The sequence below is a fragment of the Acinonyx jubatus genome, chromosome C1 (assembly GCF_027475565.1).
Source record: "Acinonyx jubatus isolate Ajub_Pintada_27869175 chromosome C1, VMU_Ajub_asm_v1.0, whole genome shotgun sequence".
In the NCBI taxonomy this organism is placed as follows: domain Eukaryota; kingdom Metazoa; phylum Chordata; class Mammalia; order Carnivora; family Felidae; genus Acinonyx; species Acinonyx jubatus.
This window is the reverse complement of record NC_069381.1, coordinates 136,200,384-136,344,562: the sequence shown is the minus strand read 5'-3', so window position 1 is coordinate 136,344,562 and position 144,179 is coordinate 136,200,384. Positions and strand designations below refer to the sequence as shown.

Below are 144,179 nucleotides of genomic sequence, written 5' to 3'. Positions count from 1 at the left end.
TGGGAGAAGGCTGAGCATGGGTGTAGGAAGGCCACTTAGAGGACTCTTAAGACATTTCAGAAAAGTGACTTTGGGGACTTGGTTTAGGGTGGCAGCAGTGGAGATGGGGAGAACTGGGCATATTCGAGATATATTTTGCTAGTATAACACACAGTATTTGCAGATGGATTGAATGTGGGTAGATAGTAAGAATGGTGGCTAAAATTTTGGTTTGAGTTAATTAATAGTATCATTTCCTGAGAGAGGGAGAATTAGAGTAGAAACAAGAAGGAGATGGGAGACGTGAACTAAGAGTTCTGTTTAGATAAGTGTAATGTGCATAGTAGATATCCAAGTTAGGATACTAAGACAGAGCCTGGGGCTTAAAGCGAATGTTAAGCCTGGAGGGAAAATAAGGAGTCCCCAGCAAACAGATAGCATCTAAAGCCATGTGTGTAGATGAAATAGATTAGGGAATGTTTGTGGATAGTAAGAGAACAAGAGCCTAAGCCTGAGACCCCACACGCTCCCAAATTTAGAGGCTGAGTAGAAGAGTCATGGCAGAAGACTGGGAATGAGTTACTCATGGGGTAAGAAAAAAAGTGGCAGTGTGGAGTGCTGGAAGCCAAGAGAAGAAAAGTTAAGAAGGGAGGACATATTGACTGCTACAAAGGGGTTGGTGAGATGAGAAGACTGATCTTTTCATTGATTTTGGCACAGAGCTGGTTCTTAGTAAATTGAACAGAGCAAATTCAGCGGAGCTGGATGCTAGATTGTATGGGGTTGAAGAAGGAATGAAGACAAAGTGAAAAAGTAGAGAAGTTGTAAAAGCCAGCAAGGAAATGGTCTGATTGATAGATGGTGGGTAGATGAGGTGCATGTGGGTCAATGGAGATTTTTTCTTTTATTTATTTTTACAGATAAGAGGTTCTAAAGCATGTTGTATGGTAATGGGGATGATTCAGGGAAGAGAAGGTAAAAGAGAGAGGGGAGGGAAGGAGGAAGAAGAGGAAGGAGGAGAAGGTGAACACTCCAAGTACAAAGTGCTTGAGAGCATATAGAGGTATGAACACCAGCAGAAAAGAAGGCATTGGCTTCGACCTCAGTGGGTGATTAGAATTTGTGTGGGCAGAGAGAAGTGGAAACATCATTAGCACAGGTGTATTTGTGGTATTTAAGATGGCATTTTGGTGAAAAACAAATTAGTAGGATTGATTGATTAAAGCCATGGCTTTATTAGGGAAATAGTACAACTAAAATTGGAAATACCTAATACAACTGGGGACTCAGAAAGGAAGCTTACTCAGTGCAGGAGTCTGTGCTATCACTGCCTTGACAGGCATCTATCTGGCCTATGCTTAAGGTGAGGGTGGATTGCAAAGGCACTTACATCTGAACTAGCTTTGGGAATTCATTATTTAGGCCATGAGAATCCAGAGTGCATTTTACAGCAGGGGGGCTTGATGAAAACAATATTTTTCAAGGTCAACAATATTTATCAAGGAAGGAGCATTTAGGAGGACTGAAGCAGGAAGGCTGTGGAGGTGGAGAGGCCAGGTGGGAGGTCTGTGGGACAGAGGCCAAGAGCCTGGTGGTACTGGGATTGCAGAGGAAGGGAAGCAATGTGGTGGATAACATTAAAGGCTGTAAGAGGAAGCATTTAAGATGGTTGATATCTGGGAGGAAGTGTGAGGAAGGGGTGAGGGCATACATTTTTAAGCTTGGAGATGTTGTGAACAGAACAGGGCAAGTTAGAGATATGGAACTGAGTTTTGGGGGTAATTCTCTTATGAGTGATTTTTGAGTCAGTGAGATTAGATGAATTTGTAGACAGAAAGTATGGACAGAGGAAAGCAGGGCTTAGAGGAGAAAGAAGAATGAGGGAAGAAGACAAAAATGAACAGTGGAATAGAGAATAGAGCTTCAAGAAGAACGCGTTCCTTGGGATCAAATGCAACAAAGAGGCGATTCAGCTGGTGTTGATTGCTAATGCTGTACCTGCTTAGTTTCTGAAGTGCTCTCACAGTGTTTCATTTCATTTACAAGTTTTAGGTCTTCTTAGTAATTCTCAGAGGTAGGGAGAGGGTCAATATTCTCACTGTCAGAAAATACACTTGCTGAACATTGCATGGCAACTTCCACAGAGCTATGGGTCTCAAAATGAGGTCCCTAGTGCATTGGCAGCAACCTCACCTGGGAACTTGAAAATGCAGATTGTTGGACCTCATTCCACACCTACTGAATCAGACACAGTGGGGTTGGGGCCCAGCAATCAGTGCTCTAACAGGCTTTCCAGGAAATTCTGTGGCATGCTAAACTTGGGAACCACCATCTTCCATATAACAAGCACATGGCAGAAGGAAGACAGATGCCAGAAGGTTAAGAAGTGAATGGGAAGTAAGAAAGGAAGGCAGCTGCACTGGTTACTTTTCCCAGCTAGGTCTGACCTCATTTCCTCCACTGGTGGTTGGAGGGTGCTCATTCAGGACCTCTGGATTCTGCTTTTTCAGTACTATCTTGCCTTCCAGTTGACCATAAATTGCTTTGGTAATGCATTTATTCAGTACAATAGTATTTGTGGGAGTAGGGATTTTTTTAATTAAAAATCAGATTTTATTAGTGTAAGGAAGAACCATATATATATGTTCTCACAGTGCTTAACAATGGTGATCCACATTCCATGATTTCTTAGCAGGGACTCATTAACATCTCTGTGCATCTGTAAACTACAATGTCCAGGCATGTTGTGCTATGGCTATTTAGGAGAAACATGAAAACAGACTGATAGAGCAGTCTGAAGTAATAAGTGCCTAAACAAGCATGTGATCTGCTCTTGGGGATATTTGATAGTCTTGAGGATCTTTGGGGAAAGTTGAAAAGTAGGACCTACGAGAGTTGGTTAATAAAAGATGACTGTTCATTTGGTACAGGTTAGTGAATTAGCATGGTGTTACTTCAAGGAGAGGAATTACAAAAACTTTTCCCTTTAACAATTTGTGTTCTCTAAAGAAGAGGATAAGCATGTTGAATGTAAATGTTTTCTGTCTCTGTCCCTGTTTATCAGTAACGCTTTCCCTTGCCCCAGTGTCAAAATAGAGTTCACTTTTTGACTTAGATAACTGGCTACTGATCCATTGAACCCCACGTCCTTGGCCTTGACCTTTCCTCCTTGGCATCAATGCACTTTCTAACTTTCTTGGCTCCTGGCTCTAGCTGGGAAGTTCCTTACCTCTTTAGGGTCTAACATGTCTGTGTTCTCTCTCCTTAAGGACATGATTCTTCATCACTTAGGCTTAATGTCTTTGGGTGTTGTGTATGGCTCAGGAAGGAAGTAAACAGATTCTGAAGGTGCCATGTCTGTGTACCAGTTGTTTTTCCTTCTTCTATTTTGGTCAGGCATGTCTTCCATAGTCCAAGGGGTCAGTCAGGGTAGGAAACACCACATTTCCTAGTCCTCAAATAACTCCTGCCTGAGAGAATTCTTGATTGACTTTATAGAAAAAAAAAACGCAAAAAATGCTTTTGGCAATCTGCAGTAGGACAGATGGAAATGTGCCTGGCAGCGTTTGATGTTCTAGGATGAAGTTTCCATCATCTTTTGTCTAGTCACAGAAGGTACTTTGGAGTAAGGAAAGTAAAACTGAGTTTGATGTGGGCTCATTTGGCTAGATATATGCTAGTCGGACATGTAAGTTTTTGGCATGGGTGTCTAGTGTTTTCTGCAGTGAATGGGGAACTGAGTGAGCATTTGATGAAGAAAACATAAGACCTCAACAATTGCAGCAATGGAAAGAAAACATTAAAATAGGAAATTAAAATCGACACATGTGTCTGTAAGTATCTGTAAGTGTAGACAAAAACATGTTTATGGGCCAGACTAGAGCAAACTTAAGGAAAGATCTAGGTTAGATCAGCTAAACAATTGAATACAATTGGCAAGTTTACTGAGCTTAGGGGCTGAGCAAAGGTGTTCTGCAGTTTGTATTTTTGATGTGTGTTGTTAATTAATTAAATGCATGCAGCCTTCCTGTGAAGTGAGTCAGTGTTCCTCATTTCACGTGTGAGGAAACAAGGGCAGGAAGGATAAATGACTTGCCATTTTGCCAACCAGTAGCATCACCCTAGCCATATTGCTAGAATTTCCAGTGGGGTTTCAAAGAAAGACCTTAATTTCAAATGAGTCTGGGTTCATGTAAGGCCACTGAAATGAAATTTTCATGTCTGTGAAGTCACTCACTTGGTCCTGCCTCAGAGGTAGATAATGGTCAGTAAGAGTCTACTTGGAAGGTGTGGAGATTTTAAGTGCTTCTCATTGTGACTTAAATTAGCACTTGTCTTGCTTTCTTAGTATAAACTTGCCATCCCTGAGTGCCACTTATGTGCGATACAGAACAAAGAGCAAGCTTGCTGGAAAATTAATTAATTCAATAATTGGTGGCAAAGGACCTTGAAAGTTTGCCAGACCAGCAGCCCAGTGTGATTTGTAGCAACAGAACAGAAAAATACCTGAGGAATGAGTTTCATGTTTATTTTTTGGGCACAGTAATGATCAGCAATGAGGGAAAGGGGTCAGTGAAAGTAAATGTTATGGATTCAGATATTCTCTTACATGATGGGAGTTCTCTGTGTGGAGTAACCCCCTACACAAGATGGAGCACTTGGTGTGTTGGTAGAGGAGCAAACTAAACAGATTGTTACAGGGCAACTAACTGTGCTTTGGAGGACTGAATCAATCCACACGATTAGTGAAGTCAGTGTGCCTCCTTAAGCAAACTGTGCAGAGAGGGCACAGAAACCATAGAGTCTGAAAATGGAAACAGGGTTTAGGAAACAGCCAGGATTTTGAAGGATAAGATGTTACCTATGGGCAGTAGTGGTGGGGTGGCTGGGAAGGAGGAGAATGAAAGTCCAGTATTAGGTTAGAGAGAGGTCCTCCTGGAAGATGGGAACGTTTAGGCTAGCGGGCAGTGGAAGATTCCGGTTGTGTGCTTCATTCCACAATCTGTAAATAGATTATTACTCTTGCATTTTGCCAGTGGGAAAGGGAACTAATTAATTAGAGGAACAGGGGATCTTACAGTATTGGGACACTTTGAATTTCAACGGAGAAGTTGTCAAAGTGTTTCAGAATGAGTCAGAAGGAGCTAAATGTTTAGGGTTGCATGGGTTGTGAGTGTATGATTCATAAGGGGAATTTTGTGTGCTAAAAATATCATTGAGTAAGTGGGCTTTCCATTTTTTTCCTTTTAAACAGCAAAACTCTAATATGATGTGATTATATTCAGGAAGCTATGTTTTAAAAATCTGAAACTTACATAATTTTGTAGATAAATTTTAGTATGGTAATTTCGTATAATGACCTTTCTTAAAAGAATCTTGATAAAAATATCAGCAGGTGTTGAATGGCTGCATGAAAAACATCATGTCAAGTTCTTAAGGGGCTTCAGAAAGAATATTTATAAATATAAATATTTATATTTATATTATTTATATAAATATAAATATATATTTCTAATCTAAAGACCTACTTTCAAGGTATATCAAAATACCCAAAGATTGTTGTACTCTTTCTTTCTCTAAACTCTTTCTGGGGGTCTGTTTTTATAGGAATAATCCAAATTGGAAAAAGTCAATGTGCAAAGATATTGATTAACATATTTACAATAGTGACATAGGAAAAACATTGGAAATTACAACAATACCCATTTGATAAAGCATGCTATTTATGTTCAAATAACATTAATAAAATGATGGCAATGCAGGCTATATGAGGAATATGGGAAAAAGTATGTAAACTTATGTTACATGGAAAGATTAAACTAATAATAACTAACATTTACTTAGCATCTATTAGGTATTATCTCTGTTTTAAGTCTTTTAAATGCTTTAACTCACTTGATTATCACAACAATCTTAAATGGTGGGTACACCCTCATTTTGCAAATGAAAGAACTAAGGTTATGTAATTTTCCAAGGTTACACAGCTAGAAAGAAGTAGAGCCAATTGGCCCCAGAGACAGGCATAAAACTGTATCTACTGTATGATTAAAACTATTTATAAAGCATATATGAAGAGAGAATATGTTCATTTTCAAGAGTGAAAACACTTCTTATATATAACCATATTTCTACAGGGCGGTTAGCTTCTGTGGTTGTCTACTTAACTAGCCATGTAAATGAACATGATCTTATTAAGGCTCAAAGTACTGAATGGGATGTGTGGCTCCTTTTGGGAACACATTGGAGTTCTTTTTCTGGCACTGTGTGGGTAACCTGCAGTAATAGTGTTAGCTATAGCTCACCATTTCTTTTACTCTCTGTGAATCTGGTTACGCACAATTGGAGGCCAGAAGAGGTGGCTGATGTTGGTGTAGATAGAGCTAAATACAACTCTGCCAGGTGGTACTACCCTTGGAGCACATTGTGGATGCCAATTTCAGACTCATATGAGGCTATCTTATAATATTATTACGTGACATTTGATTGCTAATTATAGTTCACCCATCATTTTCATCATCTCATTTGATCTTCGCAAAAAGATTTCCTTTATTTTGCAGATGAAGAAAGTGAGATTCAAAGATAATTCAAATTGCAAAGCCTGAATCCAAACCCTACTATTCTACTCTTTTGCACAAACATGTGATCATACTATATATACCTCACAGTCCTGTATATATGTGTGTATCTGTCATCTATCTAACTTCTCTGTAACTTGCTCTTCTCACTTAATACTATATCATATACCTCTCTCCAAGCTAAGATGTAAATCTGACTTGTTCTTTGAGTAGCTGCATAATAACCTGTCCCATATGGATGCATCATGGTCTGTTCAACCATTCCATTCTTGTGGACGTGAAGGTGGTTGCAAGTTTTGGCCATCACGAACACAACTGCAATAAACATCCTAGTATGTATGTCCTCATGTGCTGGTACTTTAATTTTTACAGGGTTGATTCTCAGAAGTAAATTTGCTGAGTCAAAGGATATGTGCTTTTAAATTTTTAATATATCGTGTCAGATTCCTCTCCAAAAGCCTGGGTCAAACTCTTTTCCACTATGATGTCTGGAAGTGCCTGCTTGTCTGCACCCTCATCAGCGCTGGGAGTTGTCACTCTAGTCTCTTACAGAAGAAACCCTGACTATAAGTCTAGGCCTCTGTCTTTTCAATTAAGATGTCTCAAATACAGAGACTTTGGGCAGATTTTTAAGAAATAATTATCTTTAGGAGATTATTCACAATCTAATAGGCTTGGGTGCTGCTTTTGGCCTCAGCCATTGCTTTGTTATACGCACAACATATCAATAAATAATAACCATTACGGTCGAACATTAGAGTTGACAGTGTAGTAACTTATGAACAAATCTCCTCATTAGCAGCACTATTATTTCGTTGTTTGCAGCAATCTAGTAGTCACAGCCAAGTTGAAACAAGAGCCATTATGTATGTAAGACATTTTTAGCTCATTTACTCTGAACTCACTTTGCATACAAGAGTACTTGGCCAGCACCATATGGTGTAATGTCAGAACGAAGTGCTATTGGAAGTAAGGAGAAATAGGACCTCTGTGATGTGAGGGTGCATTGTCATGTACTTGGACTCTTGTGGCTTGAGAACTGAGTTAACAATTGTTTCTGAATAGATTCAGATTTTAATTCCATCTGATTGACCCACATAGTTTCTTGGTGTTGAAATGGAGGGGCTACAGTCCTAATATATTTACTTACGTAGGTCTGTGTTTGTTGATTACTCCCAAGCTAGTATTGTGACATTGTATCCCTAGACTTAATTTCCCTTTTTAAAAATTCTTGTCGTTATCTCACAAGCTGAGGTTGGGGAGTTCATTAATTTGAGTGCCAGATTGGGTAGCCTTTAGCTGGCTGGCAACCATTTCCTTTTTTTCTAGTAATGGTAGGCACTTTGATTTTACTCCGGGGAACCTCCCTCCCCAGAACCTCCCTCCTTCACTCCAAGGATGAGGCTTATATCTAATATATCCTCCTTTGGTATATGGTTTGTTCAGGGAGGAGCATGTAACCTAGTCCTGGACCATTGTCTGGACAATGACACTCAATTCTGAGACACTAGTTAGGATTAGAGGGAAAAGACAATCCCTCTCTTCAGTGATTGCTAGCTCTGAGCTGAGGTCAGTCTGAACTACAAATCTCTGAGAGGATGGAGTCTACCTGAGAACGAAGCCAACACAGAGGTCTGCCAAGAGGTAGAAAGAACTTGAGTCCTGAGGATACATTTGAGCTTCTGGTTCAGGGTTCTCTGGACTGTACCATTTTGTTAGCCAATAGTTTCCCTCCCTTTCCTTATTTTTAACTTTACCCTTTTTGAGTTAAATAATGCTTTTTCTTGTATCCAGTTGCATCCTAACTGATTTAGGTTTTTAAATTGTTTTGATTTTTCTACTGCATTATTTGTATGATTTTTCAGTGGCTTCACTGTTTCACTGCATAACCAAAGAAATGTATATATATATATGTGTGTGTGTGTGTGTGTGTGTGTGTGTGTGTGTGTATACACACATTTTTTTTTTTTTTTTTGAGAGCGAGTGAGCATGTGTAGGGGAAGAGGGAAAGGGAGAGAGAGAATCTCAAGCAGGCTCCATGCTGGGCGCAGACACAGGGCTTGATTTCACTAGTGTGAGATCTGAGCCGAAATGAAGAGTCGGATGCTTAACTGACTAAGCCACCCAGGCGCCCCAGCAAAGATATTTTAAAGTGACTTCTAATGCAAAGTATTAATTAGATTTAAAAAGGAAACATAGATGCTGAGAGATGAGCTTTTCTTTAGCAGTTCAACAAATATAAAAAGTTAGCCTCTCTTATTTTTCTAGTGAGTTTGTTTAGTATGTTTTTTAGGTCAGATGTTGGCATCTGAGTTCCCTTCCTCCTTGGTCAAAGTTAACAATTTTATGGGATTTTTTAATGTTTTTAGTTCTTCAGATAATAGCATACAGAAGCTTATTACCCCAGCATGTTAAATATTGCCCCAGGGGCTGAGAATACAGCAAAAGCTACTGTTAGTGCTAACTGAAGCCAGGTTCCTTCTTTGGGAAACCATTTATGTGAATCACAAATGATTTCTTAGCTTGTATTTTACTGGTTCTTGTTCCAGGCACCTAAGGCAGCTTTAGAAATTAATATTCTCTCCTCTGAGCTGAGATAGATCATATGTTAATTGTCTTAGAAGAGTCAATAACAGTGTTTAATTGTTTTAGAAATAACATGTAAAGGTGGGTAGGGAAACACAGCATATTTTCCCCCAAAACAGAGCTAGGGGAGGGCAAGTCATTCTCTGTTTAAAACCCAATCTGAAAAATATTTTTCTCAACAAAAGGATCTGCAAAACAAAACAAAGGTTTCTCCAACAGTCTCAGAGTGGCCAAACATGGGGGCAAGACTGGGAGTCCCCTGAATTAGGGACATGCAGAGAGTACCATAGGATGGAGGCACACTGAAAGAGGCATCTTTTCTGAGTTGGAGCTCTAAAAAAAGGAAATACTGGAGGAAGAAAACATTCTTAGAGATACCATTGCTGTAAACGCCACACTTAAATTATGTTCCATACAAGGTAAAAAGAAAGACTAAAAATTATCTAGAATTAACCATAATGGAACTTGCATGAGGAAATGACACTCCAGAGCATAGGACACAGGCATGACAAGGACAGTGTGGAGCACACAGAATATGATGGACAGTGTAAGGTGAGACCTAGATGGGAACTTTAGAGCAGACACATTTCTCTCATCCCTTCCTGGCTGAGTTTTCACCAATTACTTTTTTTTATTAAAAAATTTTTTTAAACGTTTATTTTTTGAGAGACAGAGAGAGACAGAACATGAGTGAGGGAGGGGCAGAGAGAGAGGGAGACACAGAATCCGAAGCAGGCTCTAGACTCTGAGCTGTCAGCACAGAGCCCGATGTGGGGCTCAAACCTACAAACCTTGAGATCATGACCTTAGCTGAAGTTGGACGCTCAACCGACTGAGCCACCCAAGAGCCCCAGAGTCTTCACCAATTATTACTGAGTGGAGTTGATGAAGAAAAAGTATTTGTAGAGTGAGTACTAGTGGCCATATACTATTGGTAGTCCAAGGTCAGATGAATTTTATATTTGCTTTGTATAATTTTTGCTTATGTTAAATGTATATAGAGCACTGTTCATGGTTCTTATTCCACAGAAAGAAATCTATCATTGTAGGTAATCATCTGTAGTTTCCATGAAGTCTTCAGCCTGGTACACCTCTCCTGAGTGATGCCCAGTGTGGGTGAAAAAGAGGAGTGCATCCTTGGTGAAATCATGCTCTTGTTGGGGTGAATTCTATATTTTGCTATCTGGGCCATCTTCCCATGTAGTGTATTCAAGGAGGTTTGAGGCTTCCAGTCATACTTTTTCTCTCCAAAGCCACAGACCTAGGCATATACCATGCCAAACCTGTAGATATTCTTTTTAATAGCTTAACCTATTGGTGCAAGGAAGTCTCCGCAGTGGTATCTCTGCATCTCACCTATTCATCTGGCTCTGTTCTTTTTTCTTTTCCTTCAATATTTGTGTGTGTGTGTGTGTGTGTGTGTGTGTGGTAAAAGACACAGAACATAAAATTTACCATGTTAGCCAATTTTAAGTGTTCAGTTCAAAGATATTTAATATTTTCATAGCGTTGTGCAATCATTACCACTATCTGTAAGTAGCTCTTTTTATCTTGTAAAACTGAAACTGCATACCCATTAAACAATAACTCCCTATTTCTCCCTGCCTCCAGCTCCTGGCAACTACCATTCTTTCTGTTTCTATGATTTTTTTGTTTCGCTCTTCTCTTGATAACATTTTAGCTGGTCAGGGAAAGTAGGAGGTGAGGGAAGGTGGTCAAAAAAAGGAACTGTAGGAGATACAATGAGGAAGGATGGGACCTGTACTTTGTTAAGCATCCAACAGAGTTAATTATAGGATCTTGCACAAGTTCCTTAACCACACTGTCCTCAGTTTCCTCATTTGTAAACAGGGATAATAACAATACTTTACCACATAAGATTTTTATGATGAAGAAAGTATTTTCCATGTAAAATATACAGAGCAGTACCTAGCATGTACTAAGTAAGCACTAAATAAATTTTAGTGATAGTGATGATGATGATGCTCTCTCATTAGGGTAATTAACATTGGTCGAATTAGCCAAGTCAAACAGAATACGAAGTTATAGCTGACACAACCCTACCACGTTCTGTGGAAATAGAAATTCAGTTGTGAAGATGGTTTGGTTGTTCAAATGGCCTATATGCTATTTCATGTTTATGCCAGCTCATTCACATTGTGTAGACTTGCAATGTTATTTTTTGTTGAAAGCAACTTATGATAATGTGAAGGATACAAAGAAATCAACATTACTCTTGTGGGAGGAAACCCATATGTCTATCATTTAGGTCAACGATCACGTTAGTGACTACACCATTATGTGAAAAGTGTTGGCTATTACCAGAGAAAGTATCCAAGGAGCTATGATAAAACTGCTGTTAGAGAAATTGGCATTTTCTTTGCATATGGCATCACTGCTTACAACTTGGGCTTTGAATAGCTCAAGAGATGATATGGCTTGAGATTGAAAGGCCAAACTGAGCCTGTACTTACTTATGCTCCACTTGTGCTTTGCAGACAGTGGCTGCAGCATTTTTTAATTCCACTCCTACCTTGATGCTGTTGCTTGTTTCCATGGCACTAGTTCTGGGAATGGCACCAGGCACATTCAGCATCTGCAAGTGATGGATTAGATAGTAATTGATGTGTGTTACGAAACTCACATCTGGGCCTTCCACCAACTGAGAGTCAGTTTGATTTGATCTGGCAAAAGGAGTTTCAAAGCATTTGGTTTTTAAATTATAGTGATTTATAGAAAAGTGCCCCTTAAGATGACTATCAGCTGGTAGCAGGTTGAGTTCCCAGAAAAAGTGTGCATTCTTTGTCCTGATTTCTCCAAATGGCAAACCCACTAGGGCACTCCTCTTCAACATGGCCTCCTGGGGCTATCTCTTCCTTTTGTTGAATCTGCTGCCTACAGATAGGATTGCTGATGTTAAGATTGTAGCACACTGTGCTGTAAGTTTATTTTGTTTCCTGGATGATACTTGGATTACCAAAACTGTGGGAAAAAAGTACTCTGATGATAAAGATGGACTTTAAAAAATCTTCATAAATTTATGTGAACAGTTTTTTTTTCAATTCAAAGTAGTGTTTGCCCTACAAAAAGTATCATGCCTTAAATTCTGTTTTCCTACATTTCTCTCATTCTGTCATGTTATCTCCCAAATATACAACCTATAAGAATTGAATATCTTTCTTCTCTCTCAACCCCCCCTTCCTTAGCAAAACCTGCAGAAATCTACTATCAGCCATTTATTCATGTTTTTGAATTTCACCTTAGGATGATTAAGTTTCTGTCCATATTTAACCTTTTCTGGGTATTTGTACTTTAGGCTTTTTATTTGTGGTTTGGAAATGAAAGGTTCTTCTCCTCTGTTAAAGGAATTTCAAGCATCACTAAGCAGCAAGAGAATCTTTCTGGAACTGGGTAATACAGGTTTTTGATATTCTAGATCTTATAAGACAGGTGCTGGAGGTAAACATGATTTAATCACACTGGAGGCATCTGAAAGAGAATCATCAGGAATCACCTTCTACTCAGCTATGGCTGCTGGAAGCTTGTACTGGATGAGGAATGGTCATTAGGTATAGGTCTTCTATGTAGACTCCCAGAGAAGTGCTTCTCAAACTTTAATGTGCATATGAATCACCTGGTACCTTTTTCAAATATTGAATTTAGTAGATTTGGCATGGGATCTGAGATTCTACATATCTGGATTCATCTCATGTGATGCTAATGTGGTTGGTCCCTAGACCACACCATTAGAGTAGCAAGGGTGTGGAGGGTTCTACTTTTGCAAATCTTCTTCATTGTCTCTTCTTGACCTTATTCTCCTTTTCCTGAGATTAAGTTTATATAGGAATACATTATGGCATCTTTAATGTTATTGTTACTAGTAATTGTAACATTCCATAAGATAATTCCTTTAAAATAATCAAATAGCAAATGGCAAATTATTCATTCAAAAATATTTATTAGGCACTCACCTAATACCTAGGGTGCTAGGTATTTTTCTACATACTGAGCATATAGGAGTGAACAAGACAAAACCCTATCCTCATGGAGCTTTCATAAACAACTATCAACTAATAAATATACAAAAGCATGCCAGATGGAGGTAGTGCTATAGAGAAAAAATAAGTCAGAATGATTGGATAGAGAGTGAGGGGGTAAGAGTGGGGAAGATGTAGGTCTATGGTAGGGTTATTTCTCTTCTCTTCAAACTAGAATGAGGGTTAAACTATTAAATTAATTATTTAAAAAGCTTGTATTTAATTCAAACACTGGAAACCCAAAGAAAGATTTACTGAATGAAAGCAGTAAGTTGTATTTCCTCACTGCCAAAAATTTTGAGTTGCAAATGCAATGTACATCAAATTACACGATTCTCCCTAGGAGTAAACCATTCATCACCTGATATGTGGACTCTTTCAGGCTACTAAGGCACCACTTTATATTTCCCATCGGCACTTCTAAGTACTCTAGAACATTAATGACTTCTGAAAAACAAATCAAAAAATCTTTTTTAAAAAGGCTTAATATCAAGAACCTACATAGAATAGAACCACATGAATGTAGTCAACTGATCTTTGACAAAGGAAGAGTGAAACAAATATAGTCTTCTTCTTCTTCTTCTTCTTCTTCTTCTTCTTCTTCTTCTTTTTCTAGAATTTCTTTCTTTCTTATTTTTTTTAAAATAATTTATTATCAAGTTAGCTAACATACAGTGTATACAGTGTAGTCTTGGCTTTGGGAGTAGATTCCCATGATTCATCACTTACATACAATACCCAGTGCTCATCCCAACAAGTGCCCTCCTCAATTCCCACCACCCATCTTCCCTGTTCCCCAAACCCCCCACCCCATCAACCCTCAGTTTGTTCTCTGTATTTAAGAGTGAGCAAAGATAGTCTTCTAACAAATAGTAATGGGACAACTGGACATCCACATGATATCCACATGCAAAAAAATAAATTGACACACAGACCTTACACTACTTCACAAAAATTAACTCAACATGGTTCATAGATCTAAACATAAGATGAAAAATTGCAAAAATCCTAGAAGGTAACATAGGAGACAACCTAGATGAGACTGAGTATGGTGATGACTTTATATATAATACCAAAGGTATGATCCGTGAAATATATAATTGAAAGCTGGATTTCATTAAAATGGAAACATTATGTTCTGTAAAAGGCAATATGAAGAGGATGGGAAGACAATCCACAGAATGGGAGAAAATAGTACAAAAGATACATCTGATAAAGGACTGTTATCCAAAATATATAAACTCAAAAATAAGAAACCAAAAACCTGATTAGAAATTGGGCCAAAGAGGGGTGCCTGGGTGGCTCAGCTGGTTAGGCATCTGACTTCGGCTCAGGTCATGATCTCACAGTTCATGAGTTCGAGCCCATGTCAAGTTCTGTGCTGACAGCTCAGAGCCTGGAACTTCCTTCGGATTCTGTGTCTCCCTTTCTCTCTGCACCTTTCCCACTCATGCTCTGTCTCTCTCTTGCTCTCTCAAAAATAAATAAAAATTAGAAATAAATTGGGCCAAAGATCTAAAAGACACTTCACCAAAGGAGATATACAGGTGGTAAATAAAAATATCAAAAGATGCTTCACATCATATGCAAATTAAAACAGTGTAATACCACTATGTACTTATCAAAATGGTTAAAACCAGATCACTGACAATATCAAATGCTGGTGAGGATATAGAACAAAAGGAACTCTCATTCATTACTGATGGGATTGCAAAATGGTACAGTTACTTTGGAGGGCAGTGTGGGGGTTTCTTACAAAATGAAACACATTCTTGCCATTGAATCCAACCATCATGCTCCTTGGTATTTACCCAAAGGAGTTGAAAACATGTCTTCACAAAAACGTGTACATCAATGTCTATAGTAGTTGTATCCATAATTTCCCAACTTGGAAGCAACCAAGATGTCCTTCAGTAGGTGAATGGATAAACAGCCATTTCACATCCAGACTATGGAATATTATTCAGTGCTAAAAAGAAATGGACCTATTAAGCCATGAAAAGACACAGGAATCTTACATGCATATTACTAAGTGAAAAAAACAATATGAAAAGGCTACATACTGTATGATTCCAACCGTGTGACATTCTGGAAAAGGCAAAACCGTAGAGACAGTAAGATCAGTGGTTGACTGGTGTGGGGAAAGGGGGAGAGGGATGAATAGGCAGACCACAGAGGATTTTTAGGGGGATGAAAGTACTCTGAATGATACTCTAATGATGGGTACTTGTTGTTATACATTTGTCCAAACCCATAGAATGTACAACACAAAGAGTGAACCTTAAGATGAACTCTGAGTGTGATGTCCCTCAGTGTAACAAATGCACCACTCTGGTGGGGGGTACTGGTAAGGGGGGAGGCTATGTAAGTGTGGACACAGGGGTCACACAGGAAATCTCTGTGCCTCTTCTCAGTTTTGCTGGGAACCCAAAACAGCTCTAGAAAAAAAAAAAAAGACCCTATTTCATCCCTTTCCTCACTTCACTGATCAGAGGCTCTGATATTCTGATATGCTGCCTTCAGTATTTCTAACAAGCCCAACCTCCTGGCTTTATAGATGAGGATCCTGAGGTGGAAAGGGTGGGAGCTTAATGGCCCGAACTCCACTGGAGATCTGTAGGAGCTGGGACCCGGAATGTCTCTCTAAATTGGCAGCTTCCATGTCTCCTCCTGCACTGTTGCCTCAGGCAAGGCGTGCTTCAATGGATAGAATTGCATAGAGTTTTAAACACAATGCTTAAAACCTTTCAGGGAAAAGATCAAACAAGTATGCTAATTCAGCCCCCTCCTCCTTTTTTTCTCTCCAAAACTCGGATCAAATAGTGTGGATTCCTAGCCTGTCTGTACAGGGTCTACGCCAGAGCATCTGTACTTGGTTGGAGCAGAGTTCAGGAAATATCAACAACAACAATAAATCGGCATCTTTGAAGTCAATATCTTTTTTGAAAACTAGAATTGATGATGGCGTGATATGGCCAGTATGTCTGGTCAAAACACAAGTGTTCCCTCAGAGAAAAGCAGCTGGAACTATAAAACACACTTTTGAAAAAGAAAAAAAGAAAAAAAAAAAAGAATGAAGTAACTTCTGAGCAAGTTTTCCACGGCAAGAATACTTAATTTGTGGCATCACTCTAAAAATTAGCAAATTAAGAACGTTTGTTTACATTTAAAAACCAGAACTGATGATACTGACATTAAATAAGCACTTTGGGCGCAGGTTGTTGAATGGGTGGGTTGCTGGAGCTCTGGCAATCCCAGTGTGAGCTTTCCGCCCTTGGGCTGTCCAATTACACTGGCAAACAAGATAGGTAAGAAGCAAGCAAAAGCCATCTGGGCAATATGTCTTCTTAATTTAAGGTTGGTTTTTGTTTGTTTTGTAATTCTAACCTCTAGTTTTACCTTTATTTGATCCTTCAGCTAGGGAACGTGAATTGGTTTGGGTTTGTCCTTGTTTGAAATCTATGTACATACAACAAAGAAAATTAATGTAGAAAGAGTATTTCCTGTTACTGAAGGTTTCTTTTCTCTCTCTCCCGTTCTCTCTCTTTCTCTCTTCCTTTCTTTCCTTCTTTCAATAGCAAATCTCTCTTGTAATTATTCACTGATCATTTCAGAAGCATCGTGTGAATTATACCAATGGTAATTCCTTTAGAAAGATAAAATTTTTAGGTTTTTGCCAATTGAAGTATTCAGTGTAAAAACAGATTTCTCCAAATGTAGCAAATTGTTGGTTCATTTACTAACCATGTTTGTTTCATGTATTTGCATTTGCCAGACAAACACTGAGAATATATATTTTAATTTTATTGCAAAACTACCATTTCAAGGCATACCGTGAAATTATAATTTATGTTCCTGAGATTTTTGTAGTTTTAGAATGATCATTTCAATTTAGCCCTGGGTACCTTATACCATTATGCTAGGAACACTTCCAGTTTAAACATATATAATTTATTTTTAACAGATTTTGCTTGGAGTACACAAATGAAATGTAACAGTCATTACAGAGATTGTCTTGGTTCATTTACTAAACATGAATCCATGTTCTTTATTTCCCTTGTTCTGTGCATGACTCCCTGGCTGGGCTTCTATTCCCTGCTTTGATGCAAATTGCAGGTTGAAGGGGACTCTGAGCATGAAGTTCCTTTTAGGTGACATTCTTGGCAAATGGGATGTGTGTGTCACTCAGATATTCTGTATTTTTAGATAGTTCTTTCTGAAAAATCCAATTTATAAATGGATCCTTCCTCCATTCCTAGCCACCTTACACATAGAATCCCTCTTTACTTCAAAACCCCCAACGACCGCCTTGATCTTGAGACTTTCTTTTTGGAAGATGATGATTCCATTTTTTTGAAGTTATTTTACCTTTATTTTGAAAAACGTATTCAAACTCAACTTCTAATGAGAGTCCTCCTTTTCTCTCAAGCAGCACAGATCAAGCAAAGGTGGAGATTCTGTGTGCCATAGCTCCATGGGTTTTTCAGCAGGAATTATGCGCAGCATTGACTATATATAAATTTAAATAATGTAAAAACACTTTGTGATAGCCTTTGTATTGAACCTATGCCCAGCAGGTTTTGGTCTCCCAATATTTACACTGAGTTTGAATTACCTTTGCACACCAAATCTTTGTGGCTTTCTATGTATTGTCAAGCTTAGTACAGCTGGTGTACAAAATATTTCCTTTTTTTAGAGAATGTTAGAAGAATGTTTGAGGAAGGTCTCCCAGTGTAAAGCTGTTTGTTGTGTGGACAGATTTTATGCTATTTGAAACTGGAATTAGGTAAAGCAGTTATCGGGAGTGTAACTGAGTTTTTGGATTCAGCAAAAGGCGGGGCTCACAAATTAGGTTTTCATCAGTAGGGAATAAAAGTCTCCAGGGGATTAAGGTAGCAGAGTAAGCTTTGCAGATTTGTATGCACCATGTACTGAGCTTTCAGAAGATGCCATAAGGAGTTGTAGAACTTCCCTGGCAGAAGCTGAAAAATAAAGATGAATTCTGTGAGCGTTATGGGTTGTTAGGTGATTTTGCTTCAGGCTATCAAATAAAAATGGCACGTGTCATTAGCCTTATGGAGAGGCAGCTTTAAATATCTTTTTTTCAAAATTATATTCTCTTGTGATTTACTCTGTGGTCCTTTTATTTGTCTCATATTTCTGAAAGAGGTCTGTGACGGGGTGGGGTGGGGGGGAGCCAAGGGATCATCTCTCTTTTAATCTGACATGTTGAATTTTGTATAATCCACACATTTTTTTTCTTTGATATTGGATACTGTCCAAGCGCCGAATTAATTCTGCTGTGTAAAAAAACAAATCAAAACAAAAGTCTCCTTAAGAGAGCAAAACCCTTAAAATATGGCTGTGTGTCTTTGCAAAGCAGAAGCCTGTGTCATATTTGAATAACTACAAATATTTAGCACAAGATGAGATGCTCTGGCCTCTTCATGGATGACATTTTGATGGTGCTTTCAGTTTTCGTTCATGCACATAGCCTCTGTTATCTTGGATATTCCATCTACAGAGAGAAAGATGAAGTGTGTCTTCACAGGGAGGCACATGTGTAATAAGAAGGTGGAAGTGACTTCAGTGCATAAAGGTCTGCCAAGCATTGGCCCGCAGGCTCTCATTACATAGAGGTTGGAGGAGAGCAATAAAAAGATCAAATTCAGCAGAGATAAACGGCACGCATCATCTTAACTGATCGATAACCAGCTTCTGAGAGTAACCAATGTCAGCTGATCTGAGTCGGTCTCTCCTAGACCCACCAAGGAGTGAAGATCACATCCCTTTCGAGCTGGGGGAACTTTAAAGCCAGAAATACCTAAAGGGATACAGGCATGTTGTGATGATTTCTCTATAACATTTTGAAGGTTTGTTTTACTGATGGAAACAGAATAATTTCACCAACGCAAGCAGTGTGAATTAAAAAAAAAGATAAATTATGCCATTATTATCACATTTTTCACAGCCGCCCTAGTAAACACTGACGTCTTAAGAGAAGCTTATATAAAGAGGAACATTATTTTTGATACAATACTAACTTGTGGGTTACTGAAGAGAGTACTGGAGAACAGTTTGAGCATGTTCTGACTAGAACAAAGTCTTAGAGGTGGCTTCCAGTCAAGCATAGCTACATATTTCATTTAGACATTTCCAGAATGAAAGCGAGAAAGAAGTTTTAAAAGGCCTTAAACCCTATCTCCCCACCCGTTCCTTCAAGTATAAATTTAGATAAGTGTAATGTACAGAAAATAAGCATCCAAATAGACTCATTTGATTATATGGCTTTTCTGTCTAGGAATTATGGATACAGGATGCTTTATTTGATCTTGGGTTATAATATTACTGAAAGTTTTTGCTAAGGTTAATAAAAAGGAAATTCAATAGATACATTAATATGTCTGAAACAGGCTCGTGAGTTAGGACACTGAGCTCACTGCACTTAAAGCTTGAAAGTCAGAATTCTGACGCCACTCAGCAGTGAGTGTGTGTGTGTGTGTGTGTGTGTGTGTGTGTGTGTGAAATGGGAAGTTGCTCCAGGAAATCTCTTTTGCTCAATATTTTAGAGCATGTTGCTTCAGAGAAACACCTTTTAATTGGCATTTAAACTCTTCTATTATTACAAGTTGGTATGAGAATGACGATTTTCATTTCTGGAGACTGTTTACTACCATTCCCATCAATAATTAAACATTGGGAAGCAAGGAAGGCCTATTAGGTTATTTCAAGGGTTGGTTCAAAATCTGTGATAATTTGAATCAAAATTTCCTCCGAGAAAACTTGGAAAACCTGTCTGGCTAGAAAGCTTTTCTTCTTCCCCATCCCTTCCTAAAGTTCTTCTGAATTGTGAGCCCAGGGCAAGTTTAATTATAATTAGTTAATGTTAGTTAATTAGGTAATGTTCATGTAGTGCTTTGAAGATGAAAAGTGTTTTAGAAATGCTAAGTGCTATCATTATTAATATCAGCAAAGGAGAAAAAGTCAGCATGATGAACACTTTTGGAAGCTGCAGAATTTGAACATGAAATGCTTGGTGCCACCATCTCATCTGTTCCTGGCGGAACGTGAAGCAGCCTTTTGTCTTAATTGTTTGGGTGTCCAGAGCTCCTATCCTTCCTCTTTCCCTGTCAAATATGTATACTTGAAAACATACACTCAAGTCTGTTGACACACATAACTCAGCTTTCAATGTGAAGTTCGGCTCATGTGTACTTCTGAACTCCAAGACGTTCCATAGGTTCCAACTCCTAAATATTTTCTTTAATCTCTCTTATTCCTTATTTCAAAAGAAAACAGTAGGGAATTCACAAGAACAAAAAGGACCACCGTTCTTTGGATTATGTAATTCACTGAAGGAAATGAACCTGCCAAGTAAAAAGTAACATCTCCAAGTTTCAGACGTAGGGAACCCTCTTGGTTGTAACTGAGATGCAAACTTTGGAGGCACGTGGCTCCTAAGTTTTAGAAATGTGAGGCTGTCCCATGCACCTTGCAGGACCGAAAGCATTTGTGGGTCATGTCAAATCTGGATGGGGCTTCACACGACTTGCTATTAGCCACGCTGATAGCTGCTATATGGTCAATATAAGTTCTGACGTATTGGTGGAGGAAAGCAGGCCCTGGCCTGAGCTAAGCCCAGGTAAGGATGGAGGTGGCTATTTGGATAGTAGCGCTAATTGGAGACAGTGCCTTTCTCCGATCTGTCCTCCAAACAGAAATCACATTTCTTGTAGATTTAATTTTGATGAGGAGTATAATAAATAATACAGTAAGGCTTGGGATCTTGGAATGAAATAAGTCAGTATATGGCAATCAAGACTCACAAGGGCTGGAAGAAGTTTCAGGGCCAACGTTGCCACCTCACGGTGGGCTTCTACAAACAAGTGTAGATGTCTGAGTGATCCAAGTTCACAGAAAGTCATATGGGAAACTCTCGCTGCATGATTCCTCACTTCTTTCTTTAGTACATTGATTCCTCGCTTGCTTTCCTTAATATAAATTGTTTAGGTGGCAGTAATATCGGGAAAACGGCATAGATGCATCTTGGACTTGAGTTAAATTATTCCCAAGCGTCCAAATTGGTTTCTTACTGTTTGGTGGAGTAATTTGTGCATCTCACTAAAGGGCTAATGAACACTTCACTTTGGCACTTGGAAATAGACACATTCAGATCATGTTAATCAAACATAATTAACTTTCAAGGAAGGAGGCTGGAAGAGTGGGCCAAAACAAATATGCTGAAATAGAACAGAGATGAATGCAAAGTCTTGCAGTTAAAAAAAAAAAAAATCAACTGCACATACATAGAACAACTCTGTGGTTTATTAAAACAAAGCAAGACAAAACAGTATCCACCCAGCGTTAAAGGCTTTGGTTGACTAAAAGCTCCACATGCATGCAGTGATGTGACCGGAATGCAAAAGTGCCAGGATGCTTCAGCTTCACACAGCAAGTGTCCAGCACTGAGGCTGAAGGAGGAGCGCTTTGGCCTGGTGAGACCACATCCTCAAAACCAAGTTTTCCTGGTCTTTGAGTTCTTGGAATACTTGAGTTATCTTGAGAAGAATAGTTGAACTGGGAGAGATTTAGCCTAGAAAAGTAAGGTATCTAGAAATAGCATGCCATTTTATTTATTTTAATTTTTGATTTTGAATTTTTAATTTTTTAGAGAGAGATTGAGAACATGAGCAGGGGAAAGGGGCAAAGGGGGAGCGAGAGCATCTCAAGCAGTTTCCACACTCAGCATGGAGTCTGACTCAGGACTTGATCTCACAGCCCTGGGATCATGACCTGAGCTGAAATCAAGGGCCAGGCACTCAACCAATTGAACCACCCAGGTGCCCTGAGAGGATGGCATTTTAAATTAAAAAAAAATTGGCGGGGGGGGGGGGGGGTGGCGCCCGGGTGCTCAGTCTGTTAAGCATCTGACTTCATTTGGCTCAGGTTGTGATCTCATGGTTCATGAGTTCAACCCCACGTCGGGTAAGCTCCAGCCCTAATTTGGACTCCACCCTAATGGTACAGAGCCTGCCTGGGATTCTCTCTTCTCCCTCTCTCTCTGCCCCTTGCTCACTAGCGCCCCCGCTCTCAAAAATATATAAAAACGTTAATAAACTGTTTAAAAAAATTTTTTTTTTTCTAATATTAAAAAGCCTAACATCTGGAGGTGAGATTAGACCCAGAATGACTATGGCCAAGGAAGAAACGACCAGTTAAGCTGTTTCTGGACTTTAAATCCTTCCACACATCAACCCAAACCTTCTCCCTCATGCTATTCCTCCTTGCTCCTTTATCAGAATCCATCCACCCTGGCTTGCCTCACTGTTCTCTAAATGCACCTTCCTGGTTCCCTAGAGGGCTTTCCCTCCCATTTATGTTGTCCCTACTGCTTTTGTGTCCTATTGAATCCTTCAGTCTTGCCCAGTCTTTCTCAACCTTTGGCTACATATTAGAATTACCTAGAGAGCTCTTAAAAATGCTATGCCTGGGCTCTACTTCCAGAGGTTTTAATGTAATTGGTTTGGGGTGGGGCCCAGGCATCAGTATTATTTTAAAGCTCTCCAGGTGATTTTAATGGAAACCTGGTGTTAAGGACCACCAGTTGAGTCCCAGCTGGACTTTGGCGATGCATTGCTCTATTTCACTTATTCCTCTGAACTCCTGCTGAGAAACTCACTAATAACTAATATTATGTCTGATTTAATTCATTCAACAAGAAAGAACTACCTGCTTTCTATTGTTAATCATCTTTCAGGGTGCATACATCTCACTTCGTCAGTTGAACCCTCAGCTCTTTGGATGTATCTTATATTCCATACTCTTTTCTGCCCAGTACAATACACAGCACAATACGTTACACATGGGAGTGTGCATGAATGAGTTTTTATTATAGAAAATCAATAAATATCTCTTGCTTATTTAGCAAATAAAATATGACGTTTGATAGTTGATACTAAAGTTACAAAAATCATTATAGCCAGAAATGTCTGTAAGAAAAGAGTGGGCCGCGAAAGTTTAGTTAAACTATTGGGTGAGAACACAACAAGATAGGAGCTAAAGAGTATTTTGGCTGCATTCATTTTTGCAGTAGATGTAACAGAGAGTAACTGTGACAGCTCACCAAACTTATCACCTGAAAGGCACAGAATAACTGGGAATGGCTCACCCTAGGTGGCTTAGCATGACTTTACTTATGAGTAGTTGGGTCAAGAGACTGTGATAGGGTGCAAGGTTAATTATTTCTGGCTAATGGGGCTATCTCTGGTTTCTTTACTATCTGCGGGAGAGTGGATTTTTGAATTGTTGTGCTGAATTTTGATGTATTCCTACAGGTGGATTTGTGCAAGTCAGAACAGAAACTAATGCCAAGAGTCTGATGGAGTAACTAAGCTGTTAATAAATTCCAGTGCCACTCTAATAATAATACTTTGTGTTTATATAGCGTCTTTCTTGGAGGAGCTCAAAGTACTTTATGGGCTCTGAAAGTTAATCAAGTTGGGAATTTTTCAATCACTGTGGGAGTGAGATCCAGAGCTCCAAACCCCCAAGCTGTAAAGCTTGCTTTCCTTATTTTATACATGTGGACCCTGTTAGTTGGGGGACCTAGTCTCAGGCTCTTTGGCCTTAGAGACATTGTAACATGAAGCGAAGTGAAATTCATTTCTAGCCAGCTAGTATAAGATAAGCATCCAAACAATGTTTAAAATATTTTAACAAATAAAAACATCGAAAGATAGCATATGCAGCTGTCTGGCATTACTTTGTCATCATGACAATTGCCGAAATACAATAATCCCTGTGTTTGTGTTTCTAGTTATTATAGAAATAATTGTGAAGAGGAAGAGTAAATTTTACTTTAATTTTATTTATTGAAATTTTCTTGTTTCTCTTTATTCTAATATGTATCATCTCTGAGTACTGACAAGGACTGGGGAAGTAGAGCGAGAGACATAAGTTCTTTCCTGGGCTAAGCTATGGCATGAAATAATTTTGTTTCAGAATTTTGGCTAATAATAAGATTCATGCAAATGATCCATGTCTTCAAAGCTACTTATATGAACTTAATCTTCAAATCTGACCTGTGGGCTGTTGCAGCCCTTGCTTTGGAACCCTTTCCTTAGCGCTTGGACTTGGAAGTTTTATTGTGGAGCTGGATTTTGTTTCGGCAACTACTTTTTTTTTTTCCTGGGGTCCTTGGGACTTGAAACGACTTACATGTAGCAGCAAGGTTTTATGTATCTTCTAAAGAGCCAGATGGGATTGACTTTGAGCATCTGCCATATTGTAGTGGAGTAGGTCTTCCAAAATTAGAATATCAGCTCTTCATCCAAAGAGACTTTTAATTCCGAGCTCAGTGCAATGAAAATCACTGGGCTCTGTAAGCATTTGTTGATTGATTTTCTTAATACAGGATTTTCCAGAGTGAGATGAGCAGTGTGGTGACGGTCAGAATGATTTTAGATGGGGCTGGAGCCCTACATTTCATAAAATGGAATCACATAGAAAGTTATTCTTTTCCAATTCTCCTTCCATTTTTCGGATTATACTCAGGCCTAGCTGAGTACTGGTATGTCTTTAACACTACTACCTTTGAAACAAAAAGAGTGAACCTCAGCCTTTGCACTAGCATATAGAGAGATTTTAGTATAACATCGTTTAATATAACATTGTTTGATCTTTGGTATAAGTGATACTGGTTTTCCACTTTTGGTAATGATACAAGGTATCTTTTAAATAAGTTTAGGTAGAAAAAATGAAGATATTTAAAGAAAATATTAAATAAACAACAGCACAGGTGGTATGTATATGTTACAAAAATTAGTTTCTGAAACTGACTAAATTCCCTTACCATTTGGGTTTATTGCTAACTCTAACACTTGCTTTCATTTTCTCTTATTTTTTTTTATCAGAGTTGCTTACTACTTTTTAAATGTGAGTTTCACTTCTTACTACCCTAAATTATGTCTATATAAATGGCAAAAACTATCATTTTCCACTATTATGTTACTAATTGGCTAGGTAAAAAGGTATCCTCTTCTGAGTAAAGGTTCTAGGACAGAGTTAAGCATCCACTGTGTGTAATGAATAAGCTTGTCACTTATGCATTTAGAATAATACTATCTGTGTACCATTTTAGGGAGGCTTGGGAAAACAGTCATTCTGTATTCTGTGATTCAGATGAGGAATCATGGTTGAGAAAGGTTTTGAAGTTGTCAAGTCAAACTTATTAGCTTAATTATCTCTGCTTTGAGAACCCTCAGTCACGTAAAGAAAGGGAAGAAATATCAGGGAGAGGTAAGAAGGAAAAGGGCAGAGGTGGAGAAAAGTGGGTACATTGAAAGAGCAGGGAGGGATAAAAAGTGAAGAGGAATCCCATGAGATCAGAGGAGGGAAATTGGAAACAATGTAAAAACACATTGTGAATTAATATGTTTGTTTATGGAATATTTGGTGTTAACAAAACTATTTTTCAGTATGTTGAAATACAGATAATTTATGTCCTGATAATGTTTGCTCAAGGGAAGGCACATTTGGGCTCAAATAATGTTACCTTCAGTTAGCTCTGTGACCTTGGGCAAGTCATGGAACTGTTCCTGTGCAATGCAATTCTAGCATCTACCTTACAGGATTGCTGGGTGCCTTAAATGATAGCTGATTGTGAAGGGCAAGCAAGAACTCTACTGCAACACAACTAACAAGTACGTTGTAGAACTGGGATCACCAACCCCAAACACAAAAGAGGAAAAATATTTTCTTTGTTTTTTTACGAGACAAACAAATAGTCTGAAAGAATGTTAGTCTCTTTGCTCTTTTCCTTAGCAGCCCTCAGTATTTCATAGTGATCATGCTCTCTCCCTGGCTGCAGTATCACTGTGAGCTTATGACACCAGGCTCTGGAATCTGCTTCTGGCCACCATCCAGAGATTGACTTTCGGCTTAAGCTGAATTGGGGTGGGATCATTAAGACAGTTGCTCTGATGTCTGTAGGGTGTCAGTGAATGTACAAGTGAAGCAAGATGAGTTCTTCCCTGGCCAAACTATGGCATAAGGAAGTTTTATTTCAGATAACCTTTTTGCCTTATTTTCTCCTTCCACAGGACAACTCCTTTTCAGGTACATAAGATCCTTGTCTTATATCTCCTCCCTGTGATCACCCAACCTTCATCCTCACATCAAAACTGCTCTCAAGAAAGCAGCTATTTAGACTTTGTGTTAAATCGAGTTAAGAGTTTTACCTTTCCCAGGTGTGTTTGCAATTTGAGGTTTTTATTGCAAGTTGTGGAACCCTGCTCCTGTTAAAGGGATTACAGACAATTCCAGAATTCTCTGGAAAAGGGCCCTTGGGAGCAGGGTCTTATAGGCATAATCCTGGAAGTGAGCCATGTCCTCATGCCTCATGGGCTAGCTCTCTGGGCCTGTCCCTACAGTCCTTAAGGCCAGTGTTTCCCAGAGCAGTCCTCATTTAAATATTCTACTCTGTGTATCAAACCATTTTCTTGATTTGCTGGGTTTGGTTTGGGAAACATAATTATGTCTGGTGCATAGCAGACACTTAATTCTCGTTTTAATGGAGTTGTTCATTGGCAATACATATAGGCAGCAGACCCAAGTGTCTTTATCTGTTGGTGCTAAGTTGGCTCTCTATCCTTCCTGGGGTATCAGTGACTCCTGACCCTGTTTAAGTCTCCATGACTAGAGCATTGTACCTTGCTAAGCATATTCATAGCAGGCTCAACCCCCTGTAGCAATATTATCTTTCTATCTATCTATCTAAAATCTATTCAACTATCCATTATAAAGAAAATGGAGAGAACAGAAGGCTTTCACACATTTTCTTTAGACAGGTCAAGATTTTGGATAGCTCTTCCTACCATGTCCCTTCAAGAGGCTGGGCTTAATAACATTTAGGACAAAATGAGAAACCCCACCTCTTTCCACAATGCTGCATGGTAGAAAGGTCTCTTGAGATTTGCTCTTGCAGGCTGCTAGCATTTCGTTTTGATGTTATTGCTGCTGTTCTGGGTTTTAAATGAAAATTTTTATTGAAATGAAAATTTTTATTGTGTTTGTGGACTGGCTTTTAGCAAAGGCTGCAGTTTAAGAAAGTCTAATAAATGAATGAGAGATGTGTATAAAGAGAATTAAAACTGAAACCTGGTCAACTCACACTTGCAGAGCATTTCATAAAACACGAGAGAATCTGATGTTGTTTTGGAAAGTGACGTGCCTGACAAATGGAGAACTAGATTGGGCCTCTCTTTCAGAACTATTACAAACCACAAAAGTCTGTACTTTCTGTGTTGGTTTGGTGAGTATTTGATGCTCTCCTCCTGTTAAGTGGATCAGTATTGTTGTCGTAATGGGGTCTGCATGTTTCAGAGCACTGCCCGATGATACAAAGAACAAAGAAAATGAAGAAAGTGATGTTCTACCTAGAAAACCTAGCCTCGTGTAACTGTCTCCTTCCTCTTGCAAATAAGTGATGAAATCTTATCCGTGAGAGTTCTCTGTTTATAAATGTATGACTAGGCCTAAATATCTAAGCCTGTGTGTAAAATATTTCCAATGAGCAATAGAGCTCGTTTCGTGAACTGTACCCCTTCCTCCCACCTCTGGTTGTGATGCCTTAGGGCCTTTCCATAAAAGATGATCTTATGCAATCCAGCTTGGTGGTTTTCACATGCTTTAAAAATGCATTCTCTTTTGGTGTGATGGGGCCAGGAGCACCATAGGATTGTGTGGGCCTATCCCTCCCTTCCAAATGTCCAAAGACAAAATGGAAAATAATTATGAAAAGTGCTGGTGCTGGTCATTTCCTTGTTGGCTCTCAGACCTATTCCTTGCCCTTCTCAGGCTCTGCTCTGCATAGTCAGCCTCCGCCAAAGAGAGGTAGTGAGCGCAGGAAATTGGACGGTGGGAGGAAGGGAGAGACTTGGGTATTCTGCATCCTTTCTTTCTCAGGTAGCAACTCCAGCAGTGTTTCCAGCTCCCAAACAGCCCCACTCTTTGTGGCCCCGGCTGCCCCCTGGCAGGCTTGTCTAAACCCAGCTGTCTCCAGGCTGCCCCAGGCTCTGGGATCTGGTAGTACCACTTCCTGCCTCCTTCCTCCCATTTGTAGTAAAAAAAAAAACCAAACCATTATTTTCTCATTATACATATTGCATGATTATTGTTAAAAAAAAAAAGAAAAGAAAACAAAGCTATAAAAAGAAATATGTTGAATTACCTGAAATCCCACTATCCAGCAATAACCATAATCAAAATATCAGTGTGTTTCCTTCCTGTATTTTTCTGCTATAAATACGTATAAACTGGGAATGTTTTTGGAAACATCTACTAGATGCTATTAGTGGCTTCTCGGGGCTATAATTTGTGGAGGAGCTTCTGAGATAAAAGCTTTGCTATCAGAACATCAGTCCAGTTCTCAGGATGATGGGCACAAATACCAAATACGGCAAGTTGTGGATATGGTCCCCTGATCATGTACCAAAATACACACGTGCACACACATGTGTGTGAACATACCAGCACCCGCAAACCCAGTTGTCCTGAAGGCACCTCCGGGGTAAACGTCTTTGGAAGAAGCCCCACCTGCGTATTGCCCACTGCCGGTGGATACCGACTGGCTTCAAAGATTTCTTTCCAAAGGGAAGCAGGCTTGCGCAGCAGGTCCGGGAAGCCCACGAACAAATGTGTTCCTTGAGTGGAGTAGCAGCCATAGCAAACCCTGTATGCGTGAGGTGCTTCTCTGACCATGAGCTGGAAGGTGTTCTGGCATTATCCACCTCATTGTCTTTTCATCCCTGTGAGGAAATGGGGAGCCTGTTTTTATTCCTTCTTTGTAGATGAGGAACCTGGGACTAGCAAGGTAACCACAGGTCCAACATCTCCTGGTGCTTTCTAACTCTGAGAAGTTTATGACTTCTCAACTTCAGCCCTGGGCCCCAATCCCAGTGATTCTGATTCCATAGGGGCTGCTCTGGGGCCAAATAATCTGCATTTTCCCCAAGCCCCTCAAGGCGTTGATGTGTAGCTGGGCTTGGGAGCTGTTGCAGTGGGAACCTTGTTCTATCCACACTCTTGTTTAAACTCATGTAGCGCGTGCTAAGAGCTAGTATTTGTGAAATTTTTGTGTTCTTTACAATGTCAGTCCTTTAATCTTAAGGTGGCTAAATTGGGAGTATTTGGTCCTTTCTTGGTTGTGATTGGTCTTCTTCCTGCTTCTGGTTTTCTGTGTACGTGGTCTTCTATACTGTCGCCTCACCTCATGTTTTGGAACCAGAATGTGGGCTCATACCTGTAATGACAGGGCAAGTTCTAGGCAACACTGGGACAGGGTCAAAGCTCCTCCCTGGGTCCCTCCCTTCTACTTTCAGGCCCTGCTGGCTCTCCTGTTGTAAAATTTCCCACTGTGCCCCACACTGGCTGGTCCTCTCTGAGAGTATGAATTGACTCTAACTGATAAAAGGATACAAAATATCTGACTTTCCCTTTTCTTTAAAATTCTTTAGTCCCAGGCCTGATTTCCTCAGTGGCTGAGTGGTTAGCCATTCTGAATTAATCTGTTGGTGGAGGAAGAGTGGATGTAGGAGACATCTATTGCTGCAAATAAACTAACCCAATACTGAGTGGCTCAAAACCACAAACACGTATTATCTCGCAGTTTCTTTGGGTCAAGAATTTGGGAAGAGTTTAGTTGGATGGTTCCGGCTTGACTCTTTTATGACATTGCAGTCAATTATCATCTAAAGGACCGGTGTCCAGGATGGCTAGCTCATGTGGCTTTGACTGGAGCCTCAGCTCCTCTCCTTTTCCACAGGACTGCCTGAGTGCCCTCATGGCATGGCAGCTGGCTTCCCTCAGAGTGGGTGATAGAGAAGAGGGTAATACAGTCAATGATACTGTAATAGTTATGTGACAGGACAGGTGGTAGCTACACTTGTGGGAACATAGCATAATGTATAAACTTGTCAAGTCACTGAGTTGTATACCTGACACTGTTACATTGTAGTCAACTATACTCAAATAATAATAATAATAATAAAACAACAACAACAAAGAAGAGGGTAAGGAAGAAGCCACACCTCCTTTTATGGCCTAATCTCAGAAGTCATAAAGTATCACTGCCACTTCTACCACATTCTTTAACTAGACACATCACTAAATACAGTCTGCACTTAAGCAAAGGGGGATTAGGTTGCACCTTTTGAAAGGAGGAAGATCAAAGAATTGATGGAGTATTTTAAAACTATCACAGTGGAGGAACGCCTGGGTGGCTCAGTCGGTTGAGAGACCACTTTGACTCAGGTCATGATCTCATGGTTCGTGGGTTCAAGCCCCGCATCAGGCTCTGTGCTGATGGCTCAGAGCCTGGAGCCTGCTTTGGATTCTGTGTCTCCCTCTCTTTCTGCCGCTCCCCCACTGTCTCTCTCTGTCTCAGAAATAAATAAACATTAAAAAAAAAATAGGGGCGCCTGGGTGGCTCAGTCGGTTGAACATCCGACTTTGGCTCAGGTCACGATCTCGCGGTCCTTGAGTTCGAGCCCCGCGTCGGGCTCTGAGCTGATGGCTCAGAGCCTGGAGCCTACTTCTGATTCTGTGTCTCCCTCTCTCTCTGCCCCTCCCCCGTTCATGCTCTGTCTCTCTCTGTCTCAAAAATAAATAAATGTTAAAAAAAATAAAAATAATAAATAAAACTATCACAGTGGGTAACCCTTTAATGTGCTAACGCTTCCAGATACCATATTTGCATATTAAAAAAGCTTCAAGCTGTTCAATGCTTAATAAATGCTAGAACTCCCTTCTCTGACCTACTGACTTTATTTTTTTTTTATTTTTTTTTAAGGTTTTATTTATTTTTGAGAGAGAGAGAGACAGAGCATGAACGGGGGAGGGGCAGAGAGAGAGGGAGCCACAGAATCGGAAGCAGGCTCCAGGCTCTGAGCCATCAGCCCAGAGCCTGACGCGGGGCTCGAACTCACGGACCGCGAGATCGTGACCTGAGCTGACGTCGGACGCTTAACCGACTGAGCCACCCAGGCGCCCTGACCTACTGACTTTAAAGAGGGAACAATGGGCGCATTTCAGTCTTTGGTTGATTTTTTAATACCCTCCCCTGTTTGTGATGTGTACACACACACACACACACACACACACACACAGGCAATCACTTGCTAGTTCTGGATCTGGTCCACATCTGGTGAGTCATCTGACCTCTGTTGCAAGCAAAACTTTCTCTCCCACAGGGCCTTCCCCACCCCGATTCCCAGTCAGGCTCTGGTCTCTCTGGTTTCTGACTTTTATTTTGAATACCTCATCCCCGTAACCCTATGCTTTGTCCTCAGTTTGGCCTTGAAGAAAAGCAGAGCAAGAATTGGAATGACATTTGTAAGAAGGAGGAAAATCTTTTCCTTCCGCCTATGTATTCAGGAGTTGTGATATCCCTATATCCTAGCAACAGTCTTAGAGGTGAGGCAGTGCTTTGTGAGAATCAAAGCAAGTCTGACTGTAGAAGCGTGAGTATTGAAAAGGCCTTTGAAAGATGAAAAAACTGCCAATTATATGTCTTTGAATTGGATTCCATCCAAGCCCTCCCTGAAGGAATCCCATTTACCTGGAGTCTGAGCAGGGACAGGAAGGGAGGAAGGAAGCCTGGAACTAGGCATGGAGTGCCCTAGTGCATGAAGCAATTCCTCTTTACAAAGAATGATACCTGTTTCCCAAGTTAGGTTAGTGAAATGTGACGGATGGATAAACCAAAAATTATGGCTTTGTCATGCCTCATTCAGGACACCACGAGTTAAAGACTTGTAAATCACCTGCAAATATGCCATTAATCAATGGTAAAGAGGAGTAAGAATGCTTCCCTTTGTAGGTCAAATATGCAAAGGAAATTGCTCTGGGAGACTCATCTTCCAAGCCTCCTCTCTGTATCTAGCCTGAGGAAGACATGCTTTTGTAAGCCTTTTGGAACGAAGACCTCATTATTATAAAAGATATAGAAACAGTGTTGCTGATCGTAAAGTGGCATGTTTTTATGTCTTCCTAGGGACATGGACAGAATCTGACTTGGTTTGTTATTTCATTTGGGTGTGTTTATGAGGGATGTTAATTAGGAGGAGCAGGTGGCACTGTGTAGATTTGATATATAAAGCATCCTTTTCTGAGTGGTTACTGAGTGCCAGGCATCATGGCAAGGCTTGTTACTTGCATTATTTTATTTAACCATTATAACAACCCAGAGAGATTGCTTATTATTAGCTCTATTTTTTTTTCTAGATGAAAAATTTGTTTCAGAAGGGTTAGGTAACTTGCCCATGGTCACACAGCTAGTAAGCAGCCAAACCAAACTTAAACTCAGATCTGGGGGCTTCCAGCACTGTTTGAACTCTACTTTGCCGTATAGATATAAATGTTACTTGAAGTGAGGGGGTTACCAAAATCTCCCACTTCCCATGTGGCACAGTTTTAGGCTTTTCTGAAAAGCAGTGAAATGACTTCTTGACTTTTCTCAGCACCTTAATCTGTAAAATGGGCTAATGGCTAGATTGATGTGGGGATCAAATGAGATATGTTAAAGTATCTCTGAAGCTGGAAGGTACAACTTAAATACAAGGCATTATGCTCCCACTTCGTTTAACCTGCTTCAAGAGTGGTCAGATTAGCTAAAGGGCATGTAGTAGCTTTTGGATGTGTCCAAAGCCGTTTATTAAAAATGAATATTTGCAGAGTTTAGGCGATAATGGGATTTCTACCTAGCACTCTTGTGTCATTTCTTGAGAATTGGAGCATAATGAGTATTGGGGCTGACTGTAATTGTCACAGCAAAAATGGTAACATTGTTTGCATGAGTTCTATGCACTCACACTTCTGAAGTTGAGCTATGTGAGTAGTAAATCACCACCTTTATAGAAGATAAGCAGCTGCCCATTTTCAAATACTAAAATCCAAAAGAGGCAAAGGAAAACATGTTAAAACTATTACTTAGTGCAAAATGCAGGAATGACCCTGAGTTTCAAGTACAAAAGAAAAACAACCCGAGCTCTTCTCCATAGAAATTCAGGTGGGAAAGAGCCATATACAATGAAGTAATTGAATAAATAACATGAGATATTTATAAGATGAAATTTCTCTTCCTAGAGAGACGGTCCTGAATGCAAAATGTAACATATTTATCTTCTTGCTATTCACCATTGTCTCTTTTAAATAAGGTTGTCTAGTTCATTAATAATGAAGAAGACAGCAGAACACGATCATTCTTGAGACGATTGTACAAATTTATAATAATTCATCATTTCTAGGTGCTTACTTTCACACATTAGTTTTCTGGGCATCCAGAGCTGCAAAATGGAGGCTATCAAAATTGTTCTTACTTAATGGATTCAGAAACCCTGCAGTGCACAGAGATGAGCTTCCTGTGATGCAATACATTGAAGAAGGGGTGGGTGAGAAAACTTGAGTTTAGGTTTATTTTGGTGTCCAAAGTGCAAAATCCCCAGTCCACTGCCTCCTACAGCATCATTTTGCAAAGGAGATACCTGAAGCCTGAATGGACACACTGGTGGGCTAAGGAGCTGTGGCTAGAACCCTGGCACTCTGTTTGTTACAGCTCACTTTTGTTCAGCCCTAGTGTGCCTCGTACTGAGCCACTGCAAGCACAGCGTGATGACACAGAGAGGCTGCTCTCCTGCCCTCTGCTTTGCTTTCTGGTCGGAGCTGGGGTATGCAGGGAATAGTGGGTGTGCGGAGTCAGGACACAGTGGGAGTCAGCCGTGTGGACGATTTCAAAACCCCTTAAGCATTTTTCCAGCCCACAACATTTGCATTGGCTCCACTCCCTGCCCACCTAATCATCTTATTCCCCACGAGACAACACGTACAAATGCCGGCAGCCATGGCCTCGATTTTCCCAAAGCCACCAGTTCCTGTAAAGCCAAGGGAGAGCAGGGAGAAAGTCTGAGTACTCTCAGCTTAGCTTCTTCTTGGAATTGGCCCAAGTTTCTTCTCTTTTCTCCAGATTGCTTGCAGTCTCTCTAGTCACCTGAGTTTATTTTCGAGGCTGGTGCGGATGGTGGAACACAGATACGCGGAGCTGTGTGCCCACGTGTAACTGCAGGGGCCAAGATGGTGATGTAAGATAGCTGGATGTTCCCAGAACCAGACAGATGGTTGTAAACAAAGTGCAGAGTGAGGCTGAGAGTGGCTCCCAGCAGGGAAAAGAAAGGTGCAGGTAAAGCACAGGACCAGCTGAATCTCTAATCTCATCTCTAATGCTCCTATTTTAATTCAATGCTATATCGTTTGCCCCTAGATAGGACTGGCTGCTTTGGGCTCGGAGCAACAAACATGTTCCAGACATTGTGCTAGGTGCTGGAAAAAACACTCAAGGATAAGACACGTTCCTTTATCCTCCAAAGGTCATCACCTTCCTCAGCATCACCTGGAGACTTGATAAAAATCCAGACACCTGAGCTTCACTCTGAACCTCTGAACCTGCTGAATCAGAATCTCTGGGGGTTAGGCTCAGGGATCCGCTATTAAAGCAAGCCTCCCAGGTTAATCTCCGTAAAATTTGAGAGAAGGCAAGTGAGAGAGTCCTGAATCAGAGGTGGAGGAACACTCGTGTGTCCTAGCTGGGAAAAAACCCTGATGGGCTCTTGATATCCAGAGGGATAGAATCTTTTAACTTGGGAGTTTGCCGGGGCTTGTGGGTGATCGGCTGGGATTCTGTAGGTGTGAGGGATGAATAATAAGAACCACTTAGAAAATTTTCGTTAACCTAAGTACGAAAATCAAGTTAAAGTCAGGTCAAGAAATATTTACTGATACCTACTATGGTCACGGCGATTTGGGGGATGAAGACGTCCAAGGTAAGTTCCTGCCTTCCATTTAGCAGTGGACATAAGACTTACTGATGTAAGCCAAAGGATGAAAAAGAAGTAAAACTTTAGGGAGGTGAGAGTATGGAGAACGTCATCTTGTAACGGGTAGGGGTGTTTAAATGTGCCCCTGAGAATACTGAGGAATGATGTCAGCATCATCAAAGGTCGCTCCTTTTTGTCCCCTTTTTAACAACTAATTAGGCATCCATCCACGAACAAAAGTGTTTCTGTGAGAGTTGTAGAATCCAGCACCGTTTACACAGGAGGACTCCTTGGAGGAGTCCTGCCCACCAGTGCGTCTGGTGATAGGCAGACACACCTTGGTCTGGGCTGTGGGACCAGCAGGAGCCAGCAAACCGGCCCCAATCCCTCTCTCTGCGGCAGCTGGGGAAAACCTAGAGCATGCCCATGGAGAGAGACTTTGTAGAAATCCAGCCTTCTGGAGGGGAGAATGCAGCACTCGGCTGGAGAATCCCAGGAGAGAAGGTGAAGTGGGTGGAGGTGGATGAGGATACTCACCGATGGGGACATGGCTTTTTTTGGAAGGTTCATGGAATTAAATGAGTGCTCCTAGAATTTCTATTAGTTAAAGATGAATGCTTTGACGTATGGGTATTAATCTCCTTTATCGTCAATGGGTTAGATGTTATTGCTCTTCCCACTTCCTAGATGAGAAAATTGAGGCACAGGGACGTTAAGTCAGTTGTCCAACGTTGTACAGCAAAGAAGCAGTAGATCCAGGATCTGACTCAACAGTCTGTTTCTGGAGCTTTGGCATTGTGTATGCAGTCTGTCTCCCCGTTCAGGGAGCTGGCTGAAAGATGTGCACTGTCCACATGGCTGTGCTTGCTCTCCCTTCTAGGCTTCTGCAGAAAAAGTTCATGAGGGTATCCCCCGGAAGGGGAAGGGAGAGCTGTAACCCTTAGGAAAGTGTACCCTGTGAAGGAAAGGATGAGAGAAGCTAAGAAAGCTAGAATAAGTTGAGACTTTGACAGAGTCAACGAAGACAGCACAACACACTTCAGGTCATTTCTTCTCTTTCCAGGGGTGAAAGGCAACCTGTGACCTTTCTTGGCACTCAGGTGTGCCTTTGTATTGGAGCCAGTTAGCTCTCTCAACTGCTCGTTTTTCTGCCGGCGTCAGCAGTTCAGGGCAGGAACAGAGAAGCATGGTCAATTTTACTGAGGATCAAGGGTTGGCAATGGGGGTTATGTAGCCGGGAAAGGTAAACCGTTTGAGGAAACCTAGGGCTCTAGCAAGAACACAGCTGTAATGCCTGATCTTGACGTTGGATATGGAGAAAAGTGAAGCTGGTTGACTAAGATGGTTGGGAGACCCGCACGGATGGTTGTCAGATGGAGGACAAACAGCATCAGAAAGGCAGACTTGAAAGCTGGGAGGTACTGGCCACAGCAAGGCTTGTGAATCACCGAAGTGGTCCAAGGGAATGCTCGGAGCTTATCGGTGAGGAATTGAAAGATGAAGGTGTTGAAGGAATCATTACGTGAATGCTGAGGTCACAGTATGTTGGCAGTGTTGGAGCAACCTGGTGTAGAGGACTTTTGGAAGTGTCCTTGAGTGGGTGGAAGGCAGTACGATCTGAGTGAGATGTTCTAAATTACACCAGATCTCGTATGAAACAAGCTGTGACCTGTGGGCTACTATTAAATGATGGTAATAAGAGGCAGGAGACACCACTGATTAGGGAAGCGTTTATAGAAGAGGTGATCCTTGCACTGAGTCTGAAACCAGGAGAGATTCTTGATGGGCTGGCGGAAGAAGAGGGCTAGCTATAGAGTGATGGGAGCAGAACTGAGGAGGCAAAGCATGAGACAAGTTATAGGGGGGCTGCTTAGAACTTACTTCACTATAGAATAGTTGCGTTTTATAATTATCAGTTGTGCAAATGTGTATATTGCTTATTAATATAAGTTGCATTGGGACTTGCTTTAATAGTATAGCCTCTTGGCCCCGGTAACCTTTGAAAGGCAGTGCAAACAAACACTATAGCTGCAGAAAGAGGCCAGTTTTTTAGAAAATTTCCCCCTGAAGTTCTAAGACTGGCAAATATATTACTACATGGCAATAGGGAAATGTTTGCAGATCTTTGTCTCTCCCTTATTGCCAGTATATTCATTTTTATTCTTTCGAGAGAGAGAGAGAGACTTTTTTTTTTGAAATTTAGTGGTCCAGAAAATTAAATTTTCTGTTCTGATCAATAACTTTGAACAAACACCTCTATCCCAGAACCTACTGGGGGCATTCTGGCATAAATTGGGTTTGGGCATCTGTAGGTATATTAGAGATGTCTTCTCAGAATATGTCTTGAAATCTTCATGCTAATATTTTGGAGGTTTGGTGAAAATTGAGCTGTATTTAAATGTTTTTTAATGTTTATTTTCGAGAGAGAGATCGAGCACGAGCAGGGGAGGGTCAGGGAGAGAGGGAGACATAGAATCCAAAGGAGGCTCCAGTCTCTGATCTGTCTGCACAGAGCCCGACATGGGGCTCGAACCCATGAACCACAAGATCATGACCTGATCTGAAGTCAGACCCTTGACAGACAGCCACCCAGGCACCCAGAGCTGTGTTTAAATGGAGACAGAGAGTGCGCTTGTGAGAGTATGCACGTCTGGACATGACACTCCCGCCCTTTGTCCTAGAGCTGGCACTGGTCCTGCTCAAAGCTACTGTTGCTTGAGATGCTGATGGGTGAAATAATTATAGCAGATACTATACCAGTTACTGCATCCAGAAAAACTGGGTCCTGGTGTTCTGTGATGTGTGGGTTAGAAAGTCGACTTAGAGAACTTGCTTTAAAAGAGTCTTTTGAAACGGAATGAAAAGACTTTAATATTTTGGAGAGAAAGGAAAAGGTGACTTTTGTATGCTTCTTAATGCATATGTGCAGCTTTGAATGGATTTATTATAGAACTCAAGAACAGAAGATTGAGAAATTAAGAATCATGATGCTTAAAATAGATACCACATTTTTTTTTTCTCACTTTAAGCAAAGCAACCTGCTAGGCAGGTGAGATTTCTGAAATGATAACAATAAAATATCCAGAAGCCTCGGAGGCTATTCCTCTACCAGTAATATTTCCAAATGGACTTTTGATGAATATTTTAACTGTTATTGTAGTTAGAGATAAGCAGAACTAGAGAAAACTAGCTCCTGCTGCCCATCAGGCTGGCCAAAGTACACTAAGCATAAAGAACTGCGATGCATTTAAAGATGTTCTTAATCTCCTACAAAATCTAATTGGTGCCCAATTCTCTTTCTTTATCAGATTACAGATGTGTCTTTTGTTGTTAACATTGGTGACGGCTAGGAAGGAAAAAAATAATTACCCTGGGTATTTTTTTACAAGCTGTATAATTGTGTTTCTCCTCTCATCAGATAACTTTCTTCTTCCATTTGCTATTACTGCCATTAAACCATAAACAGAGACAGGGGGTTCAGCCTCGCTAGGGTCCCAGTGAGACCAGTATGCACAGTTGAAAAAGTGTAATCACGACTATAAGTATACTGCGTCTGAAATTGATCCTTAATAAATGCAGATACTCCGTTTCTCAGGAGGAGGTAGCCTGTTACCTCCTGGAAGTCCCGTGGTACTCTGTTTTCATGTCTCTGCCTAGGATTGTATTTACATCCACTTCTTGTCTTCCGTATCGTCTACTCCTTAAAGGCAACAGCTTTCTGTCTTCTTCAACATCTTCAGCTGAACCTTTCTATTAGCAACAGCTAATAAATGCTACTTTAATGAATGGAAGATACAGATAGAAGGAGAAAGTCATGTTTGTTTGTTTTTAAAAACTACATGTTTTTATTTGAGGGATATGAAAACCCCACTGTCTCTAAATGTATTGTCTCTGACTTGAAGTTTCTTCATTTCATTGTCACTTTCTTGGGGTTAATTAAAAAAAAGAAACCCAAAAGTTTCTGTGAAATCAAAAGTCTTACCTGGGAATAGCGCCTTGCAGGCATGGGACACAGGTAGGTGTGTTTTGAATGGGAAAGGCTGGTGGGAAGGAGGTAAAGTTGGAGCGCAGCTGGTGGAAACAGTCCTACGTGAGGGGATCTGGGGGGAAGAGGCTGCTGAGAGATGGTAAGATAGTATCAAAAGAGGTATATTTTGCATGTTTCTTAAGATTCCCAGCATAAGAGATGGGCAACTAGAAAATCTTGCCTGTTAGGAGTTGCAATGCAGTCTGGGCCTGCCCACAGAATTGCCATCTCCCAACACAGACCCCTAGTGTATGCACCCATGTCTGTGTGCCCCTCAGTGACTGCTCTCAGCAGAACTGCAGGTGGCTGTCGTCAGGCGGGGTGAGCTATAACCTGTGAGGACATCCATCCTTTCCAGATCAGCAAGACTTGATTCTGCACATAGGAGGAATTTCTAAAAAGCATTCACTTCCTTTAAAATCCTCCAAAAGACTTTAGCAGGATGTAAATCCAGATAGTGATCCTGAGGGAGCATAACAATGCTAGAACTTTCCAAGAGGAAGGAAACTCTGGCAACAGTCACAGGCAATGTGTCCCAAGACACTTCCCACTGAATCCTTCATGACCCCCTCCCAGTACTTCTCCCTTGCCTTTCTTCAGAGCCCTTTATACACAGTTAGCAAGGGACTCCCATATGAAGGGTTGTTGGTTATTGCTTCTGGTTTTGCCCTTCGGAATCCCTACCTAACTGGGAAGGTCTGGGGTCACACAAAGTCGATGTTGTTAGATAACATGTTCAAGGACAGACATGTCAATCAAAGATACAGTAGCCTTTGGCCAATAAATAATATTTTTATGAGTTCTGATACAAGGTAGGGTTTTCTTTGAGTATAGAAATCAAAAACTGGTCTAAAAATAGCACCATTCCCTTGTGATAGTGGAAATGGGAGGAACAGTCAAGAAGGTGGACCAGAGAGGGTGGGAGGCCCTGGGTACTGAGCCTGTATTTCAGGGCCTGCAAACATTTCCATTACTGAGACCTCCCTCAGGTGACTGTAACTAAATGTAAATTAAACATTTACCCTCTGAATTGAGAGTTATTACCTGGAAACTTATCTTGATGGTATTTTGCAGCTTTTTTGAAGAAGGAGAAGGATGTACTCCCCTCCCCAGCCATGTTAAAATTAGAAAAGAAACATAGAATGCCTACTTCATTTGGCTATTTTTGAGAGACCTCTGAAATAAGATAATGTAATGTGGGTTTGGAAGCAAAACTTTTTCTATTTCCACAGCTCCCTTTTATTTTTAAATACTGTCTTAATTTACATCTTCTTCTTTGCCTTCCAGAATGTGTGTGTGCTTGTGTGTATAAAATATATTATTCTTTATATCAATCCTCTCTCCACCTCCTCGCAGACCAAACATTTGTTCCTATCTGCAAGGCAGTGTGCTTTGGGCTCAGAAAAACAAAGAATAATAAAATATTCTCTGTTCTTAATAGCAAATTTCTTTTCTGTTGGAGAAACATTTAGTTTGTTTCTTTTTCTTTTTTTAAAATTAAGGTAGAATTGATAGATAACCTTATGTAAGTTTCAGCTGTACTTGTAATTCTAATTCGACACCTGTATGTGCTACAAAGTAACCACTAGAAGTCTAGTTACAATTCATCATCATACAATTGACCCTCTTCACCTGTTTGGTGCCTCCCCTCCAACTCCCTTCGCCTCTGATAACCATCAGTTTGTTCTCTGTAGCTATGAGTTTATTTTTCCGTTGTTTTGTTTGTTCATTTGTTGTATTTTTTTTAATCCACATATGAGTAAAATCAAATGATATTGGTCTTCCTCCAGCTAACTTATTTTACTTAGCATAATACCCACAAGTTCTATCCATGTTGATGCAAATAGCAAGATTTCATTCTTCTTTATGGCTGAGAAGTATTCCATTGCATACATGAAGCACATCTTCTTTATCCACTCATCTATAGATGGACACTTAGGTGGTTTTCATATCTTGGCTATTGTAAATAATGCTGCAATAAACATACAGGTACATACCTCTTTTTGAATTAGTGTTTTTATATTCTTTAGATAAGTATCCAGGAGTGGAATAGCTGGATGATAAGGTAGTTCTATTCTTAATATTTGGGGAAACTCAAAACTGTATTCCATAGTGGTTGCTCCAATTTATATTCCCTCCAACAGTATGTTCTTTTTGCTACACGTCCTCTTCAACACTTATTTCTTGCTTTTTGACAGCAGCCATTCTATCAGGTGTGAGGTCATATCTCATTTTAGTTTTGATTTGCATTTCCATAATAAATGTTTTTTTTTAGCGTTTATTTATTTATTTAGGGAGGACAGAGAGAGAGGGATGGGTGAAGGGAAAGAGTAGAAGAATCCCAAGCAGGCTCCACGCTCAGCACAGAGCCCAACGTCGGGCTCAGTCTCATGACCCTGAGATCATGACCTGAGCTGAAATCAAGAGTGGATACTCAACCAACTGAGCCACCCAGGTGCCTCTGCATTTCCCTAATAATTAGTGATGTTGAACATCTTTTCATGTGCCTGTTGGCTATCTGCATAAGACATTGGAAAAATGTCTATACAGATTCTCTGCCGATTTATAGCTTATAATTTTGTCCATATATAATATATATAGTTGTTTATTTTCTTATTGTTGACTTCTATGAGTTCTTCTATATTTTGGATACTAACCTCTTATTGGATACGTGATTGGCAGATATCTTCTCTTATTCAGTAGGTTATCTTTTCATTTTGATGGTTTTCTTTGCTGTGTGAAGCTTTTTAGTTTCATGTGGCCCATTTGTTTGTTCTTGCTTTTCCCTTGCCTTTGGAAATAGATCCACAAACTCATTGCTAAGACTGATATCAAGGAGCTAACTGCCTAAATTTTCTTCTAGGAATTTTATAATTTCAGGTCTTACATTCAAGTCTTTTATCCATTTTGAGTTAATTTCTGTGTATGGTGTAAAAGAGTGGTCTAGTTTAATTCTTCTGCTTGTAGCTGTCCAGTTTTCCCAGCACCATTTTGAAGAGTCTGTCCTTTCCCTGTTGTATGTGCTTGGCTCATTTGTTGCAAATTAATTGTTACTATGTGTATAGGTTTATTTCTGGGCTCTCATTTCTGTTCTATTGATCTATGTATCTGTTTTTTATGCCAATACCACACTGTTTTGATTACTCTAGTAATCTTTGCTGCGGTGCAGTTTGAAACCAGGTAGTGTAACTACCTCCAGCTTTGTTTTTCTTTCTCAAGATTGCCTTGGTTATTCGGAAATGATGCTCAACATCACTCAACATCAGGAAATACAAATAAAAGCCACACTGAGATACCACCTCACTCCAGTCAGAGTAGCTAAAAGGAACAAATCTGGAGACTACAGATGCTGGCGGAGAGGTGGAGAAATGGGAACCCTCTTGCACTGTTGGTGGGAATGCAAACTTGGTGCAGCTGATCTGGAAAACAATGTGAAGGTTCCTCAGAAGATTAAAGATAGAACTATCCTATGACCCAGCAATAGCACTGCTAGGAATTTACCCAAGGGATACAGGAGTGCTGTTGCATAGGGGCACATGTACCCCAATGTTTATAGCAGCACTTTCAACAATAGCCAAATTATGGAAAGAACCTAAATGTCTAGCAACTAATGAATGGATAAAGAAGTTGTGGTTTATATATACAATGCACTACTACTTGGCAATGCGAAAGAATAAAATCTGGCCATTTGCAGCAACGTGGATAGAACTGGAAGGTATTATGCTAAGTGAAGTAAGTCAGTCAGAGAAAGACAGATACTATATGTTTTCACTCATAGGTGGATCTGGAGAAACTTAACAGAAGACCATGGGGGAGGGGAAGGGAAAAGTTACAGAGAGGGAGGGAAGCAAACCATAAGAGACTCTTAAATACAAACTGGGGGTTGATGCGGGGTAGGGGAGGAGGGAAAGTGGGTGATGGGCATTGAGGAGGGCACTTGTTGGGATGAGCACTGGGTGTTGTATGGAAACCAATTTGACAATAAAGTATATTGAAAAAATTAAGTTTTAAGTAGAAAAAAATAAATCAAAGGGATGGTTCTAGTAAAAAATAAAAAAATAAAACAGAATCTTTTGTGTTTTTTTTTAATAAATTTTAGAATTATTTGTTGTAGTTCTGTGAAAAATGCCACTGGTATTTTAACAGAGATTGCATTTAATCTGTAGACTTCTTTGGGTAATATCTACATTTTAACAATATTAGTCCTTCTAGTCCATGAGTGTGGAATATCTCTCCATTTATTTGTGACATCTTCAATTTGTCTCATAGTGTTCAGTTTATAGGTCTTTCACCTTTTTGGTTAAATTTATTCCTAGGTATTTTATTCTTTTTAATGCAATTTTCTTAATTTTTCTGATAGTTTGTTGTTAGTGTGTAGAAATGCCACAGATTTCTGTATATTTATCTTGCATCCTGTAACTTTAGGTTTGTTGTTCTTGTTGTTCTTGTTGGTGTTTTTGATAGAGATATTAGGGTTTCATACATATATATGGCATCTGCAAATACATGACAGTTTTGCTTCTTCCTTTTCAATTTGGAATAATTTTATTTTTCTTACCTTATTGCTGTGGCTAGGATTTCCAATAATATGTTGAATAAAAGAGGCAAGAGTAGACATTCTTGCTTTGTTCTTGATATTAGAGGAAAAACTTTCAGCTTTTTAGCATTAAGTATGATATTAGCTGTGGGTTTGTCATAAATGGCCTTTATTATGTTGAGGAACATTCTCCCTATACCCACTTTATTGAGAGTTTTTAATTATAAATGGATGTTGAATTTTGTCAAATGCTTTTTCTGAATCTATTGAGTTGATCATATGATTTTTATTTTTTATTTTGTTAATGTGTTGTATTATGTTGATTGATTTGTGGATGGTGAACCATCTTTGCATACCTGAAATGAATCCTGCTTTCCCACTTGCTTATGCTATATGACCCTTTTAATGTATTGTTGAATTCAGTTAGCTAATATTTTGTTGAGGATATTTGCATCTATATTCATTAAGGATATTGGCATGTAATTTTCTTTATTTTTTGTGGTAACCTTGTCTGATTTTGGTATCAGGGTAATACCAGCCTTGTAAAATAAGATGGGAACATTCCCTTCTCTTCAATTTTTTGGAACTTTGAAGATAGGTATTAAATCTGAATGTTTGGTAGAATTCACCAGTTACATGATCTGGTCCTGGACTTCTGTTTTTTGGGAGATTTTTGACTATTGATTCAATATCTTTACTAGAAATTGGTCTATTCAGATTTTCTATTTCTTCATGATTCAGTCTTGGATAGTTGTGTATTTCCAGGAATTTATCCATTTCTTCTATGTTGTCTAATTTGTTGGTTCATAGTAGTTTCTTATGATGCATTATATTTCTCTGGTATCAGTTGTAACTTTATCTCTTTTCTTTCATATTTGTTTACTTGATCCTTCTTTTTTCTTGGTTAGTCTAGCTAAAGCTTTGTCAATTAGGTTTATCTTTTTAAAGAAACGGTTCTTAGTTTCATTGATCTTTTCTATTACCTTTTCAGTCCCTATCTTATTTATTTCTATTCTGATCTTTATTGTTTCCTTCCATCTACTAACTTCAAGTTTCATTTGTTCTTCTATTTCTAGCTTCTTCAAGTGTAAAGTTTGATTGTTTATTTGAGATTTCTTGTTTCTTGAGGTAGGCCTGTATTGCTATGAACTCCCCTTTTAGAACTGCTTTTGCTGCAGTTTGATGTGATGTTTTTTGTTTTCATTTGCTCTAGATATTTTTAAAATTTATCCTTTGATTTCTTCAGTGACTTATTGGTTGTTCAGTAGCATGTTGTTTAATTTTCACATTTTTGTGGCTTTTCCAGTTTTCTTCATATAATTAATTTCTAGTTTCATACCACTGTGGTCAGGAAAGATACTTGATATACTTTCAGAGTTCTTGAGACTTGTTTTGTGGCATGATGTGATCTATCCTGGAGAATATTCCGCACATATTTGCAAGAATGTGTGTTCTGTTGCTTTTGGATGGAATGTTTTGTGTATATCTGTTAAATTCATCTGATCTTTATGTCATTTAAGGCCAATGTTTTCTTATTATTTTTCTGTATATCCACTGATGTAAATGGGCTGTTAAAGTCCCCTACTACTATTGTATTACCATCAGTTTTTAGTTCTGTTAATATTTGCTCTATATATTTTGGTGTTTCTATGTTGGGTGCATAGATACTTATAAATTTTATATCTTCTTTCTGATTGGCCCCTTTATCATTAGGTAATACCCTTCTTTGTCTTTTATTAGTCTGTTTTAAAGTCAATTTTTTTGGACATGAGTATAGATATACCAGCTTTCTTTCTTTTTTTTTTTTTTTAACATTTGCTTGGAATATTTTTCTCCATCCCTTCCCTTTCAACTGTATGTGTCATTATTTCTGAAGTGAGTCTTGAAGGCAGTATATGAATGCGTCTTTTTTTTTTAATCTATTAAGCCACTCTGTGTCTTGGAAAATTTAGTCCATTTACATATAAAGTAATTATTGATAGGTATGTACTTATTGCCTACTTGTTATTTGTTTTCTGGCTGTTTTTCTAGTTCTTCCCTGTTCCTTTCTTCTCTTTCTCCCTTTCCTTGTAACTTAATGGCTTTTTCTACTGTTGTGTTTAGATTTTCTCTGTTTCTTTTGTGTATTTACGATGAGTATGACTATGCTTTGTGGTTACTGTGAGGTTCATGTATAATATTTTAAGTATATAACAGAAAGTTTTAAGTTGATAGAAACTTAAATTTAAATACACTCCAAAATTTGACATTTTTACTCCCTCCTAAACCACATTTTATATTTTTGATGTCAGATTTCACATCTTATTTTCTGCATTCCTTACCTAATTATTGAAGTTTTAGTTAATTTTGCTATAATTATTTTTTTAACCTTTATATTACATTTGCTTCATAAGTGATTGATCCACTACCTTTTTTATATATTTACCTTTTCCAGTCAGATTTTTACTTTCATGTGTTTACTTGTTATTAATTAATTAATTTCTCTTCAGTCTGAAGAAATCAGTTTACAATTTCTTATAAGGCTGGTTTAATGGTGCTGAACTATAGTTTTTGTGATTTTTGAGAAACTATCCCCTTTTAAATTCTGAATGATAACCTTGCCATGTAGAAAATTTGTGGTTGGAAGCATTTTCCTTTCAGGATGTAAATCTTAAAAATAAAAAGGCAGTTATTTTTCCAACAAAAGTGGATTTAATAGGAAATAGCAAAGAATTGTAATCTGGGACAAGGAAGCTACTGTAAAAGCATTGGCAAGTCCAGAGAACAAAAGAGAGTTTTTTTGTTGTTGTTGTTGTTTTGTTTTTTTGTTTTTTTGTTTTTTGTTTTAGAAAACAAGGACGTAAAGTGGGCTATTATAAACTGGGAGTTTAAAGTATAATGGCTTTTTAAATAAAGTTTTTATTTTAATTCAGTCAGTTAACACACACATACAGTATTTATATCAGCTTCAAGTGTACACTATAGTGATTCAACAATTTCATACATCATCTGGTGCTCATCATGACAACTGCACTCCTTAATCCTCATCACCTATTTAACACAACCCCCTATTATTCCCTCCTCTCTGGTAACCATCAGTTTATTCTCTTAATTAAGAGTTTGTTTCTTGGTTTGTCTATTTGGCTGAGTTGTGACAGTCTGTCATTGTGTAAGCTGTTCCTTCCTCCTACTGGGATAGTGAAGTAGTACCTAAAGCAGTATGGACTTGAAAGATATATCTCTAACTGTTGTGCTTGCAATTCGGATGTTGTTGCACAGGGCTCAGATGTGCTATCCCTCCTTACCTGGGCCAGGTGTTCGAGGGGTGTTGCCTATATGAGCTTTGTGTGCCTGCTTGCTGCCATGGGGCCACAGCTGTGGTGCTGGCATGGGTGAGGCTATCATTTGGCCCAGCCACTGTGCACTGTTATGGCATGGGGTGGATCCTTGGCAAGGTGGATCTTCTCATAATAGCAAGCTAGAAGAAGAGTTCCAAAATGGTGCCCACCAGCACTGGCACCAGCAAGTTAGAATGAGATCGTAAAAATGGCCCCCGTTAGTGTCTCTGTCCCTGGAAGGCGTCTCAACAAGTTCCTGCCTCTCTGGCAGACACATCAAGATTAGTGTGTGTCCTTCACATATGGTCTAGGCATTTTTCAATCTGCTGCTTTTGTGCTGGGGCCTGGGGTGAGTGAATCTGTGTGTGAGCCCCTTAAGAGGGGATTCTTGTTCCCTACAGTTCTACGGTTTTCCTGGACATCCTCATTGGGTTTCCAAGGCAGATGTTTTGGTATCTTGTCTCCTATGTAGGATCTAGGTGTTGGGATGCTTGATGTGGAGCATAGACCCTTCACATCTCAGGAAAAACCCCATATTTTTCAGATCCTTCCCAGCTGTGGATCACAGAGCCTGGTGTGTCTTTATGTGTGTGTGTGTGTGTGTGTTTTCGTGGGACTGTGTCTCTGCTTCTCCTACCTGTTGTGATGCTGAGCTTTTATCCTTTCTTGTGGAGGCTGTGTTCATAGATTTTCAGGTCTTTTTCAGAGGAAATTGTTCCATATGTAGTTGTGAATTTGTTGTGTCTGTGGGAGGAGGTGAGTTCAGGATCTTCCTACGCCACCATCTTGAACAACCCCTCTGACTGTTTTATTTTTCTATGTTAAATTTTAACCTCATTGAAAGTAAAAGCTGGCGCTATAGTCATAAATGTACTTAACAAAAACAAAACACAACACAGTCTCATAAAAAACTTATGTCTTCAAAAATGGTGACTTTCTTTGATATCATTATTTTTTTTTCTTCAACATTCCTTCTGTTAAGCCTGACTAAACTCCAGAAGACATCCTACACTAAGGTGTGATAGGCAATATAATGATATCTCAAAGATGTCCACATTATAATCCTTGGAACCTGTAAATATGCTACCTTACTTGACAAAGGGGAATTAAGGTTGTTAATCAGCTAACCTTATAATAAGGACATTATTCTGTTTTATTGAGTGGTCTCTTGTGATCACAAACGTCTTTAGGAGCAAAAGAGGGAGGCAAAAGAGAAGGTCAGAGAGATGTGACATGAGGACATAACCCTCCATTGCTGGCTTTGAAGATGAAGGAAGGGGCCACAAACCAAGGAATATGAGTGGTCTTCAGAAGCTAGAAAAGGCAAGGAAATGGATTCTCCATTACAGCTTCCAGAGAGGAGTATAGCCCTGTCAACATGTTGATTTTAGTGCAGTGAGACCCATTTTGGACCTGTGACTTCCAGAAGAGTAAGGTCATAGTTTTTTATTGTTTTCAGTCACTAACCTTGTGGTAATACATTGCAGCAATAGAAAACTAATACGCAAGGTAAACATGAAATGGTTCACCCCAATAGATAAACTCCCTTTCTGGCTGATTGGATCCCTCAAATTGCCTGAATTTCCTGAGGGCATATTCATTAACCCTCATTCATATCCTCTCCATTTCAAACTGTATGCCATGGACTTTTTAAAAATTTTCCTGTATCTCCTATTTTCTTCTCTAAAATTACCCAAGTTTCATTGTTTAGGGTTTCTTTCTACAGATGAGAACATCTCTAATAATAACTATCAAAGTTGATATTTTAGAAATGGGAAAATTATGTTCTATATGGTCCATATCAGTCAGGATCCAGTATGAAGATATACACCATGTAGTTGTTTGAACAAGGAAAGTTACATATAAAGAGTTATTAGCTATAGCAAGAGGATTGGAGTTTTGAGGAATTAGAAAACTAAAGAATGCTGGAGAATATAGAAAAAAACACATATAAGGAGCATGAACTACCTGGGGCTTAGCTAGAGCACCAGAGGAAAAGTGCCCCCAGGGCTGAGATCCAGATCTTGTTGGAGGGCATGGCTGTGGCTCATTGGATATTTGTTGTGGTACCTTGCTGGTATAACTTGCTGAAAATCTGTCCTTTGGAATGTTACAGAAGCCTAACTTCTGGAATGCCAAGGAAAGCCTCACAGGAAGGTGTCTTGCTGGAGACTTTGTGCTGTGAAACCACCCAAGGAGGGTGCTGGGGTAAGCTGTCGGCCACTGATTGATGCTGGCCTTTCTGCACATAGGATCTGGATGCTGGAGAAGCTGTTTATGCTGCAGGGTCTGGGTGTTGGAGAAGCCATGCGTGCTGGATCTGAAATCAGGAAGGAAGCTCCCTTCCTCACACAGTGTCTCTCCAGCACTTTCTGCTGACAGAGCTTAACATCATGCCTGCTGACAGAGGAAAATATTCACAGGGCTCATCTTCATTTACAGAGCAGTCAGTGAGGGGTAAATTTGGAATTGAGAGGCAATAACTTGATAACTGGCAAATGGTCCCAAAGGGCATACAACATAGGACAATGGTTCTCAAAGTGTGATCTGTGAATCTCTGGGTTCCCTGAGATCCTTTCAGGGCACGTGTGAGGTCATAACTATTTTTTTTTTTTTATAATATTAAATTACTTTTTTGCCTATTAACTGTGTGGGCACTTGTGGTGCAAAAACAATGGTAGTAAAACTGCTGTCACTTTAGCCAAAAAGAAAGCAGTGCACCAAACTGTACTAATAGTCATTGTATTCTTTACTACCATTCATGTGATGTATAAATAACTTCTTTTAAAAATCGCCTTGATGCAACAGTAGAAATGATTAACTTTGTGTATCCACAAAGAAATTTCATACTTTTTAAAAAATATTCTGCGTGATGGAATGGGAAGAATGCATAAAGTAATTCTTCTGTGTATCCAGTTACAACAATTGCTCTGAGGAAAAAGCAATTGTACAGTTGTTTTAGTCGCAAACTGTATTGGCTACTTTTTATCATAGGATGATATTTTAATTTGAAAGAATGATAACCTATGGTGATGCAGACTTGGGTATTTGGTACACATTTTCTGAAAAGTGAATAAAATGATCCTATCAATCCACAGAAATCTGAGCATGTGTTGCCAATGATAAAATTCAAGCTTTCAAGTGGAAATTTGAATTTTGGAAAACTTAAATCTCCCATCATGAGCTTGACAGCTTCCTAATCCTTAAAGATTCCTCTGACAAGATTAGTTGCAATATCACTAATACGACTTTTTGATATTCTATAATGAAATGTGTCAACATTTAGAAGATCTGATAACCTAGTGAATTAGTATTTTCTAGATAACCAATGCATGCTGTCACAAAATCATTCATGGATCAAAGATCCATTTAAAGCATTAAGATAGATCAATGGATTTTAATGCAGCAGAAGACAAAATGGCCATTGATACTGTTTCAGATTCTATATTGCAGCTAACCTGTAAGACACTATCATGAATTGAGTTTTGGGTATTAGGCTAAGTGAAATTAGTCAGAGAAAGACAAAAATCCTATGATTTCACTCATATGAGGACTTTAAGAGAAAAAACAGATGAACATAAGGGAAGGGAAACAAAAATAATATAAAATCAGGGAGGGGGACAAAACAGAAGAGACTCATAAATATGGAGAACAAACTGAGGGCTACTGGACGGGTTGTGGGGGGGGTGGGCTAAATGGGTAAGGGGCACCAAGGAATCTACTCCTGAAATCATTGTTGCACTATATGCTAACTAATTTGGTTGTAAATTTTAAAAAATAAAAAATAAAATTAAAAAAAAATTTCCAGTTACCTGAAAAAGATATCAAAAATCTCGTCCCTTTTCCAAGTACTTCCAAGATTTCCTTCTTATGCTCCAATCAACATATCACAACAGATTGTATGGAAGCGGGTATGAGAATCCAGCTGTCTTCTATTAAGTCAGAGACATTAAAGTTATTTGCCAAGATACAAAATAATGTCACTCTGCTCACTAAATTTTTTGTTTTAAGACAGTGTGGTTATTTTTAATAAAATATTTTATATATGTTAATGCATAATTGGTTTATTATTTTTATACTTATTACTAAATATTTAAGTAATTCTCTGTAAAAATTTCAAATATAGTAAGTATTAATATTAGAACTCACAAGCACAAAAGCTCTCTGGGCACCCCCAAATTTTGAAAGATTATAAAGGGGTTCCAAGGACAGAAGCTTGAGAATTACTGACATAGGAAAATAAATGGGTATAAATCGTATATTTTAGTTCAAGATAGGAAGTACTATCTGAAAATGGAGCTGTCACAATCCCACTAGTAATTAAAACAAAAGTAAGTTAAAGTACCAGATAGAAATGATTTCCTACCCCTCACATTGGCAAAATTAAAACAATCTGATAGTATCAAGTTGGTGAGAGTGTGCGAGTGTAAGAACTCTCATTTATTGCTGGTGGAAGTTTGAGTGATATAATCACTGGGGATAGATAATTGACAATCTCTTGTTTGATTGAAAATGCATTTTATAATCAGGCAATTCTACTTTTTATTATATGTTTTTGAGAATCTTTCACTGTTGTACTCAAGGATGGCATGGGCACAGAGGCCTACTGTTGGCCTTTTTTTGTAATAGCAAACAAACTAATTCAAAGCAGCACCATTATATACCCGGATCCCATATAACTGTTAAAGTGAAGGTGCTAACTCTCCAAATGTATTTAGAGGTCTTTAAAACATAATGCTGAGTGAAAACAGCAAATTACAGGGAGATATGTATGGTACAGTATCATTTATGTACATTATAAAAGCCACACTCACAAAATATCTATGTGTTAAGTTGAATGATGTGAAATTGCATTCTTTAGGTCAAAAAATAGTTGAGGATTAGCAAATCCATATCATTCGAGTGAAGGTTAAAAAACTATCAGAAGTTTAAGAAACTTAGGAATTTATCGCACTACATTCTTCTGGGGAAGGCGATATAATAGGCTGGCCAACGGTGAGGGACTTCAACTTTATCTGTAATTACTTTCTTTTACAATAATGAAAAACAGATAAAATATCAAAATGAAAATTATAACTGATAGGAATTTGGGTGTTTATTTTGCTATGATATCTCAAGAAATTATTGCTTTTAACTGGAAATGTCTCAAAGAGGATGAAATGAGTCAAGAGGCAGCCTGCTTCTTTTACTGCGGTGTTCAGGATATTGTAGGGGACATTCAAACATCCAGTTCTGGGGCTTCTGGGAAACCCACTGCCTTTGCGCAAAGACATAAATGCGGTTAGAGCAGCTTCTAGTTCTGTGGCAGCTTGTTGTGGTAGGAAAGAGGCATGAGAACCATGAATTTCTTCAGAACTCCTATCAATCCCAATACCTAATTAGGTTCCTAAAGGCTGACTTCTGGTGCTTAGTGAAGGAAGATTTTTAGCTAGCAGAATATTCACTTCAGCAGACCTGAAAACACTGACTTCATCCAGTCCCTCTAAACAGTCCCTTTGGATATTTTTCACCAGGACTGTGAAAGTTAGACTGACCTATTAGACACAGATAAAACAAACTTAAGATGTATAAATTGTAGTTAATAGGCAGCATGTAACCTAATGTATTACAAGCATCTTCTTTGGATGGTACTTTGTTTTTTCTTTGTTTCTGAACTGCCTTAAAAGTAGGATCTTTAGTGGGAGCCTCACAAAATTGAAAACAAATGACACAGTAAATTAGTATTTAAGTCTTTTATGCGGTTATTCTTGCACAGCTTTGGCTGGAGAGGAGAAGGGAAGATCTGACCAGGACCTTAAGAATATCCCAGCCTAACTGGATAGCCAGAGCCCATACAAATGATGTTCCTATCAAACAAGCTATAGGAAGTGATAACACTGAGTTTTGGCAGCCATGGCTAAAGAGAGCACTGTAGCTGTTGTGGAAAGATTGTGATAAGAGCTGGCTTGGCATGTGTTTGGGAACAGCTTCCCAGGGGAGATTGAAAACGGAGATAGATGGGCCAGTTTACCTGTGTGAGAGCCAGTTTACTTACTGTGGGACTTGTGATTTTCTGCTGAGTTTGGAGGTTAATTCTGGAAGAGTGGATTAAGCCCAGCAACACTGTTGTGATTCACGGCAGAGTCTTGACTCTTGCAAATGAGTCGGGAAATACGAGGAGTGTGAAATATAGCAGGCGATGGCTAAATAGTTCAGTGGTGGTTATTGTTATTAGAATGTGTGAGGCAGTCTTCTATTTATAGCACACTGTTCTGAGCATTTGTCCAGCTCTACCTCTACCCAAAGAACTCAATGTGACATCAGGCTGGAGAGCTGCTCATCTGGGTGAAATTACTAAGGGGATTCCAGCGGAGCTTCAGATTATTCACATTTCAATGACATTTCCTCACAAAAGATATAGGACTGCTTATATATAGTCAGCTGTCAGACAGCGACACGGAAATGTGTTCTGAGATGGGCCCTGGATGCCGTGGGGTTTATTTCTCTAGCTTAGGGCCACACCAAGGTAGAATCTTTAGCAACTCTGCCCTTTTTCACACGTCCTAAGTCATAGTGGTCCAAATGAATCACCTTTTGTAATATATTTGGACCTCTTCTTATTCTTAATGAATCTCTGTCTTCTAGGCTTAGCATCCTGACAGTTTATTCAGTCATTCATTTGTTTAATATGTGTTGAGTAGTCTGCTAAGTGCAGTTAAAAATAAATAAGTTTTTAATCTAATGAAGGAGGTAAGGAACATCCTCAAATATCCTTAAAACAAAATGGAATGAGAAGTGCCATGTCAACCAAGAGCAAGAAAGGTTCCAAGAATGGCAGTGTTCAGATGGCGGTGGGTGGGAGAGGTTGATAATAGAGGGAGAGCTCCCTCTCAGGAGGGAGCTGAGAGCCTTACAAGGAGAAGCAGAACAAAGGTGTCAGCTTCATGACCAGGTTTATGGCTTGGTAGTCCCTCTAACTGATGGTTTAAAAATATCTGTTCAACATTTGTTTAGTGGAAAATAAGACCCACAGAAGCCTCTTCTCTACTGCCTCAAGTGATTTAGTTCTGGTCCCCAGCTTGTATACCCTATTTAGGAGGGGAAAAGCTCTGTGGTTACCTGGATCCACTCCCTCTGGAAGGCAGTATAGCCACCTGCCATCTGTGGTTATTCACACTTACCCCTGCCAATCCTCCCCAAGCCCAAGTGGCTTTATTAAATTATTCCTTCTTAACACCTACAGTGCTGTTTCTGAATGGAGTCCTAGTAAACACAGTTTGCTCCATTTCGCTACATTCTTGAGCACTACTGGAATAGTTGCCATCTGGCCCTCTCCCTAATCTAGCTCTGAAGAGAAGCAACAGCCTGAGCAAAAGTTCAGACTGAAGAGCTTGGGGGTGACATTCCAGAATATGAAATATCATCTGTAAAGAAGCAGTGAAAGAAACTGCTGCAAAGGAGGGGCATCAGCTTGTAGAGGCCTGTGAAGACTAGTCTAGTCTAAGTGAATGGGCCTCTGTTCACTAAGTCATAGGAAGGCACTAAAGGATTATGAGCCAGGATTATGATTTGCAAAATCAGATTTGTAGTTTGGGAATTCTTTTTGGGTTGATAAAAGGAAATAGTGGACCTAAAGATGTATGAGAGTTGTACATTCTCATTCTTTATAAATGTCTACATTTCAAAAATTTCTATAGTCACTAAAAGTCATACTCAATGGTTAATATTTTGCTGTTTCTGTCCAGTTGTATTTCTTTGTGCATGTTTATGTGGTTGGGATTACGATGTCTATACAACTTATTTTCAGTTTTTGTACCTACCATAATAACACTAATGCCCCACATTATTAAAACTCTTCACGAATAGTTTTTAATTGGTTGTACCATATTTTGTAGAAATCCTTTTTTTTCTCAACCATTTCCTTAATGTTGAGCATTTGAGTTATCATCTATTTACTATTAAATCATGTTATAATTATTTAATTAAGATTCATTTGGCAGCAACATGATTTGGAGAAGAAGGTTATGTTACACAATAACACATAACTGAAATGGGAGACAATGACAGGAAGAAGTTTCATTGATTCCACGTCTAATTTGGGTAGGAGTGAAGGAAGGAATGGAGGAAATCTTATGGGATTATTGTGAGCTTTTCAAGCTTTGATTTTTAAAAGGCCCGCACCAAGTTTTCTTCCTCTTTTATACCCAGTGAGCCCTCATTACATGGTTTGTTTAATAAATGGATGATGAATGAGTAATTGAACACTAGGCTTTAGCAATGCTGCTGTTGCCAAGTACCATCACATGCATACATTCTAAATAACATTTTTACTATGGCTTCCCCGAAGAAAATGGTATCCATCCTTGGCAACTATTATCTAAACCATCCCAATGCACCAATTCCCTGTGATGTGTCTGATGTATTTATTTACTTCTTTTTGGAAACACAACACCCATGAAAACAAAGAGTGGTCAGCAAAGAAATTAATACATTTGCTTCTGGTTTTTTTTTCAATATTTTTCATTTACTTCTGGTCAATAGGCAAGCATGTATAAAAATTTCTATAATGTGCCAGTGCTATGCTCAGTGCTTTGGCAAGTAAAGTGTGTATTCTGCCTTATGCATGACTTATAATTTAGTCATGTAGCAGAAACTAACATGCAGAGATAAAAAAGAGAGAATGATTTAGAGATCGTGTTTAGTGAAGAACGCATTTATTATCTACTGAAGCTTAGAGACAGGAATAACAGAATGGGATAAGAATATTAGTAAACACAAAGAAGGCAAGGTGAATTTCATGAACCAAGTTGAATTTCTGTCAGTATTGTGGTTTTGTCTAATTCCTTGAAATGGAGGCAGGCAACGGATGGTCCCCACTTCCTGTGTAGGGGATCCTTCTTTACTTCCTTATGATAAATGGAGACCCCTAAACTCATTTAATCAGTGCTTCACCACCATATTCTCAACTGCAATGTTGGCCTGAGTCTACAACCCCAGAGACAGACAGACTTGCACCTAAGACCTGCTATAATCCACGTGAATAATCAATATTTGCTGGTGCAATGATCTCACTCTGGGAAATAATGCTTCTGAGCTAATTGAGCTAATGAGAATATATTAGCTATTGGTCTAGTGAAAGTGATGGCAGAGTAATCTAATTCCTACTGGCTCCTGGATAACCTTCAATTTAAAGGTAATGACATTAAGAAATGTTAAACTGAGTATGCTCAAGTGTACATGATATGTACTCATTAGGCAGTGCAAATGGCCATCAGTAAGTCATAATGATTCTTTAGAGCAGGGGCTCTTCACCTGGGGTCCATGGATAGAATTCAGAAAGTCTGTGGACTTGGATTAAAAAGAGAGTACAACCTTATTTTCCCTAAATTCTAATGAAGTTGAGCATTTTCCTTCATCAGGAATATGGGCAGCAAGTTACAGTGGTATTCAAGGTACCTGTGACTTAGTCATGAATAGAAACTACACCTATTTTTGTATCACATTGCGTTTGTTTCCTATATCCTATAAGATATTGTTTACATTCAACAGTACTTTGAAAATATGATAATTAGACCTGCAAATGGATCTTGCTATTTCATACATTAATAAAGACTATGTTGTTATATCAATAATTTTTTTAACATGTTGATATTAGTATTTAACTATAACTGGTTTTCTTTGTATTCTTTTTGGGGTTTTTTTGGTGTGTGTGTGGGTTTTTTTTCTTTTGCTTTAAAAAAACGTTGTTGTGAGAAGCCATCATAGACTTTACCTGACTGCGAAGGGGTTTATGCACAAAATGATTAGGGACCCTTACTTAGAAAGAGGAACCTTTTGTTCCTGGTGAAAACTTTGCTACTTGCAATACAAATTCTTTCTGTTTTTCTGACACGGGGGATCCTACCAGTCCCTTCCTATGGGGGAGAACTTGGAGTGGCTCCGCTGTCAGTTTACACAGTGAGATCTTACACCATATGTAACTCTAGAGGCTGGAGAGATGACACTCTGCCAAAATGGTTGGGAAACATGGAGAAACAGAGAGCTGGTGGCTGGACCATCTTACAAGGAGAAGTGACTTCTATAAAATTTTATCATGTTGCAGACTGTTGCCTTTCCTCCTCGGCTCTTCTCCTTCTCAACTCACGTCATATCAACAAAAGTTTTAGACAAATAAACTAGCAAAATACAAGGCTGCGTGAGCCAGCCTTTCTTCCAGCCGTCCAGTTTGGTTGGGGGGATGGCTGTGGAGAAGAAAAGGGAGAAGAGATGGCCAGGGTCAAGTTGTCATTTCATCTCCCCATATAAGACCCCACTGGCGGTGTGACATTGCTTAAGTAGCACATCCTTTCTAGTCTGTGATTTCATCATATTAAAATGAGAGGCCAGTTCTGATTCTGACTGGGTTCTGAGTGCTGGGAAAGATGGAGTAGTTGTTTAAGGGCTCAAGATTTTGCTCCTGTGGCTCTGACTCCCTGACAGCCCAGACATATGCCAAGAGGAATGGAGAGAATCACTGGACCTCAGCTTCTCAGGAGCCTCTTGAAAGCTGATCTAGAATGCTTCAGGGTCTGCCATGTGAGGAGAGAGCACAGGGAGGCTCTTTGGCACTAGCTTCCTTGGGTCTTCCAAGGTGAAAAGTTGAGCAATGTCACCAGTGAGGCAGTGCAGATCCATTTCACAAAGATCTTTGGAAAGCAGACTCCTCCCCGACTGTGCTCTCAGATGGCTGGTCTGTGTCTGTCAGAGCGTAGGAGGTTATTTGGGCCCAAAAGTAAGTCCGATTCAAATGGTCATTATTTTTCCTGTTGCTTACTTTACTTTCCATAGCCTGTCTCCTTTTAAATTTATTTTTATTTTTTGCATCACTTCTGCTGATTTAAAAAATCACTTATTCTCATGCACTCCACTCCAAGAATGAAAATAAGCCTTTCAGATAAGGTTTTTGTGGCCTAAATTGGGGAAGTAGACCGGTACAAGGAAACATGTATGATGTTTATTTGGGTCCAGGTTTATTTGGGCTTAATTGTGAAAATGTGTGGTTTCTCAAGCTGCATATTCATTTATTACAATATTAAAATGATTATGGTAAAATACTTCACAGAGGCTCCTTGACTCAGTAAACAGACATCGTGGTGGTCTGAGCAAATAGCTTCTGTTATTGAAGACCAGGAGGGAAAGGAAGGGGAAAAAATAGTTACAAACAGAGAGGGAGGGAAACAAACCATAAGAGACTCTTAAATACAGAGAACAAACAGGGTGGATGGGGGTTGGAGGAGAGGGGAAAATTTGGGATGGGCATCAAGGAGAGCACTTGTTGGGATGAGCACTGGGTATTATATGTAATGATCCACGGGAATCTACCCCCAAAACCAAGAGTACACTTTCACACTGTATGTTAGCCAATTTGACAATAAATTATATTTTAAAAAAAAAGAAGAAAGGGGAAAAAATAGCTTTTGTTATTTTCTGAATCTGAAGCCCACTCTTCTAACAACTACATCTTTGCTACTGAATTCTAAGAGAAGAAACTGCTTGTGAGCTCTTGCACTGGTTCTAAGGCAGCAAAAGGTTACTGTATTAGAAGTTCCCTAGCTCTACAGGATTTTACCCAGGAACATTTTGTTTGTTCTTAAAACACAAAGGTCTTAATTTAGCAGAATTTTTAATTGATGGTAATTTTTGTATAATCGATCTTTAGGAGAGAAAAGGAAATGCCAATGAAATACCTACTGGTGCTTTGCTCAAGAAACCATCTTTCATTTCATGACTTGAGATTAGTGAAAAATCTGTTTAATCTCCTGTACCTGCTATCTTATGACTATACTTTATGACTATGATTAACATTCACAAATGACCAAAGGCAAAGCAAAACCTCAAATCGTTAAAGATCCAGAAAGCTTTAAGAATAGCAAAATTTGAAACTCAATTTTTCTTGCTTAACAACCCTCATTACCAAATCTTATATTGAATATGCTGATTGATTTAAGTTTTATTACCCTTTAGAAAAAGAGCCAAATCTTGTTAAGCTAGGTGCTTGAATGGAATGGTATTTGACCTCCCATTTAGCAAGAAAGACAGTATATTTAAGGTGTATTTTGAAGGCTATAATATAAATTTAGATTTAGTCACCAGTGTGGCTAAGGAATTAATATCCACTTCATTCTTAATTTATTTGGTTTGAGTATTCTGCAGAAGATGAGAAAATTATGCTTAGTTAGGAAAGACCCAATGAGGCTAAAGGAGGAACATTTAACACAGTGTTTAAACTTCAGAATGAGAAAATTTCTGGAAACAAAAGAAGAAAATGAAATAAACATTTTATGATTTTTAGGTTCTGATCTCTAGTCTTTGGGGGAAGCAATGGTGGGTTGAACACTCTTTTGATTATTTATTCATGTAATTCCCATGATCATTGGCAGGATTTCTGGAATATAACATTTTAGTCACTAGATCTAGACTGGACCAAGGGTGGTATGAGATTTGTTTATTATTTCATTTTATTGGAGAGTCTACAAGAATGTTATTCAGAGCTCTCGGCTTCTCCCACCACCCCCCCGCCCCCCCCCCCCCCCCCCCGTCCATCCATGTAGCATCTCTTTCAGCCTCATTATTTTATGTCTGTAACAAGATGAGTCATAAAATCAAATGCAAAATGTTCCAGTTTGCACCCCTGGACAGAGGAACCAGCGTACAGCTCAGCGAAATGAGGCAGTAAACCTAATACTTTTGTGCAAACTGTGCAAAACTATGTACTTTTGTACATTCACTTAAAGCTTTAAGTCTGGTGGTTTAATAGAATCTTTAAGTTCATGAACAATAGGAAGAGAGGCAAGAGATGCAGAAATTAAATGAATAGTTACAATTCCATATAATAGAATGTGTAACTTTAATCAGCTTTAATCTTACATTTTGACCCCTTGTTTCTAAGCCAGTCATTCAGAGAACGAGCTGGGGTTTTATTCCACAGTATCGTGGCCATACCCCTTGCTCTGTGTGTTGTCCTTCTGTGACTTAATGTTGTGTAGTCATTTTTGCCCTCTTTGGACATCAACAACTTCCTACCCTCCTAATTCAGATGGGGACAGCCAAATGCAGCTTTATAAAAAATGATCATTTCCCATCCATCAACAAATGCTTATCAGTGGGCCAGATATACATGCTGAGAACATAGCAATGAACAAAGTGAACAAATTTCTATCCTCAGAGAACTTATGATCTACTTGAGAAAAAGACGCTAGTCAAATGAAAAATTATATAATTTCAATTTGTTGTAAGAACTTCAGTGGAAAATTAAAGTACAGTCTTTGAAGATAATTATAATTGATGTTAGTTTGGGAAGTTAGTTTGTCTTTCTGAGAATGACATGAAGATGATTTGAAGTACAAGTAACAATTAGCTGAGAAGTGAGTTGGAGAGAAGATTGTTCCAGCCAGATGGAAGCACAAGGATGAAGGTCCTGGAGGTGGGGGAAGAACTGGGAGCGTGTGAGGAAGGAAAAGGTGACTAGTGAGGCTGGAGTGTGGTGTGCATGGTATGGGTGTGGGAGTAAGGGTGATGGGCTAAGGCCAGAGCTACTGGGGACTGGGAGTGGCCAGATCATGCAAGGTGTGTGGTCGTTTTTAAGGACTTTGGATAATAAGCCATTGCAAGAATTTAAGCAAGGGAATTATACAATCGAATTTAAGTAGACAATACCACTTTGGCTATTGTGTGGAAAATCAGTTGGAGGAGGAGGCAAGAATGGGAAATGGAATATTATTGCTTTAGCCCAAGACAAGATCATAGCAGCTTGGACTCCAGGGATAGCATGAAGATGGACTGGAGTTAGTGGATTCAGGTAAAGCAGATAGGACTTGGAAATGCCTTGCAGGAGGGGATGAGAAAGAAAGAAGTGACAAGTGTGACTTCCAGATTTTTGGCTACTGCAATTAAGTGTGTGGAAAAGATGCCATTTGCTGAAATAGGGAAGGCTGGAGTTGAAACAAATTGGAGGGAGAAATCAAAATTTAATTTTAATATGTTATGTTTGAAATTTATTTGAGACTTTACAGTGGTGATGTTAAAGAATTTGTTAGATAAAAGGGTCTTTGTTTAGAGATGCAAGTTGAAAATTAATTGGTACATAGATGCCACTTAAAGCCATGTGAATGTATATTTATTTTACTGATAAATAGCATATACTAAGAAAGGAAGAAGCTCCAGGATGGAGAGCTGAAGAACTCTAAAATCTAAAGGTCACATAGAGGAGGTCTTGTTGTTTAATAAGCCTAAGAAGGTACAAGTAAGAGAAATAAGAAAACATTTAAGATAATATGGTGTCCTAGAAGGGATCAAAGAGACCATTTCAACAAGAAGAGGGAGGTCATTTTGGTTGAATGTGGTTGGCAGTTTAGTAAGATGAGAACCTAATAATTTAGAGGTCGTTGGTGGATTTAGTAAGAATAACTTTGGAAGTAGAGGCAGCATTTAGATTATAGTAAATGGGCAGTAGGGAAGTGGATATAGAATGTATAGAAAATGTTTTAGGGAAAGATAGGCTGTGAAAAGAAGCAGAGAGGGGTGTGGTCTCTGGTGAGGGTTACAGGTCAAGGGGGGACTTTTTAGAAGATGGGAGATACTAGAGCATCTTTGAGTACTGATAGGAATCAGAAGGAAAGAGGAGGTGTTTGAGGATGAGAGGGATTAATGATGGAGCAGCCCCTCTGAGAAGGTGGGAAGGGTGGTAGATTAAGAGTGAGTTCTGCTAAAATGTCAGAGTTAGCAGAGTTGGGATTTTTCTAGGCAGGGGTTATTGAAGGGGCGGGGGATTTGCAGGCATTTGCCAAGGAGTAATTTTAATGATAGATCAATGAATTTGATGTGGGTAAGGAAGGAAGTAAGGACACCAGGGTCTTAATGAATAGAGAAATGGAGAAGTCTATGGATTTGAAGACTTGAAGGCAATGAGTGCTTTGGACAAGAGTTTCTACATGGATGCTAGCTTCACCCATACATACTAGGGTCTTTCTTTTTCAACTGCCCTACATCCTAGTTTGCATTATGTATTGCCAAATATCTTTAGAACTCCTCCACAAAAAATTCCCATGCTTACAAACTAAAGTAGAAAAGTAAAACAAATAAGCATGTCTTAAATTTCACTTAGTCTTGCCTCCTGTCTTAACATACTTCTTTTTGGCCTGAGGAGCATTGATCATGTGTTTGTTGGAGAAGAATGTTTATTGCAATGTCAGGATCTGTTCACTTAATTCTGCTTCTAGTTAGATGCCTGAATTTATGTGGTTCCCCCACCAGCAAGCTCTGTGCAAAAAAAATCACAATTGTTTGCTTTTTCTATATAGACCTTCTAGACACAAATGTATTTCCTGACTAGGACCAAAGTATGCCTAATTATTAAAGTTTTTTTTTCTTGTTGGTTTCTTTCCAAACTAGATTTTTGCCCTTCATACTTAGACTTAGTTATTCGTTGAGTACCTATCAACTGACTGGCAATGTGCTAGCTTCTAGGAATAAGAAAATTTGAAAACTAATTTGCTCTGGGGCAGGCATGCAAATCCCAATTTATTGTAAATGCTTTCATTAGGCACTTATAGAGGACTAGGGGAATACTGAGGAAGGGAGCAATTAATTCTACCTTGGTAAAGGAGTTAGAAAAGGAAGGTGTTTTTGAGAAGGGCTATTAAGAGTAAGTAGAAGTAGGTAGCAAAGGTGCATATGTGAATGATAATGTTTGCAACCTGGAGAGGAGTCTGTTGTGGTTTGTGACTAAGCTGTATGGATCTAGTCCCAGGATTTCAGTTTGAAAGTTTTGCTTGACCAAATTCTGACAAAGTTTATGGTCAAGCTAACAATTTGCATATTATTCTATAGGATAGAACTTTTTAAAGGTTTTAAAATAGAGGACTGATTTGATCTTTTCTGTTTCTCTTGCCCTATTTCTGTTTTCCTTCTAATCTTAATATATTTCTGTTAAGCAACTACTTTTTACCTCAGTCAAAATTACGTCTCGGAACTGACACCACTAAACTCCAGATGCCCCAACTTGAGCTGCTGATTTTGACAACTCTGATGTCCCCACTGGTCCTTTTGCCTCTGCTGCCTGAGAAAGTGGCACCCAGCCTTGGAATGATTCTCTGCCAGCCCTGCTTCTTTGAATCAAAATATTGAGTAGATGAGTCTGATTGGCTAGGTTTGACCATATGACTACATTAGTTGCAAGGTAGCCTGGGATGATGAATGTCCCACATTGCCAGTTTCCATACAGAAGCTGTCTCTGCCCTGCATCAAGATTCCTAAAGGGAAAGATTCTCCAGACATAAGTAGAGTTACAAATAATGATCAGCTAAAAAAAAAAAAAAGAGAGAGAGAGAAAGAAAACTGTTCATAAACCATCTTTTATGGATGAGGAAAGTAACTTGTCCAAGGCCACAGTGGTATAAAGCAGTGAAGGAAGGACCTGAACAGGAAGTCTGACTCCAGAACTCATATTCTGAGCCACCACATCCTATAATTAAACTGTAGAGTGATAAAGACTTTGATAAGGTGTGCACAGGGATGATAGTGATATACTGGAGAGAGTAAGGAGGTTTTTGGCTGTGAAACAGAGTGAAAGTAAAGGGTCCACCTGTACAGGAGTTGGGCATATTGGTTTTGTTAGCACCATAATGTCACTAGGGGTGGGGCAGGTTGTTACAGCCATAGTCAGGAACAGAACAGGGGAGGTGCTTGATTAGTTCAGAGCCTGTAGTTTGGCCAACTTAACCAAGCAGCATGGCTAATATCCCTGAGACTGACTTTTCAAATCTCTGATCTCTGTTGATCTATTTCTCTTAGATCTTTGCGTCACTTATGGGCCCCTAACCCCCTGCCTCTCCCCCCCACTTCCCCACCCCATTTCTGACTTTTCTTTGATGTTCTTCCTGGTCACAGAGAATTTAAACTCGAGGGAATATTTAGAGGGCCTTTTCTGAGAGGAAAAACATCAGTGTTAGTCAGATATACACACACCAGATGCAAAAACAGGAATAATAAAAACGTGTAATTTTAGCTAAAACCAAATCTGATCATAAGATACATCTAAGAAGTTAAATTTCAAATTTTTTGGATCCTTCAATGAAAGTAAATAAATTGAATGATTTTTTATAAACACTAGTCAAAATGTTGCAATAAGTCACTTCTAAGCTACATAAACATTTAGGCCCAATTACATAATTTCTATTTTTTTAATCTTGAAAAACAAAACAACCAAAAGGAGACCCTTGTGATTAGTCTTTCTGTTTCATTCATTTTCCAATGTTGGATTCTCAGTGACTCTAAGTTTGTAGAATGTGGTATTGCTTTCCCTGGGAATGAGCATTTCCAAAGCATCTTTCTTCTCTTGTTTTTACCTCATGGCATTATCCAGCTATCAATATCAAGATTTATTAGAATGTTCTTTATCCACCTAGAAGTCCTTAGACTCTTAGTAGGGCTTCCAGTTAAATTTTGTAAATTCCAGGCTATTGGTGAATGCTCTACAATAATAAATACTTTGTATTCCTTTCATATGTTAGTTATCCTTGTGGAAATCAGAAGTCTCCTGGCATTTGAGGGGAATATATACCTACCATCAAATACTCATGAGACCCATGGTCTTTTCCATCATGCCACTTATTAGGGTTGCTCACAAATCCGAATACAGCGTTTTCCTTTTCTTTCAGCCACTGCCAATATTTACCTTTCATTTCTTCTGTTTCCCACAATTATCCACATCTAAACATTATCAGAACTGTCCCCAGGCGTCTAAACTTTAAATGAGATTGTAACTTTTCCATTCGGGTCTTGTTTCATTAAACAAATATGTGGGTGCTACATGATTTTGCAGCAGATACTGTTTATGTGGGAGTTGGATTTGTACTGTTTACAGTTAAAGAGAAAAAAAATTCAACACTTTATTGGACATGTACTAGCATGTGGGTGAGGTTGAAGAAAATAATTGAGTGTTGAAATCAAACACATGCCTGGGAAAATATTCCTTTCTGATGGGGCAGGCAGGAAAGGCCAACAGCTGGCACACATGGAGAAATTTAGGGATTAGACCTTCTTTTTTAGAATGTTCCTTCAGAATGCCCAGTCTCCTAACTGGACCTGATTGCTCCAACAGAATTCAAGGCAAACTTCTGTCTATTTCAGAAGCAAGACATATCACCAAAGAACAAACACCATGTATCTTTATCCCATTGTACACGATCTCTCTCCCATGCTCCTAAGAGCCATTCATCCACCTGTCTGTCTATCTACCTATCATCCATTCTCATCGTACATGGTAGTTATGTTCTATCTAGTTGCTGTGAACATTGAATTAGTGAATGCTGAACCACTGCTCCTAGGATAAATGCAAGGTTGGATTCCATGTTCGCCAACTCATTATTACATACCTTGTTTCAATGTGTGTTTCTGTTTAAAGACATCTTATTTAATATGTATTGTTGATTCATTGACATTGAACTCACAGCCAGCAGTGCTATAACTCATACCTGAATGAAGCTTGTCTAACACAAGTATTTTCTTCGTAAAGCACATCACAGCCTTCTTGCACTTAGACATCATAGACAGCACTTAACCACTATGCTTGTGGGCTATTTAAAACAGTGAAACCATCAACCGAAAAGCATAAAAATGTAAAAACTATGCCACAAAGTGGAATGCAAAAAGATCTGTCTATAGTATGAAAACTAAAGCAAGAAGGTAGAACAGTGCCTTATTCAGCTGACATGTATGTCAGGTGACTCCATTTTTTTGTTGCTTCCAGCATGTCCATGAATAACTGAAAATACCATAAGTATTGATCTTGACGTGACAAATTTTAATGAACAGGAAAATTTGGAAGTACAGAATTTGCAAATAATTAGGATTGATTGTATCCATCTGTTCATTGATGTATTATCCATCCATTCATCCCTTTATTTATTTTCAGGGCATAAGGCATACTGAGAATGTCTAGTCATTTTATTTTGGTAATGTATATTGCAAATGTGACTTCGTTATCCTGGTTTTAAGACTCTTTAAAATATGCAGTCCTGAGATCAAGGACTTGCAGCTCTTATTCACTGCTATATTCCCCAACCATAAAACAGAGCATGGAACACAGTAGATTCTCAATGAATATTGAGAGAGTCAATGAGGGTTTGGCAAATGGCACTTGTTGCATAGAATAGCATATTTTTCTTTCTCTCATATGGACCTCAGGTAGAAACATCTCAGAAATCCAAAAATGTCCCCATCACTTAGGTTATTTATTTATTTATTTATTTTTGCACACAGTCTTCAAAGAGGAGGATTAAAGTAGAATAATCAAATAAATAGGATCTATGGAATCAATGGACCTCACTTTAGCCATCAATTTAGGAAGATGAAAATCTGTCTCCAAACTTTCTCCCCATCTCCTACTTCTACTCCAAATTAAGAAAAATCCGTAACTTTCCCAAGTATTTATGTCAGTATTTAAAAAGCTCCATCACCTAATAAAATCTTATTATTTTTTTCTTTTTATCTTTCTATATGTTAAATTTTCCCTCTTTGTCTTTCTCTCTTTGTGTTTCTGTTTCTCTTCCTTTCTTCTTTTCCTTCTCAAACCTCCTCCTTCCCCTCCTCCTTCTTCTCCTTCTTCTCCTCCTCCTTCTCCTTCTCCTCCTTCTCTCCCTCTCTCCCTCTCATGCCAGGGTAGACAATAGCCCTATACATCAAGACCTTTTAGGCTATCAGGCTATCATCTTCACTTTCCCAGGTGAAACATTACTTCTGGGAGAGTACAACTGGGACTCTGTGTGTTGATCGAGTTGTTTAACGCAACATATGCCCAGAATTGTGTAAAGAGAAAATAAATGTCTGAAAAATAAAGATGAAGGAGATTATATTTTTAGCATGGAGGTCAAATTATGGCATATGAAAGTAATCTTACAGAGTATGGGAGTATAGGACTTTGTGCAATTCAACAGAAGAGTTAGATTTATAAGTACAGTAGTCCCCCACCCCTTATTCACAATTTGTTACCTGTGGTCAACTGTGGTCCAGCGGCAGATGATCCTCCTGTTGTATTGTCAGAAGGTCAGTAATCGAGTAAGACTATGTCGCAATGTCTGTCATTCACCATACTTCATCTCATCACATAGGCATTTTATCATGTCACATTATCTCAAGGAGGAAGGTAACTGACTATGGCCCAGTAAGATATTTCAAAAAAGAAAGAGAGACCATATCATATAACTTTTATTATAATATATTATTGTACTTGTTCTATTTTATTATTATTTATTGTTGCTAATCTCTTACAGTGCTTACTTTATAAATTAAAGTTCCTCATAGGTATGTATGTACAGGAAAAAACATAGTCTATACAATACTTGGTACTATCCACAGTTTCAGTCATTCTCTGAGGGGTTTGGAACATATCCCCTGTGGATAAGAGCAGACTACTGTAGCAGTGATCCTAAAGCTCCTCAGATATGGAAGGAGGTAATTATGGGGCTAGAATGAATTGCCAGGGAAGCTGCTGGGACTTAATTGTATATACAATGTTGTTGTAAATAGATTTCTTTTCTCACCCTAGAGTTGAGTCTCTCATAACCCTGGAGGCAGTATACTGCCGGGTATAGGGTGCTAATTGAACATCATTATAAACCTGTTCTCTGAAGATTGGATGCATGTGTTTGGAAAGTGTATGTGGTAGAATAGTAGAGTTGTGGGGGCAAGGTTACTGGGAACGATATTATAACAGGTACCATTTAAACTTGATAAATTCAGGTATCACGATAAATGTTATATTTTCTTTTTTTTAATTTAATCGTCAAAACTCTTTGGGGCGCCTGGGTGGCTCAGGTCATGATCTCGCGGTCCGTGAGTTCGAGCCCTGCGTCGGGCTATGTGCTGACAGCTCAGAGCCTGGAGCCTGTTTCAGATTCTGTGTCTCCCTCTCTCTCTGCCCGTCCCCTGTTCATGCTCTGTCTCCCTTTGTCTCAAAAATAATAAACGTTAAAAAAAAAAAAACAAAACTCTTTGAGGTGATATTGTCTCTATTTTGCATATGAGGAAAATTCATCTCAGAGAAGATAAATAAGCTGTCCAAGATCATAAAACTGGTATAAGGAGCAAAATAAGACTCTAGTACAAAGCTACATGGCTCCAAAGTCCCAGGTATGTCTTTCTGTCTAAAATGAAAAACAGACCAATACAAAGGAATAACTTGCTATATTTTTATGACTATAAAAAGCAGTATATAAAAAGGTTCATTGTAGGAAACTTAGTTCAAAGTAAATAAAATAAAAATCACCCAAAGCACTATATTTTAAAACAAATGAGCAAAGGGGGAAAAAAGAGAGAGAGGCAAACCAGAAAGAGGTTCTTAATTATAGAGAACAAACTGATTGTTAGCAGAAGGGAAGTTGGGGGGCGTTGGGGCGGGGGGAGATGGGCAAAATAGGTGATGGGGATTAAGAATGCACTTGTTGTGATGAGTACTGGGTGTTGTATGGAAGTGTTGAATCACTATATTGTACACCTGAAACTAATATAACACTGTATGTTAACTAACTGGAATTAAAATAAAAACTTTTTAACAAGTATTGTGTTTTGATGAAGTTTTGTTCAACTTCCTTTTAGTCTTTTTCTGTGTTATATAAATATATTTTTCATCTATATGTTTTATATCTATGTATACAAATATATGTGTATATGAAATTTATATGAACAAAAGCATAGGGACACATTCTTTGTGTTCATACACAAATATAATTGGAATTAGGCACCATATAATAATTTTATGATGTATGTTAACAAAGAATATAGTACTTACAATTCTTCAAAATCAATGTGCTTAATGATTATTTAATGCTTCGTGGAATATATATACTGTAATTTACCTATTTTTGGATATTTAGGAAATTCTAACTTTCTTTAGTGTGACAAGTAATAGTGTGGTGAGCCTTGTAGCTTTATGTATTTTTAAAAAATGGTTATTTATTTATTTTGAGAGGAAGGGAGAGAGAGAGAGAGAGCGAGCATGAGTGGGGGAAAGGTAGAGAGAGAGGGATAGAGAGATTCCCAAGCAGGCTCCACATTGTCAGCACAGAGCCCGATACAGGGCTCCATCCCCCGAACGATGAAATCATGACCTAAGCCAAAAACAAGTCTGATGCTTAACCAACTGAGTCACCCAGGCGCCTTGAGTCTTGTAGTTTTAAAAGTATCTGATTATCAGATTATTTCCTCATGAGGGATACTTAAAAGTAGAATTACTGGGTATAAACACAACTTTTAAAGCTCTGTGTAACAGTCAAGTTGCATTGCCCAATTGATGCACTTAATTTTCAATATAGGGAAGTACCAATATCAATCTCTGCGTATAGTATTATTATTAGAAATTCCTTGCAATTTTTAGTTAAAATGGCATATTGATAGTTTAAGCTTTTTTTTTTCATGTTTTTCAGTTCATACCATCTTTCACAGCATCATGTACATCATTTTGATTCTTTTAGTTGGCTTCTATAATGTGACTAAATTTTTACTGCATTCGTAATATCTCTACCTTTTGGCTTGTTATCATGTGACCTTGAAATTACCAAGCCATCAGTTATGCTGGTTTTGTGACAAGGGGACATTGGATGCCATGTGGTTTGTGGGAGAAGCTCTGGATGAACTGACTGAGGCTTTGCCTGTCCCAGTCCCATCTAGCTAACCCTGGCAGGCTCAGACCTCGGGAGTCATGGAACCGCTGGGCACCAAATGAATGTGGTATCTATAGTCATATCCCTATTATAGGTAGGGTTTAGAAATAATGTAGGCTATCCAAGTGTCTGGAAGCTGTTGCAGTCTTGGTCTGGCAATGGCTTATACTGAGACCTTCCCATCAATGTGTGACCAGGCAATCCCAATTGATCTTCTGAGTGGAGCCTTGGCCTTCGTTCTCTCTGCCATATTTCCTCTGTGTGGAAGGCAAATGCACTCAGTGTTCTGAGGGTTTACTCTGGACCCCTGGCCAGTAGGCCAGGAGCCTCTTCTTCACTTGGCTTTCACCTGTCTAATCCCTAGTGGAGAACCCTGCTCCCTTACAAGAACTACCACATTGCAGAAGTCTTAAAGTCCTATATCTCCTGCCTGGAATCCATTCCTGCTTGAGATGGATTTGAATTTGGTTCCTATCCTTTGGACTCTGACCACTTCCCTTCCCCCACTACAGGATCCCATACATTTTCCTTCTCTTTCCCCATCTCCTTTCCTACATCTCTCTCCTCTTTTCTGTGTCTAAACCTGAGTTGTCTGCATGGTATGGAGCTATACCGCCACTGCTGGAAGATGTGGGGTTCCCGCTATCACTTCTAAAACTGTGATCTGGCCAAGGTATTTAGATTTTCTGCATCATAACTTGTTATGTTGTAAAGTGGAGATTCATTATTTAAACCAACATTTATTCATTATTTAAAGCAACATTTGCTGAGTGCATATGTGTGGGGTAAGTGACCTTTGGCCTTCAACTTCTAGAATTACACCTCTTGAAGTCAGTAAATTTTTTCTACATAATGATGGTACATCTTCCACTTTACTTATTTTATCTTACTTATAATTTGCCCCATATGTTCAAGAAGACTCCAACATTCCTTTAGAATTATATCCTATTTTACTAATAGCAGTGAAATTTCAATTCAGTGGAGAATATCTATAATTCATTATCACAATGTAACATCCTACTCTTCCGCACAATATCAGGCTGAGAGGACCTAAATGCTTCCAGAAATGTGGCTGGCTTATTAAGCTGACTTTTAAAAAATCAAATATAACTCTTAGAATATAAGCGTTCTTTTGGCTAGAATTCCTAAACGTCTCCTGTAAGTATATAACATTATAAAACGAGTTAAATTCTTCTTGATTCAAGCAATGAAGAAAATAATCTCTGGCCTATATGTTGTGTAAGCTCAAGTGTGTGTGTGTACACGTGTGTATTTTAATAGGGTTCTAACTGTATTTAAGATTATTCCACATTGTCGACAGAGTATTTGTGCTGCATTATTTCTAGGGAAAAAGTACTGTATCCAGTGGGCTGAAATGGGGAATCATGGGCAGTAAAACCATGCTGAATAGAGTCTAGAATTCAACTTGGATCTTTTAAAATATTTTTTTGCTTAAAAAAAAGAATATGGATCAAATACAGGCATGTTTTTTCCTAATGTATGTGTATATGTCTCTATGTAAACATGTGTAAATAACAGTGTGTGTATATGCTATATTTTTTTCTGGAGCAGCCTATCTCTGCAAAGACTAGAGGCTCAAATCTTCTATTTTTTTTTTTTTTGAAATGATTGAGCAAAAACAAGGCTGATTTATAAACCTGCCAATATCATGGCATCCCAGAATGTGATGTTTTTCTACTTTGGAGATTGATGACCCTTCGAAGTGATACACCATGCCTGGTTCAATTTTTGTTACAGAAAATAAAATAACCTAGTTGTTCTTTTTTTTAACTGATACTGCTTTTCAATCTTTTTATGGGATTCCTATATTGATTTGCATTTTAAAATGTTTTTCCCATCTGAGTCTCCTGCCATTCTGAATGATTCCAAAGGTCTTATTGATTAAGATGGAAACCTCTGTGAAGTTTGAAGAAATTATTTTTTATTTACAAATTTCAAACAAAGCTTTATTTACCATAATGAACAGTTAAGTCTTAATAGTGCATTTGTGCATTAATCTTTAATGCTTTTATAGGCAACTTAGAGCTAAAAAAAAGACTTTGGCCAGAGTATATGGTCCCAAGCCTTGAGCCTCCTCCTTGAGGCTCCAGACACCCAGCCCCAGTCTGCCTTCCTCTCTATTCCTTGCCCTGCTCTCTCTTCCTGGGTTTAGCATGCAGTGATATTAGAGGAGGAGAGGCAGGGATGGAGTGACTGGGGCAGGTAGGGAAAGAGACAGTTATTTGGCTGATAATCATTTATTGAATGCCTGTATATGCCAGGTAGTCTTCTGAATCCTGGAGATGCAGCAGTGAATCAAAGAGGCACTCCTTGCTCACCAACAGCTGAGTTCTGTTTTTCTTAACCAGAAAAGTGGGGACAAGATGTGGGAGATCAGTAGCATTAAAACTTCATTGCTCCTATTCTTATTTTAATTTTGAATGGAAGATGGTACTTAGCATTTATTTCATGTCTCTACTGTGTCTTAGGCAGTGTGCTAGAGGCTTTCCCTATATGTAGTAACAACACATTCACCATAAAAATTATAACCCAAGTAAAAAATCAGTCCCTCTATTTGAGGGACTCTATTCTCTCCAGTAATAGTGATTGCAATGTGTTCATGTTACCTTAAGTCTCTCCTGTCTTATTGTTCATTCTGGAAAAAGCCAAGCTCATACCTTGGCCTTGTATCTTCCAAAAAATTCATGACGTCTATTGCTTTGCGCATACAACACGTCTTATAAAAATATGAATGTGTGTTAAATATTTAGTGTCAACATGAAAGTTAGTGATGTTTGGTTTGTTAATGTCCAGAATATAAAACTCAAGGCTTTAGCAAAAGTTCCATGTATATATTAAGTTGCTTTCCTTATTTTATTTTTTCAGCATATAATTGAATGCCATATATGCACGGGGTATGGTAGTAGAGACTCTTGATCACAAATTTAGTCTGAGTGGATTATTTCAAACAGCTTAAATATGCAAACATAATTTTTCCTTCTTTTAAGTTTATTTATTCATTTTGAGAGAGAGAGAGAAAACATGAGTGGGGGAGGGCAGAGAGAGACGGAAAGAGAGTCTCCTAAGCAGGCTCTGCACTGTCACCACAGAGTTCAGTGCAGGGCTCAAACTCACAAACCATGGGATCATGATCTGAGCTGAAGTCAGACGCCACCCAGGTGCCCTACAAAATAATTTTCTACTAATCATATATATGGTAGTTACTTTTACAAAGAGTAGCATGATGGCTTTTATTAACAATCTCTAGCCATGAAATAATATTTACATATCTTACCAATAGACAGATCATCACATTTGTTGTGGATCTTTCAAATTAAGAAACTTTGGGGTTGAGGGTGCCTGGGTTGCTCAGTCAGTTGAGTATCTGACTCTTGATTTCAACTCAGGTCATAATCCCAGGGTCATGGGATCAAGCTCCTTGTCAGGCTCCATGCTGAGTGTGGAGCCTGCTTCAGATTCTTTCTCTCTCTCTCTCCCCTCTTCCTCTCTCTGTTTCCCTCTGCCCCTCCTCTGCTCTTACTCTCTCTCTCAAAAACAAAACAAAACAAAACAAAACAAAACAAAACCACTTTGGAGCCAAAGGAAGAAATATAATTTATTAAAATAAAATTGGAATTAGAATATATTCTCTGTCTAAATTTCCAGAAATTATGTTTGGTAATTGACAACTGTCTTAGTCCATTCAGGCTGCAGTAACAAAATACTGCAGACTGAGTAGCTTATAAACAACAAGCATTTTATTTCCCAAGTTCTGAAGGCTGAGAAGTCCAATATCAAGGCACCAGTGTGGTTTTCTTCTGGTGAGGACCCTCTTCTTGGTTCATAGCTGGTAACTCTCTTGGCATCCTTAAGTGGTGGGAGGGGCAAAGGATCTCTGTGGCATCTCTTTTACAAGGTCACTAATCCTATTCTTGAGGGTTTTACCCTCAGGTGCTAGTGACCTAGGGGCCTCCCAAAGACCTTACCTCTTAATACCATCACCTTCAGTATTAAGATTTCAACATAAGAATTTGGGGCATACAAACACTCAGAGCATGCCAACAATTGTATTGTTTAACAAATAGACAATCATTTTTTGGAGCACATAAAGTGGGGCCCTACATGGAATCTGAGAATGGGCTAAGGTTACTTCCTACCATCTCCTCTGACCAGATAATTGTCTACCCTCACAGCCATGAGCCTGATGTAGGAGTAATAGGAAAGTAATCTAAGGATAATGACAGCATAAGGGTCTCTCTTGACTTCTGCTGAAATAACTTCACCATTATAATCTTACAACAGAATCATCAGATGATAAAACAGATGTTGGGCAATAATGTCATTTTTGTAACATTTTAAATTGGATGCTAATGTGAGGTTCACTTTGATGGGGAATTCATGTCATGTTGCAAATCTTTTGAAAAAAAAGCATTATAACTCAATTCCTACAGATGCTCATTAAAAGTATTTTGAAATTATGACATTATATGATTGTGAGTTTCTCAGGCTCCCTGCAGACTTGTGTTGAAATTGTGATATCTTTATTACTTTGTGTTTATTGTACATGAACATTTTCTAGCAGAGCTTGAACTTCCTGCTCACATTGAGATGTTTACAAATAAACAGGGAGATTTGCTGGCAGTGTGAAACTACACCAAAAGGACGGGTACCATTATTTTAAACATGAACCTTCTAGAAAATAATGACCAAAACACGAAAAGTTAATTCTACCCAAGGTAAGCCTTTGGAGGCCTATGACCCATCTTGATATATTTACACGTAGATAGTAAACTCTCAATAAAGCTTGCTGAGTGATTGACAGCGTGTGGAACACTTTGCACCTAATAGTGTTCAATAAGTGATCTTCTCCCCCAAATAATTCTACAACAGAAAAGCATATGAAACAGTCCTTTCCCTAAAAGCATTTATAATCCAGGTGAAAAGTTCAAACAAGAAGTAATTTAAAAAAAGAAGTAATTTAAGAATATATTATAAGTTAACAGGCCATTGGAAGGAAAATAACACAGGACAGATGGATTTCAACCTAGGAGAATGGGCATAGAGGGTATATTCATTTGGTCTTGGGTAAGTGGCCATAACTGAACAAAATGAAATGGTTAAGATTAAAAATAAAGCTAATGAAAAAGCAACCTTATTTTTTGGCTTATTTTGTGTCAAGTCCTGTGGTGCTACTTCATAAGCATTTTATTAAATCTTTACAATAATCCCAATAAGCGCAGTTATCCTCAGATGATGATACTGAGGATTGGAGAAGTAATTGTTGCATATCAAACAGATAGGGGGTGGCAGAGGTGCGATTTGATTTGACATCTGTTTTAGGTCAGTATGCTGTGCTATTTTCCTAGGGTCTGGTGAGATGTTTGTCTACCGAAACTCAAAATTTTTACATTTGGGGTGGTGGAGGAGCTACGAACAAAATCATGGAGAGTTAGGGATTCTTGAACACCCATTGATTCTTGAATCAATGAACACCCTCTGAATTAGAATAATCAGATAGGTTTGTAAGCTCCTGGAGGCCCAGAGCTATAATTATTTCTTGAGGAGGTAATTTTTTTGTAGTATCTCAGGCAGGTTTTTGAGAATTTGGATAATGATGTAGTCATAGACTAAGGGGTTATGAAAGCTGTAAAGAAGGAGTAGAGGCAATAATAGAGATATTTCCTGCTTTTTTAAAATTTAGGTTTTAGTTAGTTAACATACCATGCAATATTGGTTTCCAGAGTAGAATTAAGTGATTCATCACTTACATAGAATACCCAGTGCTCATCACAACTAGTGCCCTCCTTAGTACCATTCATCTAGCCCATCTCCCATCTACCTCCTTCGGTCAATCTATAATTTGTTCTCTAGCATTAAGAGTCTCTTGTGGTTAATTTCCCTCTCTTATCTTCTCCTCCCTTCCCATATGTTCATCTGTTTTGTTTCTAAATTCCACATATGAGTGAAATCATACGGTATTTGTCTTTCTCTGATTGGCTTATTTTGCTTAGTATAATACATTCTAGTTCCATCCGCATCATTGAAAATGGCAAGATTTCTTTTTTTGAGAGCTTATTAATATTCTATTGTATGTATACACCACATCTTCTTTATCCATTTATCAATTGATAGACATTTGGGCTCTCTCCATAGTTTGGCAGTTGTTGGTAATGCTATAAAATGTTGATAATACTATAAACATTGGGGTGCATGTACTCCTTCAAATATGTATATTTGTGCCCATTGGGTAAACATCTAATAGTACAATTGTTCGATTATAGGGTAGTTCTATTTTAGTTTCTTGAGGAACTTCCATACTGTTCTCTAGAGTGGCTGCACCAGTTTGCATTCTCACCAACAGTGCAAGAGCTCCTCTTTCTCCACATCCTCACCAATACCTGTTGTTTCTTGTTAATTTTAGCCATTCTGACAGAACTAGAACAAACAGTCCTAAAATTTGTATAGAACCACAATAAACCCCGAATAGCCAAAGCAATCCTGAAAAAGAAAAGCAAAACTGGAGGCATCATGATTCCTAATTTCAAGCCATATCACAAGGCTGTAGTCATCAAAATAGTATGGCACTGGCACAAAAACAAACACATAGATCAATGGAAGAGAATAGAAAATCCAGAAATGGACCCACAACTATATGGTCAAGTCATCTTTGACAAAGCAGAAAGAATATCCAATGGAAAAAAGACAGTCTCTTCAACAAATGGCTTTGGGAAAACTGGACAATGACATGTAGAAGAATGAAACTGGACCACTTTCTTACACCATATACAAAAATAAGTTCAAAATGGATAAAATACCTAAGTGTGAGACAAGAAACCATCAAGATCCTAGAGGAGAACACAAGCAGCAACCTATGTTTTACCTCAGCCAGAGCAACTTCTTGCTAGACACGTCGCTAAAGGCAAGGTAAAAAAAGCTAACATGAACGGTTATCATCAAGATAAAAGGCTTCTGCACAGCGAAGGAAACAATCAAAACTAAAAGGCAGCCTATGGAATGGGAGAAGATATTTGCAAATGATGTATCTGATAAAGTGTTAGCATCCAAAATCTATAAAGAACTTACCAAACTCAATACTTAAATAATAAATAACCCAGTTAAGAAATGAGCAACAAACATGAATAGACACTTTTCCAAAGAAGACATCCAGATGGCTAACAAACACATGGAAAGATGCTCAATATCACTCATAACCAGGGAAATACAAATCAAAATCATTATGAGATACCACCTCACACCTGTCAAAATGACTTTCGATTACTTTCAATGACTTTAGCGAGTAAGGTTTTTTAAAAAAAACACGTTTGATGGAATATTGAGGCTCAATCATGCTAGGTACTAAAGGAATTCAGTATATCCTTAAATTTGTTTTGTATAAAACATGAGGTTGGGAGTCAGGGGAAAGTAAAAAGGGAATTTTGAATGCATTTAGGACAATTCTGGAAAGGTAAGTACTACTTTGACCATGTGTATATCTTCGCTGTGATTGGATGAGTCAATAACATTCTCAAAAAAAAAAATTAGTGATTGTCCAAGTGTAGTTTTGGAACTATTAAAAGAAGGGGTGTGGAGGAAGGCTTAAAGTGTACTTATTTTTGGCAGAAAATGCTTCCAAGTGGTTGGTGTTGATGATTGCAATGGAGTTCCCATCTTCAAAGTTCCAATAATAGGTTTTCTAAGTGAGGACAAAGGCTAGGATTCCATTTTCCTAACGACACATGAACTCTGGTGGTTGCTGAGGAAAGTGGTCATTATTCTCTGCATGATTGCAGTTGCTATAAATCAAAGTTCATTTCAAGCTAGTAGTCTGTCTCAGTTGGACTCTACCAATTTGACATACTGAACTTGGAAGGTTTTAGAGAAAAAAACAAAACAAAACGAAACAAAAAAAACAAGGAAGAAGGTGGAAAAATGCTGGAAGCACTTCAACTTTTATTGAATGATATACACATGCAAATTTGTATTTTAAAAAAATCACAAACTTGAGGACCTGTCATAATAAGATTGCAGTCCTATTCCTTTTGATGCTTTAAGTATATTTCCACTTAAAATAATAATAACCTGTTCCCAATAGCCTCTTTCGTATATTAACCTCTATCAATGTTACCTTTGAATAGTTCTACAACCTCTCCCGGTGCACATGTCTCTGTTTAACTAACACTCTTTATTTTATTACATTCAAAATGTACTTGTGAAAATGGAAGTGCTTTGTATTGCTGTTATAGCTCCAACAATGTGATTATTTAGCACTTTGCAGAGACTGATTTCCTCGTTAGTATTTATACAGCCCCATGTACCTGCTATGAGCAGTACAAAGGTGCAAACAGCATTGGAAAGTTGGAATTTTTTAGCATGTTTTGGAACAAGAATGACAAGGACTCACAGTAAGAGGAGAACAAAAAGGAACATTTCTCAAAAGTGACATTTTTAGGCTTCTGTTCACAAACCTTCTGAACATATGTGGAACATAATCAAAATAATCGCACACTGCATGTGAAAACCAAATTCTGAAGTCAAGGCCTATTATTCTGAAAGTTCAATGTCACACCTGATGTTTTAGCAGATGACAAAAGCTTTGTTCACAATAGCCAAATGCTTATAGAACACCAAGCAGAAGTATGTTTAGGTGAGGAAATATTTCCTAGTTACCATGGGTCCATCCTTAAAAACTTCCAGCTCCAAAGTTGTGAGTTTATTTGAAGTTTAAATTCTTTCTGAAAGAAAAATATTACTTCTGAATTGAGTTGCTTCTATAGAAATTTCTGGAAAGCAGAATCAAAGATAACCAGGAATGACTACCACCTGATAAAAACTTCATCAAAACCTAATGAAACTGTGTAGGTTCACATTTCCAATTTTCTCTGTATTTAGAGACCAAGGACTGAAAAGTCCTCTATGGTATGCATTTTGTACCCCATTGCCATATATGTTTTCCAGCCTTGAGAACATCAAGTGAGGCACTGTAATCTGCTAACCGTTGACCCAGTGGTAATGTGACACAGCAGAGGATTTTGGTAGTTCAGAAATAGGCCTTCACAAGCAGAGCTACAACCTTTAGTGTTATGATTCTGAGCTTTTCTTGCTGTTTGATCTCTGACTGAAATACAAATAGGGAATGGTTAACAAACTATAATGCATCAACATAATGGAATATTATGCAGTCTTCACCAATCATAACTAGGAAGAAAATATAGAAACTTACCACTCTTTACAAAATAATTGAAAACCGTATTGCAAATTGGCATGGACACCATGGTGATAGATTTGTAAAGAATACATAGGAACTGGAAGGTAATAGGCAAAGTTAAGAATAGAGGTAAATTTGGTTTATTTGAGGATTAATTGTTTCTTTTTTTTCGAAAAAAGTTATTTATAAAAGTTTTATCATTTCTTCAATATGTAATTTTTACACAACTAACTGATGCTTGGTATAATTTGAGTAACCATGTAGAATGTGAGTTTTTAAAATGTGTGCACTTGGGAACAGCATGGTGGCTAAAAGATTTGAATTGGGTCAAACTCATAAAGTTAACTTGGTTTAAAGTGATTACATTTTATGTACATGGCTATAATAAGCCATTTTAAAGAACTGAATGAAGTAATACCCTGCTTCCTGAACTGTCATGATTATCTTTCTTTTCTGAAGGAAAAAAGACAGTTTCTTCCACAAATGGTGCTGGGGATACTGGACAGCGATATGCAGAAGAGTGAAACTGGACCACTTTCTTATACCATACACAAAAATAAATTCAAAATGGATGAAAGACCTAAATGTGAGACAGGAAACCATCAAAATCCTAGAGGAGAAAACAGGTAACAACCTCAGCCATAGCAACTTCTTATTGGACATGTCTCAGGAGGCAAGGAACAAAAAGCAAAAAATGAACTATTGGGACCTCATCAAGATAAAAAGCTTCTGCACAGCAAAGGAAACAATTGACAAAACTAAAGGCCGACTGATGGAATGGAAAAAGATACTTGCAAATGACCTATCAGATAAAGGGTTAGTATACAAAATCTATAAAGAACTTCTCAAACTCAACACCTAAAAAACAATAATCCAGTTAAGAAATGGGCAAAAGACATAAATAGACACTTTTCTAAAGAAGACATCCAGATGGCTAACAGATACATGAAAAGATGATCAATATCATTCATTATCAGGAAAATAAAAATCAAAACAACAAGGAGATACCACCTTACACCTGTCAGAATGGCTAAAGTTTAACAACCTGGGAAACAACAGATGTTGGTGAGGATGTGGAGAAGGGGGGACTTTCTTGTCCTGTTGGTGGGAATGCAAACTGGTACAGCCACTCTGGAAAACAGTAGGAGGTTCCACAAAAAAATAAAAATAGAATTACAACACAGCAATTGCACTACTAGGTATTTATTCAAAGGATACAAAAATGCTGATTCAAAGGGGCACATGCACCCCAGTGTTTATAGCAGCACTATCAACAATAGACAAATTATGGAAAGAACCCAAATATCTATCAACTGATGAATGGATAAAGAAGATGTGGCATATATATAAAATGGAATACAGCTCGGTGATCAAAAAACTGAAATCTTGCCATTTGCAACAATGTGGATGGAACTAAAGTGTATCATGCTAAACAAAATAAGTCAGGCAGAGAAAGACAAATATCATATGATTTCACTCATGTGTAATTTAAGAAACACGACTGATGAACATAGGGGAAGGGAAGGAAAAATAACATAAAAACAGAGAAGGAGACAAACCGCAAGAGACTCTTAAATCCAGAGAACAAACTGAGGCTTGCTGTCAGGGTGTTGAATGGGGGGATTGGCTAAATAGGTGATGGCCATTAAAAAGAGCACTTGTTGGGATGAACACTGGGTGTTATATGTAAGTGATGAGTTGTTGGGTTCTACTCCTGAAACAAATTCTAGACTATATATTAACTGACTTGAATTTGAATAAATAAATTTAAATTTTAAAATAAAAGAAATGTAGCCAGGTATCTTTACTATGGGAATTTAAGCATAAAAGGGAGGGAGCACTGAAAAATACTAACATTTTCTCAGCAGCTGGCAAATGGATAAATTGGCTATATTCTATGGCCTTTCTGAAAGTATTTTCTCCAAGGAAAAGTTAGATAGACTACAATTAAGTTAGCAACTTAGTGTAGAATTTCATGATTAAAAGACAAGACCTTAAAGATCACCTGTTCAAGTAGTTTTACAAATTCTAGAACCCCAGTGGAACCCCAATATAGGAACCAGTTGTAAGAGGAGCTACTTTTGTTGAAATGTGGGGCTATGCCAACTCCCTTCCACCATGTTGACTGTTGAGACTGTCTCTGACCTCCTAGATAATCCTGGTCCTTCTGGTTCCTGATGTGGGGTGACATGGCCTGAGTTCCATTTCTAAATGAAAACCTGGGACTCTTGACACTCACCCAATGGTCTTTCTACTAAACCAATGTTTTCCAGACCTCTTGTAGATCCCGAGGACACAGCAGGTAGGTTTCTGTCTCTGACAGAGGAGAGTAGTACTGGAAGGGGGAGATGAAGCAAGGATCGGGGTCCTTGATCCCATCTGACCAGAGCAGCTCCACTTTTACGTTTTTAAATAATGGAGTTAATTTTTATATTCTAGGGGAAAAGCACTGCATTACCAAAAAAAGAAGAGGAAGGAAGGAAGGAAGGAAGGAAGGCAGGTTACCACAGGACTATCTTTCTTCACTTTATTTTCTTTTTTCTAAATAGTCTAATCTTAAAGTGACCAGATCTTTTTATCTCATATTTTAGAGGTGAAGATAGAGAGATATACACAAACACACAGAAAAGCATTTTAGAAAAAAAATCGCAAAGCAATGGAAGCTGGATGGTGAAGCAAAATTCCTGACTAGAAAGTGGATGCTTAGCAACGAGGACCACAATGTTTCTGGCCTGGCCACATGAATTGATTTTCTTTTTTAAAACTCTGATAATAGCTGGAGACTATCCTGTGGTCTGGATTAGTGATTCCCTGTGTGTCTTTGTGAGGTTATTTTGTTTGATAGGCAGCAGTCAACTTTCCTTTACTTCACCTCTATGTTGAGAGGGCACTTTGGATCACTTGCCAAGTCTTTTTGGACCAGCACAGAATGGTGTACCACAAGTTGTGGACAGCTGTTCCGGAAAGCAGAAGTCTATAACCAACAGCTTTCTTAAATGGAGAAGGATGGGCTGCTGATTGGCAGAAAAGACTCTGATTACATAGTTCAAAGATCCAATGCAAAGAAATAGATGTTGAAATGATTTACAGGGAGTGGGTAAGCCTGAGGTGTTCAGCTATGAGATACAAAGGAAAACATGCCCTCACCACTCTGATATGGGAAAACAATGTTTTATGTGTTTAGACTCCATTCCAAATAAAATCACTGGTCATTTTCCTATGGAAAGAACGGATAGCCTGACATCTTACTATACTTGGAAAACAAATACCATGAAAGCAACAGTGATACTACAGTACAAAGATGTATGTTATTCCTGTTGACCTCTAATGACTATGATAAAAATTTTTTCAAACCTGTACATTTGGAGAATCTAGTCAAGTAGAAGAATTTTAAAAGGGTAATAGTAAACATTAGTAAACTAAAAATGTTTGGTTAGGTTTGCATGTAGGATATCATGCCAGTGAAAGTTCCTTGTCTGTGTGACTACCTTGCATGTTTACTTATATGTTTGATAACTTGACTGTCCATCTGATTTAACAGAAAAAAATTTTTACCCGTTTAGACCTCATAACCATTTAAATATACTAAGGAATCCCAAGGAATGACCATCCTAAGCCATCCAGAAAGTAGTCTTTATTTTGAACAGCTTTTGAGTGCTTGGAGACAGAATGGAAAATAGTTATGAAAATGAAATTTTCTCCATTTCCTATCTTCCTGTTTCTCTTTTTGCCAGGCAGTCTTCTCTAGCCCAACATTCAGCAGGACCTATGATCTTTCCTTCTCCTAGGGTGTTCTGGGGGGCATCCCTCAGGTTTGCCAGCAGATGTACATCCCGAGGTGCCTGGGGAGCTCCATTTCCTCCTGCATTGTGCAAAGTTGCTGCCCTTCAATCGTTTGGCTCCTTGGCTCGCTTTGTGTGTGGGGGTGTGTTTTTCCTGTTTTCTAACTTGCATTTTGTTTGGTGGGGTGGGAATATCTTTGTCCAGATGGTCCCCATCCCAGGACATTTTGTAGAGTATCTGTGAGCCAGAAACCACCGGGGATTTTTTTTTCTTTTGACTCAAGAAGGTCCCTCAGTCTGCTTCATGTTGCCAATTCTTCTTGTAAATCTCAAGGCATGTTCCTTTTGCAAAACAGTTCTCTGAAAACACACACACACACACACACACACAGTTTTATTAGTTAAAAAATTAGTCTGTGGCAAATTCTTGCTAAAAAGGGATAAATTCTATCTCTTTAAAGAGGCTGGCAGACCTTTCCTGTTCATGATTTTGCTTTTTAAGCAAAACCGTTGACCCCCTAGAAATGCTCTTGTAGCACATGCCCTGCGTGGACACCCTAAAGAAGCTGATCCCCAAGACACAATGTCAGCCTAACCACCTCTCACCATCCCATCCCAGAACAAACCTGAATCCTTTTGAAACAAATCACGTGGAATAAGCCAGATTGCAAATGAAAGCCGTACGGTCCATTGGAGGCAGCATAATTTGTGTTTATTATGCTCTTTCAAGCGATGCTGTATTCCCCTTTGTCTCATTTTCTTGTTGCACAGTAGACATCTGCTCATGACTGAAATGCCTTGGAAGAACTTGATCCCTTTGGGCTTGGGGAGGTAAGGGTGGAACAGGGGCAACTTCATCTAAATATTGCTTATAAACCTCACTCTTACAGCCTTTTGCAGAACGATCTTTTTCCCCCTTCTTTAGCATACCACACCCCCTCCCCATTGTCTTCCTGTGTGCAGGATCCATCTATGTAAAGGATGTTGTGTTGGATGACTACTCCTGATGAGGGCTTTTAAACGCTTTAACATGTGGCATCATTGTTATAGCTGTCATTGCTGTCTTGGAATTTATTCTCAGCTCTGAGAAAGGCTTTTAGCCATGTGTCAGGCAGCACGTCAGCAGAAATTGCCAACAAGCACGATTTATATTCAGCCTTTTGGGGCCAAGAGAGTACTGCCTCAGGCTGCTTCAGATCTGAAAGAGGCTAGAACCACACCTTGGCAGTCTATGACCTATGTCTGCCCTTGGTCAGGCAAATCATTTTATTTGTAGAATTACAGACATTTTCAGGGGCATATTCCTAAATCTGCTTTCCCTGACTGAAGATAAGAAAGTGGCATGGCTCTCTTACTCCATTGCCTATTTTGTCCCATGTTTGCAATTACCTTACCCTCCAGAATACAAGGGCATTAAGGAAAAGGTCAATCTCACTCTAGTTGCCCAACTCTAACTTAAAGTGAGACAGACTTGCTAAGATCTGTCTATAGGGATATTTATTGCAAGATAGTTTAGAAATAGGGAACTGGATTAAGAAACATGGTGCATCTCATTCAGTGCAATGGTTCTTCTTCTTCAATGGTATACTCCACAGGCATTAAACAGATTCTTAATTCCATATTAATGAAAATTTGATAAGCAAAAAAGCAAATTACCAACCTAAATGTTCATCAACTGATGAATGGACAATAAAATGTGGTATATCCATACAATGGAATATTGGTTGGCCTAAAAAAGGAATAAAGTACTGATACTGATACATGGTACAACGTGGATAAACCTGGGAAACATTATGTTAAGTGGAAGGAGACGGGCACAAAAGACCACATGCTATATTATTCCATTTATGTGAAATGTTCATAATAGACACATAGAGACAGACAATAGTGGTTTATAGGACCTAGACAGAGGAGGGAATTGGGATTGCTAATGAATATTGTTTCTTTTTGGAGTGGTAGAAATTTTCTGCAATTAGATGGTTGCAAATCTAAATATGCTAAGAAAAACTATATTGTACACTTTGAAAGGGATGTTACACTATGTGAATTACATCATAATAAAACTGTTATTAAATAAAGGCTAAACAAAAAAGAAAAAGAGCAAATTACCTAACTCCATGCACTTATGATTTTATTTTTGTAAAAAAAGATATTGCATATATTAATATATTTATTTAAATGTATATATTAGTATATATTAATTAAAATTAAATATATTAACTATATATTAATACATATATATTAAATATATGTAAATATACAAATATATTAAATATATTAACTATATATTAATACATATACACACATTTTTAAAAACTAGAATAATACAGTTACCACTATGGATGAAATTATAAGAGTTTTGCATTTTCCAATTTTTTGTATTTTATTTTTTCTAGTTACAAAAATTATGCTGGTTAGTTTTATAAAACTTTGAAGATGTCTAAAACTTTTAGACATACTTTAAAATGTTTCTCTTTTCTTAAAGAGACACTGTGGGCCTAGAAATTGAGCACCAAATGGGAACCTTAAAATATGGTACTATGTGCCAGAAAAAGTTAATTTCCTGTTCCTCTACTTCCATTTTCTCCCACTCAGTAAATAGTATCTCATAAAGCACATTGTTTTGAGTTTATGACAGAGATAACGGGGAGAAGAAAGTAATTTAACATTTATTGAGGGAACCTCGTTGCCAGGAAAGAGCACTACATTGTCAGTCGCATGAACAAATGTTCTCTATGACTGGAGTTGGTTACATTCAACACTTTCATTCCATTCTATCAGAGAGAATGTAATCAAATAGTCATACCTAGCTGCAAGAAAGGCTGGAAAACAGTTTCTAACTGGTTGGTCATGGGCCTTTCAAGAAGTATGATAGTTTAGAAGGGAAGAGTGTATTTTGGAAGAAACTATCAGACTTCCATACCAATTGTTCAGAGATTATTTTTCAAATGTAGCAAAACTGTATTTATACATGAAGAAAAATATCTTGAGCCAAAGAAAAATTCTGAATTACTATGGGAGGTAGTATAATTATTGGAGCTGTTTAAAAATATGTAAACACCCTTTGATTTGGTGGTTGATGGATATTCATCTGCCTATAGGCACGTTGCTAAGTTAAATGACCCATAGAAGTAATTTTGAGCTGCATGATCATTAATATGCTTGATCTTTGTTCTTTTTTATTAAACATTTTTTAATGTGTATTTATTTTTGAGAGAAAGAAAGACAAAGCGTGAGCAGGGGAAGGGGGAGAGAGAGACAGACAGACAGACAGACAGAATCTGAAGCAGGCTCTAGGCTCTGAGTTGTCAGTACGGAGCCCAATGCAGGGCTCAGACTCATGGACTGCGAGATCATGACCTGAGCTGAAGTTAGATGCTTAACTGACAGAGCCACCCAGGTACCCTGTGTTCTTTTTTAAAATTTAAACAGAGATGATTCTTTGTAAGCAAATGATGTGCTTGTTTATCTTTGAATCTAATTTTTCACCACATCAAGTGGTGTCACATCAGGGTGGCTTTTCTATACAAATAACTCATTATGTTAACTTAAATACTGTTATAATTCCTGTATTAATATAATACTAGTCGTTGTAATGAATAAATTCTCAAATTTCAGTATCTTAATGGAATAAAATTTAGTTCTTGTTCAAGCAATAGTGTAATATCAATGTTCAAATAAGCAGCTTCCAATGTGGTGAGCCAGGGACCCAGGCTCCTTCCTTCCTTTGATTCTATCATCTTTTAGATGTCTGTAGTCCTTAACTTCTAGCTGGTAGATGGGGATAAAAAGAACCATCCAGGATATAAAGGGAGGTTTTTATGTCCCAAGCCTGGCAGTGGACTACAAAACTTTCACCCTCAGCCCATTGGCCAGACATTAGCCACATGACCACATCTAACTAAAGGGATACTGGGAAATGTAGTCCAGCTTAAGTCTCACTTAGGAAGAAAGAAAAGAGAGTGGGGAACAATTAACCTGTTTCTGTTATCTTTATCTTTATCTCCAAGGAGATAAAGTCTAAACTCTTTATCAAGGACTACAGGGTCATTTACAGTTTGTTCCTGTTTACCTCTAGAGCCTCATCTTGTCTCTTGAACCTATTCCATTTCAAGTCTCTAAATCATAGAGGATGTTGATAGTTCAGGTAATAATATTGTTTGCCGGTAGAACAGTGACTAGCAATTATTCAAATCTTTTGATCTTCTTATCTTTAGTCCCATGAGAGGAACTAGCTTTTATCCACACTTTTCCCACCAAAAAGAAAGACAGAAAGACAGACAGAAAAAGAGAGAGAAAGAAAGAAAGAAAGAAAGAAAGAAAGAAAGGAAGGGAGGGAAGGAAGGAGGGAGGGAGGGAGGGAGGAAAGTATTATGGGCACTATTGCTTAACCACTGTTTGATGATATTTGGGATAAGTTTGGGGTTTGTTGTTGTTTTGCCTCCAGTAAATCTTAAAGACTAGGAGATAAGGAGTTTCCACTTAAACACCTGGGAGAATCTGTTAGTTTCCTGAAGGGCTGTCTGGTCTTTATCCTCTTATTTTTCCGGGTGGAGAATGGTTTAACTGGAGTTACCTAAGATACTGGTCCCCAAACATTCATGTACTTAAGAATCACTTGGGTAGTTTGTGAAAAAGGTAACTTCAGGATCCCATCAGGGAATCTGATTCAATAAGACTGGTGTAGCATCAAAGAATGCATATTTTTATGTTTCTAATGTAATGGTCCATGGAGTGTGGTCTGAAAAATATTAAACTGACAGGTTAGAGAGTATAGAATAGTGGACAAGAACACTACTCAGATAAATCAGCTGTATAACTGAGTAGTTAGTTCTGCAGTCTGGGGCAATTTTATTAAACTGTGTGAGTGGCTGGATGGGGACCAGTGAAAAGCTACTAGAAGCTCCTATTAATGTTGCACTTGCTTTGATTCTAGAGTGCCCTTCTAACTCCTTCAGTCGTCTTACCCCACTGGATTCCCACTCTAGCCAGCTACAGTATGTTTCTCAAGAAGGGGTAATGCCTTCATTCACGAGGCCTGAGAAATTGGCTTTTAGGACCAGGAAAGAGTATAGGCTCAGGGAAGGAAGGAGTCAGAAGCGTAGTCATTTTCTTAAAATTTCCCTTTCAAACCAAGTCCTTAGCTATCTGCAGATAGGGAGCCACTGGTGTGATATAGCTGCTAAAAATCCAGCACAATCATGAACTGCACTAAAGAGATGTTAGAATTCATATAAGCAAAGGGGAAGATTCTATTCCACTCTGTGGTGGCCGCAGCATATCTGCAATTGTATTCCCTTATGGAAGCTAACTCTCCACCTAAACAAGAGCTTTGACAATCTGGAGCACATCCAGAGGCAAGTGAACAAAATGGTATGAGGTCTGGGACCAAGTCCCATGAGAAAGCATTCAGTCAAACTGGGAAGTTTCATTTTTCTGAAGAGAAAACCTGGTGGTAGTTCAGGGTGATGGTTCAAGGACACAATGATTAATTTAAAATGCTCCAAGAGACAAAAAGTGTAAGAAGATTTAGATTTGTTATTTGATGCCTTCTAGAGTAGAATGAGGACAGGGTAGGAGACAGATTAGGATGAAAGATGTTTCCAACCCCAGAAATGTTCAGTTGTGGGAAAAGTAGAGGCTGGTGACAAGTTCCAGAGGTGTTGTGAACAGCCTTTCTCTTTCAGGATTTATTTATATTATACAACCTAAGGTCCCACACCTCACTATAAGATTCTATGTTTGGCCTGAGGGGCCGTGTAACTTCGTGGGATGCACCATGGTATTTCTCTTTCTGCTTATGCTGTTGAAATGTGTCAGGTGACTTTGGATGCCCAGGATTGTGTGTTTTCATCTATTCTATGGAAACAGTGCTATAAAAACCCAATTTACATGATGCTTGTGAGAGCAAACTTACAAATGACAGTGGCTTTCCTAAAGCATAACTTTCCCCATCTGAATTTGTTTGGTGGTCTTTGAGAGTAACAGGATGATGTTATCCTCAATTCTCTGCTCATCTCCAGCAGTGGAGAGAGAATATTGTTCTTGGCTTCTGTCTTTAGGAAGGATAGGAGAATTAAGAATTGGGAAAAGTTTTGATGGTATTATGAAAGAAAGAAAATGAGAAAGAAGAATGCCTTGATGCTGTGTTGGTATAAGCTTTCTTTTATAAAGTTCCTGAGGCAGATACACATAAGAAACAATACAGATAGGAGATAAAGGCACCACTTTTTAAATAAACTGGTAAAATCAACACAAAGCTCTCTAGTAAAAGTTGAGTTAGTATGATATAAATTTGGGGTGAGGTTTTGATGGTATTAAAATGTATTATAGTCATGGGATATAAAAATACAGGAATTTTGCCTTGGTCACCTATACTGTAGGAAGTTTCCCAGAAAGCTCCACCAATGAGCAAAAATGACAAATATGAAACTAAGTTTTACTTTGCTAGTGTCTGGATGAATATCCCTTTTACAGATGTAAGACTTTCTACTGAAAGCTGTGTTGGCATAGACGGCCAGCCAAAGATCCTGAAGAGCTCTTCTACAAGCTCCAAAATTTTGTATCCTAATCCCTTTTGACAAACCAATAGATACAGAGACATGTGGAGCATTACATGCACTTATGATCATATTTGAGGAGAGAGAAGAATCTGGACCTCGGGATATCTTGGCACAGCTTACCCCATGACCTTGGGCAAGAGAAAAAAGTATCACAAAGGAAAGCAAGATAATCTGTGTGCTCAGGTGAGGGTCCATTACTCATTCAGGAGAACAGAAGCTGCAAACAGTGAAAGAAAGCCATGCATAATTGGGTGACCTTCAAATGGATAGTGATTCCACCCACTGAACCATGTCTCTACCATTGCCAGCTGGGACCTTGTTCAGAGGAATGAGAATGCCATAGTTCAGAGGACATAAGAGGAGGAAAAGCATCAAGACAACCAGTTCCCCAGTAGATCTTGGCCTATTCAGTAAAACCCACCTCATGGGGAGAGTGGCAAAGCATAAAATAGGTCTAAGGTAAATCCTGGCTTGCTTTCCTGGGCATTTAGCCACATGGAAATGGGACACAGACAGCAAGATGGCCAGGTTTCTGGGGAGATCTGGCTCAGCTCACTAGCCTGGCCATATAACATGTTAATGGCAGAGGCCAGAGCAAGGTGACCAAATCAGTTCAAGTCTTAACTACCCAAAGGCATGGAAGCTGGAAGTAGAAAAAAATAATTTCTTTGGTGTGATATTTAATGCACAATGGCCCTATTCAATGTGGTTTTGTCAGCAACCTGAATCTTCCCAGCAATATTACCAATCCTTTCTCTTGGTTTGTGAGTTGGGGTGAGGGTGGGCAGGGAGGGCTTAAGATCTTTCCATTCCCCCCAAATATTCATGCTACATGGAATGGGATAATTTCTAAAATGACTCTTAGTTCCTCAAAGATGCAAGAAAATTTGACTTTCAGGCTGTTGGGAACCTATGGTTGTTATCTTTGGTCTTGAGAGCCTCATTCTTATGTTATAGAAACATGAAACATCTCCAGGAGAGGTCAGCCTAGATTCTCACTATAAGAAACAGAAGAGCAGTATGGTATAGTGTTAGGAGCCTGTACTCTGGAGTTTGACTTTCTGAACTCATATCTCAATTCTGTCCCTCCCTACTTCTTTAAAAAAAAAATGTTTATTTGTTTTGAGAGGGGTGGGTAGGGACAGAGAGAGAGGAGAGAGAATCCCAAGCAAGCTCCATGCTGCCAGTGCAGAGCCTGACTTGGGGCTTGAACTCAGGAACCATGAGATCATGACCTAAGCAGAAACCACGAGTCGGACGCTCAACCAACTGAGCCACCCAGGAGCCCTGCCCCTCCCTACTTCTAAATATCAGTGTCCTCATCTGTAAAATGGGATGATGACATTAGTAAAAATGTCAAAGGGAAGAATATATACAAAACATCAGACTCAAAAAGTTAACTGGTTTTGTTTTCAGGGAAAAATGATCATATTGGCAAAGAATGATCCTCCAGTTTTATCAAATATAGATAGCCCCCTTCCTCTAAGGAGATGAAAATGCATTCCTAGTTGTAATACTAGTTGTCTTCATGATAACATGGGGATTTGAAATGATTTGAGATAAATGGAAACTTTTGGAACTCACAACTAAGCCCTGTGTGTATTCTCAATATGAAATACATTGATTTTTGGTAACATGCTTGAGGTGATTAGAGCAGTGCCCTATGGTTAGCACCCAGAAGTTCTGCCGTCTCTTCCCATGTACCACCCATGATAGCTGGTCTGGTCTTTGGGCCCCAGAGAGAACTTGTAGTTTTTTTAACAGCACTGTCTGAACTATGGGGCTGAAATGTGGGTGATCTTGCTGTCACATTGGGCTACAGAGCCAGAAGGAAAGAAGAGAGGGAGACAAGCTGCAGCTGGCTCTGGGTGCATGCTCTTGTCTTGAGGGGGTTGGTCCTTGAGTTTCTCTAGAGTCTGTAATAAACTTTCTGTCTCTTATTTCTTGTGACTGCACTTGAGGTTATCCATTCTGAATTCCAGAAACAAACAGGCCCAATTCTAGGAATCCTGGCATTTAGAATCACAGGATGTTACATTTTTCAGAGATTATAGATCATCTTCTTTAGCCTCTTCAGTTTGCAGATCACAAAACTGAGTCCCAGGAAGTTCAAGTAACTTTTCAAAGGTCAGAGAGCTAGTTACTGGAATAACTCAGATTATAGTGTATGTTGTATAACACAGAGGCTAAGATTCATTACGAACACAGTTTCTGGAGCCAGCCCGCCTGCATACAAGTTACCAGGAACAGCTCTTCCTCAAATAAGAAATGTAAGAAAGTTAACTAACTCCTTTATTCCTCAGTTTCCTCATATGTGACTGAGGGTGGTACTCACTTCATAGGTTGTTGTGAGGCTTAAATCAGGTAAAGTATGTAATATACTTTTAGAACAATGCCTGACATTTGGTAAAACACTTAATAATTTAACTCATTACCATTAATTTTAGATCACAGTACTTTCAGTCTGGGCACAGGATTTTAGGCAACCGTAGATAGTTGGTAATTCCTTCTATGTAAAAACACTTCCTGACTCTTCTTAATAGTTTTCATCCCCTCCACTGACAACGTCCTAGACTCAGCCCCCTTATCTCTCACCTAGATTACTACAGGAGCTCTCTCATTGGCTCTACTCTTCCTTTAATTGGTGCATAACAAACTACACTGAAATGTTTGTTCACAGTTTTGTGGGTCAGGAATTCAGAATTGTTCAGCTTGATGGCTTGTCTCTACTCCTTGTGTTGTCACCTGGGACAGCTTGACTGAAGCTGGGGAATGTGCTTTCAAGATGGTTCACTCATATAGCTGGAATGTGGGTGCTGGCTCTTGGCTATAAGCCTATCCAGGGCTATCATCTGGGGGCTTCACTTCCTCTCCAAAATGGCTTTTACTTGAGGCTACCCGAGTTTTCCACATCATGGTGGCTGGGTTACATGAATGAGTGTTCCCAGACACTGGAAGTAGAAGCTGCCAGCTTCTGAATGCCTTGGTTCTGACAACTGGCAAAGCACCATTTTCATTACATCCTATTAGTTCAAATAATCACAGAGCCAGCCCAGTTGCAAGGAGAGGAAAAAATAGATCCCACCCTTTAATGGGAGGAGTGTCAAAAAATGTGTAACTGTCTTTTAATATTCTATGTCCTTCTATGATCAGTTATTTTCAGGGTATCACAAGCCACCTTTAAAACATATAAATCAAATAATGTCACTCTCCATTGCTTTATAACTCTTACAAGTTAAAGGTGGGGGGGGGGGCAGAGAAAGAGGGATAGAGAGAATCCCAAACAGGCTCCTCAGTGTCAGCACAGAGTCCAGTGGAGAGCTGGATCTCACAAACCATGAGATCATGACCTGAGCTGAAATCAAGAGTCAGACACTCAACCAACTTAGTTGAATTTCAAACATCATTTCCTTTGTCACCTCTTTCTTTCTTTTTCTTTCTTCCTTCCTTCCTTCCTTCCTTCCTTCCTTCCTTCCTTCCTTCCTTTCTTTCTTTCTTTCTTTCTTTCTTTCTTTCTTTCTTTCTTTCTTTCTTTCTTATAGTTTATTTATTTATTTTGAGAGAGAGAGAGAGAGAGAGAGAGAGAGAGTGCTCATCTGGGGGGGAGGGGCAGAGAGAGAGGGAGAGAGAGAGAATCCCAAGCAGCCTGAACTGTCAGCCTGTCAGTGCAAGTCTGTCACAGGGCTTGATCTCACGAACTGTGAGATCATGACCTGAGCTGAAATCAAGAATTATATGCTTAACTGACTGAGCCACCCAGGCAAACCTCCTTTGTTACCTTTTCAATTTGTATTCTCTGACACCCTATCTAAAACAGTACCATGTTACTTTCTACACCTTTGCCCTGAATTACTTTTCTTTATGCACTTATCATTGCCTGACATATTTTTTCTATTAATTTATCCAACTCAGCCTCCTGAGTGAGGCTCAGTTGTGAGTCCATGAGGGCAGGGACTTTAGTCAGTCTCCTACCTCCATTGCCTGCAACAGTGTCTATCAAATAGCAATGCTCTATAAATATTTGTTGAATTAATGAATTGTACATTTTGCATTGTTTTCTTTGCCAGAAAAAAAAAAAAACACTTCCATTTTTATGTACTTGACTTTCTGCCATACTTTCCCTCTTTCCCTGGAGAGGGAGTAGCCTTTGTGTCAGTCAAGTTTATTTACCTATGCAATATAAGGAAGAGAAGCAAGATGAAAGATACAATGCTTTTGGCAGGGGAAAGGGTTGAAAATCAGTTGGCTAATATTAATGACAAGTCTCACTATTGACTTAGGTATTTAGGCCATGTGTATGTAATAAGAAACAAATGATACAATCTGTGCTCTCAAACAGTTTAGAATTAGGGAAATGTCAATGTGATGATGACTCAAGGATGGCAGAAAGTCTAAATGGAATTATCAATGGCACTGAAATTAGACAAACTCGGATGCCTTTCTCTAGGCATGTGACATAATAATCAACTTGCTTAACTTCTTTGAACCTTTTTTTTAATATGTGAAGTATAAATACTAATATTCTCTTAACATTTCTGTGAGAATTAAATGTGTCACTCTATCTATGGTGGAATTAAAACACAACTGCAAATTCTTTCAACTCCTGATTTTGGCTCAGGTCATGATCTCATGGTTCATGAGTTTGAGCCCCTCATCAGGCTCTCCTGTGCGCACGCTCTCTCTCTCTCTCTCTCTTTCTCTCTCTCTCTCTCTCAATAAATAAATAAACATTGAGGAAAAAAAACCACAACTGCAAATTCTTTGTTACTTCTTCCATTAAGAGGTGCAGGTTTATGTACCTTCCCCTTGAATTTGGACGGATTATGTTCACTTGGGCCAGAAGAGTATAGCAGAGGTGATGCCATGTGACCTCCAAAGCTAGGTCATAAATGGCCAGAGTTCCCATACAAGAAGTCTGACTACTACCCTGAGGCCACCATACTAGAGTGGCCACATGTAGGCCTTCTGGTTGAGTCCTAGTTGTTTTTCACCATCCCACTTGGGCAACAGTTATGTGAGTGAAGAAGCCATCTTGAGTGTGGATCCTCCATCTATTCCAGGCCTTAGTTACTGAGTCATTCCCAACCCTGAAAGTTACTTTGGGCAGGGCTCCAAACAAGATGAACAGGGACGAACTGTCCCCACTGTGTCCTTTCCCAGTCTCTGACACACAGCATTCATGAGCATGATAAAATGGCAGCTGTTTCAAGTCACTATGCTTTGGGATGGTATGTTATACAGTGAGAGATAATTGGAACAGAATGGACACCATCCAACACAGTCTTTTGTATAAAGTAGGTGATGTGAGCATGTCCTTCTAAATTTAATTCTTCTAAATTTAATTCGATGTTAGAGAACAGGGACATGGCTGAGGGCTTTGTGGTGTGATGGGTTTTGAGTTAGGTCTTATAGGTAGGGCAAGATTTCAATAGGGAGATGAAAGGGTGTCACAGAAAGACATTCCAAGCAGGGATATAGGTGGGAGGAAGCGTTGATTATGGCCAGAGACTTAGAGTAAGTCTTCAGATGACTCACTGCTAGAAATATGCAGTGGTCAGCCCCAGCTCCTCAGACAGGAGATAAAACTGCTCAGAAGGAGGCTTCCTCAGTGGTCACCTCCTTCATTTTATGCTGATAAGTGAAATGCAGTGATGAGATCTTCTCACCAGGGCCCAGCCCTCCAGGCCTTGTCCTCACCAGAAGTTAAGTCATAGATTGGAGGGATGCTGGGATCCTCACACTGTTCCCTTGCTTCTGGCTTGGTGAATTCTCTGTGCCTGCTTCTCTCTGCTCTCTTCTCTGGTCTAAACCTCAGCATTTCTTCTTACCCCACTTGCCCCATTCTCATTCTCTTTGCTTACTGCTTGAGACTGTCTCTCCAATAGCCCAGACTTTCTCTCAACTATTTCCTCTGTAGGAGTAGAAATAAAAATGCAATTTTGTGACTTTCATACTTCAATGAAACATGGATATCTTTTATTATTATTATTATTATTATTATTATTTTAAATGTTTACTTATTTTTGAGAGAAAGAGAGAAAGCATGAGCAAGGGAGGAGCAGAGAGAGACAGAGACACAGAATTGGAAGCAGGCTACAGGCTCTGAGCTGTCAGCACAGAGCCCCAATGCAGGGCTCAAACTCACAAGCTGTGAGATCATGACCTGAGCCGAACTTGGACGCTCGACTGAGCCACCCAGGTGCCCCCAAATACGGACATCTTTTAATTAGGGGGTGTCTCTGAGTGTGTGTTTGTACTTGCCATTCATGCTCACCTTTTCTTTTTTTTTCAGGAGGGATTTATAGTAAAAACAGTGTATTAGACAACAGTCTTTTCAGGAGTGAGGACCATGCCTTTTAGGTAAATTATGTATCTTATATAGGATAGCTGTCAAGTGTACTTGCACTGAATAAATAATGGGATACCATGGAAGAATTTTCAATTCTTAGTGTACAGGAAATCCTTTTCACTTCAGTGGTACAGCAGAGTTGCTGGAAGAACTGTCACCACCATATTATGCTTCAGTCTGAGAGTGGTTTCGAGTACCCCAACCTTCTTCCCTTTCCCTGCTAAGGTAGAAACAAGCGTCTGAGATCCCCATTGGAACAGAATTCAGCACAACCTGATGGCAGAATTTTTGATCATGGATTGATTAGTATTATTAGTCACTATATTAGATCAATTTCAAGGCTCTCCTCAGCTCACATGGACAAAATTTTCTTACTTCATTTTCCCAACCTGATGGCTTCTATCTAGAAACAGGGCAGAAAGATTTTTCATGGTGTGTTGAATCACTAAAATCTCAAAAACTCTTTTTTTAAAGATTTCAGTTTTAAGTAATCTCTACATCCAACATGGGGCTTGAAGTTACAACCCCAAGATCAAGAAGTTTCATGCTCTACCAACTGAGCCAGCCAGGTGCCCCCAAATCACAGTAACTCTTATGTTCCAAGAACAAACTACCATGGTGCCACTATAAAACTAACTCTATTTTTCAAAAATACTGCTTCTATAAACTCAGTTGGTCCTTCCCCTACCCTTGGATAAAATCTTGGCTAAGCTTGGAATTCATCTTATTTTCAGATAATAAAATGCTCTGTAGTCACTTTAGAAAAAACAAACAAACAAACAAACAAACTAGACTCAGTTCCTTTTTTTAGTCTTGGTTTACGATAATGATCAAATGTAGGAACCTCATTCAAAGGTAACACTTTAGGCCTACATAGGTAGAAAGCTGGTAGTGGGCAAGCAGGATGGGTGGGAGGTACCTGAGTGGCTTTTTCTACATTCTTCTTTTCAGTGTTGCATTCTTACCCCTTCTCCCCCAGCTTGCCAACAATTGTGGTTTCTGACCCTCATCCCCACAAGTCAGCTTGAAGTTGAGGAATAGCTATGACAGAAAAGGTGAAGGACAGGAGAGGCCTTACATGACTAGGATATTACCAGTTGGTGCTGGAGCCCTGTGGGGTACTTTAGAGGTTTTGGAGCACCTCTCCCCCAACAATGCATCACTGAGGATCTTTTGCCTGCTGTGTTCCCTCACAAGTGAGGTGCATTCTGACTGGTTGTCTATGTTACCTTCTTCAGCTCTAGGCATCTGGTGATCAACAGCACATTTCTGTTGAAGTTTTCTTGCTCTTCTGGAGGGTCCTCATACTAGTATTTTTATTGCCATGAAGTAAATTACTAAAAAATGAGTGACATAAAATAATGTAAATTTATTATCTCACAGTTCCTGTAGATCAGAAGTCTAGGCATAGCTGAATTGAGCCCACTGCTCAGAGTCTCACTAGGCTGAAATCAAGGTGTTGGCCAGAGTGGTGATCTCAAATGCTGTTAGGGTCCTCTTACAATTTCATATGGTTGTTGGTGACATTTATTTCCTTGCAACTCTAGAACTCACAGAGGCTACATCTTTGAGGCCAGCAGGAGAGTGTCTCTCTGACACTTTGTCATCCTTTAAAGGCTCATCTAATTAGGTCAGGATGACTCAGAACTCTCTCCTTTGATCAACTCAGAGGATTAGTAGCCTAATCCTGGCAGGGATATCCTATCATATTCCTGGGTCTTGCTCATTGGATATGATTATAGAAGGAGAGGAGATTTTACAGGAGTGGACATAGGGAAATGGAATCTTGAAGACTTAGAATTCTGCCCGTGATATCTCTCTTGGGAAGGACCTACAATCCCTCCATGCTCCTCATCACCTCTCCTGTGGCCCACGTCTGTGATACTCTTTCTGTAGTAATGCAATTACTTTCCAGGTCCAACTCTCTACCCTTCTTCAACGAGCCACTACAGCCAGCTCTGGCTCTTTATATTTCTCATATATGGCCCAGTTTCCATTCACTATGTCACTCAATGTCCATGAGACCTCTAACAAGCTCACCAAGTTATCTCCTGAATTCTCTCTCATTAGTACCGATGTGAAGGTAGAAATTTCCAACCTTTCATTCTCCCAGCCTTATCAAATGATTTCTTTAGATGCCCATGAGTGGCTGAGGGGACAGGGTCAGAAAACAATTTGAGAACTTCTCCTTTGTAAATCCTGTTCAGGTTGTTTGGTATCTCACTTTGAAAGTTGGGAATAATTGGCACCCCTCTAGTGGGCTCGGTTAAAACTAAGACAAAAAGAATTATATAACATTGTGGTATTTGTTTACTATTCCTCATTTTTATTCATTTTTAAATATGTATTACCCTCAAAAAAAAGATACAGAGAGGGAGAAAGGCAAACCACAAGAGACTATTGAATATGGAGAACAAACTAAGGTTGGATGGCGGGGTGGGGGAGAGGGGAAAATTGGTGATGGACATTGAGGAGGGCACTTGTTGGGATGAGCACTCGGTGCTGTATGTAAGCCAATTTGACAATAAATTATATTCATAAAAAATATGTGTTACCCTCCACTAAGTATATAAAGAGGGAAAACTGAGGCTTAGAGGCTAAATATCTTGTTTGGGACCACAGAGTTGATACATAGTGGAACTGCAATTCGAAGCCAGGTTTGACATAGTAGCCCTTGTCTTAGCCACTTTCTGTATAGCCTTCCTAATTTTTTTGTTCCCAACTTATTTATTTATTTATTTATGTATTTATTTATTTATTTAGAGAGCTAGAGAGAACGAGTGGGAGCAGGGGAAAAGAAAGAGGAGAGAGAGAATCCCAAGCAGGTTCTGCATTGTCAGCACAGAGCCCAATATGGGGCGAGATCATGACCAGAGCTAAAATTAAGTCAGATGTTTAACAGACTCTGCCACCCAGGTGCCCCACTGTTCCCAACTTTTAATCTCTGAATAAAAACACATGGGTGCATTGGATCAAATTGCCTAGGGATAATTAGACTGCTGAACTTATTATCATGTTGGTTCTATCTCTACCTATTTGTGTTATATGTTTATGGACATGTCTCTTGATAAATACTGATACAGTTAGAGCTGCTTCTTTCCTCCAGCTCTGGGAGAAACATCCCCAATGTTTTGATCAATTCATTTCAAACAACTGCAGATCTAGCCCTTTGTTAACTACCAAGGCAAAGAAGGCTTAACAAATTCAGAGTCTGAGAATACAGTTGGGCCATTGGGCATAGGTGACCAAAGGAGTACCTTGTTTACATCTCTGGCAATATCTTTCAGGTGTCTGGTTTATGTGGCAGTCTTAGAGTGGGCCACAAGTAGGAAAGTTGAGAAATTCTATTCCATGCACGAAGAGCTAATTGTGTGCTGTTGATTTCTTTCTATTCCCTGTCATAACCAAAGAGACCACAACTGGATGTGGATATTTATTGCATATATTTCAGAAATGCCTTTTTCTAAGTGTCTGGTTGCCTTATGTTGTAGAGAACACTCACCACCTTGCTACTCAGCTGTGTTTTTGGTCACAGGCAGAGTCAACCCACCAGATAGAGCCAAACCTCAGGACTGCAGGAGACTCAGCCATTCTCTATGCTCAAAATGTGTTTTAGTAACAATAAGCCACCATGAGACATTTGAAGTGGGCCAGCTCTCCTTGGCTTGGGCCAAGGTGGCAGAGAGCAAAATGATTGCATTTCGTGTGGACAGACTTCTGAAGTAACTTTAGCCCAGTGGGGAAGGAAAGTTTGGGAATGGTACCAGAATAAGAATAAAGACCGAATGTGCAGGCAGAAAGGCAGACTTTAATAGATTGTTGGTTGTTTAGCGGGACACTGAGTGCTGTTTCTGAGCTAAAGTTTTGAAATCTTTAGGTCTTTATCAAAGATGTGTTGTTCTTGATTAGCCACACAAACTATTTCTTCTGTAACATATTCACAGTGAAAATTTAATCTCAGGCTGTCTGCCATTGTTATCAAATGGAATATGCTCAGAGAATGGAAATTAATTTCAATAGTTGACTAAATAAAACCCAATTAAGAAGATAAATTTGCTCCCAGGAAAACATGTGCCATACATTCCAGAACAATGCAGAAATGACTTTGGATAGTTTGGCTTTATTCCTATGTTGCCTTCTCCATATTTCTGTTCCCTAATTAAGGAAACAACCCAGAGGAGACTAAGGGGAGAGTGGCTTTCCTTTTTATTAAGCTTTAAAAGGTCATCACAGGCCCATGAATTTAAGTCCATGGAGAGAGGAAAGTGGTGGAGAAACTCTGTGCTTGGATGGGGATTTGTGGTTAGGTGTGATGCAACCAGGAATGAGTGTTGGAAGTTATGTTCTCCAGATGGCTTCGTGTCTCAGACCAGGCCAGAGATATCATGCAATTCCCTTGAGCTGCTTGTGTTAAATATGTCTGGGATAGAAAACACAACTAAATAAGAAACTGTGAAGGAAGAGCCAAGTTCTGGGAAATTCCTTTCCATGCAGCTGGTCTCAGCCCTTTGTAGAGAATTTCACTGGGCTCCCTGGAACAGGATTCCTGGGAAGAGAATGATCACCTAAAGAGAAGTCTTTATTGGGATGCTATTGACAAAAGAAAGAGAAGAAATCTCACCTTTGCTGAGAATCTACAATGTATCCTGAATTTAATTCACAGATGATTGGATGAGATAAAATATAAAGTTTTTACCCCCATTTTACAGAATGAGGAAAATGAGTCAAGCAGTGGTAAAAGTAAGTTACCCAGGAACTGAGTGAAGATTTGAACTGAAGCAAATCTTTCAAATCCCATGGTTTCTCTAATACTATATTGTTGCAATAACATCATTATAAAAATAATAGTTAATATATATTTAGTATTTAATAACTTTCAAAACTTTTCACCCTTACTTCCACAATAAATAAGGTAGGTATAAATCACATAAGGAGAAATTGAGTGATTTCTCTAAAATCATACATAAATTTGAGATCAGAATCAGAACCAGACCTAAGGGGCCTAATGATTATTTCAGGGAATTGTATTTCAGTTCTTACTTGGGAAATCTGACGATCAGCTATCTAAGTTGTTAGAGTCCTGTGTGGCAATTTCTTGTCTCAGCTCTTACTCAAGCTAGTACAGTATTGTCCTTGAAGGAGTGACATGGTGAGCAATTACTGGGCAACCTTGTTCCTTTTTTACAGAAGAGCTATATTTTTCTGGAGTGTCTTTGCCTATTATAGAGCTTCATTCTTGTCATCATGTTATCTGTACAGAAGACAAATTTCTGGTCATAACTGTTGTATCCTGCTGTGTGGACCATAGACTGCCCACAAAGACTCTGATATATATGGTACCTTTGGACACCATGGCAGCTGTGCCCAGTGAGCTGCCCAAAAGGCCAGTAATTGGGTTTTTGGGAACTCATTTTCCTTCTTAGGTCCCAGTGCTACAGGCTGATCCTCTATCTAACACATCGGTCAATCCCTTAAATCCCCTAGGCTCTCATCAGAGTCAGGGTTGCTCTGGGCCCTGTGGTGATGGACAGAGATGCCCTTGTTGAACACATCAGCTAAGACACTCTATTCCCTTAACTGGGAAAGGGACCCTAACTAGGAAAGAGCCAATGTCTCATATTGGCTTAGTAACAACGATTGCCTGTCTATTCATCTATCTACAAAGAAAGAGGATTAATTTGTCCTCAGGACTACCTGATTGTAAGAGTATTTGGTCCTTCCCCTTCACTAATCTTATTTCAGTCTGTGACTCCATTTGTTTATGTTCAACTCTTTTGAATAAATATTGTCAAAACTTTTATGGGCAGCTGTCATTGATTTATTGATGTAAAATGATGTAAAATTGTGAGGGACCTTTGAAATTCTTAAAGGCCAACATTTGCATTTCCAGGAAATTTGAAAATAGGTAGGGCAAAGGAAAAGGATTTTGTGCCCAAATTTCTCCTCTGTACTTAGCTTTTCTCTGATTTAATTTGTAAGCAATAACAGCAAAGATGGCTGGTGACTTTGTGTGTTTAGATTAAAAACACTATCACTGTGCTAATAATCACTGTTGATTGACACAGCAGATTAGGCTGTATTATCATTAAGAATTAATCTTTGCAGGCTTTAAGGTTTATTAAATAGAGAATTTTCTCTTCTGGAAAATATTAATAATAAAACACCCTAGTTCTCTATGATTAAAAAAATCTTAGCCTGGTCAGAAGTGACAATTTTATCTATAACAAGAAGGCGATAATTGGGCCAGGTCACATTTGTTTGTTTATTCTTTATTAATGTGTATTTACTTTTGAGAGAAAGAGAGAGAGAGAGAGAGAGAGAGACAGAGGTGTGAGCAGGGGAGGGGCAGAGAGAGAGAGAGGAGACACAGAATCTAAAGCAGGCTCCAGGCTCTGAGCTGTCAGCACAGAGCCAGACCCAGGGCTCAAATCCATAGACCATGAGATCATGACCTGAGCTGAAGTTGGATGCTTAACCAACTGAGCCACCCAGACACCCCAGCACATTTGTGCTTTTGTGAATAAGAAACAGAAAGATTTAATTCATTAAAGACTGAAGTGCAAGTAAATGTTCTTTGATGATAGGTTTTACAGGGCTTACTGCTGCCCATGGTTCCAAAAGATGATTTCGCAGGAGGAGTAAGAAATGATCTTATATTCTTAAACCTAAACTGTTTGAGAGAGAGGAGAAAGAGAGAGAGAGAGGTGCAGACAGAGAGACAGATAGACAGACTACACCACTAGTGTATGTGCATGTTAGATTTATCTTCCTTTGTGAGATGTGTTCAGTTTACATTGCAAAATGGGCCATGGGCAAACCAAGTTTGGGGTTTTGTTGATAGAAATGTGACCAAGAGCTTCCATGTCCCTCTTCTGGAATTTCATCTCTTATAATGTCCTTACTGTGTATCTTGGAAGAGGTCTCTTTCTCATTTCGCTATCACCCAGAAGGACAATTTCTTCAGAGTCTGGTTGGGGCAGCAGGGCCAAACCTCCTGATCCTTTTGGGGATTACAAACACCAGATCTTTTGACATCACTGCACCTACCCACTCCTCATAAAAATGCTGGGTGGTACTTTTAAAATGAAAGTGAATTAACACCATTTGTTTTCAGACTTTGGAACATTGTAAAACTGGCTAGAATTCATTGCTCCAAAGACACTGGGATGGTAATAACAGCTTACATTGATTGAGTTCTTGCCTATGTGCCTGGCACTGGGCAAAGCAATGTATATCCTTATATCCCCTACAACCCTGTGAGGTAGTCTTGTTACGAGCACTATTGTAGAGAAGATAAAAGCAAGGCTGAAAGAAGTGAGGTCCATCGACAAGGTCACCCAGCAGGTAGTGGTGGTGGTTGTCAAAACTGATGTGGGAATTAAATTCTTTCCCTGACTGAAGTAGGACCAATTCATCCTACTTCAGTCAGGGAAGGGATTTGCTGTATTTGAGGCCTATGGGAGAGGTCATCTCATGGTCTCTTGTGGTAGCTCTTTGGGGGGTCACCAGATAACATGCTTTTAGGGGTAGTTCTTTTTTGCTAATGGCATTAAGGCTGCTGGGGCCATGCACAGGTACCAAAACCACACTTTTGGAAGGAATGGAAGGTATTGGACTCATCAAGAAAGTGTTCATCATTTTGTAGTTATGCTAGATGCAAGGGTATAACCAAATGGTAGGCTGATTCTCAAAAGGTTTTTGGGTAGATGATAATGTATCAATGGAGCAGTCTGACAGTATATTACAAGCCTAGAACTTCCCCCTGTTGGGGGGAGCAGCTCCTGTTGGGAGTTCACATTATTTGCTGCAGTCACTCAGGCTTCTTGCCTGATCATATCCCTGGAATGGGGTTGAATTTCCCAGTGGGGTGTTGTGTAGGCTCTTCTGGTGTGGAGTGGCACGCACGGAGACAATTGTGAGATCAAATAGCACAGAATTGTTCAACCCACAGCAGTCAGAATTTCCTGAGTGCCTACCCTGAACAAAGATGCAGAGCCGGTTACAAAAACAAGGGAGACTTCATCTTTGCCCTGAAAGGGGATAATAACCTAGCTTGGGACACACATACCAATAACTCTTTTGCAAAACCAGAAACATCCCATTTCAATTATCAGTCTTGTCTAGCATCTAAGTCATCCTTCTCTGAATGTTGAATTTATAGTTGATGATTCATTAGCTGTGGAGAAAGAGATGGTGCTTATATGGATACTTTCATTTTTAATCCAGTCATTCGTTTATTTAATCAATGGTGGCTCTTTTCCTCAGAAGTTTGTAGCAGATAAAAATATTAGTGTTGTCAGGTAATCACCTGTCTTATGTTCACTTCGCCGTTGTTGCTATTTCAGGCATTTGTTTTTCCAGCCCTTTGGATCCTGTCACTCTCCTGTTTAACACCTTCGAGGTCTGCCACTGTTCTTAGGATAAAGTCCAAGAATGACAATGTAACCACCACCACCTTGTCTGTGCTCAGTATACTCACCTTCTTTTATTCATCAAATGTGTACATACTGCTGACCGTGCGCCAGCCCTGTTATAAGTGTTTTTACATCAGTTAACGCTTTTAAGCTTCATGCTAATCCTATAGGGCTGTTACTGTGTTCCTCGTTCCCTTTAAACCGCTGGGGAAACCATGGCACAGACTGGAGAACTTGCTTAAGGTCAGGCAATGAGTAGGGGCCAGAACATCAGAGGCTGTGTAGCGTGACCCAGCAGCCTGACTCTGGAGTCCGTCCCCCCAGCCGCTGCATTTCTCTGTTGCTTTCCAGTGCCTGCCATCCTCTTACTCATTGCAAGACTTCAAAGATAAGTTCCTTTTGCCAGGAATCCAACGGCCTGCCTACTCCCATCACCACCATCACCACCCCTTTCTCCTCCCAGTCTGCCTGCCTCTCGCAATCACCCTTTTAGCTGTCCCTTTAAATAGCTCTTTTCCCTAACCATTACCCCAAACTGAGTTACTGACCATATTACTCACTCTGAAAGCACCCTGTATTTTTCTCTTATTGCACAAAGCACATTGGTGGTTAAATGATTATTTGAATAATGAAGATATTTTTCTTTTTCACTAGATTGCTATGCGGGGGTAGGGACCGTGTCTGTCTGTGTCCTCGGCACCTGGCAGAGTACGTAGGCCATGGTAGGCACTAAACTAATATATACCACATTTAAGAAGTTAAATTAATCATCAGACTGGGGACAGAGAAGCAGGGAGACATTGTGAGGTTGTGGAACGAAAGCAGATGTCTAGAAGGCAGGAGGTGTGGTGCTGGTCCTGCCTCCCTCACCAATTGGCTGAATGGTGTTGGCCAAGCCCCTTACTCTCCTAGCCTCCCTTTCCTTATTTGTAAATAGGGCCACAAATAGCTGCATATCCATCCTAAAAGGTATTGTGAGGACTGAATGAAAGCGGAGGGGAGGGCTCACAGGCCACTCTGTCTTACCTTTTTGTTGGTTGTCATATTTTTTTTTCACATTTACTGAAATGGTGTATTTGACTCCATTTGCTTTCTGAAGCCCTGTCAAATGAAAGTTACATAAGAAAAATAAATCAAAGAAGTCTGATCAACCCTGTGATTTGTAGGAAATCCCTAGGAGAGAGAAACGTGTGGAACTACACCGTGGTATGCAGTGAGAAAGAGGCCAATGTGGGAGATTCCCTGGCTCAGATGACCTGGAGCCTTCAACAGGCAAACTGTAAGGGAAACAAAGAGGTGATGGTGGTGGTGTTGGTGGTTGTGGGTATAGACTAACATGACTTCAAAGGTATGTCAACTTTTTAAATGAGCCAGACAAAATTAGGGCCCAGGGATGCTCATTTGGGTGATAAACCTAACAAGAAAAAAATTGCAAGGAAAGGATTACCATCAAAGGTTATTGGTTATGCTTTTGGGGAGAAGAGGTCTGGGTAGCTGGCAATATTCTATTTCTTGACCTCCGTGTTGGAACAAGAGTTTTTGCCTTATAAGAAGTCATTATACTATATATTTGTTTGTGTAGTTTTTTGTATCTCTTCTTTGGTTTTCGATAAAACGCTTTAAACATAACAAACTAAAACAATACAAAGAAATAACCCCACCAACCAACGGATAATAACTACATAGAGCTATAAATATAAAATTAAAGGGATGGTTGGAAACTCACAAACATCAATTAACTATGTACACTGGGGGTGATCTCAATCAGGAGTGGGCAAACTTTGGGGAAGGGCAAGATAATACATATTTTAGGCTTTGTGGGCCATAAGGTCTCTGTCTCAACTATTCAACTCTGCCATTGCAGGCAACAGCAGCCAGAGATAATATGTAAACAAATGGGCAGGGCTGTGTTCCAACAAAAGCTAATTTATAAAAACAGTCTGAGGACTGGGTTTGGCCTAAGGGTGCTGGTTTCCTGACCCCTAATTAAAAATTTTAAACCTGGATGTTGTCTGGCATGTCTTCCCAATGTCTACAAGATGAAAACCAGCCTAGCCTATAATCCAAAACTTCCCTCAAAGTAGCTACTAGAGGGACCTACCTACTAATTCTAATGCTGCTTTATCTTTCAAAATGCTTTGAAAGTGTTATCTTTTGGAATTCCCTTCAGAGATGAGGTGGTAGTGCTGGTGTGTCTGTGCCTTTTAATTTGAATATGAATTTTGGAAATACCTGTACTAGGCATTCAGAGCCAAAGCCAATGAATATGATGAGTGATCAAACAAGGTCATGGTGTTTTCCCTCAAAAACGTTTTCAGGGAAAGCTCATTGCAAGCTAGAGCCCCATAATAGGCTATTGTTCTTTCCCTTGTGTGGAGCACACCTTCAAATCTTTCAAATAGTTTTTTGTTAAATTTGATGGAACATCTGGCTTTAAGGATGTGTTTTCCTTCCGATAATGCCACCAATATCAGAGAAACAAGTTCGACATCATCTGTATTGGTGATTTGGGTATATATATATTTGTTGTCATTGTTTTATTTTGAATGATTCTTAAGGCTTTCTACTGGAATCCTTCATGGTGTATGTTCTAGTCATGCTGCAAACTTCATGTTTCATCACTAGTGGCAGCTCTTAAAAACAGGGTGTTGTTTGTTATTAATTTTCCCTGATTGATAAAAACACCTGCTGTCATCTCTGAGTAGTCCTAGTAATACGCAGTACAATCTTTGCAACAGCTTGACTAATTTTTCCCTACAGTGAACCTATTGCTTTATTTACTCAAACCTAGTGAGCCCAGATTCTTGTGTTTGGCTCCTTACTTGAATGACCCCAAATCTCTTACCTTTTCGCCATTTTTCATAAGTCCTATGTACAGATAACTTAAATCAATACCATGTACATCTTCTCTGTAAAAATCTCTTTCACTTGATATTACTTTATCCTCATGACATTTTTTGGGGATAATTCCTACTGGCTCACTTGAAGATTTATTTAACTTCACCTTGTATTTGACATTACTGGTTTTCATTTAAAAATCCACCATATGCAAGCTTATATACTAGAGCTATTCTGCCAGGCAGCCATGCATTACTTTGAGGGGATCTCTGAGCTGAAACAAGTTGCAACATATACTTGCAGTGATTTCTGCCTCTTGGCTTTCAGACACCTTGTGAAATAAACATTCTCACTACTTCAGAGTCCTGTCTTACTCCTGCATCATGATAGTTGGAAGGAACTTGACATGATTAGCCTTTCATGTGGAAAGTGATTGTATTTATTCTGTAAACCAGAGTTTATCGGTGGAAGTTATAGCAGCTAAATTCTTGAGTTCTGATAGGGCAGGGACAATACTTGTCTGACTTATCATTTGTACTAGATTGATTACAAGAACGATCACAGTTGTTTATGACTTTCTGTTTCCATACCCTTTGTAATGTGACTTTTTAGCTCCTCCCATGAAGACATAGATTCTATCATCTCATCTTCTATTTTTGAGCTGGATGTGTCATTTCTTTGGCTAATAACGGGCAGTGGGAGGGGTGGTGTGTAACTTCTGGGACTAGACCTTCACAAGCATTGCATGCTTCTCTTTGCTCTCTTGGTCCCCTGTGACTACCTACTAGGGGACAAAAGGTATGTTTCCAGTCACTATTGCCCTAGCCAATAGTCAGTCAACTGCCAGACATGTGAATTCTACTGTCTACACTAGCTTAACCAACCAAACTGCCAGTTGTCCAGATAAATGAGTGAGGCTGGCTCAAATCAGTAGGTTCACTGAGTTTTGGGGTAGTTTGCTATACAGCAATAGCTAACTGATATACCACTGGGATTCTAGGACCTAGCACAAAAACGCATCACTATCATGGGATAAACACATAATACATATTTTTTTTAGTAAAGTCATACATGAAAGAATGACTACTGATCACTAAGTGTAAATCACAGCTATCAAAGGATGGATGGATCTCTTCAGGAGAGAGTGTGTTTTCAACATGGTCTATGTCCTCGCCTTTCAGGATCTTTTTTGGATCATAATTCTATCATCCATCCTTCAGTTATTCTATCCTTGCTTCATGTCAAATGCAGTTTTAGTGGGCAAGGGTCTATCCATACTTAGAAATATGATTTAAGACTATTCAGTCCACCTCACCACTATTTGCCCAGGGACCCATGATGGCACTGGGCATGACAGGTACAAAGCAGCTGGACTGGTCTGGTGGAAAGATCAGTGAATGAGAATTAGGAGACCGGGAATCCTGTCCCAGTTCTTGTAATACCTGTCTGTGTAATATTTTGCAGGCATTTTTATTGTAACATCATTACACATTTCAATTTTTTCTTCTAGTCTCTCACCCTCTTATTTGTAAAACTGAAAAAGGTAACATTTGCCTAACATATAACATGAGAATTTTCTACAAATATAAAGAAATAGCAGATAAGATATATTTATATCAGAGGCAGGGTGCTTCTCTAACATTTATTTTATTTAAATACCAGCTATTATTAGCCTGAGACCAATGTTGTCATATTGTCAAGTATATTGTCAATTTTAATTATAATTCCTACTTGTGTGGAATACGTCCCCTCAGGACCTTGTGTAACTTTTTTGGGGGGTAGGGTGAGGTTCATACTCTCTTACTGAAACCAGTTTATATCTCCAAATTAGCTTTCTGTTTAACATCAATGAAATATCAGTGATAAAAGTAAAATCTATTCTAGAGTTAACAAAAATATTTTTCTAGATCCTACTCTAATGTTACATTTTCTTAATGTGCTTTTTAATATCATTAGACCTAACTGCTTTAATAAAGAGTTGTGTTTTTTTTTAATAAAAGGTATTGATTAGATAATTGATTACCTGAATCTTAGGCTTTGTCATCTAACCACAACTTCTTACAAAGGTACCACCCCTTATAGAAGGGGCATTATTTTGGGGCTGGCAATGTGATCTCCCCCCAAATAACTTCTTGAGTGTCAGACTCAAGAGCCTTGATCTATAAAGTGGAAGTTTTGGATCTCACAGAATCTGTGATGATGAATACTTCTGATATAAATGGGTTCTCTGACTATACAGTTCAGGCCGTGCAAATAGCCACGTAGATTTATTTTGCCATGCTTCATAGAGACTCTCAGAAGGGGAAGTTCCTTTATCATGTTTGTGAGTTAATTATTTTTTATTGCTATTAATTCTTGAAACTCTGAGTTTTGGATTCGGTGGTGGGAGTGGGGAGGACTGGCTTCAGGGCATCTGATGTTGGTTAACTAAGCTAATCATGTGCAAAAATAAACTTGGCTCACACACTGAACTCTGACTACTTTTCTAAATAATTCTATGCCAGCACCAGGCCTCAAATTAACACCTCTCTCCATATCTCACATTTCTTTCATGTTCATTCTGAGCTTTCAGTCATCATGAACCACCTTGATCCTCAGTGCAATTCTAACAGACGCATCTTGGAAGAATTTTTACAGAAATTTAGACTCTAGTCCTAAAGGAAAGAAGTGATGTAAGGTTTCTTTGAGTGCTCCGTGATAATCCCTGCATGGCCATGGACCGCCATGGACAAGAGACCTGGAACTCTTTTCTTACATGACATCATCTTTCTGGAGGCTCCCAAGATACCAAGCTCCCCTCCCCTTTTAGGAGGATCATGCTTTTATTTCTTCCCGGTTTGGAGTAGGGAGAAGATGAATGGAAGACAAAGGGCAGAGTCCACATTTCGTCTTCTGAGTTCCTAAGAAAGCTGTGGTTTTAGTGATATTGTAGGAAAGGATTAAAATATAGATCAGTCATTTTTTGCTAAGTGGGCCAAAAAAGCATATATAGGATTATTTATTCATGGGTACAAAGAAGTCATCTAAATATTTTAAACACAAATTAAAATTTTAAAAATGCATGAAAAGAGATTACAGTGTTTAAACTAACCTTAACTCATATGTAGGCATAGGTATAAACCTGCTTTTGAGGATAAATGGTGCCATTATCTTTCTATAAATTTGCCCTTCCTGATGAAATTATAAATACAAAGGCAGATTTGTGGATATATGAGGTGTTCTATTTTACCTTACTATGAATTTCCATATAATTTTGCATCTGATTGCACATGCTGAACCTTTTTAAGAAACTCGGTACAGTGGTTGTTAGAGTCTGTGGTGCTCACCAGATGTGACTGGGGTGTGTGCATATGTGTGTGCAAGTCACTTATGTCCCAAATTCTCCCATCTGCCAACCCTACTACGGTACCTGGCATGGCCCTGCTGGGTGCTTATTTGGGGCAAGGAACCAAAGGCCCAGTGTAAATTTAACAGGGAAAGAGAAACATTAAGGCTACCTTAGCACAAATAGTTTATTGTAATGAAAGGAGCTCGGTCCTTAGAATCAAGCAGTAGGGTTCAAATCCTGGCTTTACCGCTTACTACCTATGGTATCAAGGATGGGTTATTCATCTTCCAGATTCTGTGTTTCATCATCGTAAAATGGCCCTCGTCTTCTGTACCAGAAGGTGTTTGGGGATTGAATTGGATGTGTGTGGCACATAGAAAGTGCTCAACAAATGTTCCCTTTCCCTTCAGAGAACAGGGCCTATGGGGAATGAGCTGCACAGGTAAGCTATTTTATGGGTAGAGAGGTCAAGGGATCAGGAAGATGGTGGCACAAAGAAGACTTTCTCTGTCAGCGAAACACCACTTGGGGCAGCTGTGGCCATGTGGTGACCGTCTACCCCCTCCAAACCAGCTCACTGGGTGAGGGGAATGAGTGCAGCCACAAGCTTGCTGGGGGCTTTGACCACAGACTGCTTATCTTTCAGTGATGTTGCAGGTTGGCTCTGGTGTTGGCCTATATTTCTTACAGCTCCTTGTTCCCCACAACATGGGAATAATGCCAAGGGTATATAACCAGATATTGTCTAAAAATCCAGTAACAAAATAATAATGTAATTTGCATATTGTTACTTTGTCCTTCTCCATCCCTGTGATTCTCCAAGGTTCATCTTTTTAAAAAATTGCCTTTTTCCCCCTACTTAGCCTGCAGTATCTCTATGTGCTAGAATATTCTATTCCTTTGGCTTCTTTCCAGCCTTTAGAGTGAGAACTCAGTTAACACTGGCAATTTCCTGCCTGCCTACCAGCTACCTCTGGGAGCCAGGTGCATTTACTTTTTACATTTCTTTTCCATTATCTTTCTCTACATATATGTGTGTGTGCATATGCACATGCACACATATCCCTAGTGTGTTCCAAGCACTGAAATGGACATTAGAAATACAGTGAAGAAAAAGACACAGTTCTGGCCCTTTAGCAGCTGGCGTAATTGATGAGATATATTTTAAAAATGCTGACAATTTCAGAACATTGTGCACACAGGAAGCTTTGGGAGCCTGTGAAGAGGCACCAAGTCAGTCTGGGTTTTTCTAGAAAATCTTCCTCAGTGGAATGATGCTTAAGTTGAATTGTCAGGAAGTGTTGTTTGTTTATAAGGGAGGCAAAAATGAGACTCGAGGGGTATCAGCAGTCCTTTCAACAGACTCTCTGAACCGTACTGACCCTTGTTGAGGACTCCACCCTGACTGATGCGGAGTTGGTGTGTGATGGGGATGTGGGATGCAGGACAGGTTAATAATGATGTTGAACAGGAAAAGACACAATCGGATGTGGGTAGTTGTGCAGATCAGGGTCTGAACTATGTCAGCAGTGCTACAGGTTGAAACAGGAAAACCATTACTGGGCTTTGAAAATGTGTTTCCCTGACAGAGAAGGAGACCAGCAAACAATACACATCTAGAAACACATGAGTGTGAGTCACTTTAAACCTCCTGGAGTAACATTGTCACTGTTCTTATCAAGTAGGCAGTATCGTCAGGAGGCTGAAGAGAGTTACTCCTCGACATTTACAAGTCATTTATTCGTTCAAAAAGTATTCATTGAGGAGCTGCTCAGTGTTTAGGCTCTACAACAGGTCCTTCAAAGTTTTTTTAAAATGTTGCATATTTATGTGTTATTCTTCAGCTAAATTCTTTAAGCTCTAGGTTCATTTTTGTTGAGGCCCTTTCATGCCTGAAATATTCATTCTTGTATCTTGCACCTAGGTACAGTCTGGCATGAAGTAGGCTTGTAACAAACGTTTGCTGAATGAATTGGCTATTAAACCTAACCTTGCTCTGCAATAGGAAAAGCAAAGGAGGATGACTGAGGTAGTATAGAAGCCAGGGTCCCCGCCAACCAGTGCCACTGTTACCATTTCCCCTCTCAGAAAGCACGTGCCTCTTCCTCCTCTTCCTCCCTCCCTCTAGTAACACTTGAGGGGGGAATAAAGGGAGGAAATCAGCAGGGCCTCCAGAGCACCTTTGACTATAGATGTGTCTAATTTAGCAAACCTAAAAAAACGAATCATTAAGAAGTAATAACTGAGAAGTGGTCCAGTAAAGTGACAATGAACTATACATGTATCCGGAGAATTGCCTTTGTTGAGTAGAGAACTAAATTGACATGTTTCTCTTGTAAAAATAGAAAAAATACAATTTTTAAATCTTGAATATTTCTTTCCTTCTTTTCCTCCCTGCCTCCTTTCTTTCTTTCTTCCTTTCCTTTCCTTCCTGCTGTGTCTTAATGTCTATATAGCTTATCCCAGGGGATTAACTGGAAAAGTGATATTCTCATGCTTCAGCACGAGAAATTATGTTAGCTGTTTACATCTCTGTGGGTTCAGGGGATGGATATTCTTGTGCTATTTTATTTTAAATGTTCATTTATTTTTGAGAGAGAGAGAGAGAGAGAGTGCACACAAGCACATGCCTGCACATGTGGGGGAGGGGCAGAGAGACAGAGGATCCAAAGAGAGCCCTGTGCGGGGCTTGAACTCATGAACAGAGAGATCATGACCTGAGCTGAAGCTGGAGCCACTCAGGCACTCCCATTTTTGTGCTATTGATGCGTGTCAACCCGCTGCTCGAATGTAAGATCAAACCCCAGGAAGAAAGCTGCTCTGAAACTTGGCTTCTTGGAAGGGCTTAACAAACCTTTCTGGACAGGCGGGAAGTTTTATCCAGGGAGGACACCAGAAAGAAAAAAGATATTGAAGGATGTAGGAGGAAATTAAAAATATTCAATACGTTGATTAGAAGAACATGAAATGGAGAAGAGGATGAAGAATATTAAACTCTGTATCCCTGGAGTTCTGGGAAGAGGTTGAGTTTATTCCTCTCAAGGTGGTGAAGCTGGAATCCTGTATAAGAACTAGCACTCTACGCCTTAGCAAGCAATGGAAAGGATTAACATCAAGTAGTGGGTTTTAGGACTACCGTTACTGGTCCAGAAGGGATACGAGACACTGCAAGAAGGGCCTAAGATGGTTTAATAGAAAACAGTGTGCACTGTCTCCCGCGATTTGCATGAAACAGGTTGATGAATGAAAGTCTTTAGAGCTGTGTTTGGCATGTGGTAGCTCTTAAGTAAGTGTTGATTATTTTCATTATTATCACTTTTCCTTCACAGGCTGTAGGATGTAAGGGTAGAGCCGTAGAGACTCAACAAACCCATTATTTCTCTGCTGGTGGCCTCCACCAGCAACCCACGCTTGCACTTTTCCTTGCCCAAATTTCTCCATTACCTGTAAAAATCAGGGTCAGGAATCTCAAGAACTCCTGAACATGGGTGCCGTTTCATTTCTCCTTCTAAGGTAATGATCATAATTTTGAAAGAGGAAAGAAAATCTGAAAAGGTATCGTCTAGCCCCAGAGACACTGTTAGACTGAGTTTTCTCAAATGTGGCTTGTTAAAGCAAAATGACAAGAGGCTGAGCACACACCAAAACACCAGGAAGTGTAAAGAATAAAGTAAAAGGGCAAGAAGGCTCACCAGTTTTATCAAGAAGACTTGCAGGTGCAATTTGAGGCGGGGAGAGGAAAAAGGCCTACAAACTAGATGTTAGGAAGACAGCATGGCAGAGGATGCAGTGATGAGGGAGGTGCTCAATAATTTGCTGAAGGAAATAACAGGGGAGATGTTTGAGAACTACATTCATAATCTCAGATTATATAGAGATTAAAAATAGTGGGGCGTCTGGGTGGCTCAGTTGGTTAAGTGACCGACTTCAGCTCAGGTCATGATCTCGTGGTTTGTGGGTTTGAGCCCCGCGTCGGGCTCTGTGCTGACAGCTCGGAGCCTGGACTCTGCTTCGGATTCTGTGTCTCCCTCTCTCTCTGCTCCTCCCCTGCTTGTGCTCTATCTCTCTCTGTCTCTCAAAAATAAATAAATGTTAAAGAAAATTTTAAAAAAATAGGGAATTAACAATCTGGAGTTTCAGAACCAAAATCGACTAGAACCAAATCCAATGCCATTGAAAACACTGGGACTTTATGGGCTAGAATTTAGAACAACATGCAAAGGTTTGTCTTGTCCAAAGGAAACTGATGAAATAGAAATGATGGACATGCCCCAGAGCCTTGGTTATTTCTGGAAATCTGCAAAATCGGAGCATACATGCACAGTGGAGAACATTAATAGCATAAAGGAGAGCAATTACAAGTGACTTGGGGTTAGGGGGTGAGGGCAGACTGTGAGTTCCCTGGCCAGATGAGCAGTGCTTATGTGACAGTTGAAACATAGTCCAAGCATAGCAGTAGCGTGGGCAGATTCCACTGTCCAGGTGTCCATTGACCTTTCCTTCTGCTAAAAGCTGAAGATTTGATAAATTGCTTTTGGGAGCATACCATTTATTAGAAGTCATAAACTATAACACTATGAATCTGCTGCTGATCCCTTGGAAAAATCTGAGAAATTGTAATTCAATAGAAAAGTTTAAGTACCTGGTAAAATGAGCCAGGTGTTAGATGGGTATGCAAAGATGAGTAAAACAGACAAAACCTTGCCTTCTAGTGGAGGATACAGATGTTAACTAACAGAGTCCCTGTCTGATTATTTAAATTGCAATTGTGAGACCGTTACAAAGGAGAAGAACGGGTGAAGTGAGACAAAATTGGAGGACCCTCTGGGGTTGAGGAGCAGGGGAGCTCAGGGAAGACCACAGGAAATAACATTTATGTTGCTATTGGAAAAATTTACTTGGCAGGAAGGCCCTGAGATGGGATATGGCAGGGACCACAGGGTGGGTCTGTGGAGGGTGGGAACTGAGGAGAAGACTGTGGGAGATAAGGCTTCCTCATGGGTTTCTAAACTTACATTGTTCCCCATTAATCTCTTTAAAGGAGTGAGGTTACAAGGCCATGTAAACTTCAGAAGACCTCTCTGGAAACATTCCACGGGCCTCTATCCTTACGGTAGGCACTGCCATGTGGTCAGAATTATTTTGAGTGGCTGCAGAGAGCAGAGCCAGGACTCAAGTGTGCAGGCTACAGGGATGCAAAGTATATGAGAGGTCCTTCTAACAGCTACCCAGCGAAGGAAAGGCCTGCCTGCCTGGGAGAAGCCAGCTGCTTTACCTATATGCCTGCAAAAGGGTCAAATGCAGGCCAGTGAGCACCTTTCAGCCCAATCTTGTCAGAAAGGAGTCCTTCCAACTGGGGAGTTGGACAGTGTATAACAATACCCACCTATGGAGCACTGACCCTGTGGTAGACATTGTTTGTTTAGGCTCCAGGAACACAGAGCTGATAAAGATTACCCCCTCGTTGGTCAAGTGGCTGGGAAAAATAGGATGCCATGTGAAAAATGTTCTCACATGTGTTGTGCTTTCAACCTTAGACAGTCTCTCGCCCAACCCTCCCTCAGTGTCCTGTCTGACTCCACCAAGAACATCCTTACTCACACCTGCAGCTGACACCACGCGCTCTGAGCCTCACCTGCACAGCCTGGTTATGGGGATCGGGTAGTCCTTCAGTTTTGCTTCCCTTTCTGTCTCCACTAGCTGCTTTTTTCTGCCATTTATGCTTCTGCATTGATCTGGCCCTTGATCTCTGATTGCAACTCTGTTCTTCATCCTGTGCCAGCCCCTTGGACCGAGGCAGGTTTGCTTTTTCACTCTGGGTACCCGTCTGGGCACAACACATACTGCTTCTTTTACTCCCTCCAAATGCTCCTGCCCACTCAGCCCCTAGCTTCCCCACAGGCTCCCTGTCATCATTCCCTGGGGAGAGATGATCCACGAGTGCTGGAAGAGTCCTTTGAGAGCTGTGGGAGCATTTGGGCTGGGGCGGGAGATCCAGCATCAGGGTTGAGCAGGAGTTTCTTCAGAAGGAGAAGGACTGGGAGGGACTTTCAGTCAGGATATTCTAGTACTTCCTGTCTACCCCGGAATAAACTGCTCAGTCTTTGGGCAGCAGAGTGAAGAGCACACTGACACCGGGTGTCAGATCCAAACCTGTGACACCCCCAATTGCTTGATCTTCCCCAATATCTCACAGCCCAGTTTACTACCTAAGCATGAATATATCTGCCATTCTGACCCCCAAAGGACAGAATTGTGAAGATGAGGTAAGATGGGACTGTCATTTGGCTTCTCAGAACAGAACCGTAGAGATAGACATTTTCATCTAGTCTCTTCAGTGACCATTAACTAGAGTTCCATTGTGTTACACACTAGAGCTTTTCATTATTGATTCATTCAAACAAGCTGTTGGTGGAAAGGCCACTTGGGAAAGAGAATTATTCGTAAAGCCGGACACTGAAATTGCTACAGGCCGCCCTCTGCTTTTGGTGGACAGTCTTGGAGAGAGCAAGCTTCCCTTTACTGCTGTCCTGGCCTGGGAAATCTCAGAGTGTGATTCTACTGAGGCTCTCTGCTACTCAGCCTCCTGATCAGACACTGCCAACTGGGCCTAAGTGAAGAGAATCATATTCTCCAAGGTGAACCTGTGTAATTTTTCTCTTTGGAGTCTTTTACTTCACTCTTATCTTTGGCAAATGTTTTCGTATCTGAATTGTCAAACTGAAAGGAATGAAGAAAGGAAGTGCTGTTGAGGTGTCATTTACAGTGGAGGATTCTAGAGTGAGAGCAGCTCCTGGGACCCAGAGCAAAACACTGGCACTTGGCACGTTCGAGCTACCCAGACTGACGCTCAACTTCATCAGTCAAATGAGATATTTCAGAAAGCATGGGGCATAGGAGCCCACTTATCTTGGAAAATGTTTGTGCCCCTGGGTGGATATACGCACCTCTTTGGGACTCTAAAACAGTGCAGAGTACCAAGAACACCTCTGGGCACATCTGGAACAGACAGAAGACCAGCAGCCATATAAGTTCTGAAAAGAGATTTGGGCTAAAGGCCAGGAAACCTGCATGCTCCTCCTCCTCTTGCTGTCATAATTAGCCACGTGACTTCAGACCAGTTGTAGACTCCAGGCCTCATGTTAATCACCTATAAAATGTTGTGGGCGGACCCATCAGAACCTTTTCTTGTGGGATATTCTAGAATTCTATATAAGACTTGCTTCCAAAGACCTAATAGCAGCTTAGGGCTAAATCTTCTTCAGAAAAGTTAATTTGGTGCAAAAGGGAGCTCAAGACTCTATAGATACTTATTTTCAAATAATCACTACAGAATCGGGGTTTGGACACTACTGCCCTGGGTCAGAGAGCTTCCTTGATTTTATGTGTGTGTGTGTGTGTATATATATATATATATATATATATATATATATATATATATATATATAATTGCTTAGTTGCTGGTGTAGATGATGGGATGTGATCTCATGTTTGTTGAATAAAAAAGAATATGCAAAGAGTACAAATATCTCTTTGAGAGGGTTTGATGGGAGATATTTTCCAAAGTTGGGATTATGGGAGGCCCGTGATGTAGCGGTTATGTTATGGGTTGAATTGTGTCCCACTAAAAATGATACATCATAGTTCTAGTTTTCAGTTCCTGTAAATGTGATCTTATTTGGAAATAGGGTCTTTGCACATTTAATCAAGTTAAGATGAAATCATGAGAGTAGGCCTTACTCAATATTACTAATGTCCTTATAAGAAGAGGGAATTTTCAGGACGCCTGGTAGCTCAGTCGGCTACATATCTAACTTCAGCTCAGGTCACGATCTCATGGTTTGTGAGTTCCAGCCCTGTATCGGGCTCTGTGCTGACAGCTCAGAGCCTGGAGCCTGCTTCACATTCTGTGTCTCCCTCTCTCTCCGCTCCTCCCCCGCTCATACACATGCACGCTCTCTCTCTTTCTTTCTCTCCCTCAAAAATAAATAAACATTAAAAAGAATAAAAAGTAAGTGTATTAAAGAAGAGGGAAATTTGAACACACATGCACGGAGAGAATACTATGTGAAGGCAGAGATTGGGGTGATGTATCTACAAGCCAATAAACACCAAAAGTTGTCTGTTGTCACCAGAAGTTACAAAAGAGGCATGGAACAGACTCTCTCTCTCCAAGAATCTTAGAAGGGCTGCCACCTTGATTCTGAAGTAGGCTTTAGAACTTGAGAGAATAAACTTCTATTGTTTTAAGCCATCGAATTTGTGGTCTTTGTTATGGCAGGTCTAGGAAACTATCCAGGTTAGGAGTACAGGCTCCAAATCCAGTCATCTTAAGTTAAAATCCTGTCTTTTGACTTATTAGTTGGGTGGGGGCAAGTTACTTAACCTCCCTGAGACTCAGTTTTCTTAACTATAAAATGGGGATATAATTCTCTTACCTTTCTTATCTTTAAAATAGGGATATAATTTCACCCACCTGATAGTAATGCTGTGATGATACAGTGAGGTAACCCTTGAAAAGGGGCCAGCAGTAGATTGTGACCCATATTAGATGAGGTCATCTCCTTGTATTTGTATCTGAACCAGAGACTGTCTCTTAGGGCCTTTGAAGATAGGGACCGTATCTCATACCATCTCACCTAGCATTGAGTGTTGAATGTGGTAACTGCTCAGTGACTCTTTGCTCCCATTAATAACGCAGATACATATTAATTTTGTCAAAGCCCAACTGAGTATGAGTGACGTTGGACACGTCCTCCTCTTAGGCTCTCCTCTTAGCTCTTCTTGGGTTTTTCTTGGTAATACTCTAACATCAAGCCGAGCAAAGTAAGAGGGAGCACAGGGCGGGGGTCAAACCCTAGTTGTTACATGTGGTTATGTGTTCTTGGAGAAGTTATCCCTCTCTACTGTGCTTCAGTCTCCTCCTCTGTAAAATTGAAAAGGGGGTGGATTAGATTTGTGCTGTGCCCTTCCCCAGGGGAGGGCTAACCACACCTACTTCTTAACTCTCAATTTCTGCTCCCAACTGCCTCCAATCCTCCCTAAGGGGCCGCATTGTTTTCAACACTAGCTGCATGAACAATACACCTTAAGGAGGGTTGTAACTAATGGTTTTAACAATTTACGCATACACTGCATGTGCACAAAATAATCAGCTCAATAAAAGCAACATCAAGGGCCTGGCTGAACCTTGATAATTTCAACTAATGTGGAAACTATGGACTTGGCAGCCCAAGACTTTACTGATGTGGGAATCACTGGATTTGGGGGCACATCTTATAAAACACGTGATTTGGCTGAGGAGACCCCCTTGGCAGTAGATGTCGTGGGGGAGGCCAGTTGCAAGGTCCAGGCTTCACTGTCAGCTGGCAAACCTTTCAAGTGTGTCAGCTGCACACTTGTGGAGTGTGGAGAAGTGCAGAGGGAAAGCTGAGCCCTGGGGAGAGCGGGGCTGGGGGAAAGTGACAGATGAGGTGTGTTTAGTGAGGATCGTACAAATTGTTTCCTTTTAACAAGACGTAAACCTTACTGAAAACATCATCTGTTTTTGGCTTGCTAATTACACTTTTTGCCTTTCCTCACTTAGCTGAAGCTTTGACGGCCCTAAATTTCCTAAAGGCCTTTTTAAGAAAAATAAAATTAAGGTTTAATTAAATGAATTATACTACCTATATATTATTTTTTAGGATCGCTAGGGGGTGCCCCACAGTTAGTGAATTCGTTCATTCATTCATTCATTTGACTGCTTCGGTTGGCCCCAGGCACACTACTGGGAACCATGTGTTAGTTACCTGGCGGCTGCAACTAATTAAGATTTTCAGTAGTGGTTTTCTATGTCCTGGGGTCTCCGTTCTAGTGCTGGAGCTGGCATAGAGCCTAGACTGAGACCAGTCTTGCCCTCATGGGCTTGCCATCTAGTTGGAGGAAGAAGGAAGACTTATTTGCAGCCTTCCCAAGGGCTGCGTTAGTAACAGCATAACCACAACGGTGATAGTCATAGAAATAATACTAAGGATAACAGCTAACATTGATCATTTACTGTGTGCCAGCTCATAAGTGATTTAAGTAGTTATGTTATTTAATCCTCACATAAACCTCATGAAAAAGTTGCTAATATTCTATAGATGAATAGATGAGTCCATTCTACGGATGAGAAGTGACAGAAGTTAAGTAACTTGCCAGGTATGGCACATGTATGTAGGAGGTAGCAGCCCTGGGGTTGCAACCCATGTGATCTGGCTCCGGAACCTGCCCTCATAATCAATTCTCTGCACTGCACACGTGAACTCCATTTTAACAGTGGTACCAACTGCAGTTTTATATACATAAAGGTAGATTATTCACTTTTATAGGAGGATTTCATGAAATGTTTCTGTAAATAGCAAATGCTCTTGGCACACTGAAAAGAAGGTTCAATTGGCAAAAGGTTGATTTATGCATTTGTCTCTGGGAACATATCTATTCTATACCAGGAAGTTCACCTGATGTAAAATTGTAATCAGCTTACAGACATAGCAGAGGGAGGCACAGGTGATACAAGGGACAGCCCTGTCACTCTACCCATGAGAACGTCTTTATTGATAGTTTTTCATACATAAAAAAATAATGAAGAAAACCAAAATGTAAATTACCTGTAAATACACAGATAACCGCATCTGAACTTTACTCTAATGCATCTATTACTTTTACTTTTTTTTAAATACAGAAAGTTATAAAATAAAAAAATAAAAGATCTCTTTTCCATCTTAAGCCCCCACTATTGAGCATTGTTCTTCGCTCATCCTTGAGGAAACCATGTGGAATTGAATGTCTCTTGAGGACACTAGAAGGGGTGATAGGTCACTTTCTGTTGTGTGCCGAGTCCCCTTCATCCTGAGGGGATGAAGTCATAGAAATAAGTATCACTTTATTCTGGGCGTTAAGTGTAGGATGTAGGTGGAAAGGAAGATGGACAAGACCTAACCAGTTGTCTCCATCTGAATCTCATGGTGATTTGGACCCGTTGGTCCCTCATTAACCTTCCATGTGGCAAGCACACACACTCACTGTCATCTAGTAGAAACACGATTCATATGTCTTTACTAGTTGCCCTACCCTATTTCCTCATTTTTATCCTTACAACGCTGATGGGAAGATTTACACTAAAATCCAATGCACATTCTCCTTCCTACGCCTACTCCTTCCTGTTTTCTCTGCTTCCCCTCTCTCCTGTTCTTCCTTTTCACTTTCTCCTCTTTCTCAAGCACCTCTGTGCCTTTCCACTAAATTTTAGACCCTTGCCATTTTCTCTGCACATGAACCGGTATATCTGACAGTATATAACATTGGAGTTTGTGTGCATGTGTCTTTCCAGCAATTGTCTCTTGCTCACATGATTCTGTTTAAGTCCTTAACAGCATGTACAAATCCTTTGTGGGAGATATCCAGAGTCAAAAGTGTCCTCACTCTCATCCTGCCGGCCATCACTGAGTGCTTCTTTCATCAATACACCATTGCTAGGCGTGAAATGGGGTATTTAGGATTTTAAGAGCCAAATGTAAATGTGCTTAATGAGCCTCAAGGGAGCTGTGGCATGGCCAGGGAAAAAAGGCTTTTAGCAGCAAATGCAGACAAAAGTATTGGATTTCATTCTCTGGGTCTCCTGAAAAGTCAAAGACAAAGAAAATGGAGATCCTGGCCCCTCATGGGGTAGGAGTCAGTCAAAACCTAAAACCCAAGCAACTGGAGTCTCTTGACATTTTTCTCTTTGGTAAAGAATTCAACAAGTGGTGGGGGGTGGAGGGGGGTACAGATAGAGTATAATGATTTGTTCTGATAGTTCGAAGCCCCTGGTATTGTTGGGGACACCCTAAAGGAGCTCAGAGAAAACAGTGATGGAGAAGAAATCTTTGCAATACTTTTAGGATTCTGAGCAGTGACTTTAAAAATTTTTAGATTTTTAGATGAGTTTAGAAAAACTCATCTGAGTATTCCAAATCTGCCCGAAATCTCTTTTTGGCTCTGTCAAAACAACATTCTTTGTCTCTTTACTAGTAAATATGAAGGCTAGTTCAGGCATCTCAGTGCATTAGAAATCTGTTGAATGTCTCAAATTTACTCTGCTGTAGCTCGGGGCTGGAGTCTGGGAGACTTCCTGCCTCTGACAACTGTTTTATGCCTACCCAGGTTGGGCCAGCTCTTCTTGAGTGTGTTAAAAGTGGTATGTTTCTGAATATAACAATGCTGATACTTGATCCTGGCAGAAAAAGAAGTGAAAAATAACTCATAAAAAAAAAATTTTTTATGGCTTTAGGCGAGTCAGTAACTCTGGGCAATCGTATGGTTTACATTCTGCAACAGCTGAGCTTCTAGCATTCTCCTCCCCTGGGAGGCGGACAAAGGCGGGGTCACCCACACTGTTTGCCTTGATACCCACAACGCTCCTACACTCTGGTTTGGAAACTTGAGTCTGGCTGTGTCCACGCTCAGCCCACACTGTGCCTCTCTCGGCGTCCCTCCTGCCTAGTTTCATTCACTTCTTTGATCTATTTGTGTACCTATGTGCCTTCCATTGCCGGCAAGCCCGGGGAAGACAGGGGTAGTATCTCTTTCGTGATCTCTCAGAGCACCGAACACAGAATTTTGCCCGTGGAAACTGCTAGGTAGATATTTGCTAAATGGTACTAATTTCTTTTTAAAAAGTCATGCATTTTTGTCCTTTTGATAAGTATCCTATTCTCTGGATAAGTCTGGCTGAATTTAAATTCTTACTACTACTGTAATGATGTCTCACTTAGTTTATGTGCTTATGAGCCTAAATTCTATGATTAAAAACAAAAACAAACAAACAAAAAACTAGAGGAATGTGGGATGGTATACCCCAGAATAAACCACATAAAATCTTGATGTTTCAAGTTTTCTGTCTTTTTAAAAGAATGAGAAGAGTTACTAGAAGGTACAGAAATATAAGATTGAGAGTGATAAGGGATGACTATGGCAGTGCTGGCTCACTGGCTGTGTGATTTCTGCCAAATTACCTGAACTCTCTGTTTCCTTCCCTATAGGTTAGGGATAAAGCCTAATTTGCAGAGTTGTGACGAAGAATGAATGAAATTCAATGAGATGATACACACATAGCTTTGAAACCATGCAAGTGTCCAGTGAAATCCATTGAAGCGGACTGACTGCTTCTGGGGAAACACATAGAGATGAGAGTCCAAAGGGATCCCCTCTGGGGTTCCAGAAGGAGAGCAGATTTCTGGGGTCTGGGACAGACAAAGGGCCACATATCTTGCTGCCGGTCTGTATCTTGAGGTGAAAACACAGTCTTAGAGGCTACCCGAGGGACAGATTTTGGGCCTGGAGTGCTGGCCTTGCTCATGTTTCCAGGCCCAAGTGCACTCAGAAGCATGGAGCAGTGGATCTAGAGAGACTGTGCAGGCTGGGACAGAGGGTGTCCCAACAACTCGGCACTGATGGCCTGTGCTCCCCATGGGACTTTAGAATGCCTTGGAACTCTGAAAGACCTTGAAACGTAGCCCAACACTGGGCTCCCTTAGAATGACTGAAGTTGTGTTTCCCATCACCCAGGCAGGAAGGAAACTTGAAACTAAATTGTTTTCTAGAAAATAAAGACATGCAATATTTCTTACATACTTACTATCTGTATCATTAAAAATATTAGATCTGCCACAGATTTTTACTTGGATGTTGGTTCTATTTTCACACTATTTAAGAGCTTTGAGGAAAGACGAATTTTTAAAATAATATAACATTAGATCCATTCAGATTACATATTTGGCAGCTTTATAAAGCAGTCTTTTTTATTTTTAAATAATTTTAATAGCTTGATTCTCTGTAAATTATGACTTTTACCCTCTGACATGACATGGCCACCTCAAATCTTATGTAAAGGCAGACAGATTAAAATATGTACTGATATGGATAAACAGACAGTAGATCATTGATGTAATAACACCTAATATAGTGCCCTACATAATTATAGATCTTCAATAAATATTTGGGAAATGAATGAATGAATGGGTAGATTCTAACAAATTGTTAGAATTATTGACAAAAATGTCATTTTTATTCACCTTAGCTTTAGTGTTAGTAAACATTACTTTATTCCAACCCTTATAATGTTAGTCATTGGTGACAATACTCTATTAACCAGAATATATTCTTAATCAAAATAGATAGACCATTTCCTGGTGATACTGAATAATAGGGAATTTATAGAATTAGGTGACACTGCTGGTGGGTATCTCAGTACCTCACAAGCTGAAGGCAATGTTGCCCTTAGATGAAACTGAGAAGGGGGAGGAGTTTGTTCCTCTTGCTCATATTTCTTCTCCCTTGTGTAGCTCTCGGGCTCTTGTTGAGGACTTTCTCTATCCCATGGCCCTTGGATGACAGGGGCCTTTTACTATACCAGCCCATCTCTTGCTTTTTCTCTGTTCCACTCTCTAATCATCTTCATAAAAGATTTGTGTACAAAGATGCTCTTTGCCGTTTTAGATGTAATGATAAAAAACGGAGTTAAGCTAAATACCAAATAAATTGTGAGATATTCTCAAATGTCTAGCATGAAGCTATTACAGATGATGTCTTAAAAAATTACGTAATAACCCAAGGAAATATCAATGTCACTAAGTCAAATGAGAAAATAGCATATAGTTTAGACATGTGGTTCTGTGGGCACATTAGAGTGGATTTGGGGTTATGAAGAGGAATTATTGGATTACAGTTGCCTCAGAGAATCCTTGGTCAAGAATTTTTCTCTATGTGGAGTTTTTGAAAAATATGGGGGTGGGGCTAGTGACTTCAAGGTCACACTCTCACAAACACCTGGAATGCAGTCTTTCTATGTTACTGGCTTAGGTGTAAGGTAGAGCTGGGGTGGGGGTGGAGGGTTGGTTGATATCCTTGTTTGAAAATTACCATACTAGAATGGAGGCTGAAATAAAAGACTCTCTCACTTTGGCTTAGAGGTGAATCAAAGGAATATCTATGGGTGGGGTAAAGAATTTTTGTGGAAAATAGTTTTGGATTTCTTTGAACCCAGAGGTAAATGACTGATCAAGAAAGCAGATTATAAAACTGTGCAGCAGTAAGTATGGTTATCTCTTGGTAGAGCTGTGGGTTGTTTTAATTTTCTTTTTGAAAACTTTGTTTTCTAATTTCTCTGCAATGAGCATGCATAAGTTTTATAATCAGACAAAAGTAACAAAAATTCTTTGATTTGCTTTTATGCCTAGCACTCACTGGCCTGTGTATCTAGAACTAAAGCACATGTTTATTCATATGCAAATTAAATGCCTTTGAGCTCCCTGCCACCCCCATGCAGGAACTTAGGCTCCTCAGTTCCTTTCTAGGTTTTTATGAGCAATCTTCCAGTACTTTCTTCCTTTCTAACTTCCCTGTCAATCTATAGTGTACAGGCAGGTACTCTTCTAGTGCAAGGTAACTGGCCTTTCCTGGTGACATTGCTGGCTTGCACCATGGCCCTGGTCAGGGGAGAGGAGCTCTGTCCCTCCCTTTACCCCTTTCCTCAGGGTGTTCTAGGATCATTCTTCAAATTCCCAGAAGCATAGCTGAGAAAAAGTTGGGAAATTTCCCAAGGCTTTGGTGAAGCCATGGAGCAACGCTGGGGGGAAATACATTCTAGATGCTAACATACACCTGTGACTACACGGGGTTGGCCTCAAAGTCCACAGACCACAAATACCCTCAAAATCCTTTCCCACTGCTTTACTGCCCACCTGCCCAGCCTCTCACTCTTCACACTTCCTGGAATGCTTTCTAGGCCTTGGAGTTCACATCTGCAGCCATCCCAAAGAGACCAAAGTGTTCCTCCTTCTTTCCAGACTAAGGTTCACCTCCTCAGGCCTTATTTCTGGTCTCAGTATTTTCCCAGGATGATTGACAAAGAGAATAGCTGCTGTCTTAGGAAGAAACTCAAGCCCCGCCCGTCAAGTGTGTGTGGCCAGGTCATTGCATTCCAACAGAAAACCAACTATAAATTATTTAAAAATCTATTTGTTACATTAGTTCTTTCTGAAGGTTTCAAACAATTCTACATAAAGAACCTCAAACGTCCAGTCCATGTTTCTTTGAGATTTCCCAGTCCAGTTCCTTTCATCGTCTCTCATCCATCATGAAGTCAAGATCAGGCTGGTGTGACCTTTTTCTCACTCTCTCCAACTTGTCTCCTTCAAGTGGTCAAGAAAACACACACACACTCACACAGACATGCACTCACCACAGACATGCACATACTCACATGTCCACAAGGATGAGTTGCAGGTTGTCTACATCAAATAGTACAATAAAAGAAACATTCCCTGAAAGAAACCAGTATGAAGAATCTGGCAATAAACCTGTACCCCATGGTTTATATTACCAAACAGAACACTTAATTTCTCAGCTGAAAACACCTGCACTCAGTTTACTTCACAGTATTCCCCAAGGACAATAATGGGTGGGGACTTCCTTTATATTCTTGTCAGTGAAGGGCCTCTTGAAACAATTACCCCAAATCAAAGGAAGAGTCTATCCCAAAGGTGAATTCAGTCCTTTTACTTAGAAAGAAAATCCGCCTTGTTTTAAAATGGCAGTTTTACAGGCTATACATAACCACGGTTTTTTGGTTTTTGTTTTTTTTAAAGAGAGGATAATCTGAGGGTACACTTTTAATTGCATCTGGACACCCTTTTGCACAAGTGTAATAATGATTTATGCACCAAAGTTGACTTTTCATTTGCCCTGTTTCTACAGGGCTTGCTTCCTGTGACATCTAACCCCAAAAATGAATGATCAGGAATGCAGAAACCATTGATAATAGCTGACTCTCTTCCTCTTCTCTGGTATCATTAGCAGTTTGGAAGCTGCCTTCAGAGCTCTAATCCAGCTGGGTGACTGGTGTGAAGTCTTCTGGGACCAAGATGGCTTTCCAGACCCTGAGGTGGAAGTGGGGTATTGCGGGGGCTCTGTTCATAGTAGTAGCCTTTGCTACGAGTACAGTCAACTAAGTGGCTGGAAATGCAGCACGTGAGCCAGGATTCCTCAGCTTTGCTCAAATTTTCATAAGGCTTCCGTGTTTTAGGAACAGGATCAAAACATAGAAAGAATGGAGGAGAGAAGCCCCAAGGAAGGGATATTATGTGTGTGGGTGATACGTTTTGAGAAAAGAAAGTGAAGAAAACTTTAAATGAGTTTCAATTATTATGAGGTTGCTTACAGGGAGAATTTATGATTGCAGATATAAAGGCAGAACGAGAAAAAGTGAACATGTATCTCTTGAGGAATGATATTAAGAAACTAGCAACAACTCCTGATAATAAATGTGATTTGGTGCCGCAGGAGGGTGTGGCATGCCACCTGCTGTCCTATTTCCTACCACAGCGAAGCCAATTTCTTCTGAAGTTTGATACCTATCCCCTCCTTCCTTCTGTCCCTTACTCAATTTTACCTCTTCTTTCTCTTTAAAAAAATACTGTCCAACCTAACCTGGATGGTCACCTTATTACATATAGCATATAATTGCCTCTCCTCCCTAACCTCTGACTACCTTACAAGTAATGATACCTACACTTGTCTACTAATTACATCCTTCAAGGCCCAACTCCCATTTCCTTTTCCTGCACAAGGCTGGCCTTGAATGTCTACTCTGAAGGTCATACATACTTCACACATTTTAGCAATTAATTGTACGCAGTAAACACTCCTTCCTTTGGAGGCTTATAACCCTTTTAATATGTACCAGTCATTTGTCATCTGTAGTTTTGCATTATTAGTTTGTGTTTTACATCTTTAGTCATTCAGTAAATATTTACTGAATACTTGCTTTAATCCAGGCACTGTGCCTGGCACTGGTAACAAGAAGAGTAAGGCATTGTCTGATCTCAACCAGTTCTTGTGTTAATGGAGAAAACAGGCTGACAGCACTCTCTGATCTGGTATGTGCCTTAAATGAAGTATGGAGTAACTTCTGTAGGCTCTTAGAAGAAGACATACGTAACTCAGCAGAAAAGGCTTCACAGAGACTGGCTGGATCTTAAAGAATGGATTGAAATTTTCCAGGCAGAGAAAGAGGAAGGATATTTCAGGCAGAGGGAGCAAGATGTGCAGAGGCAAAGTTCTAAGAGGGTGTGATGTTGTTGGTGACTGGTGAACCGAATAGTGGAGTCTAAGCATATGCTGTGTGCATGTGGTTTGGAGGGTGGGAAAGAAGATTAAAGTGATAGCTGGGGCCAAGCTTGTCAGGGTCCTTATCTGCTATGCGGAGCTAAGCAGTTTGTACATTTAGCTTTCAGAGTGCTGAAATGTATAAGAAAAGTACTGACATATTCAGATTTATTTCATGGGAAGAGAATTCTGGCACATATATGGATTATGGACACAGTGGAGGAGAGAGACAGGTGGCAAAGAGGCCAGTTATGAGACTAAACTGTAGCTGTGAGATACAGAAGAAAGGCTAGATTCTGGGAAATAGAAAAAAAATAGAAGAACCTTCTGTGGATATGATAATAAATTCAGTTAAATTGTACATGCCAGGAGGAGATATACAATAGGCAAGTTGAAAAAAGGACTTTATCTTGGGAAAGCAATCTCTGCCTTGGAGAACTAGGAGCCACTGGCTTAGAAGCCATGGCAGTAGAGGGTAGGTAAGATTACTCTAAGGAGAATATATAGGCAGAAGACTAGGAGGCTGGGAGGACATTTGAACAATACAGGAAAGGGAGGGACAATTGGAAAAACAAGATCTCAGAATAGGCAGGAGGGCATTGAATCTGGTACCTGAGATAAAAGGGATTCTCCCTAAAGAGGTGTCCTGTATTTGAAGAAAGATGAGAATTGACAAGCTAGAATACTGGACTTAAGTAGTTTGAGAGTAGGGATTATTTCTTTACTTATATGTTAGTCCTTTGTTGCTCATAAAACATTGCCTTGCACAAAAGAAGTCCATAATGAATGTCTGTTGATTTACAATAGTTTACTCTTTTTGCATGAAACTCATCTGTTTATCTTTCTTACACTTCATTTCTTTCCTTGCAATATTTATGAGGTCTAATAGGTCTAGTTTCCTATTCTGAATTTCCTGGTTCCTGGGCGATGGGCTACTAGACACTTGTCACTCAAGACGTGGTTCATAGAGTTGTAACATCAGTATCACGCAGGAGCTGAGTGCAAGATTGTGCCTCCATCCTAGATCTACTGAATCAGAATCTGTATTGTAACAAGATTCCCATGTGATTGGAGTGTACATTACAGCTTGAGAAGCACTGGCCTGTAGACACCTTTTCGAATCCTTTTGTTCAAAACTCATTATTTTTTTGTTCTTTGCTTCTTCATTAGGCCCTCACTATGGCTTCTACAAGATCAATTTCCAGGAACTGTTGCCCCATGAGGAAGTTTGATATATTTAATTTTATAAAATTACAGATGAGCTTGTACTCGTTTAACTGAAGTTCTTCATGTCATTATGAAAAATTAAAAGATCTATAACATATTCATTTTATAATCACACAAAGAAAACCAACACTGATATAAAAATATTATATTGCACAGGACCCCAAGGGTTTGTGTTAGATATAACTTAGAAATTCTCAGCTGTGCATCTGCTTTGTTGCTGTTTTCTCTCTCACTGACATAATTTCAAGGTCACCAGTTCCATCTTTTATGGTGTGAGGAGTAAATCAGACGCAGAAGAGAAGGGCAAACTTTCCCTGAAGAGCTGGAATTCCAAATAGAAATGGAAGCAAAATATTGGAAGGGACAAACCTAGGGATGCATGTACTTTCTATTCTCCTGCTCTTTATACGAGAGCGTTTGGCTCCGTTTCTGGTGGGCACTGTGACTGTGAGGTTTTGCCTATTCCTTCGAGTTTATTGTTTTGCTTCACACTTTTAAAATATTTGCAACCCAAGAAGAACTTGTGTAATTCTGGGTATGAATGCATGACTATAAAGATCTTCTGAGAACAGTTTGTTAGAAATAATAGATTAAGTGCCATTTTCAGTATTTCCTCTGGTATTTGATTTATGTTATCACCACATAAACAGTACTGGTTAGACTTGCTTATAAGAAAATTGAAAATAAAAATTTTCTTTCCTCAGAATTATTGCTTATGTTTCTAGAGTCTCAAAAGAAACCAAGTTGTAGACATGCCTTGACAATGTCCAATATGGCTGGCCTTTCTATTTTACTGATGTCATTTATTTTCAACAAAGGAGTAAATTCTCTCTTCTTGGACTAAAATGTGTCTTGAAAAGTAAAAGAAAATTATGCCTAGTGTGGAATTTCAAACCTGAGTGCAAAACATCTGAACGCTGGGTGTTCATCTTTCTAACAAGCTTAGCAGATGGATGGGAAGTGATGTTTGCTGTTTATTTCCTCAACATATCAATATGTGAGGATGTGGTGCAAAATATGGTTTTCCTGCAAATGAGCAAAACCATGCCAGAAGAGTACAAGCAACATAGTTTGTACTCTGGAAGAACTTTAGAAATTGGAGGGCCACTATTAACTTAAAATCTTTCCAATTCTTTTTACTCATCAAAATCTTAGAACTGTTGTGATCAGTGTTGAAAGGACGCAATTGTTTCTGTTACTCATCTAACCATTTCAAGAGCACTTAAAGGGTTCTTTCAGGCAAGAAACACAAGGACAACTGAAATCTATCTGTATTCATGGCTTTGAATTTTTTTAAAAAAGAAAGAACTGTAAACGTAAGCCACCAAAAGAGGCAGTTCATATCAAGTGATTTTTCCAGGATTTTAGTGGGTATTTTTGTGACCAATGACCTTTCTTTGGCTGTCAATCAGTTAAGTATTAGGCCACAATCATGGTTTAATAGCCAATTGGCATTATTTGAGAATAGTTCTAGAATTAGTCATGGCAACTATATAAGGATTTTTGCAGGAGTGTCACACTGAAAATTGGGGAGCTATTGGGAAGGGAGAAGTGGCTCAGTAGTATACAAAACCTGGAGAACTGTCTACTTATTTTTTAGGATAAGTAAGACTTAGCTTTTTTGTTAAATTCTTGGTGCTAGCCCAAAGCCTTCTCCTCTTCTTTTGTTAATTATTGTTTCTCAGTGGCTTTTGTTCTCATGATATTGATCATGGGTTGCCTACATTTCCTGAGAAATAATAAAAATTCCTGCAAGCTAAGTTGTCTTATCATCCCAAGAAGAATAATGAAGTAGATTAAATGCTGAAAGATTCACGTTCCTATAGCTTGAGGTTAGACATTTATAGTCATCATCTTGCTACTAGTGACCTATAAAATTTTAATCTATGCTTGGGGCTGGGAAAACCAGATGCCTTAGATACTCATTGTATAGCTTATTCTTGGTTGTAGGTTTCCATCATGTTGGTGCCCCTGGGGTAGGGAAGGTATATTCTAAGCAACTTATACTAGGAGAAATATTTTTATCTCAGTTCTTGAGTTGAGAGCAACACCTTTAAACTAGAGGTAGCACTATAAAATTTTGCCTCAAGAACTAGTGTTGGACTTAAGCTGATCCCCAGGGAAATCTGACCTGGGGCTGGAGAAAGAGTCCAGCACTTTCAGGCCCAATGTGATTCCTTCTTGCTAAAAAGGAGACAGAAGACTCTGTTTCTCAGTGAGTTCATAAGATTATGTTATTGCTACTGCAGTGGATGGAGCAGAGGTATCTGGTCTTTGCAAAGGATTAAATATCTTCCCAAATTCTGTTTTGTGGCTTCCAATCTTTCTACTCTGTTGAACTGGTCTTTGTGAAAGCACTTCATTCTACAAAAATATTCTGTGAAGTGAATGTAAAGATGTGTCCTGTAGTGGATAGAAGACTATAATGGATAGAGGACTGCATTTCTTGTTAGGAAATCTGGGTTCTAGACCCAAATCTCTCTCCTTGGTAGTTGTTCACTTGGCCAAGTCATTCAATTTCTCTGACACTCATGTCTGACATTTGTAATAATGGAGGTTTAACTAGCTGTCCTATCTATGGACCTGTGTTTTGATGGTTTCTCCCACATTCTTCTTAGTAAGAAGTACAAAGAAGCTAACTGTAGAGACGGATGCCTGTTGTAGGCAAAACAAGAGGGAGAGACTTCTCAGTACATCTAAATGTTTGGTATAGAAAGTTCTTTAATAAAATCCAGAGCAGAGAGAGGATGACTGTGTCTTAAATATGGTGGGGCTAAGGTTATTATTTCATATAAACTTGGGTCACAATCAAATAAATGGAGGAAGGGGATTCCATCAGGTAGATTAGACAGGTGATCTTTGGAAAGAAAGAAAACCAGGTGATGGCAAGGTGTGTTTTTACCTAGTTTAGAAGAAAACCAACCATATCTAAAGGGAAGCCCAGAATCATTTTTTCCTGGACCAGAGATCAACTTTAGTCTTGGTAGAACTGGTTTTCAATGAAGCCAGCAGAACAGAGACAAAAGCCATGGACATTCAACTGATAGCTATGTGAAGCTGTGAAATGTACAAGATGAAAAAACTGGGAATACATACAACTATCCAAGCTGGAGAACTAGTAAGGCCAGTTAATCCTCTGGAATTCCTTTCCAGAGGTTACTAGAGGCACACCTGGTAAGGAAGAAAGGAAGAGGCTGGTGGTTGCATTATACAAGTTTTGCCGAGGACCTTCTAACTGCCTCATCCCATAGTTCCTGATGTGTCTCATTCAGTGCTGACCACATTTTGAAGTGTAAAATGTGAATGACAAAATCAGACCATACAGTAACAACAGAAAGTGGGCAAGAGTTTCTCAGTATTTCATGACCTTAAAAAAAAAAAAAATTGAACTTTTTGCTGAAAAACATTAACAAGAAGTTAATGCAACAGAGACCCTTATCTCTGATCCTTAGAGAAAAGTTGTGCAATGGTTTGGCATTTTCTGCTTGTGACCCAGAGCCACATCCAGGCAAATCAATCTTAGTTTTCAAAATCATACCCTCAAAAGGGAAAGAGTAAAGAATGGTATAAGGACCAAGGTAGGGATGTGAGCACTGGAGACTGGGTGGAGGGTCTATTTAAGCTTTAATTGTATTCCTTTTGTTCTGCATTTCCCTGTGTCCCTGATGTCAAAAGGGCCAGCTTCACTGTTGTCATCATCCTAGCCCACTGTCTCCATTTCTGATTTCTACTGGGAAGTACCACTTGATTGGATGACTCATTTGTATTTCTTTTTCTAGCTTTCTGGTCTACTCACCCCTTTGTTCTGGATGTGTTCTTAATTTCTTTCACCCAGTTCCTGATCTATACCCATTTACCCCTCAGTGATTGGCCCTGACCCACCTGTCAGGAAAGAGGGATTTGGACACTATGTTGCCACATGATTGACGAGATGGTATATGAAGAAGTCCCATTCCAGTTGAATAGGTGAGGGTCCTCACAGACAAAATGGCCATGGCAGGTACTGTTATTCTTTCAGCAATCCAAAGTTCTCCTTTGGAGGTCAAGGGCTGCCTCATAACAGCACGACTGGCCCACCGTGCCAGCACAACCATGAAAATAACAAAAACAGAAAAAAATCCCTTAAATTAAAACCTTAATAATCTCCCCTGCACATTGGGGGTTCATGAAATTAAATCAGGTTGACACATAGCAAGAAATCAAAAACTGTGAGTTTCCTTCTTCTCTAAGAGGGAAACACTTTAAAAATGCTTTTAAGCCTCTCACATCATGACTATCACATCAAGAAGTCAAATATAGAATGCAAGCCCTTCAATGGCACTTACCTGACTTATGGTGGAAAAGGCTTTTTCTTTCGTGGTCAGAGGAGGAGAAAATCTGACAGTGAATGCTGTGAAATCCTAATGTAATTATGCCAACAGTGTTCTTCACCTGTGGCTTGTGATACTCATATTAAATTTCTGTCAAGTATTTATTCTTACTGTTGGCACTGTGAATATGAATCCATTCATGTTAACCTTTAATCCCATTTTACAGCTAAATAGTACTGTTAGCTGCTTGATTACTTCTCCAGAAGGAGGGATTTCTACCAGTCCTTGGACACGTGTTCAGGATAAGATTCAGGATTCCTGGCTCTGCCAAAAGTGATCTCTGGGATGTTCCCACTGAGAAGACTTTGGATGCCAGTTTTCACATTTAATGCACTGCAAGCTCTTAGTGACTTTTGGAATTTAGTGAGGATCAAGAGAGAAAGTAGAAGGAAACCAGACAGAGAAGGAAGAGAGCCTGATGGAGAAAATCTGCTCACTTGATAATGGTCTTTCATTATAGAGTTCATGTTTTATATCATTTGGTCTTTCAAACTACCTTCTCTATTTAAAGTGTTAATTAATTCCTTTATTCTTTTTGGCCATCAAAGACCTACGTAATTGATGTTCTGAACTCCCTGAGATGTAAATCCTATGTTTTCTTTCTCTAAAGCAGAGTAGTTAACCAAGCATTTACTCACAAGTATCTTTTTTTTTAAGTTAACTCATTATGCTAAAATTGACTGTTAGTGTTTTTGTATTATTAAGAAAAACTTCCCAAACTATTACAGGTTTGCAGATCTTTCGGTGTGTGAGGACCTCAGACTGATAAGCATAAGGCTAAGGTTGGTTGTTTTCAATATCTTCTATATGTATTCATATATATGTTTATATATATATATATATGCACTTATATATATAGTACAAAAGTCTTTCTTAAAAGAAATCATAAAACGAAACCTCCATATGTAAAGTAGCTAAAAATATTGCTGAAACCACTGAAGAGCACTCTAATTTTATCTGTTACTGTTACCTCTTTTAATTTTTTTTATGTTTATTTATTTTTGAGAGAGAGAGAGAGAGAGAGAGAGAGACCAAGTGTGAGCAAGGGAGGGGCAGAGAGAGAGGGAGAAACAGAATCAGAAGCAGGCTCCAGACTCTGAGCTGTCAGCACAGAGCCCGATGCGGGGCTCAAACTCATGAACTGTGAGATCATGACCTGAGCTGAAGTTGGACATTTTACTGACTGAGCCACTACAGATGCCCCTGCTACAATTACCTCTTAATTGCTCCAAATGTACTTCAACAAAACTCTTGGGGTCTAAGGAACAAATTTGAGCTCCATCAGACTAAGAAACAAAAAGTGAAGGAGGGAAGTTTAACAACTCATTGATGCAGTATTCTTATCCCTCTCTCACATGCAGATAGTAGGTAACTGGGCCAGTAGTAAATGGGTCAAAAGATAAAGAGAGTTTCCCTTTGCTTATCCACCTGTGAATCATTCATATGTTACTCATGAAGACAGAGAATTTGACTCCCTCTTCCCCATCCTATTTATAGAGGACTCTAGCCTGTGATCATACCTGACAGACCTGCTCCAGATCATTGCATGAAGAAAACCAGAATATACTCATTCTCAAAGTTCTGTATTTCATTGACTTATAGAATTAAAAAGAAATATGAGAGACTAATACGGGCTTTTCAGTGTTTCATTTTGTCAAGAAAGGATACTTCTAAGAGCAGCCACTGAAGGATACTCAAGAAGCTTCACACTTCATAAAAGACGGGACATTTTAACAACAAAATATTGGGGAAACCTCGGTCTCAGAATTACTCGAGTCAATATTCACAGTTAATCGAATGGAGGAAAGAACACTTTTCTTTTTGGAATAAGACTCAAGAGTGAATCCCAGCTCTGCCAATTATTCCTTATATGACACTGGCTGAGATAATTAATATTTCTGAGCCTCACAAATAAAATCACGCAATGAAATCACGCAGCCCACGTGGTTTTCAGAATGCAACCAATGAGTAGTTTTACATTCCTATGCTGTTTAGTACATAGTAGGTGCTCAAAAATATCCATTCCCTCCCTCCCACACCCTTTCCCCCCTACTCATTTTACTCACCTCAGAGGATTGTTGTGATGATTGAGTAAGACAATAACAAGAGAATGTTTGGTGAACCATAAGGCATTATTTAAATGTAAGTTTCATGAGACAGAAGGTGCTTTGCTTTAAGCACATGCATTTTCCTTTTCATAAGATGTGTAATATGTGGTGCAGGAACCCTCAGGAAAAAAAAAAAAACAAAAAACAAAACTAGTGCCTTGTCTGATGCCTCCAAGACTCACATAGCCCCTGGATGAAACTGTATATAAAATGTAGATGTTATTTTAATAAATACTGTCCACATAGTGAACATAGTGTTTCTTTTGCATGTTTTTTAAACAAAGAACTTTAACCAATCAGCTCACAGATTTTCCTGCACGGTAAACTCTATAAGGTGTAGTTATAAAGTCCACTGGAGTTATAAAGCGTTTGGAGTTATATTGCATTAAGCACTATTGCATTCAATCTCACCAAGCTATTAAGGTGTTTTATAATGGGATGTAAATATTTATGACCTGTTTGAGAATAACCAAAGAAAAGTGCTTTTCATTATTTTACTTCGTATCCTATTAGCCAGACATATCTTTTAGAGTTTCAACACTTTCATGGCTCGGGAAAGTGATGTCAGCTTTGGTGCAGTATGTGGTTGGGAAGGAATCTGGTTACTTTTGTTACTGTGTCAAATTGCCTCCAAGCTGCTTCACCTGACAGCCTGCCTGGTGAGCTAAAGCCAGAAGAATTCTTCTGTAGACGCATCATGAATAATAATCGGCTACAGCTAAGAAAATACTCTAACTTTTGCAGGGAAACCTGGGAGCACCACATTCGAAACTAGGTTTGCATATCTCTCAGAGTTTTAAGTTGAGAAAACGCATTTCTGCTTTTATTCTCTTCCCTTGAAGAAAACTTGGAAAACGGCTGCACGTGTTTCTTCGAGAATGAAATTCCGTTTTCAGAAATCAATCTTGGTTCTGAAGTTTTCGAACACATCACTATTGTATTAAGTGGAAGTAGTTAATTTAAGTGAATTGAAGCTCTTGCTCGTCATTACAGGATATAGGAAAGTCTGGAAGATGCACTTTTTATTAAGGAAATAAGAAAAGCTGATGCTGTTTTCATGATCACATACTGTACTTGAAAACATCTAGTTATAGAAAAGAGGGAAGGTTAAATATTCAAAAATGACAATTTAAAACCACTTTGTTCTCAAATCTGTCACTACACTTTTTGTCAGATAGGTTTAAATCCTGGTAATTGGTTTATGCCAAAGGACAGAGGACAGTCATTTCAAAGCTTTCCTGTTCACAGACTGTTAAATTGCCAGAAAAAACAATCACAGCAAAGTGACACATAATTTAGAAAGAATGTAGTGCATGCTTCTAATCAGAACAACAATAACAACAAGAAAACCTACTAAGAGCAAGTATGGAAATGCCAGTATAGTGTTGAATCTAGCAATGATCACACATAAAAAGCAACTGTTTGACAAGGACAGCTGCGAATGATCTATGTGTCCCACACCCTCCCCCTCCCCCAATAAAAAAGATATTCTCATTGGAAATATGGTTACAAATATAAATCACTGATTTTTTGCAAGACCGTGACGGCTTGGTAATAAATATCAAATCAGTCCATTTTAGATCTGTAAAAGGATTCTTTCAGATCTGAAGACTCCAGAGCAACTGTGAAGCTGTCTTTATTCAAATCCTTTGAAATTTAAAGCGTGATCTTAGACCACCAAGAACTGTAAGACATGCCAACTGATGCTTATAACAACTTAGCCTTCCTGTTCTTCATATCTGATTTTATTAAGTGTCTGTCAAAGAGTATATTTAACTTTCATGTTTCCAACAGGAATTCATTGTCTTTAACTTTTGTTCTATGTTTTAACAGGCAGATAATGAAAAGAATTATTTGCATGTTGAATTTGTACCTCGGGCAATGAAAAGAGGTCTGAAGTTATTGTTGTGGTGTGACTTCCCTTTCTAAGAATAAATTCTATCGGAAGAGGTGGGGATGTCATAAAAATGAGGTCGAAAAGGAATTTTCAACATGATTTTGATGGGCAGATAAAAGCATTTACTATTATTTATAAAAGAGGATCCATTTAAAATAGACTCCTTCTCAATGTAAGGCAGTTAAGAACTTAAAAGGAAAACAGGGCTACTTTTATGTAATTGAGATGTTTCAGACTATATGAAGAAATCCTTTCATTTGCAACTTAGCAGAGGAGACCTGGCACACCCCAAAGAAAATTGTAATGGAAATTAGGAGGCAGTGAGGATGATTGAAAACAGATAACGCTTTGCTTAGAAATAGCAAACTACAAAACTTATGTCAATAAGATGCCATTGCAAAAACGTATTGTTTTTAATTTATTGTCAATACATTTTTTAGAGTTAAATAAATTTGAATTCAATTCATTACTTAAATAAAACAAAAGTTGTTGTTTTCCAAACCATGTATATATCAAACTTTGAAACTGGGTGGCTCCCTTCTGCCAGTTTGGAAATAGGCCAGTTTCGACTTGTGACCTCTAACACTCTATTTAAATATTTTTAATGCAAAGTTCCTGCAACATCTTGTCCTGGTGAAAAACAATTTCACCAACAAACAACAAAAGCAAATGAGGAAACTCCGTAACTACTCCTGTTACTTTTCATGCCCCACCATTTTCTATTTCTGAAATGTTCTCACTCTGGACCGTTCTATAATATAAATATTTTATTTTCTATTCATTAGCAAATAGCTGTAATGGGGCAAAATTTGCATATTATAAGATTCCCCTGTGCAATTCAATATCTTTTAGTCAATTTATAGAGTTGTGCCACTTAATTTTAGAACTCCATTTATATTTACATTGTTTTAACGTTTCTGTTTTTTTAGTATGTTCATACCTGCTTGTCTCTGAGATAAGAAAGGTTTTTGATAACTGGATAAAAGAAGAGGGGAAGGATGTTATAGGCAAGAGGATTAGGATTCATTCATTTATTTGGTCATTGATCCATCCATTTATTTTAGAGTTATAAATATAAGTTATATTCGGTCCTTAGTATGAACCAGACATGGAAGTGAGTACTTGCAATGGATTTTTCAATCATAATTTGGTGGGTAGACAAACAATTTAGCCATATTATCATCATAAACATGACAGATACTATCACAGGAATATGCAAATGGCACAATGGTAATGCAGAGAGCCTAATAGCAAATAGATCATGAAGGGCTTCCTGGAGGAAGGGCATTTTGAAGGCTAGGTAGAGTCAGGCAAAGAAGCAAAACAGTGCTAGAGTATGAGGTGAGGCTGGTGGAAAAAAATGGACCAGATCCCAGTGGAGCTGTGAGAACAGGCTCACAATAAGTTTTTGTATGTTAACAAGGAAATTCAGATTACTTATTAGATTTCCCTGGTTATAATGATTTAAGAAACATTGTACATTGTGACAGCTTTCTGGAGGGTCACTGGATGGAACTGACTGAATATCATTGAGATGTTAATGTGAGAAGCTAGCATTCTCATTTTATCTTTCAAGATCAGCATATGATTATATGTATTTTTATAATGTTTATTTATTTTTGAGAGAGAGAGAGAGAGAAAGAGAGTGCAAGCCAGGGAGGGACAGAGAGAGAGGGGGACACAGAATTCGAAGCAGGGTCTAGGCTCTGAGCTGTCAGCACAGAGCCTGATGCGGGGCTCGAACTTATGAGCTGTGAGATCATGACCTGAGCTGAAGTTGGATGCTTAACTGACTGAGCCACCCAGGTGCCCCTGATTATTATATTATTAATTCAACTTCCATATAATTTACATTTAGTTCAAAGTCTCTGTGGGAAAGGGGGTGGAGAAAGAGAGAACACTGATGGCAATTGCTAGTAAGTTTAATATGGAGAGAATTTCTAGCAAACGTTTTTCAATTTCATTATTTAAGTCGGCCCTGATCATTATTCCGGGATTTACTCCCAAAGTCAAGGTTTTAAGGAAGCTGAGGGAGGAGAGTCAGTATGGACCCCAGGGGCACTAGACTAACACCCTGTCTAATGTGGGGCTATGTATTCTTTGGGTATTGACATTGCAGATCTAACATCTGCTTAGACACTTTGTGTGCTTCTCTGTATCTCTCATAACCAAGAAGCCAATGGAAAAAGCCTCAGTATGTGTGGTTTCAGCTGGCTGTGGATAATTAGGATGTCTGCTTCACGCTCTGACCCCCTGGGAAGAGAGCTGGCTCAATCCATTGGAATGGATTTTGTTCTGCTAGTGTAACATGATGGTCAATTACTGCCCATCCTGTTCAGCAGACTGTTGTCTCAAGATAACAGCAACCTACCTGGAGTCTTTGACTTGTCCATCCTCTGCCAGAAATGTGAATGCCATCCTGGCCAGGTGAATCTCTTTTATCAGGAAATATAATTGACTTCATATAGATGGCTACCCTCCTGGTCGAATAAAATCAGCATTTCCAATTAAGACCCAAAAATGGTTTCACGAAAAGTTTTCCTCAGAGGAAGCAAACTCTGAAAGTGCTTGCTCTTTTTCATCACCTGAGTCTACACACCAGGAAATGCTTTGGATGAAGGTGGAAAGGCCAATCCCTCTTATCTAGTCTGACACTAATAAAGCCGTTAACAAGGTCCAACTGAAGTAACAATGGATAAGGAAAGAAGAGCTGAATTCCTTAAGATCAGTCCTATTAAGTTGGACAGATGTCAAGTTTAATCAACCAGGAGGCCTTAAGGGCTTTGGCAAATGTCTTTTTTTATATCTTACCACTGTTTTCAGTTGATGCATCACACTGTTTGCATAGATATAATTATCCTTCAAAAATATTATATAATCAGGAAGTTTTTATTTTTCTATTAGTTTTATTTGCACTATATAATACAAGAGCATCCTAGTGCATTAAATTTTTTTAATTTAAGAAGGAATGTGCATACAAAGTTGTTTTTTTTTTTTTAAGTACACAACAATTTATATTTAAGACACCCAAGTATAGTTGGGTACTATATTTATTTATGGTTTGAAGAAAGTGATTTAATGCATGCATCTGATAATAGATCTATTAATGCCCTTTGTTAACAAAGTAGGACACTTCTTTTAACTATCATTTAATGGATTTATTGACTGTTGACTCTCTCTAGCAATTTCTTTCTTTAGTGTCTGATACCTGAGAAGCTAATGTTTCACAATTAGAGATTTGTTTCTCTGTTTTGAGCTTCACGTGATAGTAATCTTTTAAAAAGTCACATATGAGCATGTACAAATTTACTATATCCCTTCCTTATAGTATCTTCTTATGGTTTCAGGACAGAGTATGTGGATAATGGGCATTAGCAAGGATGGAGGTGGTTAAGTTAGAACTGAAGGAAAGAGATGAGCAGGGAAAGAAAGAAGAAGGGAGACAGTGGGTTTTGAAAACGGACTTCACAATCCTGCCTGGGTTCTGACCAAGTCTTCAGAGTCATTAATTCCACCAGTGAATATTCATTAAATACCTACTCTATATTCAGTAGTGTGTTCAAAATTACCTGCTATTTTCTTTTCAGTTGAACCAAACAGATTGTTGACTAACTGAGCAAGTAAGATTCTTGAGATTGTGGATTAAAAGGATAAAGATAATCCTTTCAGAAACTCTCTTGCCATTAGATCCCTGAAGTGGGCCTCATAGCATTAGGCCTCTCTTTTGTCTTTATAGAAATAAGAAGATACACCCCTTTATCCTCACCTCTAGTTAAAAGTAACAATTTTTATGTGCTAAAAATCTATATTAAAACTGAGGTCAGATAAATATAGGTTCTGCTTCAGATCCTAGAGCACAAGAGACTCCTAAACTCTTTTTCTTCATCTGAATGATGAGGATTCTTGTCATACCTTCCTCATGTGGCAGTTGTAAAGATTTTATGTAAGACAAAGATGTATTTAAAGGTCTTATATAGAGTGCCTGGGACAAGTGAGAAAGTACCCAGTAAATGTTGAATGTTATTGTTGCCTACATTGGTAGGAAGAGAAACACAATGAGAGAAAAAAAAAATAGTAGGGAGTGAGTCTCTGATCTAGCTGAAAGGTGGAGGTCCTAGTTAAGGTAAAGGCTGTGGAAATGGGAATAACGTTCCTTTTTTTTTAAAGGAAAAATTACTAATTATACACACAATTGCAACAAAAATGTCAGAAATCAAATCAAAGGAAAGATTATCTCAGTACAATTGTTACCTCAGATTCTAGCAGTCCTTTAAAATTTGTTCATGTTGCCCTCTCCTTGTTTACATGCACAGATAAAAACATAACCATAATACCGATCTGATTTCGCTTTCTTTGATTTTTCCCTTATGTAACTAAATTATGTACTTTGATACTATATGCTAACTTGTTTCTAGATCTTTTCATTATAATGAATCCCGAGGCAACGAAAATCTTTGTCCTTGTATTTCTGCATTTTCAGACAATTTCCTTGGAAGAAATTTCTAGGATAGATGTACAGGTCAAAGGATATGAGCATTTTATGTTTTTAAGGGTTTGGCCAAATGGCTTTCCAGAAGAGTTTCCCAGCTTGTGCTGCCATTAGTGGAGAATGAATGAAAGCACAGTCCTCCTGACAACCGGGTTGACAAGGTTAAGACAGTATCATTATTTTTCATTTATCCTCTGTAAAAGATGCAAGGTATCTTTTAATCTGCATTTGTTGGGTAGCTAGTAAGATTGAATATTTTCTCATTTCTTCCTCCTAACAATATTCCCTCCAAAATAAAAGTATTTCCCCAATTTGATGTTGGAGCACATGAAGGGGAAAGAAAGGAACCTACTATGCTGGTACTTTGATCTTGGCATTTTGAATACATTATCTCATTAATCTACACACTACTTCAGCAAGATTGGTGTTCCTAACTGCATTTTATAGATGAGAAGACTGAGTCTGGAAGAAATTAAATTTTATGCCCAAAGTTGAATTGCTGATAAGTGGCAGTCGTTAGATATTTTTTCTCATCATTTTATATGAGATTTTATGTAATATAAATATTAACTCTTTGGGGAAAATATTTTCAACAAATATGGATGACAATCTGTTGTTTTCTTTTTTCTGAAATTATGCTATTTTTGCTCTGCAGAAGCTTAAAATTTTTTCCTGAAGTGATCGATTGGAGAGATACTGGGATGGTAGATTGGGCCTCAGCTTCTGTTTTATTTTGGTACCAAGATCAGTTCAGTGAGGATTAGAAGCAGCCAAGAGACAGAACTGTATGTGGATCATTTGCTAATGATTCTATAATAGAAAGTGTCTCCCAGCCTCTCCCATGATTTCTCACAGGATGGGAGAATATCCCGTGAGCCTGTTAGAGGCCATCTGTGGATGAGCTGTGCTCCTCAGCTACTTGCTGGGTGGTCTCTGAGAGATTGCTGTGTGGTCACTATATTGTTGCCTTTTCCACTTCTTCCAAGAATATAAAGAGCCCCGTGACAGGACACGTATAAGACTGTTAGCCTTCCCAGTAAGACCAACAAGGATACATGGCGGGTATCCAGTACAGAAGAGGTCATTAACTGTTGAGTTTAGTATTATTTCTGTTCAGAGGAAGGAGAGAGTCTCACTGAGATGGGCGGAGATGCTAAGAGAATGGAGCTATGTTTTTAGGAGCATCATTTGGAAGTTTTTCAATGACCTGGCCTAAAAGTGAATGGTTTGGATTAGGGCGGGGACAGCAGTGTCTGAGGATGTTTTGGAACAAAGGAATTATAAAGGTCTCCTTCTAAGGCAGAAGGGATATACCTTACTTGGCCATTTGGAACATTCCGGCATTATCACTCAATCTGATCTGCCTCATCATGCAACTGATTCCAATCCACCTGTCAGTCAGGGGGCATGATGTCATCTCCCAGGCCTGGGACCGATGGGGTGGGAAGGTCCAGCAGCCTCCCCATCTAGGAGGCTCTAGCCACAAAATAACTAGGAGAAAGAAGCTTTTTCAGTAGGGGAAAAGTAAACTCTGTAAAGGCAAGCCTACAGTCAACATTGCCCAGGCTGTTAAGATCTGCCCAGCTCAGCTTTGTAGACACTGTGACAAAGTAAAAAAGTGAACACTGAAAAAGTGCTTGGCTTTGGCTCACATCACAACTCAAGATTTCTTTCTGACCAGTGAGAAATGGAAGCAGTTTCTTTATCCCTCCTGAAAGAGTGGTGACTATTCTCTGATGACAGCATGGAATTCCCAACTTCCCAACCACACCTCTCTCAGGTACTTCAAGAACCAGGGGATTTTGAACAAATGGCATGTGAATAGAAATGCATTTTAGAAA

General features: G+C 39.2%; 1 long non-coding RNA gene across 1 annotated transcript; it reads right to left on the bottom strand.

Annotated features, from left to right (window-relative positions):
- Window positions 1-93,875: 93,875 nt before the first annotated feature.
- Window positions 93,876-133,931, bottom strand: LOC128314028 (uncharacterized). Its single transcript, XR_008295336.1, has 4 exons — window positions 133,800-133,931; window positions 133,357-133,542; window positions 104,940-105,014; window positions 93,876-96,836 (listed from the first exon to the last, which is right to left on the bottom strand). It is a non-coding gene; the product is annotated as an uncharacterized LOC128314028 (long non-coding RNA).
- Between the last annotated feature and the right edge of the window lie 10,248 nt (window positions 133,932-144,179).